Source organism: Salvelinus namaycush, chromosome 5, assembly GCF_016432855.1.
Source record: "Salvelinus namaycush isolate Seneca chromosome 5, SaNama_1.0, whole genome shotgun sequence".
Lineage (NCBI taxonomy): Eukaryota > Metazoa > Chordata > Actinopteri > Salmoniformes > Salmonidae > Salvelinus > Salvelinus namaycush.
The window spans coordinates 40,091,280-40,235,458 of NC_052311.1; the positions used below are offsets into that span (position 1 = coordinate 40,091,280).

At 44.0% G+C, this 144,179-nt stretch overlaps 4 protein-coding genes across 4 annotated transcripts in view; 2 read left to right on the forward strand and 2 right to left on the reverse strand.

The window, feature by feature from the left end:
• Positions 1-16,876: 16,876 nt before the first annotated feature.
• LOC120048264 (inactive serine protease 35-like) lies at positions 16,877-22,772 on the forward strand. Its single transcript, XM_038994108.1, has 2 exons — positions 16,877-17,047; positions 20,252-22,772. The coding sequence occupies exon 2, from the start codon at positions 20,271-20,273 to the stop codon at positions 21,540-21,542; it is 1,272 nt and encodes a 423-aa protein (XP_038850036.1). The 5' UTR covers positions 16,877-17,047; positions 20,252-20,270; the 3' UTR covers positions 21,543-22,772.
• A 2,224-nt stretch (positions 22,773-24,996) lies between these two features.
• LOC120047111 (clathrin coat assembly protein AP180-like) lies at positions 24,997-93,844 on the reverse strand. The gene is made up of 22 exons (XM_038992650.1): positions 93,715-93,844; positions 58,675-58,817; positions 55,850-55,925; positions 55,509-55,611; positions 52,318-52,411; positions 51,209-51,320; positions 50,914-51,020; positions 50,760-50,801; positions 42,496-42,557; positions 40,598-40,610; positions 40,261-40,409; positions 39,915-39,991; positions 38,510-38,653; positions 37,539-37,610; positions 36,148-36,375; positions 28,179-28,403; positions 26,817-27,014; positions 26,699-26,717; positions 26,433-26,526; positions 25,755-25,832; positions 25,513-25,626; positions 24,997-25,077 (listed from the first exon to the last, which is right to left on the reverse strand). Exons 1-22 carry the CDS (start codon positions 93,842-93,844, stop codon positions 24,997-24,999), a joined length of 2,361 nt encoding a protein of 786 aa, XP_038848578.1.
• Positions 93,845-105,015: 11,171 nt separating this feature from the next.
• Positions 105,016-140,268, reverse strand: LOC120048265 (protein dopey-1-like). Its single transcript, XM_038994109.1, has 38 exons — positions 139,922-140,268; positions 138,423-138,618; positions 138,027-138,208; positions 137,476-137,646; positions 137,091-137,280; positions 136,613-136,711; positions 136,215-136,314; positions 134,185-134,294; positions 133,092-133,206; positions 132,643-132,763; positions 132,391-132,510; positions 132,070-132,175; positions 128,183-128,404; positions 125,680-126,178; positions 125,146-125,429; positions 122,628-122,780; positions 122,399-122,499; positions 120,082-120,356; positions 118,524-119,804; positions 117,377-118,280; positions 115,590-115,701; positions 114,111-114,293; positions 113,435-113,560; positions 113,162-113,296; positions 112,716-112,771; positions 112,278-112,382; positions 111,308-111,374; positions 110,716-110,860; positions 110,254-110,333; positions 109,649-109,758; positions 109,292-109,441; positions 109,103-109,164; positions 108,794-108,946; positions 108,487-108,623; positions 108,022-108,077; positions 107,469-107,633; positions 106,989-107,118; positions 105,016-105,636 (listed from the first exon to the last, which is right to left on the reverse strand). The coding sequence occupies exons 2-38, from the start codon at positions 138,558-138,560 to the stop codon at positions 105,328-105,330; spliced, it is 7,452 nt and encodes a 2,483-aa protein (XP_038850037.1). The 5' UTR covers positions 138,561-138,618; positions 139,922-140,268; the 3' UTR covers positions 105,016-105,327.
• Positions 140,269-140,359: 91 nt separating this feature from the next.
• Positions 140,360-144,179, forward strand: part of LOC120047112 (E3 ubiquitin-protein ligase E3D-like) — a 19,883-nt gene continuing 16,063 nt past the window's right edge. Inside the window, exon 1 of the mRNA XM_038992651.1 lies at positions 140,360-140,705. Within this exon, the coding sequence (XP_038848579.1) occupies positions 140,617-140,705 (89 nt within the window). The 5' untranslated portion in view covers positions 140,360-140,616. The remainder of the gene's footprint in view (positions 140,706-144,179) is intronic.

The following is a 144,179-nucleotide window of genomic DNA, read 5'->3' on the forward strand; positions in this document are numbered from 1 at the left end:
GCTGTCAACTGTGGGACCTTTATATAGACTGGTGTGTGCCTTTCCAAATCATGTCCAATCAATTGAATATACCATAGGTGTACTCCAATCAATTTCGAGTCTTATAGCAAAGGGTGCGAAAACTTATGTAAATAAGGTATTCAGTTTTTTATTTGTAAGAAATTTGCAAAAATGTCTGAACCTGTTTTTGCTTTGTCATTATGGGGTATTGGGTGTAGATTGATGAGGATTTTTTTAAATTTAATCCATTTTAGAATAAGGCTGTAACGTAACAAAATGTGGAAAAAGGGAAGGGGTTTGAATACTTTCCCGAATGCACTGTACAAACACACCACTGACACTCACACTTGAGTGAATTACAGTAAACGTTATGGCTTGTTGAAATATCAGGCGTGGTCTCATTCACCAGCATACTGCCTGCCCTCCAGGACATCTACAGCACCCGATGTCACAGGAAGTCCAAAAAGATCATCAGGGACCTCAGCCTCCTGAGCCACAGCCTGTTCACTCCGCTACCATCCAGAAGGCGAGGTCAGAACAGGTGCTTCAAAGCTGGGACCGAGAGACTGAAAAACAGTTTCTATGGCAAGGCCATCAGACTGTGAAATAGTCACCGCTAGCTGGCCTCTGCCCAGTATCCTGCCCTGAACTTTAGTCACTGTCACTAGCCAGCTACCATCCGGTTACTCAATCAACCCTGCACCTTAGAGACTGCTGCCTATATACATAGACATGGAACACTGGTAACTTTAATAATGGAACTCTGGCCACTTTAGTAATGTTTGCATACTGTTTTACCCACTTCATATGTATATACTGTATTCTAGGCTAGGCCTATCCTATTTAACTATTGCATGTTCATACAGTATACTATTCTATTCTAAGTATTATTCAGATATACTATATATTCTATCCATATACTGTCCCTAATGTCTATATATCCCATCATAGATATATTTATATTTATACTCCGGACTCTGACATTGCTCGTCCTAATATTTATATATTTCTTAATTCCATTCTTTTACGTTTTAGATTTGTGTGTATTGTTAGATATTACTGCACTGTTGGAGCTAGGAACATAAGCATTTCACTACACCCGCAATAACATCTGCTAAATATTTGTATGTGACCATCTACATTTGATTTAATTTGAGGTTTGAAGTGAAGCACAAACAATTATTTATATATACACTAGATCAGTGGTTCCCAAACTTTTTATAGTCCCGTACCCCTTCAAACATTCAACTTCCAGCTGCGTACCCCCTCAAGTACCAGGGTCAGCTCACTCTCAAATGTTGTTTTTTGCCATCATTGTATGCCTGCCACACACATACTATACTATACGATACATTTATCAAACATAAGAATGAGTGTGAGTTTTTGTCACAACCCGGCTCGTGGGAAGTGACAAAGAGCTCTTATAAGACCAGAGCACAAATAATAATATAATAATCAATCATTTTGCTCTTTATTTAGCCATCTTACATATAAAACTTTATTTGTTCATCGAAAATTGTGAATAACTCACCACAGGTTAATGATAAGGGTGTGCTTGAAAGGATGCACATAACTCTGCAATGTTGGATTGTATTGGAGAGTCTCAGTCTAAAATCCTTTTCCACACACAGTCTGTGCCCGTATTTAGTTTTCATGCTAGTGAGGGCCGAGAATCCACTCTCACATAGGTACGTGGTTGCAAAGGGCATCAGTGTCTTAACAGCACGATTTGCCAAGGCAGGATACTCTCAGCGCAGCCTATCCAGAAATCTGGCAATGGCTTCTGATTAAATTCAATTTTCAGAGAACCGCTTGTTGCAATTTCGATGAGGCTCTCTTGTTCAGATATCGGTAAGTGGACTGGAGGCAGGGCATGAAAGGGATAACGAATCCAGTTGTTTGTGTCGTCCATTTCGGGAAAGTATCTGCGTAATTGCGCTCCCAACTCACTCAGGTCCTTCACTACATCACATTTGACATTGTCCGTAAGCTTGAGTTCATTTGCACACAAAGAAATCATACAATGATGGAAAGACCTGTGTGTTGTCCTTAATGCAGACAGAGAAGAGCTCCAACTTCTTAATCATAGCCTCAATTTTGTCCCGCACATTGAATATAGCTGCGGAGATTCCCTGTAATCCTAGATTCAGATCATTCAGGTGAGAAAAAACATCACCCAGATAGGGTAGTCGTGTGAGAAACGTGTCATTAGACAAGTGAAAATGATGGTCAGTAAAGAAAACGTTAAGCTTGTCTCTCAATTTTAAAAAAACGTGCCAATACTTTGCCCCTTGATAACCAGCGCACTTCTGTATGTTCTAAAAGCGTTACCCAAGTGGCGTCGGGAGCAAATGCTTGCACTCGCATTACCACTCCACTATGTCTCCCTGTCATGGCTTTTGTGCCATTAGTACAGAATCGAACACATCTTGACCACTAAAGTCCATTTGATGTCACAAAGCTGTCCAGTACTTAAAAAAAAAATTATATCCTGTTGTCCTAGTTTCCAGTCGTTTGCAGAAGAGGATAATCTTCCTTAATTGACCCCCCATAAACGTAACGGACATGTACCAGGAGCTGTGCCAGGCCGGCCACATTGGATGTAACGCATGGAATTCACTGGCTTGTATGCGAAGCAATAATTGTTTCAAAACATCTCCTGCCATGTCACTGATGCGTCGTGAAACAGTGTTGTTTGATGAAGGCATTGTCTGTGTAGTTTTTTTTGGGCCTTTTCCCCCAGCATTGTCCCAGCCATATCTGCGGCAGCTGGAAGAATTAAGTATGGGGCTTGCCTGTCCTAGCCACTCGGTAGCTCACCATATAAGACACTTCTAGCCCCTTCTTATTAATGGTATCTGTTGCTTTTATACATGTCTTACTACTAGAAAGTCATCTTACTTTTCAAATTGGCATGTTTTGTTTCTAAATGTTTGCGCAAAAGTGAAGGTTTCATCGAGTTGTGAGACAGTACTTTTGCAAATATAACACACTGTGGCTGAGGAAAGGCACTACTCCCAATGTAAGGGAACCCCAAATCAATGTAGTTCTCACCATATTTGCGCTTCTTCGATGGTCCAACGTCTCTATCTGTTGTTCGGTGCTTTCCTGGGTAAGGGGGCAGTAGCTCTTCGGCTGCATCAGATTCACAACTGTCAGTGTCCATGCTAGCTGGGCTAACAACAAATGTAGAATTACTGATGTTAGAATTGGATGTGCTCGTGGAAGCAGAACAACTTGTGTCGTCGACAGGTGCAGGTGTAGTACTACTGGTATGTGTTTCTGTGGGCCTTACCTTTTTTTTAACCATTTATCTATTTTTGAGCAAAAGGAATGAGCAGCAGCTACGTTTGGCTACATACGGACCGTTAGTGGAATTCCCGCGAGAGAGTAACGGTTAATGTGATTGGATGTTAATTATTTGACTAGGCTACCTGTATTTGACATTGTGTTGTTCTTTCGCTGAACACTAGATGGTTTAATTACATTTTTGGCAGTGAAACGAGGCTACTCAGGCGAGAGAAAAAAACTCACCCAAATGTATAGCCCTGTTGCAAAATATAAATGGACTGTTTGAAAATGTGAAAAAAAACATATATACACTACCGTTCAAAAGTTTGGAGTCACTTAGAAATGTCCTTGTTTTTGAAAGAAAAGCACATTTTTTGTCCATTAAAATAACATCAAATTGATCAGAAATACAGTGTAGACATTGTTAATGTTGTAAATGACTATTGTAGCTGGAAACGGTTGATTTTTAATGGAATTTCTGCATAGGAGTACGGAGGCCCATTATCAGCAACCATCACTCCTGTGTTCCAATGGCACGTTGTGTTAGCTAATCCAAGTTTATAATTTTAAAAGGCTAATTGATCATTAGAAAACCCTTTTGCAATTATGTTAGCACAGCTGAAAACTGTTTTTCTGATTAAAGAAGCAATAAATCTGGCCTGCTTTAGACTAGTTGATTATCTGGAGCATCAGCGTTTGTGGGTTCGATTACAGGCTCAAAATGGCCAGAAACAAAGACTTTCTTCTGAAACTCGTCAGTCTATACTTGTTCTGAGAAATGAAGGCTATTCCATGCGAGAAATTTGGCAATAAACTGAAGTCCTCGTGGGAGTGGGAGGCCCCGGTGCACAACTGAGCAAGAGGACAAGTACATTAGTGTCTAGTTTGAGAAACAGATGCCTCACAAGTCCTCAACTGGCAGCTCTCCGACGAACCATCAAACAGGCAAAGTATCAATACAGGACTAAGATTGAATCGTACTACAACGGCTCCGACGTTCGACGAATGTGACAGGGCTTGCAAACTATTACAGACTACAAAGGGAAGCACAGCCGAGAGCTGCCCAGTGACACGAGCCTACCAGACTTGCTAAAAAACTTCTATGCTCGTGTAGCGTGGTTCGTTCTGCGTTGTGCACTTTTAATGAGGACACTGCCACAACTGGAGGTCTGCGGGTTGGAATATTTTTATTTGCCCTGCACACGAAGAGACAACACACCATATTTTAGCACTTGGCGCAGTCATAGCTCTCAGGCACTTTGCTATGCCGAAGGTCAGGCAAAAGCGAGCGCCAAAAGGAAATAACAGGTGCTGCGCGCACACATTCAGTGCACAACAGCACACCATACAATACAAGTAAAATGATATTGAACAAAATTCGGACAAAATAAAAGACATACCTGCTCACGAAGAGACAGCACACAATATTTTAGCCCTTGGCGCAGTCACAGCTCTCAGGCACTTGCACGAGCACATAGAAACTCACTCAATCACTGTCCCAAGTATTCACAGATTACAATAGGTACCCTAGTTAGCGAGCTCGGTGAACCTTGTTAACATAAATCTTTATATTGTTCACATTGTAACAAAACGTATGGTTGCATTACAGCACATCGTGTAACATTACCATGGTTTTATATTGAACAATTTCGGAGCCAAGGACAACATACGTTGCTATGCCGAAGGTCAGGCAAAAGAGAACAATAAGGGATACGGAAATACAGATAACCCGCGATGGGCCAAACCAAAATATACAAAACTTTTACAATCACGTGTATGTACAATATAGATATGAAAAAGTGTTTGTACACCAAAAACTAACAGTAGCTATGCAGCTGTAATTAAATAAAAAAACACAAATTATTAACATCCCCTCTTGACCTGGCCTATTGGAATTGGTCCTTGTGTGCAACTTGGTGCATAATCTAGGGGAAACAACATCACACTGCTACACTCGCTTCGGGGCAAGTAATACTGAAACATGCATAAGCTGTTCCAGACAACTGTGTGGTCACGCTCTCCGCAGCCGATGTGAATAAGACCTTTAAACAGATCAACATTCACAAGACCGCAGGGTCAGATGGATTACCAGGACATGTACTCCGAGCATGCGCTGACCAACTGGCAAGTGTCTTCACTGACATTTTCAACCTCTCCCTGTCTGAGTCTGTAATACCAACATGTTTCAAGCAGACCATCATAGTCCCTGTGCCCAAGAACACTAAGGTAACCTGCCTAAATGACTACCGACCCGTAGCACTCATGTCTGTAGCCGTGACATGCTTTGAAAGGCCGGTCATGGCTCACATCAACACCATTATCCCAGAAACCCTAGACCCACTCCAATTTGCATACCGCACCAACAGATGCACATATGATGCCATTTCTATTGCACTCCACATTGCCCTTTCACACCTGGACAAAAGGAACACCTATGTGAGAATGCTATTCATTGACTACAGATCAGCATTCTACACCATAGTGCCCTCAAAGCTCATCACTAAACTAAGGACCCTGGGACTATACACCTCCCTCTGCAACTGGATCCTGGACTTCCTGACGGGCCACCCCCAGGTGGTTAGGGTAGGTAACCTCCGGGGTGCGTGCTCAGTCCCCTCCTGTACTCCCTGTTCACTCATGACTGCACGGCCAGGCACGACACAACAGTGGTAGGCTTGATCACCGACAATGATGAGATAGCCTATGGGAGGAGGTCATAGACCTGACCGTGTGGTGCAAGGACAACAACCTCTCCCTCAACGTGACCAAGACAAAGGAGATGATTGTGGACTACAGGAAAAGGAGGAGCGAGCACACCCCCATTCTCATCGACGGGGCTGAAGTGGAGCAGGTTGAGAGCTTCATAGTTCCTTTGGCGTCTACATCACCAACAAACTAACATGGTCCAAGCACACCAAGACGGTCATGAAGAGGGCACAGTAAAACCTATTCCCCCTCAGGAGACTGAAAAGATTGTGTCCTCAGATCCTCAAAAGGTTCTACAGCTGCACCATCGAGAGCATCCTGACGGGTTGCATCACTGCCTGGTATGGCAACTGCTCAGCCTCCGACCGCAAGGCACTACAGAGGGTAGTGCGTACGGCCCAGTACATCACCAGGTCCAAGCTTCCTGCCATCCAGGACCTCTATACCAGGCGGTGTCAGAGGAAGGCCCTAAAAATGGGTTAAAGACTCCAGCCACCCTAGTCATAGACTGTTCTCTCTGCTACCGCACGGCAAGCGGTACCGGAGCACCAAGTCTAGGTCCAAGAGGCTTCTAAACAGCTTCTACCCCCAAGCCATAATACTTCTACGCTGCTGCTACTCTCTGTTATTATCTATGCATAGTCACTTTAAGAACTCTAGCTACATGTACATATTACCTCAATTACCTCGACACCGGTGCCCCCGCAAATTGATTCTGTACCGTTACACCCTGTATATAGCCCCGCTATTGTTATTTACTGCTGCTCTTTAATTATTTGTTATTCTTATCTCTTCATTTTTTTGTGGGTATTTTATTAAAACTGCATTGTTGGTTAAGGGCTTGTAAGTAAGCACCTGTTGTCACGGCCGATGAAAGAAGTGGACCAAAGTGCAGCGTAGATTTCTCTTTTTATTTCTACATTTATCTTTTTATTTCAAATGTCGCCAATAAAACAACAAACGAAAAAACCAACCGTGAAGCTTATCGGGCTATAGTGCCACTAACAAAGATAACTACCCGCACTGAAGGAGGGAAAAGGGGCTACCTAAGTATGATTCCCAATCAGAGACAACGATAGACAGCTGTCCCTGATTGAGAACCATACCTGGCCAAAACATAGAAATAAAGAAACATAGAAAACAAAACATAGAATGCCCACCCCACATCACCCCCTGACCTAACCAAATAGAGAAATAAAACGTCTCTCTTAGGTCAGGGCGTGACACTTGTTGTATTCAGCGCATGTGACAAATAACATTTGATTTGATTTGAAAGACTATATCAGGGGATGACCTATGCAGCAGTTCATCAAAAGGTCAAGAGGGCGGGGCCTCCCGGGTGGCGCAGTGGTCTAGGGCACTGCATCGCAGTGCTAACTGCGCCACCAGAGTCTCTGGGTTCGCGCCCAGGCTCTGTCGCAGCCGGCCGCGACCGGGAGGTCCGTGGGGCGACGCACAATTGGCATAGCGTCGTCCGGGTTAGGGAGGGTTTGGCCGGTAGGGATATCCTTGTCTCATCGCGCTCCAGCGACTCCTGTGGCGGGCCGGGCGCAGTGCGCGCTAACCAAGGGGGCCAGGTACACGGTGTTTCCTCCGACACATTGGTGCGGCTGGCTTCCGGGTTGGAGGCGCGCTGTGTTAAGAAGCAGTGCGGCTTGGTTGGGTTGTGCTTCGGAGGACGCATGGCTTTCGACCTTCGTCTCTCCCGAGCCCGTACGGGAGTTGTAGCGATGAGACAAGATAGTAATTACTAGCGATTGGATACCACGAAAATTGGGGAGAAAATGGGATAAAATTTAAAAAAAATAAAATAAAAAAAAATGGTCAAGAGGGTTGGACGGTAGTTGAACAGGATCTAGTTTCTTCAGGTCTACAATGATAATGAACTATTATTGAATTACTTCCAGTGGCTGTGGTTTTTTTGCACCATTTAAGGTGTCTCCTAGGGTGTTCGGTAGAGAGGTAACATTGAGTTCAAGATCAGTCCTATGGTCCATGAGTGCATAAGTTCATAAGCACGTGTGAATATGTGTTCTGTCAGCCTTTCATCAATATGGCTACAGTTTCTACTGTAAAACTTGGCATACTAAACTTCTACTCGAATATTTACAATAACAGTTTTTTTCTCGATTGCTAAGACACTTTTAATGAAACTGGGGTCCAACTCCATCATAACCTAATGAGCACAACGCTGTTATTTTTTGCAAAACATAATTTCTCATTGCTTTCACACACAAAGCAAATACTAAGCACATTTTTACAAAACAGCAAACACAACTCTCTACAAAAGATTCAAAACTGAGTAAATCATGACCAACGAAATTGAAAGGCAGAGGCAGAGGGGCCCATAGAGGAAGAGAGTTCATCTCTGAGTTAAAATGGAAAAAGGTCAAATAAAGCCTTTGCTTCTGGATTTTCATATTCAGTGAAATTCTTTCTGCATTGGTCATCTTTGGTAAAATCATTTTAGGACAAAAGAGGACAGCCCATGCTGTGATAATATGTTTACTTGCCTTTTATGGTGCATACTATAATTATAGTATCAACAAATGGCACAGACATATAAAAGACCGTTAACCATGTTAGGTTTAGGGTCTTAATGCATTTTGCAAATGAAATGAAATCATTTTGGCCAACGTGTTTCAGTTTGGGGCTGCGGGCTAATTGTTTTGAAAAAGGGAATTCTGTTTTGACCAATGTGCTCAAGCAATCGGGAAAAACGGTAAACAGTGATCTAGGTGGGACCTTTCACCTTTGTGACCTTAGTCCCATAAGTGTGTGTGTATGTATGTGTGTGTGTGTGTGTGTGTGTGTGTGTGTGTGTGTGTGTGTGTGTGTGTGTGTGTGTGTGTGTGTGTGTGTGTGTGTGTGTGTGTGTGTGTGTGTGTGTGTGTGTGTGTGTGTGTGTGTGTGTGTCGGAGAGCATAAGTAATCCAAATGAGTGTAACCATACTAAACAGATCAGGTGGATGGAATTGACCTGCTTTTCAGGCTCTCAGGTTCACTGGTCAGGGCCATAGGTGTCCCTATAGAACTGAATGTGTAACAATAAGTCAGAGTATTACTCCACCCATACACTATAACAACCTATGACTGTCATGGCAACCATTTCAATGTGAGATAAAGAAACATAGTAACTTTTCTGTTTTCAGTCCAAAGTCAAAGGTCATGAATGTGGTGTGAGAGAGGCTCTAAATGGAAAAACAGTGAGTGATATTTCTGGTTATGTTTAGGGTCTGCAGGGTGCATAGACAGGCTTTTGTGCCGGCAGGGTAGGGCCACCACAGGGTGGGGCGGCAGGGTAGCCTAGTGGTTAGAGCGTTGGGCTAGTAACCGAAAGGTTGCAAGTTCAAATCCCCGAGCTGACAAGGTACAAATCTGTCGTTCTGCCCCTGAACAAGGCAGTTAACCCACTGTTCCTAGGCCGTCATTGAAAATAAGAGTTTGTTCTTAAATGACTTGCCTAGTTAAATAAAGGTTAAATGTAAGTCGCTCTGGATAAGAGCGTCTGCTAAATGACTTAAATGTAAATGTGCCTCGGAACACCCTTGCAGGAAGTCCTCCTTCTGCATTCAGAAGATCCAGGGCGTTCTAGGGAGGTTAGGCAGCTCAACGTTTAGGTGATATATGATGGTGTATGTTTTAGACGAAGGAGCCAGTGTCCAGTTTCAGCATAATAAATCACTATGAATCACTAAAACCTGAACATCCAACTGTCCTCTTACTGTACAGGGGGTATAGAGATTAACTGCAGGGGACATGGAGGCATATTTATTTGTTTTCAGTTTAGAGGTGAAGTACAGGGTACTGATTTACAGCTTTGATTCAAACAATAATAACCTCACCAATTATGACTTCGGTCTATTATATAGGCAGACCACACCAATAAGCCATCTCAGTAGGCAGTAATGACCCAGGCTTTGCTGCCACACGCTTAATTTGTCCTTTTAGCCACTCTTGACAATTCACACTGAACACAGACTGCCATTGATCAGCAGGGTCTCTAAAGTTTAAACCTCTCTCGCTATCGCTTTCTCTATATGACTCTCTCTTCCAGCCTCTCTCTCGCAACCTTTCTCTCTCTCTCTCTCTCTCTCTCTCTCTCTCTCTCTCTCTCTATTGCACTCTCTCTCAACATTGTCCCCTATCAACCTCTCTCTCTCTCTCTCACACACACACACACACACACACACACACACACACACACACACACACACACACACACACACACACACACACACACACACAACCACACATGGAGGAGGGGCTGACCTGCTCTACAATGTTTGTGAGAGCATCAGTGAGTGTAAGCCTACTGTACATCAAGGTGAGTGACAATGTGACTACATGCGGATCAGTTTCCAAGTGACATCCTGTAATCCACTCAGTCAGCTTGGACGGAATATGTATCATTGTACATCCCTTTTCTCTCCATTGAACATATTCTCTCTTTTCTTGGCTCCTTGAGGCTTTGCAAATCGCCACTGCATTCCCATCTGCCTCTGGCCATGGCCTGACCTCACAGGTCCATAGACAAAGTGCTGACATGCTTAGCTATTCCAACACTCAACTTTGAACACATACTCTCTCAATCTGGAATTAGTTGCTAGCTCATCATCACAATGTCCAAGTCCACTATGATACACACATTCTTGAGAAAGAAATACGGGACATTTATTTCCATCAACACATTTTCTTTCAAAGGCTATTGAACTATTGGTTTAGGGAATACTATTGTAATACTGTAAATACTGATATAAGCTAAAACAAATCATGTTGATTAAATGTAAGGCAACCTGATGCAATAGGATTATGAGTTTTCTCAACATTTGGGCATATACAGTTGAAGTCGGAAGTTTACATACACCTTTACCAAATACATTTAAACTCAGTTTTTCACAATTCCTGACATTTAATCCTAAAATCCCCTGTTTTAGGTCAATTAGGATGACGGCTTTATTTTAAGAATGTGAAATGTCAGAATAATAGTAGAGAGAATGATTTATTTCAGCTTTTATTTCTTTCATCACATTCCCAGTGGGTCAGAAGTTTATATACACTCAATTAGTATTTGGTAGCATTGCCTTTAAAATGTTTAACTTGGGTCAAACGTTTCAGGTAGCCTTCCAGAAGCTTCTCACAATAAGTTCCTCCTGACAGAGCTGGTGTAACTGAGTCAGGTATGTAGGCCTCCTTGCTCGCACACACTTTTTCAGTTCTGCCCAAAAATGTTCTATAGGATGAGGTCAGGGCTTTGTGAAGGCCACTCCAATACCTTGACTTTGTTGTCCTTAAGCCATTTTGCCACAACTTTGGAAGTATGCTTGGGGTCATTGTCCATTTGGAAGACCCATTTGTGACCCAAGCTTTAACTTCCTGACTGATGTCTTGAGATGTTGCTTCAATATATCCACATAATTTTCTTTCCTCATGTAGCCATCTATTTTGTGAAGTGCGCCAGTCCCTCCTGCAGCAAAGTGGTCATTATGGCCAAACAGTTCTATTTTTGTTTCATCAGACCAGAGGACATTTCTCCAAAAAGTACGATCTTTGTCCCCATGTGCAGTTGCAAACCATAGTCAGGCTTTTTTATGGCGGTTTTGGAGCAGTGGCTTCTTCCTTGCTGAGCAGCCTTTCAGGCTATGTCAATATAGGACTTGTTTTACTGTGGATATAGATACTTTTGTACTTGTTTCCTCCATTATCTTCACAAGGTCCTTTGCTGTTGTTCTGGGATTGATTTGCACTTTTCGCACCAAAGTACGTTCATCTCTAGGAGACAGAACGCGTCTCCTTCCTGAGCGGTATGACAGCTGCGTGGGCCCATGGTGTTTATACTTGCGTACTATTGTTTGTACAGATGAACGTGGTACCTTCAGGCGTTTGGAAATTGTTCCCAAGGATGAACCAGACTTGTGGAGGTCTACAATTATTTTTCTGAGGTCTTGGCTGATTTATTTTGATTTTCCCATGATGTCAAGCAAAGAGTCACTGAATTTGAAGGTAGGCCTTGAGGTACACCTCCAATTGACTCAAATTATGTCAATTAGCCTATCAGAAGCTTCTAAAGCCAGGACATCATTTTCTGGAATTTCCCAAGCTGTTTAAAGGCACAGTCAACTTAGTGTATGTAAACTTCTGACCCACTGGAATTGTGATACAGTGAATTATAAGTGAAATAATCTGTCTGTAATCAATTGTTGTAAAAATGACATGTGTCATGCACAAAGTAGATGTCCTAACCGACTTGCCAAAACTATAGTTTGTTAACAAGAAATTTGTGGAGTGGTTGAAAAACGAGTTTTAATGACTCCAACCTAAGTGTATGTAAACTTCCGACTTCAGTTGTAGCTGAACCATAAACATTCTCAAGTTGAATTGTATGTTCACTTTGAATTTGCTTCAGTGAACATACATTTCAACTTGAGAATGTATTCTACCGTATTTGCATATTTCCCAGTGTAAAATTAAACTCTTTATGACAATACATTACATATATCACAGGTCCTTTCTTTGAGGGCCCAATTACACCCTAACGCAGTGGTCTGAAACTCCTGATTTACTGGTCACATCAAGCTTGCAAGTCACATTGTGATGGCATATAAACTTAGCAAAAAAAGAAAAGTCCCTTTTTTCAGGACCCTGTATTTCAAAGATAATTAGTAAAAATCCAAATAACTTCACAGATCTTCATTGTAAAGGGTTTAAACAATGTTTCCCATGCTTGTTCAATGAACCATAAACAATTAATGAACATGCACCTGTGGAACGGTCGTTAACAGCTTACAGACGGTAGGCAATTAAGGTCACAGTAATGAAAACTTAGGACACTAAAGAGGCCTTTCTAATGACTCTGAAAAACACCGAAAGATAGATGCCAGGGTCCCTGCTCATCTGCGTGAACGTGCCTTAGCCATGCTGCAAGGAGGCATGAGGACTGCAGATGTGGCCAGGGCAATAAATTGCAATGTCCGTACTGTGAGACGCCTAAGACAGCGCTACAGGGAGACAGGACAGACAGCTGATCATCCTCGCAGTAACAGACCACTTGTAACCATACCTGCACAGGATCGGTACATCCGAACATCACACCTGCGGAACAGGTACAGGATGACAACAACAACTGCCCGAGTTACACCAGGAACGAACAATCCCTCCATCAGTGCTCAGACTGTCCGCAATAGGCTGAGAGAGGCTGTACTGAGGGCTTGTAGGCCTGTTGTAAGGCAGACATCACCAGCAACAACAATGCCTATGGGCACAAAACCACTGTCGCTGGACCAGACAGGACTGGCAAAAAGTACTCTTCACTGACGAATCGCGGTTTTGTTTCACAAGTCGTGATGATCGGATTCGCATTTATCGTCGAAGGAATGAGCGTTACACTGAGGCTTGTACTCTGGAGCGGGACCGATTTGGAGGCGGAGGGTCCGTCATGGTGTGTGGCGGTGTGTTACAGCATCATCGGAATGAGCTTGTTGTCATTGCAGTCAATCTCAATGCTGTGCATTACAGGGAAGACATCCTCCTCCCTCCTGTAGTACCCTTCCTGCAGGCTCACCCTGACATGACCCTCCAGCATGACAATGCCACCAGCCATACTGCTCGTTCTGTGCGTGATTTCCTGCAAGACAGGAATGTCAGTGTTCTGCCATGGCCAGCGAAGAGCCCGGATCTCAATCCCATTGAGCACATCTTTGACCTGTTGGATCGAAGGGTGAGGGCTAGGGCCATTCCCCCAGAAATGTCCGGGAACTTGCAGGTGTCTTGGTGGAAGAGTGGGGTAACATCTCACAGCAAGAACTGGCAAATCTGGTGTAGTCCATGAGGAGGAGATGCACTGCAGTACTTAATGCAGCTGGTGGCCACACCAGATACTGACTGTTACTTTTGATTTTGACCCCTCCTTTGTTCAGGGACACATTATTCCATTTCTGTTAGTCACATGTCTGTGGAACTTGTTCAGTTTATGTCTCAGTTGTTGAATCTTGTTATGTTCATACAAATATTTACACATGTTAAGTTTGCTGAAAATAAACGAAGTTGACAGTGAGAGGACGTTTCTTTTTTTGCAGAGTTTAGATGGGTTTATTTTATCATTTAAAACACAATATAACCACACGTGGATAATACATTTAAAATCCTTGAGGATGACACAAGAAAGTTTGAAAACGTGTTTGTAAATAATGTAAATAAATGGCTTAAAAAATGTACAAACATAACATAGTAGGCCTAGGCTACATTCTGTAGTAGACTTAACATACTAGGCATACTTGGGTTACAGATATAATAACAATTACTACATTTCTTAACTTGTATTGTGCTTTTCATAGAATCTCAAAGTGGATCAAATTTAAAACAACGAACAACCATGTTTTATTTAACTAGGCAAGTCAGTTAAGAACAAATTCTTACTTACAAGGGCGGCCTACCCCGGCCAAACCCGGACAACGCTGGGTCAATTGTGCACCGCCCTATGGGACTCCCAATCACGGCTGGATGTGACACCTCTTGGACTGAGACTGCTGCGCCACTAAGGGAGCCCATTTTAAATGATGGAGATTGAATGTCTCAGTCGGCTTAGGATGAGGTTGAGACAGTTTGGGCTGGAAACCATCAACACATTTTGGGTTCTTCAACAATGCACCACACCTGCTTCTCTGAATGGTCAGTCACGTCATTGGAGCCACTCCTCAGGTACTGGTCCTCTATTGCCAAGATTATATCACCCACCTGGGTGATGCCATGGTTGCTGAAAAGCGAATGAAAAGTCACCACATCTTGGCAGTGGTTAGGAGCATTCCCTAAACAGTCTCTGAACTTCCTCTGCTACCTCTGGACACAGCATGCAGTCCTTGGTGTAATACAGATTAAACAACAAAACCGCATTATTTGAATCCAATTGTAGTCTATCAGATTCTACAGCAGTGACTTATGTAGCATTATATTCTACAGTTATTAGCAGGCTGCCATTGCATGGTTTCTGGAACTTTCCAGCCCTATCCAGCTTGCTCTCGCATGCTCAGTAGCCATGCCTCCAGATAACATCCAGCCCTTGATCATGACTCTTAGTTCCATTACATTATACATAAGAGTAATTGGACGAAGGCGTTTTCTGTAGGGGGAGAATTGTTAGGATCCTGACGCTTGGTCTGAACATTAACATGCATCGCTTGCAGTACGGTTTTGGAAGCATAAGAACCTTATCTTTTATAATCAGCGTGAAGTCATTTTCAAAAAACAAAAGGTTAAATTGATACACAACTTGTTAGGGTTAGGGTTACCACAAGGCAATATCTCTGTTACATCGCTTGTTACTGGAAAACCGACAGAAGACAAGAGGCAACCACCTGTGCTAATTAACTATCTAACATGCTCTGAACACCTGTGTGTAAGCATAACTCAGGAAGTGTAGCGGAAGTGTAGTTTCATCAGATGGAGGCACCCATAGCCTTGTGGATCTGTGCAAAACTGCCTCAGTAAGTGTATCTTTTTTCTTCTTTCTCGCTGATGAAAGACAAGGGACATACGTTTCGAAAGCCGTATCACAAGCGATGATTATTGACGTTTCTAAACATTAAAAAATTGTGTCAGGTTTGTATTTCACGAGGCAGTCGTGGGCAAAGGTTTTTGACTGTGAAAATCTGTTTTTTTTTTGGAGCTAACTTGCTTGCCACTTATTCCATGTGTTTTCTTCCTTCACAGACTCCGTGAAATGATGACCTCTTCCTAAATATTTGGTCATATGATTCATTTTGTGTGTTGTTTCCTGGAAACAAGGGGTGGCTGAACTAACACTTTGGCTCAGCTTACCCCACTCTCCCCTACAGTGTTCTCTTCCAAACATTAATTTGTAATTCCACTCAACAAGTTTTTATACATTCAGATTACTGTGAGCAAAGTTTGTTGAGTGAACAAATGTTCAGACTTTAGCTCAATTTCTTGTCCTTCTGAAGTCCACCCAACTCACAGAATAACGCTGATTAAGCAATTGGTTAAATTGGCTTTTTTTTTTTTTTTTTTTTTTTTTTTTTTTTTATACAGTACATGGATATTCAAGTGTGGCAGAGGAGGCTGGTGGGAGGAGCTAGAGGAGGACGGCTCATTGTAATGACTGGAATGGAATTAATTTAATGGAGTCAAACATGTGGTTTCCATATGTTTGATGTGATTGTTACCTTTCCATTTATTCCAGTCTTTACAATGAGCCTATCTTCATATAGCTCCTCCAACCAGCCTCCTCTGATTAGTGTGGGTAGTTCCCTTTATCTTTACACATGATGCATGTGTGGACAGACGCAGATCCAAGTGAAGCACATCCTCCCTATAAAACTGGAAATGAGCATACATTCATTTGCTCTACATCCCGTTGGACAGTTAGCTTCACTATTCTAGGCATGTTTTCCTGAATAGTGCTCTCTGTCACCGCATGGGTGCATACAGCGCAAAGACCCCCTGCCAGTGTGTTTACCACTTCATCGAGCACAGAGACAAGTGCAGCAGATGTGGAAGTTCAGACGGGCGACAATGAAAACAGTCTGCGAGGGCCATTGTGGGCTCCCTGGGACTAATTCCAGTCCCCGGTCGAATGAAAGCTCCATTGAATAAAGCGCACAAAATGACACTGAAATGTAATATGTATTTCATAGGGCGCAACAGCATCTCATGAGCGCACCATCCCATTGACGACCACATAGGACTGTCGGGTTGCATAGACTGACAAATACTCACTCATTCAATCAATCAATCCAGCCTTTTTAGCTGAACCGGCTGGTCACTCCCATGTAGGCCTATGTAAACAGCTTTGTCGCAAGTGAAAAAATATTTTTCAGACCTTTCTTCCCTCCTCCCTCTCTCAGCATCAAGCGCAGCCCGCACGGAGGGCTCTGGCTGCTGCGACTTTCTCTCAGCCTCTTTGGTGCAAATGCGATGAGGAGAAGGGGACTTTCGTCCGCTGATAAGAAGACGTCTTAGATGCAATAGCAGTTTCTTTCTGGAAATAAAAAACAGATTTGCGGAATTGTCATATCAATCAATCGAATGAAAGCAGGTATGGAGTTTCAGAGCCTTTTGTTTATTTTGTTGATGGAGCCACTTGGACAATGGGGCTCTCACTTCATTCTTTTCAAAATACGGGTTTTGATCTATTTTCTTGATTTCTGGTGGTCTGGTTTGGTAATCGTGATATTGCAAAAGTATATATTGATGGGAATTTTTATTCTATTCATTACAAGGCTAATATTGTTTTGGATTAGGATTTTTATCTGTTTGTCATTCGTTAAAGTATTTTTTTTACTATCTAATTAGTCATTGAGACAACAATATGGAATACGTGACAGTTCGTTTTTTACATGAAAATGTGTTAGGTTAATTAATGAACTAATTTTATTTTATTCTTGTTTCGTTTTTAGGCTACAATCTTCTTATATATATTTTTTTCCCATAGAGTTCTTAAAAATAAAAGATTTATATATAGTAACATAAAACAATTATTTATAATGCACATCATTTATTTAACCTTGAGATTAGAAACCTATTTTGCGAGGTTATTATGGATTTTTATATTAATCGACAACTCGTGGCTTTATTGATAACCAATCGTTGATCTAATTTTCCCTTTGCAAGATAGGTTGTGTGAGTCTAAAGTTATTAGCAAAAACATATTTGCATCACAATTACTGAAGTTAGTGCTACTTTAGGACCAAGAGGACACCCTTGCTTGCAGGGATTTTTATTGTATCGACATTTTTCCACTTTGATTTTAGAGGATATTTTCCCATAAAAATCCGATTTATGAACAAAAAAATGAAGGAGCGCGCGAGAGAGATTGCATTCTAGCACCATCTTTTGGTGGCCGTGCGCGGGATTCTTTCAAAGCACGCGCTGGAGTGGAAAATGGTGTATGTGATGGCGTTTGAGAGATTATACTGTAATGGAAAATCACTCAGTTAAATGCAGGCCTTCTTTAACAGAAAATTATACTGGCAACATATCAGTTTCCACTCTATCCTCAGTAATTTCACTTTTCTGTTGAATTTGTGCTATTTCTTGGTCTGGGAAAATGTGTCTTGTTGGCCAGAAACCTGGGTCAAATTCCTGACATCACATTTCTAATGCATTGAGTCATTCTAATGTCATGTTTTATATTCTACCTTGTTTTATTTCAGGGTAAGGTTGGTTTGAAGATGTATGGCGTTGTGTACATGGCTATCCCATCCACAGTTGAGCGATTTGATTTGTAGACAAAAACTGAGGCCATTAAATCAGAATACTCAGGTGTCAAGACCTACCATTGACAGAACTGCATTAAGATTACATAACATGGCATTATACATGCTATTCTGGGATAGGTCATGTGTGACCTTTGCCCTTACAGTAGACATACACCTTGTCTGAAATAGGCAGGGCATATGGTTTGCTACATGAGGTGGAAGAAGGATAACTCCCCTGTGATGTGTGTTAGGATAATGCCAAACTGGCCTGGTCCCCTGTAACCTATGGTTGGTGATGCAACAGAACAATCTAGAAGAAAAAGAAACGCACACCTATTTAGGCGAGGTGCTGGCTAGCGGAGTAGAAAACTTAAAAATAAAGGAGAGCCGCACACTCTAGGAGCTCAGATGCAAAAATATTTAATTTACCAACGTTTCGACAGGCAAGCTGTCTTCATCAGGGTACAATGGTGATGCAACAGCACATCCTTTGATGGGATTATTTCCTACCATCCGTCTTCTTCATCCATCCACCGTGCAACGCCTGGCAGCTTTTCACTTTCACACTGCCTAGCATCTGATTGAATGGGAATGCAAGGAAGACACCTGGCCACCATGCTCGCCCCTCCCTCACAGGCTCGGCCTCCAGCTGGAAGGTCAGATGTTAGCCAGTATGCCAAAGGCTATTTAGGCTCTTCAAACAGGCTGGATGAATGTACTGTAATCACATCAGGGTTTTTTCTCACTTTACCTCTATCCCACCGCACCATTGTTTGAAATGGTTGTTGGATTTGTACTACTGCACTACTTCACTACAGCACTGCTGCTTAGGCCCCTTCATGAAATGCACTGTAGCTCAAATGACTTCCCCTGTTCTATTCTCTGTATAGAATTGCGGTTGAGCTACGTCTACGCAACTGCTGACAAAGGGCTATTTCTCTGCTCAGTAGTGAAGTGATGGTCTGTTGAATTAATAAAATGCCCTGAATTCAAATTTCCTCCACAGCTATCAGCCCAGTTTGGCCACAGTCTAACTCTCATCTTGTGTGATGTCATGTCGGCCTACGTCTTCAAACTGTGGGCGGAATGAAGCAGAGAGCAGCATAGACTCAGAGAGAAACCAGATATGGTCATTACTGACAGCTAAAGGCTAACCATGTGGCTAAGCTCCAAGCCACCATCTCAGTACAGTCAGCCCCCGGGATGGTCCTCTCCTCCTCTCTTCCTCATTGGCCACAGCCTCCACTCAGCCTCAGGCTCCATAAATCTCCTCTCAACCACAGCTCCTATGTTAACTCAATGAAATGCTATGATTTCTTGAGAGACTGTTGGTTATTCTGTTGGTTATATTTAATCGTTTCTATATGAAGACGCTGCTACCCCTTCTTTTTGTTGATATGAGCATTTTGAAGATGGTTGTGTCCATGAAAAAAAAAACTGTGCTAGTAAACAAGGAGTGCTCTTGTGTCTTTTGTTAGCCACAGACACGGCCCACTTTCTTGACAGCTTTGCTTCTTCTCAGTGCTCTGAATTTGGCAACTGTGAGACGTTCATTTTTCTGGGTTACATTGCCCTCCTGTGGATGTGGCACGCTGGTGCTGGATGTATTTTTGGGAAGGGGGGGATTTGACCTCATTTATCTTTGTCTGAGTATGTTTCTATTCAGAGTCAGACTTATAAAAATACCCTCCAAATGAAATTCCATCTCATCCCAGCTGAAAAGTTTGACCAACAACAGATGGATGCCTCAAACTATAAATTGCCAACAGTGGTTTCTGTAACAACCACATGAAAATGTGTTTTAGTAGAACGTTTTTACTCACCCACAGATTTGGTTGCCTATACTGCTTGTGTCTGTATGTTGTGGGAGTAGAGTAGCAAGCAAATTTTTGTCTCTTTCCGTCTATTCTATTCAATAGAGACATATGAAACCATTTAAAAAGCCCTTCATGCATGTTGACAAAGCATTGACTGCACACTGTATTTGCACCTCAGCGTTCTCCACCATCCCTTATAGTGTCTTTCTCTCCTCTCCCCTCCAGAGCCAGGCCCATCTGTGCAATGGTCCCCGTACCCCTGTGTCTCCTGCTCTCAGTGACGTCGCTGGCCGTGGTGGTGGCTGTGGAAGCCCATGAGGCCACAGGAGGAGATGATGAGTATACCTGGCCGCAGTGGAAGGTGCCACTGGTGAGGAACAGGAGGACGGTGGCCCTTAGCAGCCCTGGCTTCACGGCCAAACCTCAGGGAGAGCTGAACGGGACCTGTGGGATTGAGTGCCAGCGTCGCCTCCCCGACCCCTCTCTGGCTGACCTGGAGGAGTTCCTGTCCTATGAGACAGTGTACGAGAACGGAACGCGCACCCTGACCTCTGTGTCTGTGCAGGGCCTCAACGAGGTCAACGCTTGGCCTGCTGGGAACTCCTCCTCTTCCTCCAAGTCACGCCGCAGACGGGAGGTCTACGGCACAGACACCCGCTTCAGCATCGCTGACAAGCAGTTCTCCACTAAGTACCCCTTCTCCACCTCCGTCAAGATCTCCACGGGCTGCTCTGGTGTCCTGTTATCCCCCAAACACGTCCTGACGGCCGCCCACTGCATCCACGACGGACAGGACTACGTGAGCGGAGCACAGAAGCTACGCGTGGGCGTCCTCAAGGAGAAATCCCGGCGAGGGAAAGGGAAGAGAGGACGGGGTAAAGGCAAGAGGAGGAAAGAAGAAGACAAGGAAGAGAAAGAAGAGAAAGATGGAGGGAATGAGAGGAAAGGAAGGAAAGGGAAAGACAGAAAGAGCCGCAGTCGTCGCAGCGCAGAGGTCGAGAAGCCATCCTTCCGGTGGACCAGAGTGAAGCAGACCCAGGTCCCTAAAGGCTGGTTCAAAGGCGGGGCGTCGGACGGTGTGGCGGCTGACTACGACTATGCCGTGCTGGAGCTGAAGAAGGCCCAGAAGGTCAAGCACATGGACCTGGGCATTATCCCATCGGTCAAGAAGCTGCCTGCCGGCCGAATCCACTTCTCAGGCTTTGACGACGACCGGCCCGGCAACTTGGTGTACCGCTTCTGCTCGGTGTCGGAGGAGTCCAAAGACCTGCTGTATCAGTACTGTGATGCCAAGCCCGGCTCCAGCGGCTCTGGGGTCTACATCCGCCTCAAAGAGCCCGGCAAGAAGAAATGGAAGAGGAAGATCATCGGGGTGTTTTCGGGCCATCAGTGGGTGGATGTCAACGGCAATGGGGCGCAGCAGGATTACAATGTGGCGGTGAGGATTACGCCCCTCAAGTATGCCCAGATCTGTTACTGGGTCCATGGGGACTCCAGCGAGTGCCGGGACGCCTGAGGGACACACAACATGCCACAACACCCCTCCACCCTCCTCCCTCCATCACCAACGAACCAGGGGCCTGCCCGACTGCCTCTCCTCTGTCTTCTTCTCTTTTACCTCCTGTGCTTCCCACTGGCAACTGGCACAGATTGCCTCATCACAGCATTCATCGCACACAAGCGGCCATACAGACTCACTGTTGTTGATTACAGGAACTCGTCAACAGATCAAAGAGAACTATGGCTGTTCTGCCTTGTCTAATTTATTTAATTATTAAAAAGCAAACATTTTAGAAATTTATGAATATCATGATTATATATTGACAGGTCCTGTGTTTATGCCAACGGGAATATTTTGACAGATATTTAGGTTTGACCAATTTTGATAAAATGTTGTATATTCAGCTGTTTCAGGGGAGCGATGCCTGTTATTTCATATATTCCAGGCAGGTTAAATGAACGCAGAGACGTTAACATTTTCAAATGTGTACCCTTTACTAGCAAAAGGAACAAGAAAGTTTGCATTGGCTTTGGTGAACGACCCAGAAAAAAGCTACATTTTTTTCGGGAGAAATTAACATTTGAGTATATTAAGAGGTTGTAACTGTCTTTTTTCTAAATATTTTCTAAATCAACGTGCTGGTGTTTAAAAGAGTGTATATCTAGCTCTTTGAGTTTTCTGTAATGTCCCTTTTTGTACAACTACCTTTTCTTATTAGAGTATGTTTCTATGACTAAATAGTGAAAGGTTCCAGAGGGATCCTGGATAAAACATGATTGTTTTCAGTCCGACCGTTCGTTCTTTTTTTACTCTAGCAGTGCATTAAAATGTGGTTTCATTGCCATGCACATAAAAATTATGGTGCTTATCCAGAGACTTGGTGCTAATTTAATTAATATGAAATTGTACACTTTGGGGAGACCTATCGGAATATATTTTTGATAGCCTAGTACTGTAACTATGTATTTAATATGAGGCTACACAGTGGGTTTGATGTAACAGAGCTTTCAGATTAAAAACATTAATTATTCCCATTAGATTCATGTAATTTGAAGGGTAGTGGTGACAACAAATGCCATAACGTTATTTGATGAAAACAATCATCATTCTTAAGGGTTCATGTTGATGAATCTTGTTTATTATGTGCCACAATTTATACGAGTTTGCCATTGATGACAAAATACATTAAATTAATAACATTTCACCATGATTGAAAAAACAACAAATAAACCAAGATTACAACTTGTATGTGTATGTTTGTTTACCGTGAGGAGAAGTGATGTATGTATCTATGACACATCTATGCCTGTAGCCAGGGTCATGATCATTAGGCACCAAATGGAAGAAAACAGACTGAAACATGGAGGGACTACTAGGACCTGTCCAATAAGAAACAGTCATTTACATTTTAAAATGTTTTCAGTTGTGCGCCCTAATGAACACAATCCAAGTTAGCCCTATTGATATCATTACAATGTCATGACATTTAGTGCACCAGATTAAAAATGCAATGCGTCCATGATCTGATCTATCAACATGAGAAAAAGATTGGCGATCATTAACGGGCGATTCTTTCCATCATTGAGTTTATTGCATCTCAAAGGGCTTACATGCACTGGGGAGGGGCATAGTAAATAATAATAATAACATATAAAAATGTAACTCAATAATGAAAAAAAGCATGTTTTCCCATTTTTCTAATCCATATTTTTTCCCACAACAATTGTCGAAACAGTCTTGCAATGACGCAACAATGTATCTGTTATATCTGGGGCTGTACAGCACAGGACTGGTTTCACTGGTTCTAAACAGCTGCCTAGATATACATGGAAGCCACACTATTCAACAGTGTCCTCTTTTGACTGGGCATATACACAGGCTCTCCTCTCCGCCCATGCTACCATCTACAATATTACTGATTCATTAACAATGGGGGAGGAAACGGAACAGAAATATGTAACAAAATCTGGGGTGGGGGAATAGGGAGATAAGGATGTTTGTTTCTTCTCAAATACAAAAATAACACTACATATCCAGTACCTAACCGTGGTCTAGTTATAGTAATAATGATAATAATAAAGTACGAGCAAATATGAAAATCAAACAACAGACCACTGATGAGGAGGACAGTGATAGGTCCACAGGGAGAGTGCCGGTGATACCAGGAAGTAGACTAACTTGTTTTAGTGGTTTAACAAAAGACTGTTCCCTTCCCCTCTGTATTGAGATATGAGGTACTGGCAACATCTGGCTCCTGATATGCACTCTTTGACCTTTATCTTGAATAGGAATAGGAAAACACATTTTCTCTGTAAATAAGCGATAAGATACGATCTGTTGATAAAAAATATCCGACAATGTTTTACAGCAGATTCACAAACAATGTCAACAGAGAGCGAAAATACAAATAATGTTGGACATGATGCGTAAAATCAAAAAAAAAAAAAAGAAAAGAAAAATAAGCGTTGACAAAAAAACAAATAAATATACTGAACATCATAATAAAAAATCATTGGATGGTCATTTAGGATTCAGGAGCCCGTACATGTTGCTTATTCATATTAGTCATATATTCATATCATATTTGTTTCTAAATACGTTCAAAAGATGACGGGAAATAAGACAATGGTCACATGACTTCTTACAATTTGATATCAGATTCACATCAATATGCTCTTCCACAGACATACAGAGTAGAGACAGAATCCTTAAAGATTTGCCAGTGTAATGTATATACAACAGCGAAGAAGAACTTCTGCGAACGACACATTGCACGTTTCATCCAAAAATGACGGGGCTGCTTTGCTTACCCCTCTTATCCAATCAGGGTGAGGCAGGGTGGAACCCCCTCCTCTCTTGAGTGATCAGAAGGCCAGTGCAGGGCCGAAGGTGGAGCTGAGGGCATCAAACAAACACGCATCCATCATTCAACTCAACACGCCCACACTACTGGAAAAAATTATCGAAATACATACAGCACATACGCCTTCAGCTTCCGCTCGTTTTTGTATGTTTTGTGTGGTTTTGTTTAGACAAAAGGTTACATCCAGTTAAGCACACACTTGTTTTTTTCTCACTAAGGTTTCACTTTCACAGTTTGTGCTACAACATTACACAGGGGGCTGGGATGGGGTGGAGGAAGGGGTCTCCTATGGGTGAGTAGCTGAGGAGGGTCTCTGGTGTCCCAGGTTGTACAGAACGCCGAAATAGGACAGGCGGCCAGAGGGCCCAGCTCCAGAAAAACAAGAGCTGGAAGACAATAAGGAGAGAAACATACCCTAAGTTTGACCACTGACACATGACTAGCATTAGCCTGGTCCCAGATCTCTTTGTGCTGTAGTCCTGTAGTCATTGGCATGACAATGATCAAAAGTTGTCAAAACCACACAAACTGATCTGAGACCAGGCAAGACAAGCATTACACCAAGATGACAGCTGAAAGTGCTGAGCACACACCTGGGCTGGGGGATTACATTAAGTCCTTGAGGTTGAGGTCTGCCAGTGGGTCCTTGGGCTTTTTGCTCTGGGTGGCAGCAGGTCCTGGAGACAGCTGGAAAACAAAAAAACAAATTGAGTACCACTTCAAAAACATTGCCTTTAAAATATATTTATTTTGCACATACAAGCCTCATATCTTTCCTAATATCAAGCCTGTGTTTATTTTGTAGAAAAGTCTTATGATGATGTTTTGCACTTTGATTTTGGTCATCAGGAGACCAAAAGCAATATATCTTGAAAACATGAACGTTGACATGCATCATTTTATGGGACTGTATCAAAAGTGGACTAATGAAGAATATATGAGTATATTTCCCCTTTAAATAAGTTTATTACTGAAGGAGTAACAGGTGATTCTGTATACTTATGTGCAATCTACTGTGTACTGTATGTGTTTGAGGGTGTGGAAAAAATGTATCTGAGAATGAATGTGAGTGTGTATCTGTGTGCGTGCGTGTGTGTGTGTGTGTGCATGCATGTCTGTTACCGGTGCCCCTGGTGCTGCAGCTCCTGGCAGGGGTGGTCTCATGGGTTGACCCATCATTGGTTGTCCCATCATCATGGAAGGCATCATGGGAACTCCAGATCCAGCTGCTGAGGCCTGGACAGAGATGGAAGGGGTTAATGGAATTGACCAATAACTACATCCTGTCTTGAATAAGAACACTGAGCTCATTTATAAGTATAGCTGTCCATGTTGGTTTCTGGGCATCCAGTCCAGTATCTCACCATGCCAAAGGCAGGATGTGCTCCCATGGGCGGAGGGATGACTCCAGGGGCACCGGGGGCTCCAGGGGCGGGGCCACCCTAGAAACAGGAAATCAAGACATAAACAGTTCACAGCTCTATGACATAGAACATCATTTCCATTCCTGAACAATCCTTTTCCAATTTCCAATCCTTTTCCAATATACCAAAATGCTACACTCTCCAGGCTCTACAGAGTGTGGTGAAGACTGCCCAGTCCATCACTGGAGACTGACTCTCTTCACAGCTGCACCTAAGAGACTTTCACTCACTCACCCACCCTTACACACACACCTCGCACGCACGCACACATACACCTCATACGCACGCACACACACGCACACACGCACAAACCCGTGTACCATTGCTGCTACTATTTATCTAAGCTGCTCAACCATATCACTACTCTAGCACATTTCATAGTCTACACTGTATATTCTTATTGTGTATATTTCTAAACATGACTATATTTATAACTTTTTTTTTTAAATAAATGTGTATTAATTGTACTGTTGAGGAGAGCTTGCAAGTAAGCATTTCACTGTACAATTTACAACCTGTATCCTGTGCACATGACCAATAAACTTTGATTTGATTTCAATAATAAATGTCCCAATAATGGTTCTTTGCTAATATTGGGAGGCTTGTGGAGGCTTTTACCATCATAGGTCCAGGAGCGCCCCAGCTGGGAGGGGCTACCTGGGGGGTCCAGTTAGATCCTCCTGTCAGCTTCTTCTCATTCCACTGATGGTCCCTATATGAGACACACATAACACCAAAGTTGTCATCAGCTAGCTGGAAGGTTTGGGAATACACACCAGATACCGCGTGACTTTGATTGTTATTTAGGAAGCACACAAAGAAAAGGAGAACACGCACATGCACACGCACGCGCAAGCACGAACACAGAGAAACTCCGTACGTACTTTTTCTGAATCCCCAGATCTGCAAGAGAAGAAAACATAATTTCAGAACTCATTATTAAACTGACAAAAAAACAGTAATCAGAACCATCAAGACTGTCCAGGTGTGATCAATACATGCCTCCAACCAGGTTTGCCAGGGAGGAGTCCAAGTCGCCCCCGATGGATGGCCGTTTAATAGATGTGGCGCCTGTCATGCCACCCCCGACCGCGGGTGTCACCTTGGTACTGACCCCACCACTGCCAGTGCTGCCCACACTGCCCCCAGTGGACTGGGGTGTTAAGGCTGGCATCAGTAGGTCCCCTAATCCACCAAACACTTAGAGGGAAAGGGTAGAAATAAGGGGAGTAAGATGTTAGTGACATACAGCATGGATGAAAACCTTTATAATCCCTAATCTTCACAAAGAGGGGCAAATGTGAAATCATCACCATACAATTCATCACCACAACAAAAGCCATTCAGTGCAGTACTCTGGTGTGCAATGCATGTACCGAACAGGGCAGAAACAAAATGCACCTAATCTCGGTTAACCCAGAACAAAAATCTTGCGGAATTTGGTATCTTTTATGTTTACGTGGTCTGTCCACGAGAGATTAATATAAGGCCTTCACTACCACAGAATCTGAACATTCAAGTCTATAACTGTGTTTAAATGTGGTTTTAGACCACCACAGTGCCAGCATCGCAGTTTCAAAGAGCACTATGTTGAATTGAGGCTAGAATCTGGCAAATGTTACAAATGGGAGTAATACATACATTACATTGTCTCATATGTGAGACAAACATATTGAAACATGCAAAAAGGGAATATTTAAAAAAAATGGGGAACGTCTCAAAACAGCACATACTGCAAAGCACTAGCGGGAGAAAGTCTTGTGCACTCACCAATTACGCAGTAGCAGCAAGCAATGACCCAGCAGTGACAGAGAGAGAGAGAGAGGGGATGGCAGAAAGAGACAAGGGCAGAGTGGACAAGAGGAGGGGATTGAAGGGGTGGACAAAGAAAGGATGTGAGGAGAGAAATGAGGAAAGGTAGCATGTGACAGAGAGAGAGAACACGAGGACGGAGGGAGGTAGAGGGAGACCAACATATAGAGAAAGAAGGAGTTGAAATAGGATGGGGAGCACAGTAGTAAGTATTGGCATGTGCACATGTGAGACGAGAGAGAGAGAGAGAGAGAGAGAGTGACTGTTGAGGAATTAAACCGTCAGCAGTGGTGACCGTTGAGCCCTCAGCGTTACATAATAGGGACAGCGGCGGTGGAGCGTGGCAGCGTCAGTCATGCATGCAGAACACACACACACACACACACACACACACACACACACACACACACACACACACACACACACACACACACACACACACACACACACACACACACACACACACACACACACACACACACACACACACACACACACACACACACACTTCTCTCAGGATAATATATTCATGGAGCAGACTGTGTCCCCTACCTGATGCATCAAAGCCACCAGAGGGTGCTGCTGCGGCCGGCACTGTGTCTGCAGCTGCTGGTGTGGCGGGCATTAGTGGGGGTAGGGAGCCGAGGATGTCGAAGCCACCCTCCAGCAAGTCATTCTGGGCTGAGACAGGAGCCAGGGTAGGGGCGAGGGCCGGGGCCAAAGCGGGGGCCAAAGGAGCAGGGGCTGCCGTGGGAGCCAGGCTAGGAGACATCAGTCCTGGAAGTGGGGAACCATTTGAATGAGAGTATTATATACGGTGATAATGATTTTCATTTCCATTGATTACAATTCCATTGATTTAAGTTACATTGTGTCATGGTATTCAATATTAACATACTGTATGTGCAGTATGAATCACAAACGGCAGATGGATGTCTTAGAGCAGGGGCTCCCAACTCTTCTCCTGGAGAACCACAGTCCTGCAGGCTTTTACTACAGCCCTAATCCAGCTCACTTTATTCGACTAATTAGCTGCTCACCGGGACATTGATTATGGTGTGTTACAACTGGGTTAAAGTTAAAGTGTGTGTGTGTGCGTACCACCCAATAGATCCTCTCCTGGTCCCCCGGGGGCAGCGGGCATAGCATCCAACAGAGCAGGACTACTGAATGTGTCTATACAGCCAGCCAGCCATACGGAACGCAGCATGAGGGTAAAGAAGAGTTAGTTAGCCATGAGCCAGGAAGGGAGGGGGAGGCAAACAGGCAGTGAGACAGTAAACCAGGGTTGGGTAGGTTACTTTCTAAATGTAATCCGTTACTAGTTACCTGTCCAAAATTGTAATGAGTAACGTAACTTTTGGATTACCCAAACTCAGTAATGTAATCTGATTACATTCCGTTACTTTTAGATTACTTTCCCCTTAAGAGGCATTACATAACTGGCCATAAATGGATGTTACGTTTTACTTTATGGGTTGGTTATGTAGGCTTCTTCTAACCCATTGCTTTCTACTACATATAATAATACAATTAAAATATATATTTACATAAAAAACCAAAGTCTATCAGAATTCCAGTCATTCCACTAAATGTTATACCCCTTGATCTTCAAGAATAGGACTTGGAAATATGGAAGTATAGATTAGCCTAATTGTTTTACCTGAGCATAACCCAAAAACTAAGGACTTATTAGCCAACCCTACTCTTTTCTTTATGATTTTGTTGTCATGGAGGACTGATTGGGTTCATTGATTCGAGTTAAAAATAAATGCTGCGCTCATGGAATGACATGCTTTGCCAAGAGTGTGCAAAGCTGTCATCAAGGCAAAGGGTGGCTACTTCTTTTTGGTTACTACATGATTCCTTATGTGTTATTTCATAGTTTTGATGTCTTCACTATTATTCTACAATGTAGAAAACAGTACAAATAAAGAAAAACCCTTGAATGAGTAGGTGTGTCCAAACTCTTGACTGGTACTTTTTATATAATGTATAAGTCCAAAAATAGATGTAGCAACTACAGATCGCCACTTTAAGTCTATTCAAAAGTGTGTGAGTTTGAGCATGTGTCCACTAGGCCTATGGTTTTTTTTTTTCAGCATGAATTAGATTGAGCTATAAAAGCCCCACTTTTATTCCATAGGCTGGAATCCACACTATGCAGCTGTTTGAAGATCGCATTTTTCACTGGATGTCCACTGGTTTCAAAAACAATGATTGATAGGCAGCTTAAACTTCTTGAATACAACCATTATTGGGTTCAAATACACATTTAGATTTATGAACAGCCATCCACAACAAACACAATCCGTAACGCGCAAATAGCTAAATGAGAGAGCAGCAGTGTGATTCACAACGTTATGTAGACATCAATAATAAGTGATATCCGTATCGCCGTAAACTACACCACTACTGTCATCCTTACCTCCAACCGTTTATTCAAGTTGGATAATCTTTCGGATGCCGACAGCAGTCGCACCATTGGAAGACATAGCTTGGACTGTAGCCTACAAAAGCCTATTCCTGCTCTTTTCCCGCGATCCATCGAACACATTTCCTATGTCATCATAGTGTTCTCTGACTTGTGGTCAGACTCGATCAGGTGGAACAAACTTAAACTTGAGCCTTTTTTCAATGCTGATTTGAAAAAAGAACATCCTTTCTGAATTTGAACATCCTTTCTGAATTTAAAAGTCATCCTCGAAGTAATCATTTAGTTTTTCAAAAGTATTGGTAATCTGATTACAATATTTTAGCTGGTAACGTAACGGATTACAGTTACCATTTTTTGTAATCCCTTACATTTAACGGATTACATGTAATCCGTTACTCCCCAGCCCTGTAGTAAACACACGCACGTGCACGCATGCACGCAAGCACACACACACACACACACACACACACCTCTAAGTACCATGCAATTGCAAGAGGGTAGAATTTCCGTCCCAACCTGTGTATGAACTCAAAACTCTGCACACCAAAACATCGCAACTCAAGAAGCCTTAATACCGCTGACCCAGAAAATCCAAAGGTGTTTCTTGGTGCGGGCGACAGTATTTGTAGGTTTCAGGGCGGGTGACGTCGCTACACAATGGCTACTACTAACTCATTCACAGCTAACTAACAAGCAATGCTACATTGGCTACATAATCCAAAAGCAGATATACTGCTACACCAAACATATGACACTATCCTCTCTCCTAGATCTAGACTTATCAGGGGTCTATTACCCTGGCTACGAAGATACTTACACATGAACAGCTCTCCACATACAAATATCCTTCACACCTAATAGCTATATTTAACAATGGAGAAATGGCAATAAAAAAAAATCACTGTAAACAAGACACACAAGTACACAAGACAAATAGATGAACAGAGTATGGAAAAGGTCAGATGTTAACGCAGCACGAGTCAAATCAACCCATGGAGGTGTACAGGAAGTGGTGAGTTTCGTGGTACAGTACGCACCCAGCAGATCAATGACAGGTGCAGGTGCAGATGGCTCAGGTTTGGGAGGAGAGACCGTTGCAGGGGCAGGAGCTGGAGCCGGGGCTTGAGCTGGAGTTGGAGCCACTGCTGGTGCTGGAGCCATAGCAGAGAATGCATCTACAGAATGAGAGAGTGGAGTATTGCACCACAATTGGAAAAAACGGCATTATATAGAGTAGCAGTCAAAAGTCCTGACACACCTACTCATTCAAGGGTTTTTCTTTATTTTTACTATTTTCTACATTGTAGAATAATAGTGAAGACATCAAAACTAGGAAATAACACATATGGAATCATGATGGACTGTCGTTTCTCTTTGCTTATTTGAGCTATTATTGCAATAATATGGACTTGGTCTTTTGATTATAGATTTTGTTGTCACGGAGGACTGATTGGGCTCATTGATTTCAGTTGAAAAATAAATGCTGTGCTCATGGAATGGCATGCTTTGCCAAGAGTGTGCAAAGCTGTCATCAAGGCAAAGGCTGGCGACTTTGAAGAATCTTAAATATAAAATATATATATATAACATATATAACACTTTTTTGGTTACTACATGATTCCATATGTGTTATTTCATAGTTTGATGTCTTCACTATTATTCTACAATGTAGAAAATAGTAAAAATAAAAACTTGAATGAGTAGGTGTGTCCATACTTTTGAGTGGTACTATATATACAGTTGAAGTCGGAAGTTTACATACACTTAGGTTGTGTCACACCCTGGCCTCTGTTATATTGATTTTCTTTATTAGTTTAGTTAGGTCAGGGTGTGACATGGGGGATGTTTGTGTGTTTTGTCTAGTTTAGGGTGTGTGTATTGTTTAAGGGGTTTTTAGTATGTATAGGGTTGTGTTCAGTGTAGGTGTTTAGGAAAGTCTATGGTTGCCTGATTTGGTTCTCAATCAGAGACAGCTGTTTATTGTTGTCTCTGATTGGGAGCCATATTTAAGGCAGCCATAGGCTTTAGGTGTTTGTGGGTAATTGTCTATGTTGAACGTTTGTAGCTTGTGTATGCACTTACGTTTGTAGCTTCACTGTTGTTTTGTTTTGTAAAAGTGTTCGTTTCGTGTTTCGTCATCTTTAATAAAAGAAGATGTCTTCATATCCCGCTGCGCCTTGGTCCGCTTATTATGACGATCGTGACAGGTTGGAGTCATTAAAACTTGTTTTTCAACCACTCCACAAATTTCTTGTTAACAAACTATAGTTTTGGCAAGTCAGTTAGGACTTATCTACTTATCTAATTACTGTGCATGACACAAGTAATTTTTCCAACAATTGTTTACAGACAGATTATTTCACTGTATCACAATTCCAGTGGGTCAGAAGTTTACATACACTAAGTTGACTGTGCCTTTAAACAGCTTGGAAAATTCCAGAAAATTATGTCCTGGCTTTAGAAGCTTCTGATAGGCTAATTGACATAATTTGAGTCAATTGGAGGTGTACCTGTGGATGTATTTCAAGGCCTACCTTCAAACTCAGTGCCTCTTTGCTTGACATCATGGGAAAATCTAAATAAATCAGCCAAGACCTCAGAAAAAGAATTGTAGACCTCCACAAGTCTGGTTCATCCTTGGGAGAAATTTCCAAACGCCTCAAGTTACCACGTTGATCTGTACAAACAATAGTACGCAAGTATAAACACCATGGGACCACGCAGCCGTCATACCGCTCAGGAAGGAGAAGTGTTCTGTCTCCTAGAGATGAACGTACTTGGTGCGAAAAGTGCAAATCAATCCCAGAACAACAGCAAAGGACCTTGTGAAGATGCTGGAGGAAACAGGTACAAAGGTATCTATATCCACAGTAAAACGAGTCCTATGTCGACATAACCTGAAAGGCCGCTCAGCAAGGAAGAAGCCACAGCTCCAAAACCGCCATAAAAAAGCCAGACTACGGTTTGCAACTGCACATGGGGACAAAGATCGTACTTTTTGAAGAAATGTCCTCTGGTCTGATGAAACAAAAATAGAACTGTTTGGCCATAATGACCATCATTATGTTTGGAGGAAAAGGGGGGAGGATTGCAAGCCGAAGAACACCATCCCAATCGTGAAGCACAGCATCATGTTGTGGGGGTGCTTTGTTGCAGGAGGGACTGGTGCACTTCACAAAATAGATGGCATCATGAGGAAAGAAAATGATCTGGATATATTGAAGCAACATCTCAAGACATCAGTCAGGAAGTTAAAGCTTGGTCGCAAATGTGTCTTCCAAATGAACAATGAACCCAAGCCTACTTCCAAAGGTGTGGCAAAATGGCTTAAGGACAACAAAGTCAAGGTATTGGAGTGGCCATCACAAAGCCCTGACCTCGTCCTATAGAAAATGTGTGGGCAGAACTGAAAAAGCTTGTGCGAGCAAGGAGGCATACAAACCTGACTCAGTTACACCAGCTCTGTCTGGAGGAATGGGCCAAAAGTCACCCAACTTATTGTGGGAGGCTTGTGGAAGGCTACCTGAAACGTTTGACCCAAGTGAAACAATTTAAAGGCAATGCTACCAAATACTAATTGAATGTATGTAAACTTCTGACCCATTGGGAATGTGATGAAAGAAATAAAAGCTGAAATAAATCATTCTCTTTACTATTATTCTGACATTTCACATGTTTTAAATAAAGTGGTGATCCTAACTGAACTAAGACAGGGGGGGGGTTTACTAGGATTAAATGTCAGGAATAGTGGAAAAACTAAGCTTAAATGTATTTGGAAAAAATGTATGTAAACTTCCGACTTCAACTGTATCATCTACAGTAAATATGTTAATGCATCCTTACTACGCATAATTGTTAGGTTTTTGCTGTTTACACTGTACATAATGGTATGTGAATTTGTGTAAATTCTTTGTCTATATATTCTGTCTGTATATTCTGTTTATTGTGGCAGCACCATTTCACCACGTCAAATTCCTGGTACATGTAAATGTACTTGGCAACAAAAAAAGACAAAGTTCCGGTCACTTCCTGAAGAGATACATTGATTGACAGGCTGACAGGGAAGTGCATTACCAAACTTGTACTACTGTATACTGTCATCATGCAGGCAGAGTTGGAGATACAGGAAGTAGACCCATAGGTGATCATGAATTGAGGTCAGCTAAGAGTGAGCCGATAGTGTAACTCACCAGTCACACCAGACAAGAGGTCTTCATCAGCATTGGCCTCGGGAGGCAAAGGAGAGGGCCCGCGAGAGATAGTAGGGAGATCTTCCAGGGAAACACCCGAGGAAGAAGGTAGAGGAAGTAGGAAGAGTGAAGTAGAAGAGCACAGAGGAGCATTAGCATAACAGAGAGAGTGAAAGCAGTGGTAGGAGTTACTGTTGTTAAGCCAGTGGGACCAGGGTTGGGATCAATTCGAAGTCAGTCAATACAGGAAGTAAAATGAAATTACGATTTAATTGAAAATAAATGTAATTACTTCTCAATAAACTGAAAAGAAGAAGCTTGTTTCAAACAATTTACCAATTTTGAATGTTAAATTCAAATCCCTTCCCGAATTGACGGTCTTCAATTCAAATTAACCCAACCCTGGATTGGGTGCATGCACAAGTCGCATACCACTATGGGGACAAACCAAGACGTGTGGTAAAACAGATGGCTGAGGAGGAAGGACAGAAGAGATGAAGAAGAGGTTCCAAACAAAGAAAGCAATCCACATCCTGTACCTGCCCCAAATAGGTCTACGCTAGGAGTAACAGCAGCATCAGCTTTTTCTGCGGTAGGGTTTTTCTCAGGAATAGAATCAAACATAGAATCTATAAACAAGGACACACAGTTACATTCAGTTTACAATCTATACAGCATGAGTTAAGAGGGAAAGGGAGAAAAGCAACAACAAAAAGAATGTTTAAAAAAAGTTGTTACAAAGTGTTACAGATTAATCTTTTATTTTTTAAATAATTGCATAATAATGCATAATAATTACAAATTATTGCAAACAAAGGAAAATATTAACTAAAATCAGGTGAAAGATAAAATGAAGATTTGCTCAAATGAAGGGTGTCGATATCTACAACCTTGGTCAGAAGTTGGAGGTGAAGAAAGCAAAGGTTGTCTTGCAGGCACACTGCAGCAAAGAGTGTCCATAACAACTAGGTTGAGTTCAGTAAGGCACACCGTATCAAACACTTTTGCAACGGAAAATGAAAATGTGTTTTCTTATTTAACTCGTTTCAGGTAATACCTCCGCGTTTCACTAATTTTCTCCCTACTAAACACAACTCTGCTCACTTCCCTCTAGCTTTGGCTGACTATAATAGTTCATGATAGAGGTTGGGTTGAAATCACAACATGCTCAGCCACCCCTATGAATGTAAACAGCTGACAGGCCAATATCTGGTGCTGACAGATTACTTAATCAATGCCTCTGGAAGCCAATACAACAAAGATTTACTGACAACTGAAAAGGTTTGTTTTGTAACAGCCTACGGGTATAATGCGTCAAAACCTGTTATAAGCATGTCTGAGGCTTTATCATGTGTAATAATAAGCCCTATAATATGTTTTGTATCATATTTCAACTGACTCAAACTGACTGTTACCGTATTTAGTCACGATCATTATGAAATGATTATAAGACATTATAAGGGGCTCATAGTCATACATGCTCATGACGTCTTACAATACACGATAACGGCATATTTGCTGGTTTTAAGTAAAGTGTTGCAGTTAGTTTAAATAGTTGTAGTATACCATTAGAAGGCATCCACTTTTGAGATCTGTGTATTTACTCCTAGTCTGCACAGGAATGATGCAGAGAATAACCTTCATTTGATAGATCCATATACTGTACCCATCATCATATCCATTTAATTTCTCATTTGCAGGGGTGGTCAAAATGTGTGATTCACTCAATGCCTATGACTTAAATTAAACGAATCAAACGAATAATAACAGAAAAAAACATAGCCATAATTACAAAAATGTAGGGAAGTTACTGTATCATCGTCATTATCATCACCATCATCATCATTGTCATAGTGCAAGCAATGCAGTGTGCAAAGTAGAATGTGCACTTTACCACCAAAGAGGTCTAGAGTGGGGACGGCAGGGGCAGCTGCAGACTCAGTGGTGGTAGAGGAGGGAGCGGGGGCGGCAGCAGGGGGCTCGATGGGGGCGACAATGATCGGCACTGCGCTAGAGGTGGGGCTGGCTGCTTCTGGGGCAGCCAGTGTGTTATCGAACTTCATAGCAAAGAGGTCCATCTCTGGAGCCAAGTTCGCACTCCCCTCCGATGGAGCGAAGGGGTCTTCAGGAGGGGGGAGGAAGGAGGATGGGGGTTAGGGGGTTTAAGGGATATGACCAGAAAAGGGAGGATGGGAAGAGAGTAGGGGGAGTTGAGAGTTTGTTAAAACAACAAACACTGTAAAATACATATTATTGTGAGTCTAGAGGAGCTTCCATAATGAGGGTTAGTGGGAAGTAAAGAAAAGATACCATTGACTTTATACTACAGCCACAGGTTAGAATACTCATTGTCTCACACTCAGACTCATTAAAGGGAATGGGCTACAGCTGGTTTTGGTAAATACTGTAGTTACATAGACAGGCCACAGAGGACGATGTCTAGTGGTTATATTAGAACTAGTACATAAACATGGAAGCAGAATCACACCAAAACAAATACAATTAATACAATTTTGGCATGAATCTGCTTCCACACTGATAAGCTCTGTCTACATAGAATTCAAATACATGATAAAGACGCAGAATAAAGTTAATGTAGAAAAATTTGCATAATTCAACATAAAACTGTCCTACTATTCTTTGCCATAAGGCCAAAGCTCCATACACACGTAATGGAGCCATGTGAATTACACACACTGTACTTTTGGACTTCTACAGTCACAGTAGTCGATTAATACTTACAAATTCAGGCCAAAGAGAGAAACAAAACAGGGTAAATTAGTATGATTAGTAAGTAGCATCATTTATATGAAATATAAACAATTGTAGGATTTGGGGCGAAAATTATACAACTGTGTTTTACTCGAGTATTCATCACCAGGTGAATATTACGAGCTGAGAGAAGCAGGGGGACTGTTCTGAAGCAGGGCTGAGTGGCGGAGGGGTAGAGAGGGGGGCCGAGGCTTGAGCCCCCAATAGTGGGGTTAGGGTCAAGACGGTAGGCCCCAATGCAATGTTTCAGATGATTTACTACTGTCCCATAAGGTAGCAGAAGCAGCTTGGAGCTACCCAAGCTGCAGGATCTCACACACACACACACACTCTTGCACAAACACGTGTGTTGGAAGAGTGCACACACGTACAAACATATGCTCACTTACACACACACACACACACACACACACACACACACACACACACACACACACACACACACACACACACACACACACACACACACACACACACACACACACACACACACAGAGCAGTGTTATCACCCACCAGATCCGGCACATGCATCAGCAGCAGGCGCCCTGCTGGGCGGGCCGTCACCTGGGGAGGGTGCAAACGCGTCTGGGGTACCGGACATGAGAGGAGGGGACAGTGGACACAAACCACAATGCAACACCCAGAGCAAAACAGGGGAGGCAGGAGAACGATAGATGAGGAGGTAAATAAAGAGCAGGAGAGTAGAGAGAATGAGAGAAACAGAAAGATGAGCGATCAGCATTAGGAGAAAACAGAGAATACAAGATGTATTGCTGAAATTGCTGATCTTATTAGAATCATATGAATGGGGCCTGTACTTTCCCGGCTGCATAAAGCTGCATTCAATGTGCACAATGTTTGTACACGCTGGGAAAGTGAAGAGATAACATGATGCTATCATAAGCTTGTACTGTGTGACAGGAAATGCCATGCTCAGCGATGGGCAAAGCAACATCTCTCTTTGACAGAGGCTGTTTTCCATGGAAAAGAGGGCCACAGTTTGCTACACAATTTTGATAGGGGATTTAATTCTGTATATCTACTATTAGATATGTGAGCGAAAAGAGGAGATATGCCGAGTACGGGCTACAATTTCTACTGTTCTCCATACAGTGCAGAGCAAAAACTTCCTCACCTGCTTGCTGTCTTAGATAAATAATTGATTGATTGATGTAGTGCCCAAATAATGAATAATCTGTCAAGCTAATCATTATTTAGCGAGATGGAACATTTGGAAATGAGTGTCCTTATTAGACGTCAGTAACTATGTCAATAACTAGAATTTTGCACAAATACAGAATTTCATGGACAGAATATTTTTGTTAAGGTGTATGTAGAGTGTATACTGAAACTCGTAAATGTGAGAGTGTGAGAACCAGGTGGTGTAACTACATGTGAGCATGTCAGAGGTTGCTCCAAACAAGCAGACAGCTGCTGTGTAGTCTGCCATGATGATTCCTCCCATGAGGCTGACCCCGACTGACCTCCGAACAGATCCAAGTCTGAAGCGGTAGTGGCGGGCACGGGCAGCACCACCACGGGGGCCACAGAGGGCGCGGCGGGGCCATCCGTATGGGCCACCGTGGGCGTGGAAGCTGGACCGGCTGCAGCATCAGCAGCAACAGCGGCTGGCTCAGAGGTGCTAGTGGGATCAGGGGGGGTATCTAAACCTACACCACCCCATCCATCCCCACCCAAAACCATCCCCAATCACAACAGGATAGAGGAACAGGGGGAATATAACAGGGAGAGATATGTAGAGAGATTGTGTTGAGAAAAAGACGATAAGTGTAAGATATGTCAAAGGGAACAGTGGTAATAGAGAAATGTTGGAGAGGAGTGTGTTACACCTTGACAGGCATTGTTAGAGATCACAGAGCAAGAATAAGAAGAAGGCTGCCACCTATATATGCTGATCCTCTCAGATCCTAGGTCTACAGCTGGAGTCATGCACTGAAAGCCCAGTGAGCCACAGGTACAATGGTCACGGTCCAGACCGACTACATTGCAGTACATCATTGCATCAACTTATGGTTGTGTGAAACGTCATTGACTGCGCAGTCGGTATCAGATTGCTACATTGTATGATATGGTTAGCTGAGGATGTGGTTAGTTGATATGTTAAACACCTGTCCAGGTGCTGTGAGATCTAGTAGGCGTCTGCAATGCAGTCAGCCTGGAATGTGGCTAAAGCCTCCAGATAGGTGTTAATCATAACTTCAGGTGTAAATCCTAGCAGTTCTCATGCTCTGCGGTGGATGGGAGCTGTGTAAAGAATGTAAAGAACAGTATGTTCCTCAGTACTCACCGCCACCAAGCAGATCTGTACAAGACAATGAAAGAGAGAGAGAGCGAGAGAGAGAGCGAGAGAGAGAGCGAGAGAGAGAGCGAGAGAGAGTGAGAGAGAGAGAGCAAGAGAGAGAGAGAGAGAGAGAGCAAAGAGAAGACGTGAGTGAGAGATTACAAACAGAGAATATAAACATAGAAATGCCAATCAGGGTCAATAACTCACTACCATACCACGTGACTACTGTACTTCTGATTTTCCAACTGCCATCTTAAAAACAAAAAAAAACACTCCAAGGAAAAAGTGTTATATGAGTACAAGGCCCTTAAAGCGATTTCAATCTGCAGAGGGGCCAGGTTTGAATATCTGCTAATATTAGTCCTTCCCTTGAGTAATGGTGGAGAGGAGGCTGTAGGTAGAAAGCATGAAAGAGAGCAGGGTGAAATTCATTAGGTACCAAACGGAAGAAAACTAACTGAAACAGGGAGGGAAGTCCTGGGCCTGCAATGAGAAACGCTCATGTACATGTACATATATGTACATATATATATTGTGTGCCATAAATAATGCAACCCAGATATTAAATGTATTAAAGGACTTACCTCCCCATGACGAGATAGAGGCTGTTGCTCCACCTGCTGACGGGGAGGCTGACAATGGATCCAAGTCTAGCAGAGCACTGCAGATAGAGTGAGAGAAAGAGAGGGGGAAGATAGAAAGAGAGTAACAGAGAGAGAGAGAGCGAGAAAGAGATGAGACAAAAGGAAGAAGAGGGAGAGGTGAAGGAGAGACAGGAAGAAGGAAAAACAGAACGACGAAAGGGTTAAATGTAAACTGGTGATTGGAGACTGTAGATTGTACAACATAGCTAATTGTTAAAGCTAGTGGGGCACCTGAAGTGGCACTTGAAGTGGCCAACCTAAGAGCTCACAGCAGATGGGCACCTACTTGTTGGAGCTCTTGATGGTGGGTGCCGCCGTGGGTCTGGCAGGTGGTCCAGGGCGGGCAGGAGCAACTGGAGCAGCAGCAGCTGCAGGGGCCGCTTGAGCTTTTGTAGGCGTGGCGGCTGCGGCCGGGGAGCCATTTACTTCACACTCCTGTCAGACGGAGGGTTAGCCTCGTTAGTCAGTTACCATGGCGACGCACCACAGTTACAGAAACAGACATGGCTATGCTGTTTTACGCATTAATGAACACACTTCAAATTATTGTCAAATTGTCGGCAGTTGTCAAAAAGATTTGTTGAGGTGCAGAGACAGAGTAAAATAAGGGGTAGCTGACTCACCTTGGTTGGTGACCTGCAAAATGATACAATAAGAACGAGTTAAAGCCATCATAGCATCACCAGATGATATGCATGGTGAAGCACAATGGCTGTTATTGAGCTGTGTCAAAGTGACAGCTAAAGAAGCACTGTTGTTTGGATGGCAGAGAGCAGGCATTTTGAGGCAATTCCATTGTGAAAACATACACTCTTAGAAAAAAATTGCTATCTAGAATCAATAAGGGTTCTTTGGCTGTCTCCATCGGAGAACCCTTTGAAGAACCCATTTTGCTTCCAGGTAGAACCCTTTTGGATCCAGGTCGAAGCCTTTTGGGTTCCATGTAGAACCCTTATCACAGAGTGTTCTACATGGAACCCAAAAGAGTTCTACCTGGAACCAAAAATGGTTCTCCTATAGGGACAGCCAAAGTACCCTTATGGAAGCCTTTTATCTAAGAGTGGACTGCATCTGTAGAGTTTAGATTTGCCACACTGAATAAAACAAAATGAAATCACTTCCTTGCACAAAGCTTTTCATTCTTATTTTCCAGACATAACAAACCCATGTTTTGCAATGACATGCATCAAAAGGTTTGAGGAGTTGAGTTGATCCCAATAATATGACAATGAAGTTAATATGAACATTGAAGAGCTAAGACACCAGATTCACGACATATTAGAAAAAATATGCAAAGTGAATCTTGGGTAAGTCCTGAGTCAGCTGTCAAAGTTCATATTAATATTGAGAGAGAGGCAAAACTCAGGAGAGACACTGAAAAATCACAAATATGCCAAATTCACATAAATTCTATAGAATCCCATTTGAACTTTACAACACTGCGAAACATGACTTTAAACTTGAGGTTCAAATGTCAATTCCATAGAATCCTCATGTGAATGTCACGAAACAATTGGGGATTTCTTTGACAGTTTCATTCATTTCAATACAAGACAACATCAAATAATGACCCGGCCCTCCACGTCAACTCATTCTGTAGTAGATCCAGCAGAATACTTACACATCCTCTCTGTGAACATCCTCTCTGTAACACACATTGACAATCACTGGCATTTGCTAAGACTTCATCTGCTAAGTTTCTTTCCATACATCCGATCTGATGATGCCCCCCCACACACACAAGGTCCTGTCGAGAACACATGACTGACAGTCTGGTGAATGACAGATTCAGTCCAATCACCGCCCATAAAAATCACACAATCTAGAGGGCATACACTGGAGGTCCTAATGATGTTAATTGAGAGGAATATTGATTCACTCTGTTGTCCTAGGTTCTTTATAAGCAAACCATTTTCTGGTGAGTGGCAGTTGACTCATCTGTATAATTGCGATCATTATTCCTTTAGTTCAATGATAATTAAAGCCTATGGGACATCAGGGTCAAGCACAGTTCTAATTTGGGTTCACTGGATGGTCACAGACTATTTTCACACACAGATGAAGGCTCTTTAGCCGAAGTGTTGGTCAAATAAATCCACAGCAAAAGGAGGCAGAATGTTTCCATTTCAGGCATTTAACAGATGCACTCATCCAGAGCTACTTACAGGAGCAATTAGGGTTAAGATTTCTCACCTAGTCGGCTCAGGGATTTGAACCAGAGACCTTTCGGTTACTGGCTCAATGCTCTTACCCGCTCTCAACCGTTAGGCTACCTGCCACCCCCAGTATGACTTTCTGTTTCACCTTTAGGGTGTGTGTTCTTTATTTATTTACTCCACAGACTTTTTTTAAACCCAAAGTACGTGCGTGCATGCATATGAACTGTACTGAGATTGCGGAATTCTCAAATATGAAGTAAATAGGAAGTAAAGTAGTCCCACTCCCAAGTAGCCCTGGTTACAAAGACGCACATGGGGTAAGGATACAAGTGTGGTTGGTGGAGAGTGTGGTTGGTACTTACGGCTTCTTTCCCTCCAGAGTGTTCAGGTGAGTCTCCAGGGACTGCAGGAGACTCTCAGGGGCCTGGATAACGAGAAGAGATGGGCAACATATTACTACAGGTGCCACAGGGCTATAGTATACCCTACAGTACATGGATCAGACACATAGGTTATGAGCAGGGGTCTCCAACTTTGAACCTAGAGAGCTACTGGCGGTGCCGGCTTGTATTCCAGCCCAGCAGGCTTAGATTAGAAAACACCATAATTAGTTGATTATTTGTACTATTAGTGTGATGGTGCTGGGCTGGAACAAAAGCCTGCACACCCAGTAACTTTCCAGGACTCTGGAGGACCCTGGAGAAATGTTCAACGCTAAAACATGAAGACACAAGGGGAAAATGTATGTCAGGGCACAGAGAGTATCAGGGGAGCTCTTGACAGGTGATGACACTTGACTTGATGAAAGGGTCTGGAGGGAAACAGAGAGGGATGAGAATTAGAGCCAGAGGAGGTCTGACACAAAGAATGCTCACATTGGGCCTAACAGGGGACAGAGAATGGTCACATTGGGGCTAACAGGGAATATAGAGAATAGTCACATTGGGGCTAATAGGGAACACAGAGAATGGTCACATTGGGGCTAATAGGGAACACAGAGAATGGTCACATTGGGGATAACAGGGAACACAGAGAATGGTCACATTGGGGATAACGGGGAACACAGAGAATGGTCACATTGGGGCTAACAGGGGACATACAAATAATTATCACATTGGAGCTAACAGGGTACACTGGGTCTAACAGTGGACACAGAATTATCACATCGGGACAAACAGGGGACATATAGAACGATCACATTGGGGCAATGGAAGTAATGGTGGGGACAATAGGAAAACAATGCTAATTGTGTGCCACTTCAAAATGTCTTTCACACAACAGTTCAGTCCATTCATAACTTAAATGTAGTAAACTACTCATGCGTATGTTAAAGAACAATGTTTCCAGTTGTACTGCATTCTCAAACTTACAGACTGTAAACACATCATAGCAAAACAAGCTGCACAGCCACAGATGGCAGTACACCTGATAGGCTAAGCAGTTGGCATCTAGCAAGCCACGTGTACGCTGTCAAGGCTAAATGGGCCAGCTAAATCTCACACACTTCCCTCTTTTAAATCACTATTATTTTCCTGCCCATTTACCTTGGTCTACTTCCTCTGATAACCCAATAAATGTCTTGGCATTCTAGGTAATTGTGTCTGAAATGTAAGAGGCCTCGGAGGCCTTTTCAATATGAAAGAGGACGGCCCATTTCAGAACTAAGTACCAGCAGTAGTGTGTCTACTCTGACCTTTCTATTTTTATTAGGTCACACCGTAGCAAAACATTTTGCAACGGACAACGAAAAACTAGCGTTCCTTATCAGACACATTCAGATAACACCTCCCAATTTAACTTGGTTTTGGACAGTTTTCTTCCATTTCGTGCCTATTGAAAACAACCCAGGTGTGTGATTGACTGTCACAGAGCTTCCAGAGGGAGGAGTGACAGTTCCATCACTTCCAGAGGCCAAATGGGCCATGTACAGACCCACAGGGGTCCTTGTATTAAACAGGTGTCTCAACCTGATACAATCCAAAATGACATACCTTCCTTCGGGCAGCAAGCTGTTCAGGGAACATTTAGGTACATTTATGGAGGGTCTGCTCTACACTGTTGGCAGCAATATTGCTGTAATGACTTTATGAATTGGAACAGTTTTCTCCAAGAATCTTCTAGATTCTGTTCAGCCTACAGTACGCTTATAATGTGCATGTATATATGTAATGAATGCATTATGATGATGGCCGTAATGTAAATCGTTACTCAGCATTTGCCTCTGCCAAACGATACACTCCAAAGAGAGGTTAAGAGATCTGATGATTAGACGCTAATACGATCTATTTAGATGTCATTTAGATGCTATTACAGACAATACACAGCCACAAACATAGTAGACGGGTGCAAATATGTTATTTCCCTGCGTCACGCCGTTCCAAGGCTTTGTATTCCCTACAGCACTGTGGGATCATCAAGATCCACCTGGAATTGACATATCAGTCTATCTGTCATAGATAAGAGGTTGCTGTTTCCTTACAACAGAGAATAATACAATACACATGCTTATGGATTTCAGGTAAATCCAGTAACAAGAGAAATATATAACATCTGGTGAAACGACATGATTTGTTTTCATTTCGCTCAACTAATTCTATGGCTTTCTTATTCGATTTCGAATAGCTACCGCTAAATCCCCAGGTCGTTTAGCTGCCCAAATGGTGACTCATGGGACAGAGAATTCAGTCTAATTTATTGTGGAGCGTCACTTGTCTCAGCTGCCTAAGCACTGGCACTTGGAGTCTAATAACTCACACCTCTAGGCCAGGACAGCATCCCTAAAACAATACTGCCTAAGAAAGGCAGTATTCTTTAAGGCTCTAAGAAGGAGCCAAGTCTAGACATAGTGTATGTAGGCTTTCTCTTTGCCTCTCCACCACATGCATACAAACATACATGAAGACACAGATTGTTCTACGAGCCAGTCATTTCATTTGACAGTTTATAAACAACTAGTAATAGCAATAGTACAAGGAATATGACAGGAATCTCTCTACACAATAAGGAGCAACCAGAATGTCCAAACTGTGACATAATGCTAACCATCTGCTAGTTAGCCAATGGACTCCATTCAAATCCAACCACACACACAGGGCTTTCAACCCTAATCCATGCTCAACAACTCCCCCAAACTCACAGTCATGATTCAATGTATCATTACCATGCTTTAACCAGCCCCTCTTTAGTGTAATACCATGACATGACAGTAAGCCCAACCCCCCATTTCACATCCCACCACACTCTCGGTTGGCTAGTAGTCCAACCAATCATGCATGTTAGTGTGGTCAAACCCCCTGCAGATCTGCATCTGCCCAAGGCTGTGATTTTATATTACATAATGTTGATGAGTGAGAGTGTACCCCTTCCCCTTGGCCTCAACCGCTTTGATGTTTGGAGATCTGACGGGTCTGAAAAGGTAAAAGCAGTGTGGGGGTTGAGCTTCACATATGCAAACATTAAAGCTTTATAGGGCCAAAAGGAAGGGTTAGGGAGTGGTTGGGACACATAGTGAGCTACAACATACTTAATTCAAATCAAATCAAATTTTATTGGTCACATAAACGTGATTAGCAGATGCTATTGCGGGTGTAGCGAAATGCTTGTTCTTCTAGCTCCGACAGTGCAGTAATATCTAACAAGAAATATCTAACAAACTACGCAACATATACCCAATAACACAAATCTAAGTAGGAATGAGTTAAGACTATATACAGTACATATGGACGAGTGTCACGTTCCTGACCTGTTTTCTGTTATTTTTGTATGTGTTTAGTTGGTCAGGGCGTGAGTTGGGGTGGGCATTCTATGTTTTGTGTTTCTATGTTTAGGTCACTTGTAATTAGCCTTATATGGTTCTCAATCAGGGACAGGTGTTTGACGTTTCCTCTGATTGAGAACCATATAAAGGTTGGCTGTTCACACTGTTTGTTTGTGGGTGATTGTCTTCCGTGTCTGTGTATGTTGCACCACACGGGACTGTTTCGGTTTGTTCGTTCGTTAGTTGTAGTCTGTACCTGTTCGTGCGTTCTTCATGTTATATGTAAGTTCTCATGTTTTAGGTCTGTCTACGTCGTTTTGTTGTTTTGTAATTTTCCAAGTGTTTTTCGTGTTCGTCTTCGTCTTTAAATAAATTCATTATGTATTCACAACCCGCTGCATTTTGGTCCTCCGATCCTTCTCTCCTCTCCTCGTCCGAGGAGGAAGAACTAGACTGTCGTTACAACGAGTGATGTCAGAGCGGAACGGACTAAGATACAGTAGAATAGCATAGAAAACAGTATATACATATGAGATGAGTAATGCAAGATATGTAAACATTATTAAGTGAATGAGATATCGTAGAATAGTATAGAAAACAGTATATACATATGAGATGAGTAATGCCAGATACGTAAACATTAAGTGACTAAGATACTGTAGAATAGTATAGAATACAGTATATACATATGAGATGAGTAATGCCAGATATGTAAATATTATTAAAGTGACAAGCGTTCCATTCCTTAAAGTGGCCAGTGATTCCTAGTCTATGCCTATAGGCAGCAGCCTCTAATGTGCTAGTGATGGCTGTTTAACAGTCTGATGGCCTTGAGATAGAAGCTGTTTTCAGTCTCTCGGTCCCAGCTTTGATGCACCTGTACTGACCTCTCCTTCTGGATGATAGCGGCGTGAACAGGCAGTGGCTCGGGTGGTTGATGTTCTTGATGATCTTTTTGGCCTTCCTGTGACATCAGGTGCTGTAGGTGTCCTGGAGGGTGGGTAGTTTGCCCCCGGTAATGCATTGGGCAGACTGAACTACCCTTTGGAGAGCCTTGCGGTTGCGGGCGGTGCAGTTGCCGCACCAGGCGGTGATACAGCCCGACAGGATGCTTTCAAGTGTGCATCTGTAAAAATGTGTGAGGGTTTTAGGTGACAAGCCAAATTTCTTTAGCCGCTTGAGATTGAAGATGCTCCGTTGCACCTTCATCACCACACTGTCTGTTTGGGTGGTCCATTTCAGCCTGTCAGTGATGTGTACACCAAGGAACTTTAAGCTTTCCACCTTCTCCACTGCAGTCCCGTCGATGTAGATAGGGGGGTGCACCCTCTCCTTTGTTTTGTTGACGTTGAGTGAGAGGTTGTTTTCCAGGCACCACACTCCCAGAGCCCTCACCTCCTCCTTGTAGGCTGTCTCGTCATCGCTGGTAATCAAGCCTACTACTGTTGTGTCGTCTGCAAACTTGATGATTGAGTTGGAGGTGTGCTTGGGCACGCAGTCATGGGTGAACAGGGAGTACCGGAGGGGGCTGAGCATGCACCCTTGTGGGGCCCCAGTGTTGAGGATCAGCGGAGTGGAGGTGATGTTTCCTACCTTCACCACCTGGGGGCGGCCCGTCAGGATGTCCAGGACCCAGTTGATCTGTGCACGCTCTGAGAACATGGCTAGGGATGCCGTCTAGGCCTTCAGCCCTGCGAGGGTTAACACGTTTTAACGTTTTACTCACGTCGGCCACGGAGAAGGAGAGCCCACAGTCCTTGTTAGTGGGCCGCGTCGGTGGCACTGTGTTATCCTCAAAGCGTGCGAAGAATGTGTTTAGCCTGTCCGGAAGCAAGACGTCGGTCTCAGCGACGTGGCTGGATTTCCTTTTGTAGTCCGTGATTATCTGTATTCCTTGCCACATACGTCTCGTGTCTGAGCCGTTGAATTTTGACTCCACTTTCTCTATACTGACGTTTAGCTTGTTTGATTGTCTTGGGGAGTGAATAACTACACTGTTTATATTCTGACATATTACCAGTCGTCTTTCGATGGTTTCCATGGTTTCAGTTTCACGTGAATGCTACCATCTATCCACGGTTTTAATAGTTTTAATAGTCACAGTGGGTACTACATCTCCTATACACTTCCTTATGAACTCAGTCACCGTGTCCGTGTATGCATCTAGATTATTTTCGCAAACTACCTGGAACATATCCCAGTCCACACGATCAAAACAATCGTGAGGCATGGGTTCCGATTGGTCAGACCAGCGTTGAATAGTACGAAGCACGGGCACTTCCTGTTTGAGTTTCTGCCTATAGGACGGGAGGAGCAAGATAGAGTCGTGGTCAGATTTGCCAAAAGGGCAGCGGGGGAGGGCCTTGTAAGCATTCCAGAAGTTTGAATAGCAATGGTCGAGAGTTTTAGTAGCGCGAGTAGCACAGTCAACATGTTGATGGAACTTCGGCAGCCTAGTCCTCAGATTTGCTTTGTTAAAATCCCCAGCTACAATAAATGCAGCCTCAGAATATGTGTTTTTTTGAGGGCTGTCGAGATTTCGGCTTGATGTGGGATGTAAACGGCCGTGGCGATGACGGAGGAGAATTCTCTTGGGAGATATAAGGTATTCTAGGTCGGGTGAACAAAATGACTTCCTGAATGTTCCTAGAATTACACCATGAGTCGTTAATCATGGAACACACCCCTCCGCCCTTTTGCTTCCCGGAGAGATATTTATTTCTGTCTGCGCGATGTACTGAGAATCCTGCTGGCTTTACCGACTCTGACAGAGTATCCCGAGAGAGCCATGTTTCCGTGAAACAAAGTATGTTACAGGCCCTGATGTCTCTTTGAAAAGAAATACTTGCTCTAAGCTCATCAACTTTGCTATCCAAAGACGGAAAATTATCGAGTAGTATACTCGAAAGCGGTAGGTAGTGTGCGCGCCTCCTAAGTCGAACGAGCAGGCCGCCTTGAGTGCCTTTCCTCCGCCGGTGATGTTTTGGGTCGGCCTCTGGAATAAGTTAAATTGCTCTGGGAAGAGTGAACAAAGGATCTGCTCCAGGGAAGTCATATTCCTTGTCGTAATGCTGGTAGTTCTGGTGAGTTACCCCCGCTCTAATATCCAATAGTTGTTTCTGGCTGAATGTAATGACACAAAACATTTCCTGTGCTAATAATGTAAAAAATAGTACATAAAAAAACGTTTTCTAAGAGCTAGTCGCGATGCTGCCATCTCCGTCGGCGCCATCTTCTCCTTAATTGAGAGACGTATACTGCCCATGGGATTTCAGATACCATCTCAGGTGATTTTGACATTATGGAAACTCTATAGTAACATTCTGGTGAATTAAGATACAATTTTTGAGCTAAAATCAATGTTAGCTCAGATCTTAGCTATCAGCGAAATAGCTCTGCAAGTATTGCGACTTCTCCAATCAGTTTCTTCAATCACATCAACCTGGACTCATAGGTAGACGTAACATAGTAAATGTAAATCCGGGACACTCCAATTAGTATGATATGTTACGTTTCATATGGTATGTATTAATTTGTGGATGTCCGTCATCCATTTCATATATGATATGTTATAAATTACAATTTGTATATGTTACAAATTGAAATGTGTATAATATGTTACGAATCGCAATTCGTACAATATGTCACAAATTTGAAAAATGGATGATATGTTAACGAACTCCAATTAGTTGTGGCTAACGTTAGCTAGGTGGCTAGTGGCTAATGCTAACTTTAGTTAGGTTACTAATGTTAGTTAGGCTAGAAGTTAGGGGTTAGGGTTTGGGGTTAAAAGTTATGTTAAAGGGGAAGGGTTAGCTAACATGCTATGTAGTTGCAAAGTAGCTCAAACGTAGTAATTAGTTGCAAAGTTGCTAATTAGCTAACATTATAAAGTTTCGAAAGCACAACCTTTGTGTTGCTACACATTCACATTATACATCCACCCATCCATCCACCCACCCACCCACCCACCCGAACGACCGACCAACCACTGTATTTTAATTTTTGCCTTATTTAATCATACCAAACGTAACATATGATACTAATTTGGGTGTCCTGGATTTCCATTTACTATGTTATGTCTAGTCTATGAGATCAGGCTGTTGACATCCAACTTCATCCAAGAGTATCTGCTGTATTTGCAGTTCAATGGATTCAAGAGAGTTCAGTGTTGTTATTCAATTTCCTATAGGCTGCTTTGCTCCCCAAAAGCGAGGTTTTGACTAGACGGCATTCAGCTTTTGTCAGATTTGACTTTTTGTAGCAGGTTAGGAGAACTTACGCAGCAGGCTAGGATAATTAGGTTAAGGTTAGGAAAAGGGTTAGGTTTAGCAACAACAACAAAAATCTACCTTTGATGTCAATTTGACAAAAGCTGTATCCCTTCTAGCCATGACCCAAAGGCAAGCTGTATGTACGACACACTACTCACACTCTCAGCCTATAAGATCAAGCTGCACCTCTGGAAGTAAGAAGAGGGGGGGCAGAGTGGCTGTCAATCCCAGGGGAAGCACAGCTCATGGAGGACAGAATGGATCAAAGGGATACGCCCCAATTTTATGAAAAGCTCACCATTGGTCAGGTAGACAATGACCTGTCAACTATGTACATGACTGTGATTGGCCAGGGCTGCTTGTCCAAAAAAAGGACCAATATTGTGATTGGTCAATGCTGATAGAGAAGAGATTTCTGAGTTGTAGGCTATGTCCAAAACGCATGCTACCCCAGGTTAAACAAAACCATAACACTGAGATGCAATGCTGGTACAATGTAAGTACAATGTGACTACAATGTTATTAGATTAGGAGAAAGTGTATCATCCCAGTGAAAATGTGGGACATTAGGCTTAAAAGGTCAAACAGGACTTACCTGAGTGAGCTCGGGGATATCATTTTTGTCAATTCCTATGGTCTGTAAAAAAAGATGTTGACATTTCAGCTGAGCCTCCATATACCATGCTTGTCATACTGGCTGTGGATTGAACTTTTCAACAGTAAAGTGTATTGTTGGGTTTGTCTTTTACCTCAGCGATTTTGAAGACCTCAGAGACCCTGGTCATCCGTGTCAAGAATCTCTTGTAGATCTCCAGCCCGTCTTTGCACTGTCCTCTCTTCATCTGGAAAAATTTCTCTGTGAGGAAAAAGGGGAATGAACATGTTTATTATTACACAAGAACCATTGAGACATTACTATTACATAAAATTAACAGGACCACATCTATTTCCATGTGTTGAATAAAATTAAACCTGCAATATTCATCAAATATAAAAAGACATGATTATTGTCCCAGGAAGTAGAAGAAAATGGTCAAGTCTTGCCTAATACATTGATGATCCCGTCGTTGTAGCAGGCATATAACTTGATCAGGTCTTTGAACATCAGGAGGAAGCAAGCGTTGATCACCCCATTGGTCAGTTCATTGGGATGGACCTATAGATAAACAAGGTGAGATTAGATCACACTGAGGATGGGAGATTTGAGTTAATATGGTCATATGTTTCTAGGTAACTGCTTGGCAATAGTGGAAAAAGTACCCAATTGTCATACTTGAGTAAAAGCATAGATACCTTAATAGAAAATGACTCTAGTAAAAGTGAAAGTCCTCCAGTAAAAAATATTTGAGTAAAATTTTTAAAGTATTTGGTTTTAAATATACTTAAGTATGACAAGTAAATATAATTGCTCAAATATACTTAAGTATGAAAAGTAAAAGTACAAGTATACATCCTTTAAAATTCCTTATATTAAGCAAAGCAGACAACACCATTTTCTTGTTTTTTAAATGTATGGATAGCCAGGACTACACTCCAACACTCAGACATAATTTAAAAACGAAGCATGTGTGTTTAATGAGTCTGCCAGATCAGAGACAGTAGGGATGAGCAGGGATGTTCTCCTGATAAGTGCATGAATTGGACCATTTTCCTGTGCTGCTAAGCATTCGAAATGTAAGGAGTACTTTTGGGTGTCAGGGAAAACGTACGGAGTAAAAAGTATATTATTTTCTTTTGGAAATAAGAAGAGTAAAAGTAAAAGTACTACTTAAGTAGTATTTAGAAGTATTTTTACTTAAGTACTTTACACCACTACTAATTGGGTTGAGTTGCCAGGTAGTTTAGATCAGCGCTCCCCAACCCTGTTCCTGGAGAGCTATCATTCTGTAGGTTTTCGCTCAAACCCTAATCTAGCACACCTGACTCTAATAATTAGCTGGTTGATAAGCTGAACCAGGTTAGTTACAACTGGGATCGGAGCCAAAACCTACAGGCAGCTCTCCAGGAACAGGGTTGGAGAGCTCTGGTTTAGGATATTGTTTAGGCATGGGGCATAACAGAAGGTGGCCTAGCAATCACAATAAATATAATGTGACAAAAATGCCCTTACTAACGGATACAGAAATCCTTCTCATCATCATCATAATACTCACATCAAACTCCAGCAGGGCGTCTATCTGGCTCTGCAGAGTGGGCATTCCTTTCAACAGCTTCTCTACGGGCATTGTCCTCATCACCCCCTCAGCTCTGAGACAGACAGACAGACAGACAGACAGACAGACAGACAGACAGACAGACAGACAGACAGACAGACAGACAGACAGACAGACAGACAGACAGACAGACAGAGGAGCAACGACATGGTACAGTATGAGTATGAGAAAACCCTGAATGTTGGTTTGAGGTCCATTAAAAAAATATTGTGGAGAGTCTTTAATCCAGTTGTTTGTGTTGATGATGTGATGTGTTTAACGTCGTCTATATTTTCATTGTTGTTTCTGTGCTGGGTGTATTGGTACTTGTTTATATTATCTGGTGTAGTCAAATTTCCCATTAGCGGATCAATATAAAAATCTTTCTTGATACAGTATGATGAGTTAAACCCTAATGAAGGTCTATTGACGAACACATAGGTTTAAGATCCATTAAAAACATTGTGGAGCATACAATAATGTGCTGCCATTTCTTTTTCCAGCAATATGAGATGAGAGGAAACAACTTAATACTCTCTACATTGGGATAAATAACATATAGACCTCTGGGACAGTGAATCTATAAGGAAGTACTGTAGACAGGGGCTAGCAAAACAAAGGGAGTGTCCTGTGGTCCTGTATGGCTCAGTTGGTAGAGCATGGTGCGTGCAATGCCACAATTATGGGTTTGATTCCCAGGACCACCCATATGTATGGATGCATGAATATAAGTTGCTTTGGATAAATGCCTGCTAAATGGCATATATTATTCAATTCTTGCAGGGATCACATGCACATACTAAAGACTTATACACTCACTGTATTGTTAGTGGCTTTGCATGAAGGCTTCTGCTAAGTGGCATTTGCAATTATATTATTACTAGAGATCTGCCAAGGCCAAGGCCTTGTGATGCAACACTAACACAGCAACAGTTTTAGATGGATCTAGCTTCTTAGCTACTTTAGGTAAGACACATGACATGAGACACTAGGTCAGAGCTCTATCTGCACACCTGGCTGTTCTGTCTGTTTGTCGCATGGCTGGCACAGACTGTGCTGTGGGACCTTGTTTCTGCCAGCAAAACGCAACAGTCTGGACAGACGCCAAAGTAATAGCTCACTGTCTGTATTCAGACTGTGTAGTCTATATTCATCTGTCTGTTTCTGTACAGGCACAGGCATGGACAGCCCACTCACTCTGCCCTCACCCACAGTGCAATCACAGAGTTTCTAAATCCAGAGGCACAACATCGCGATACTTCCAGGAACGCTTGTGAAACAGACCAAACAGACTGGCTTTAAGATGAATCACTCCCACCTACTGACCCCTGAGACTGACAGACAGGTCAGGTGGCTGTGATTCTGCCAAGTGTTGTCTCTATGAGAAATAGAATATAAATCTATTTCTATGTTTTTATACTGAACAAAAATATAAACCCTACATGCAACAATTGCAACTATTTTACTGAGTTACAGTTCACCCAACCTAGAATTCCTTACAATCAAATGCCGACGCATTATCTTCCAAGAGAATTCTCTTTGATTATAGTCACAGCCGTGTAGAAACGAAAACAGGAAACGCCCGTGCTCAGGTCAAGGGTCTGACCAATCGGATTCCACGCTTCAAGATTGCTTCGATCACGTGGACTGGGATATGTTCCGGATAGCCTCAGACATTAACATTGACGTATACGCTGACTCGGTGAGCGAGTTTATTAGCAAGTGCATTGGAGATGTCGTTCCCTCTGTGACCATTAAAACCTTCCCTAACCAGAAACCGTGGATTGATGGCAGCATTCGCGCGAATCTGAAAGCGCGAACCACCGCTTTTAATCATGGCAAGGCGACTGGAAACACGACCGAATACAAACAGTGCAGCTATTCCCTCCGCAAGGCAATCAAACAAGCAAAGCATCAGTACAGAGACAAAGTAGAGTCGCAATTCAACGGCTCAAACACGAGGCGTATGTGGCAGGGTCTACAGTCAATCACAGATTACAAAAAGAAAACATCGCTCATCCATATATTTATATGTACATATTCTTATTCATCCCTTGACATTTGTGTGTATTTGTGTGTATAAGGTAGTTGTTGTGAATTTGTTAGATTACTTGTTAGATTTTACTGCATAGTCGGAACTAGAAGCACGAGCATTTCGCTACACTCGCATTAACATCTGCTAATCATGTGTATGTGACCAATAAAATTTGATTTGATTTGATATAAGGAAATCACTCAATTGAAATAAATTCATTAGGCCCTAATCTATGGATTTCATGTGATTGGGCAGGAGCGCAGCCATGGGTGGGCCTAGGAGGGCACTTTGGAGCAAGGCTCACCCACTGTGGAGCCAGGCCCAGCCAATCAGAATGAGTTTTCCCCCCAAAAAGGGTTTTATTACAGACAGAACTACTCCTCAGTTTCATGAGCTGTCTGGGTGGCTGGTCTCAGACAATCCTGCAGGTGAAGAAGCCGGATGTGGAGGTCCTGGGCTGGCCTGGTTACACGTGGTTTGTGGTTGTGAGGCGGGTTGAACGTACTGTCAAATTCTCTAAAACGACGTTGGAGGCGGCTTATGGTAGAGGAATTAACATTCAGTTCTCTGGCGACAGCTATGTTGGACATTCCTGCAGTCAGCATGCCAATTGCACACTCCCTCAAAACATGAGACATATGTGGCATTGTGTTGTGTGACAAAACTGCACATTTTAAAGTGGCCTTTTATTGTCCCCAGCACATGGTGCACCTGTGTAAGGATCATCCTGTTTAATCAGCTTCTTGATATGCCACACCTGTCAGGTGGATGGATTATTTTGGCAAAGGAGAAATGCTGACTAACAGGCATGTAAACAAATTTGTGAACAAAATTTGAGAGAAATACGTTTTTTTGTGCATATGGAACATTTCTGGAATATTTCATTTCACCTCATGAAACAGGGGACCAACACTTTACATCTTGTGTTTTTATATTTTTGTTCAGTACATATGATTCTGAGGGGGTGGGAGGGTGAGGGGTCAAAACATATCTTGCATATTGCAGCTAGACTGTGTGTTTAGCTCTATTTGAAGCTTGATTTTCCTTTTAAAAAAGACATAAAGAGAAGAGCAGCACTGATGGAGAGGATAGACAGAGTTATTGAGAGACAACACACCCCTTCTTCACTCTGCCAAAGTCGAAGGACATCTGTCTGTAGGCGAACGCCTTCTCGTTGAGGTACCGGCTGTAGCGTCTGATAAACGTGGACATGTCGTAGCCTGGGGGAGGAACAACAGGCCAATGTCACATCCACGTCTCCATAGAAACAACGCCTCACAGAGGACCATTTCCATCACCCGAGAAACAAGTTTACATGGCCATGAGAGCCCATATTAATCACCATGGACACAGTTTTTACAGTGATCACACTGGGTGACAGCTTGACTCGACATCAGAGCTGGTTGTTTGGTAAACCCATCGAGTGAAGGGGCTGCCGGAGCTCACGTGTTAACTCACCATGGGAGCCAGTTTTGTCCAGAAAGTTACTGAGGTTGAAGAGGGTGTTCCTGGAGGCAAGGAACTGGAGGAACCTCTGAGGAAGAGAGAGAGAGAGAGAGAGAGAGAGAGAGAGAGAGAGAGAGAGAGAGAGAGAGAGAGAGAGAGAGAGAGAGAGAGAGAGAGAGAGAGAGAGACAGGTAGAGAGGGAAGAGAGAGAGAGAGAGAGAGAGAGAGAGAGAGAAAGAGAGGGAAAGAGAGAGAGAGAAAGAGACAATACACACCAGTCAGAGGAGACAGGATCAATACACTAAAACAACAAACCAGCTCAGCAAATTATTGAGTCTGTTATGCTAAAGAACCAGACATTATGGCAGGTATTAAAACACATGCACATATTAAAACACACGCAAACACACAACTGCCTTCAAAAGATAATTACTATCTTCAAAGGATTGAATGAGTCACAAAAGGAAATGGATTAGATGTGTAATTTCAGAGGAGCTGTTTCATATTATACACACACAATTGTGTTGAGGAGGAACTGGAATTCATGTGAAAAGTGTGACATGATCATGCTGCAGCTTAATTGATTACAGAGAGCCAACATCAGAGAAAACAGCACCTGAGTGGGCGGGTGAGAATGAGAATGCTTCTGCTCAAATACAGAATGTATCACCTACTAAACAATAATACAATAATGGCAAATAGGCTTCTATGGAGGAATTGTGAAACATGACAAGAAAATCACACTCTGCACACACACACACACACACCTATACACATGATATGTGCACGCACACACACATACACACCTGGGTTTTCATTTACACTCTTAATTAATTCAAAAGTCAAAGCTCAGTTTAATGAGGTGAATTAAATGAGAGGTGAATTAAATGAGAGGTCCTCTCTGGGGTGGCAGGTAGCCTAGCGATTAGAGCGGTGGACCAGTAACTGAAAAGTTGCTGGTTCAAATACCCAAGCTGACTATGTGAAACATCTGTTGAGGTGCCCTTGATCAAGGCACTTAACCCTAATTTGCTCTGGGGATGCTGTACTTCTATGTCTGACCCTATAAAGCAACATGTTTCCCTGCACCTATCTGCTGTAAAACATATCATTTTGCGATACTGTAGTACACTCCTTCTCGTCCTCCCTCTTTCAGACAGTGTACAGTCTCATACCAATAGACACACTCCAGACATTGAGCTAAACCCCACACATCTGTCTCTACACATACAGCTCTGGGAAAATGTATGCTGAGGGGCTGAAAATTCACTGGCCAGTCAAATACACACCCACACACACAAACATACACGCACATACACAGATGCACGCACATACATCCACACACACACTGTGATGAGATTAATAATGGTGGGGGGAAGGGCATATGAATGAAAATACCTCTTCAAAAAGCCAGTTACCCTGTGTCACCAATGGCAACAGAAGTGCACATGTCCTCTTCCCCATTGATTTCTGATCCACAGACACTGAGTTTAATTTCATTATCACAGTGTGTTCGTTCGACATGACACAGCTCTTTGTGATCTTCCTGCATCTGCCTCCTCTCTCTCTCTCTCTCTCTCTCTCTCTCTCTCTCTCTCTCTCTCTCTCTCTCTCTCTCTCTCTCTCTCTCTCTCTCTCTCTCTCTCTCTCTCTCTCTCTCTCTCTCTCTCTCTCTCTCTCTCTCTCTCTCTCTCTCTCTCTCTCTTCTCTCTCTCTCTCTCTCTCTCTCTCTCTCTCTCTCTCTCTCTCTCTCTCTCTCTCTCTCTCTCTCTCTCTCTCTCTCTCTCTCTCTCTCTCTCTCTCTCTCTCTCTCTCTCTCTCTCTCTCTCTCTCTCTCTCTCTCCTCCATCCATAACCTCAGTGTGGCCATAGACAGACTAGACAGGCTAAACAGACAGTAAACAGAACATCTGCTTATTTGACTGTGTTACCCCTGGTTGACCCCAGTGACATAACAATGGAGGTCAGGATGAAGGATGGAATTACTGAATATCTAAATGGCTGACTGAACACCTGCTCTTTCCATGACATAGACTGACCAGGTGAATCCAGGTGAAAGCTATGATCCCTTATTGATGTCACCTGTTAAATCCACTTCAATTAGAGATTTTTGAGATCTGCAAATACATTTTTTCAGCAAGATAATTAATGCCCAATGCCACAAGGCTAGGAGTATCCAGGAATTGTTCCACGGCCATGACAGTGAATTCAGCTTACTGCATTGGCCTGCCCCGTCACCAGATCTCATTCCAATTGAGCATCTGTGGGATGAGATGGAATGAGCTATTTGGACTAGAGATCGACTATCAGCCAACTTGACACAACTGTGAGAATCATTGGAGTCAACATGGGCCAGCATCCCTGTGGAATGCTTTAGAGACCTTGTAAAGTCCATGCCCCCAATGAATTGAGGCTGTTCTGAGGGCAAAATGGGAGCAACTCAATATTAGGAAGGTGTTCCTAATGTTTTGTACACTCAGTGTATTCAGACAAACAGGCTTATCATCTAACCTTAAATCCGCCAGTGCAGAGGTAGCCAACCCTCCCCCTGGAAAGCTACTGGGTATGCAGGTTTGTGCTCCAGCCCTTCTTTAACACACCCGATTCAGCTAATCAAGGTCTTGATGAGTAGCTGATTACTAGAATATGACATGTTAAAGCAGGGTAAGAGCTAAAGCCTACACACCCAGTAGCTCTCCAGGAGGAGGGTTGGCCAACTAAAAACTCAGCATGTCCAATATAACCAACGTATATAAAAATGAGCCAATCACATCCCAGCCCTTTTAAATACAGGCCCTCCCATAGGAACAGTAGTGGTGGTGCTGGCTTTCACTCACCTCATTGCCAGCGACCATCATGTGATGCGTAGTGATCAGGGCCTTGAACACCACCACCCAGCTGGCATTGGTGGCCCTCTCAAACAACGTGTCCGCCATCTGTGGGATGTTCACATTAGACTCCTTGGTGGCCTCAATCAGGTCTGAGGGAGAATAATGAAGAGAAATATAGTGCTTAATTACATTTTCCCATACATGTAATGTACAATCCCCATACATAATCAGGCTTGGTCAATTTGTACCTCGATCAGGTCTGAGCGAACAGCAACGATGAGAGGTTACACACTACAAACAGGTTACAAAGGGTACAAATAGGTTACAAACTCTCCAAGTGCTTTACATTGAGTGTAATCTAAGTCATTTTGACAATGTATTTCCCCCCGGCTGTATTGCTTTAACCCAGATCTTCTGCTTCCTGGAAATAGTTCCATTGGGTCCTGAACTGACAGACAGACAGAGCATCCTTTTGTCAATAGTTTCCTTTAATCACCCGGTCACACTGACACGGGTACAGAGTGAGGAGAAGAGAGAGGAAATTCCCTGCAATTGTGAGAGAAAGGCATCACTCGGGGCAGAGCTAGAGAGACAGAGAGCCAGAGAGAGTGGTGGTGCCATCTGAGCAGACAGACAGGGTGGGAAATTTCAAGCTGTTCTACCTCCCCCTCACCAACACAAATCAGCCAACATGTGCTCAGAGAAAATCTATTTACTGTGGCGGGATAGTAAGGATTCCTCAGTCGCGCTTGGTAGTTTTCGGGTTACATTCCTCATGTAAATGACTGATATAAATACCTGATATATGAGATATTGCAGGTGAGTTTGCGGCTCAGAAAGAGGGAGGAACTCGCTCTGAGAACAGAAAACAGGTCATAGCTATCAAGTCCTGCATGGGAGAAGAAGTGAGGCACACGCAGTACAATATATCTCTGTCACTCTGCCAACAGACAGAGAAGGCTGAGAGATTGGTACTGAATTTCCCCTTTCTGACTTTACACACCCGAAATTACCAATACAGCCCGTCCACGTCCAAAACACTTTGTCATTTTGATTTGTTGTAATAAGATCTTCCTGCACTCAATAAAGATTTAGAAGCAAAATTGAGATGGACAGGAATGTTGGATATATTTATATAGTACACAATGAGGCAGCGAGATGGAGGGACGGAGGGAGTGATAGAGAAATGAATAAAGAGGAGAGGGATGCTCTGATGGTCAGGGTTCTGTCACAGACATGTTACAATGATGTCTCCCATCAGCCTTTTAGCATCATGGTATCATCATGAATGGCAGATTGGTGTGGACGTCCCCTCCAGTGAGGTAGGGTGCCTCTTGCGTGTGTATACCAACATACGTTAACCCACACACATACGTATACGTAGGTATGACGCATACTCGCGCACGCAGACACACACAAGCGCGTGCACCTACACACACACAACCACACACACAACCACACACACACACACACACAGAGTGAGAAAGATCATCCCTGAGGGATTGACGAGTCAGCAGCCTGTACTCCACCTCCTCCGTTTCTCTCTCTTTATATCCCTCTCTCCCTCACTCTTTCCTTCTCCCTCAAAATACACACACTGAGCCGTACACAAACAGACATAGAAGACACATGGACAAACACACAATGACCAAGTTAAAACACAGATTCAGATCATCTATACACCAACAAACAGACACATACACACAAACAGAAACCCATGGATACCTCTGGGCCAAAGGCTACGCATAACGTCTGGGGCAATTCTAGGGGCTAACCAATGGTGACTTCACCTCGACTCCTCACAGAGACCCAAACCAAGCCAGTGACCGATTGTGGTTCAAAGCTGAGTCACCCGGGTGCCTTAAATCTGTGTTACCCCGCTGAGCAAGAGCCTTGGAATTCACCAAACCACCATATATTAAGACTCACAACCGTGCAGGTTGGATAGGATAAAGTTGAATGACAAACAGAGAGGGTCCCCCAGGCATCATTACACTGATAATAAATCCAGCACCGTTAATTACCCGACCTTGCTCTAATCATTGTCGCTAATCCCATTGCCTTGTTAGACCAATCCTGCTGCTTCCTCTGGATTATCTGGGCACAGGAAGTAACAAGTGCTGATCCCAGAGCAACATATCAGAGCACAACAAGTCCAGAGATAGACTATGATGAAGTCTGTTTTTTTTCTCACATAGACATCGACTATGGTCAGCAGGATCCACATAACGGCCAGAGCGGCCGCAATAATACATTCCCAGAGACGCATAGATATGAGAGGAGAGAGAGAGAGAGGAAGGTAGAGAGAGATCATTTAAATGACATTTAGAGAGAGAACGGAGAGAGAGAAACAAAAGAGAGGGAGCAGAGAGAGAAAGCAGAGAGATAGAGAGCGAATGGAGAGAGCAGATGGAGAGAGAGAGAAAAAGGAGGAAGAGAGCATAGAGAGAGAGAAAGGGTGGGTTAGAGATGAGGAGAAATGTGACTCAGGGCAGAGCTATTCTGATTGAGATGCTGAGCAGCAGGAACCTCAGCACGGCAAACAGCAGCCCTGACTCACTGTCTCAGCACAGCTCTCCCTCCCCCTCTCTCCATTATTCATACTGAGAGAGATGAGAAAGCGAGAGATATAGAGAGGGAGAGAGAGAGAGAGAGAGAGAGAGAGAGAGAGAGAGAGAGAGAGAGAGTGTGTGTGTGAGTATGTGTGTATGTAATTATGCACACAGCAATTTCACAAATATCCTCTACTCACAAAGTCCCATACGTGTAGCATAGACCCACAAGGGATGTACAGTAGCTACTCACACTACGCAAATACAAACACATGAGTGTGCACACACAGTCATGCATTCACTTAGACAACGTTGTCATAGCAGCAGTAACACTGCCCTAGTTATTAGGGACTACTTCCATGTAGTGTACCTGCATGAGACAGACAGGGTGAATCACCGCCTTGTGACACTACTGGAGCCAACACAGGAAGGAGGAGGGATTATAAAGATTCCTGTCATGGATCAAGTAGAATTGCCTCGTTGAAAAAGCCTAGTCATATTGGAATAAGGAGGAACAGTCAATTGTGACACGGGTGTTAGTGAAAACTTGAATCGTGTATTTTCTTGAAATCCTACTAATGCCACATTACGGGACCATTTCATTGCCTAACATTTAAAACATAATATATTCACTGGGTGGGCACTGAGCTCTTGAGATAACATCATAAAAAGCCATAAATGAGATTATTAGCCTTGGAAGAAGCAACCAGAGCAGTACGTTATCAGTAGGGAGCCATAGAGGAAGAGCAGTGGCGGCAGTAATTGCCAGTTAGGAAAGTGGTGGCAGTAATAGCAGCAGCCTTGGCAGTGATTACTGTAATAGTCACATCCCCATCTCCCCACTGCACCAGACACTACTCAATGGCACCATCATTCTGCAGCAGAGAGACAACACATACTCAGATACACACATTTAGTTCAGTTAGTATGTACCTCACACACACACACACACACACAAATATACACGCTCACACACAGATATACACACACGCACGCACACACACATTATCACACACACAGACATGTGTAACTAACTGACGTTGCAGAAAGGCAACGTTAGCCCACTGAGCTAAGACGTATGTGTTTTCAGGATTTAGCCAAGATTATTCATTCACACAAGCGTAGGGAAATGCATCTCTCCTACTAAACGTACACAAACACAGTACACATACTACACACAGCCCTTCTGCCATACTCATAAAGCCGCACCACCTGAGGCGTCATCGTGCAGCAGAGCGAGCTGAAGAGGAACATCACGGGTCTGACATAATCTCATCCTCGTGCTGTATGTGAACAAAGGCAGGAGGGGGGAGGAGGAGGCAGAGAAACCTGTAACGTCAAAGATACTACTACTCTACCTCAAATGCATCCATCATCCATCATCCATCATCCATCATCCATCATCCATCCTCCATCATCCATCATCCATCCTCCATCCTCCATCATCCATCCTCCATCATCCATCATCCATCGCTTACACCAGGGCTCAGTATGTCAGTCGAATAGCCACAATGTTGACTGGAGAATTGCAATCACACACGCACTCTGCTGTTATTATGCATGACAAGACAGAGAACATCCACCCCCACACTGACAGCATCATCATCACACTGCCATACTGCCGCTCACACTGTGCTTTCATCACTTCATCTTTGAAGCGAGTGTAGTGTTACAATGTGACTGGAACTTACATTGGAGGCTGCTTACTCTAAGCACGGGTTCAGACAAAGGCTAAACACAGACATGGCTCCTGCTACTCATCCTATGAGCTCTCATTGACACAGCTTTTACTGTAGAGCCATGTACAGTACGTATGTACGTGTGTGTGTGTGTGTGTGTGTGTGTGTGTGTGTGTGTGTGTGTGTGTGTGTGTGTGTGTGTGTGTGTGTGTGTGTGTGTGTGTGTGTGTTCTATTGACCGATATCGTGTCGGGTCACTGCCAGTGAAAACGATACCACAACACCCTGCCATATGTCCTTTTGCCAAACTCTGAATCGAACAGGCCCATTTCATTCATCAATAGCTGAAAGTGATACTGGTGCCACAGGACACAAAAGGGACACACAAAGTCACACACATAAGCACATGCACACACACACACACACACACACACCCACACACACACACACACACACACACACACACACACACACACACACACACACACACACACACACACACACACACACATAAGCATACATGCATGTGCACACTAACTCACACAGGAAATGTATTGAGTCTTTTTATATAAACGGGTTTAGAGTACAAATGGGGATGAGCCAAGACTGTTTCCTTGGCAACTAGAAATCTCTCATAAGGTTGCAGTAAAATACCTTTGCAGAACACGTTACAGGTATATTTTCACTGCAACAGTTATAGACATAACATAGTAGTGCCAGACTACACAGAATCACACGTTTACCTGATATTTCATGTCCCAATTTACCCCATTTCACATACAGTGCATGACAAAGTGTAGCACCAAGTGTATAACACACAATCGATTGGACAATACAAATGGATTAGAAAATAAGGATTTCAATATATGCCGTGCCCTCTCTCCAGTATGTCCATATTGACTGGTGTCAGATACACCAGCAAATCAAACCATTAAACCAAACCATGTAAAAGGTCCTGTTTCTGTGAGTGCTCGAGTATCTGTTGGAGGCATGCACCGTAAGATCATGTTTCACTGCACATGAATGGACCATGAAAGGCCCATGTTATTTATAGACCTCTTCCCCGAGCAGAACAGGTAAAATTACCCAGAAACCCCACTGGCCAGCTGATTGCATGGCATATCAGCCAAGAGAGAACCAGCAAAATCCAGAGCAGACAGCGAGAGGAGAGGGACATTGGGGAAAGAGAGACACATCTGAGGAATAGAGAGCACTCTGGAAGTGCTGGAATTTTAATCCCTTGTGTGTACCACTGTGAATCATGTATCTCATTCTCAATTTCCCTTCTTTCGCTCCCTGTACATCCTACTATCCGACACTTACCCTACCCTCACTCCCTGAGCACCATAGTGACCATACATTCAGCCTACCACCTCTCCCTAAGCACCCTACATTCATCCTACCCCCATTCCTTTAGCATTCTACACTCGGCCACCCTCTTCCTTAGCACCCTACACTCAGCCTACTCTCTCTACCTAAGCATCCGACACTCTGTCTACTCCCACTTCCTACATGCTCCTACTATCCCTTCACTCCCGATGGGTCTAAATCAGTTCTGTCTCTTCCTCCCTTCTCCATCCCCATGGGGCTGCCCTGTCCCGGGTTCCCTCCTGGGTGCTTGTAGCAGTGCCCCTGGGAGCAAAGCGGTGAGGCTGCAGGGTGAATAAACAGGAAACACAAGCGTCCCTGCATTATTGAAGTCCTGCTTGTGTAGAGACAGACAGTGAGACACAGCCCACCCATCAATGCTGTGTGCAGGTTAGGAAAGGGATGCCCACCTGGATGTTGGCTAGGAGCTGTGCCCTCATACAGGAGTGAAAAGTGTAAAGTATTTAGCTTAGCGGGCTAACACAGTTCTTTAGCAGGCTAACACAGTCTTTAGCTCAGCAGGCTGAACCAGTCGTTAGCTCAGCTCACTGGCCTAACAATTTTAGCGGAGCAAGCTAACACAGTCTTTAGCTCAGCGGGCAAACACATTATTTAGCTCAGCAGACTAATACAGTTTTTAGCTCAGCAGGCTAATACAGTTTTTAGCTCAGCAAGCTAACACAGTCTTGTGGCATGGAGACATCCTGGGTTTGAGTGCTGATCAGTCACAGAAGCAGCAAAACAACTATTCGTCATAGGCCTACTGGTCTATATGTGTGGTAGAGCAGTAGATCATGTTTCAATGGGATTTCAGAATGACTGGGAATACGTACAGGGGCTTGCGAAAGTATTCACCCCCGTTGGCATTTTTCCTATTTTGTTGCCTTACATCCTGGAATATTTTTTTTTCTTTGGGGGGGGGGGGGGGGGTTGTATCATTTGATTTACACAACATGCCTACCACTTTGAAGATGGTAAATATATTTTTTTGTGAAACAAACAAGAAAAATTTGAGCGTGCATAACTATTCACCCCCCCTAACTCAATACTTTGTCGAGCCACCTTTTGCAGCAATTACAGCTGCAAGTCTCTTGGGGTATGTCTCTATAAGCTTGGCATATCTAGCCACTGGGATTTTTGCCCATTCTTCAAGGCAAAACTGCTCCAGCTCCTTCAAGTTGGATGTGTTCCGCTGATGTACAGCAATCTTTAAGTAATACCACAGGTTCTTAATTGGATTGAGGTCTGGGCTTTGACTAGGCCATTCCAAGATATTTAAATGTTTCCCCTTAAACCACTCAAGTGTTGCTTTAGCAGTATAATTAGGGTCATTGTTCTGCTGGAAGGTGAATCTCCGTCCCAGTCTCAAATCTCTGGAAGACTGAAACAGGTTTCCCTCAAGAATTTCCCAGTATTTAGCGCCATTGATCATTCCTTCAATTCTGACCAGTTTCCCAGTCCCTGCCGATGATAAACATCCCCACAGCATGATGCTGCCACCACCATGTTTCATGTTTCACTGTGGGGATTGTGTTCTTGGGGTGATGAGAGGTATTGGGTTTGCGCCAGACATAGCGTTTTCCTTGATGGCCAAAAAGCTCCATTTTAGTCTCATCTGACCAGAGTACCTTCTTCCATATGTTTTGGGAGTCTCCCAAAACATTTGCAGCTCCTTCAGGGTTATCTTTGGTCTCTTTGTTGCCTCTCTGATTAATGCTCTCCTTGCCTAGTCCATGAGTTTTTGTGGGCGGCCCTCTCTTGGCAGGTTTGTTGTGGTATTCATATTCTTTCAATGTTTTTATAATGGATTTAATGGTGCTCCGTGGGATGTTCAAAGTTCCAGATAATTTTTTATAACCCAACCCTGATATGTACTTCTCCACAACTTTGTCCCTGACCTGTTTGGAGAGCTCCTTGGTCTTCATGGTGCCACTTGCTTGGTGGTGCCCCTTGCTTTGTGGTGTTGCAGAGTCTGGGGCCTTTCAGAACAGGTGTATTTATACTGAGATCATGTGACACTTAGACTGCAAACAGGTGGACTTTATTTAACTAATTGTGTGACTTCTGAAGGTAATTGTTTGCACCAGATCTTATTTAGGGGCTTCATAGCAAAGGGGGTGAATACATAAGGACGCACCACTTTTCTGTTTTTATTTTGGGGAATTTTTTGTAACTATTTTTTATTTTTATTTCACTTCACCAATTTGGACTATTTTGTGTATGTCCATTACATGAAATCCAAATAAAAATCCATTTAAATTACAGGTTGTAATGCAACAAAATAGGAAAAATGCCAAGGGGGATGAATAGTTTTGCAAGGCACTGAATATGTGACTAGTCTGAGCATAAACTAACCACAGAGCTCCTGGAGCATCGCTATGAGCTACACCCCAGACATAACCGAAAGGTTGCTGGATCGAATCCCCGAAATGACAAGGTAAAAATCTGTCGTTCTGAGCATAAGGCAGTTCCCCGGGCGCCGATGACATGGATGTCGATTAAGGAAGCCCTCCCGCACCTCTCTGATTCAGAGGGGTTGGGTTAAATGCAGAAGACATATTTTAGTTGAATGCATTCAGTTGTACAACTGACTAGGTATCCCCTTTTCCCTTCAATAAGAGGACTTAATATCCATAAAACCAGGTCAATAGTATGACCAGTGTTAGTATTTTTTATTTAACTAGGCAAGTCAGTTAGGAACAAATTCTTATTTACAATGATGGCCTACCCGGCCAACCCTAACGACAATGGGCCAATTGTACATTTCCCTATGGGACTCCCGATCATGACCTGTTGTGATACAGCCTGGAATCGAACCAGGGTCTGTAGCGACACCTCTAGCACTGAGGTACAGTGCCTTAGACCGTAGATCTCAATTGTATATTCCTCTTTCTCTCGCTATCCCTCTTCTATCCCCTTTTTACTGCAGCACACTAATTTCACTGTTCTCTACTGGGAGAGAATGAATAGGGGTGGGGTAAGAATGGGGGGGGGAGCGCCTAACAAAGCAGCAAGGAGAAGATGGAGAAAAATGGAAAGAGCACAAGGAAGTTGGGGGGCGTAGCTGCACCACTTAGCCCTACCACTCCCTCTTATTTCTTCTCACTATACTAACACTCTATACATCTCACAAAGTGAGCTTGCTCAATCTAGTCTCTCGTTGCTCCACCTTGTCTCTTTTTAACTCTCCCTCTGCCGCTACAGATGCATGTTTTCTCTCATTCTATTCTGAAGGAGATCTTCACTCTCCATGAATGAGTTGATAGGACTTCAAATACAGGAGCAACGTACTACATAAATACAGCTCCTTACACATACAGTGGCAAGAACAAGTATGTGAACCATTTGGAATTACCTGGATTTCTGCATAAATTGGTTATACAATTTCATCTGATCTTCATCTAAGTCACAACAATAGACAAACACAGTGTGCTTAAATTAATTTCACACAAAATATTGTATTTTTCTTGTCTATATGGAATACATCATTTAAACATTCGCAGTGTAGGTTGGGGAAAGTATGTGAACCCTTAGGCTAATGACTTCTCCAAAAGCTCATTGGAGTCAGGAGTCAGCTAACCTGGAGTCCAATCAATGAGATGAGATTGGATATGTTGGTTAGAACTGCCCTGCCCTATAAAAAATACAGACAAAATTTGAGTTTGCGATTTACAAGAAGCATTGTCTGATGTGAACCATGCCTCGAACAAAAGAGATCTCAGAAGACCTAAGATTAAGAATTGTTGACTTGCATAAAGCTGGAAAGGGTTACAAAAGTATCTCTAAAAGCCTTGATGTTCATCAGTCCATGGTAAGACAAATTGTCTATCAATGGAGAAAGTTCAGCACTGATGCTACTCTCCCTAGGAGTGGCCGTCCTGCAAAGATGACTGCAAGAGCACAACGCAGAATGCCCATTGAGGTTAAAAAGAATCCTAGAGTGTCAGCTAAAGACTTACAGAAATCTCTGGCACATAATAACATCTCTGTTGACAAGTCTACGATACGTAAAACACTGAAACAAAAATGGTGTTCATGGGAGGACACCGCGGAAGAAGCCACTGCTGTCCAAAAAAAAACATTGCTGCACGTCTGAAGTTCGCAAAAGAGCACCTGGATGTTCCACAGCGCTACTGGCAAAATATTCTGTGGACAGATTCAACTACAGTTGAGTTGTTTGGAAGGAACACACAACACCATGTGTGGAGAAAAAGAGGCACAGCACACCACCATCAAAACCTCATCCCAACTGTAAAGTATGGTGGAGGGAACATCATGTTTTGGTGCTGCTTTGCTGCATGCTATCATCGACGTAAATAATGAATTCCCAAGTTTATCAAGACATTTTGCAGGAGAATGTAAGGCTATCTATTGAAGCTCAACAGAAGTTGGGTAATGCAACAGGACAACGACCTAAAACACAGAAGTAAATCAACAACAGAATGGCTTCAACAGAAGAACATCCGCCTTCTGGAGTGGCCCAGTCAGAGTCCTGACCTCAACCGATTGAGATGCTGTGGCATGACCTCAAGAGAGTGGTTCACACCAGACATCCCAAGAATATTGCTGAACTGAAACAGTTTTGTAAAGAGGAATGGTCCAAAATGTATCCTGACCGTTGTGCAGGTCTGATCCGCAACTACAGAAAATGTTTGGTTGAGGTTATTGCTGCCAAAGGAGGGTCAACCAGTTATTAAATCGAAGGGTTCACATACTTTCTCCACCCTGCACTGTGAATGTTTAAATGGTGTGTTCAATAAAGACATGAAAAGGTATATATTTGTTTGTGTGTTATTAGTTAAGCAGACTGTGTTTGTCTATTGTTGGAACTTAGATGAAGATCAAATCACATTTTATGACCAATTTATGCAGAAATCCAGGTAATTCCAACTGCCACTGTAACTACAGTCAGGGGAGGTTTTCTTGGTTGGATCACATGGTCAGGAAAAACTCAGGGCCCTACACAGGACCTAGATTGTACTGAATAAGGGACAGGGAGGACCTGATCCCGCCCCCTGAACACATTGTTCATTCGGTATGTGACCCGTTTCAAGAAGATAGGCGTATGTCGCAGGTCATTATTTCACAGGAGAGATATTTGAGGATAAAACATTTTTATCAATATGGAACATTGCCTTAATATCAAACTTGTATGCCATCTGTAAATACAAATAAAATTGTTAAATAACGAGCCTAGTTGGTTTAGACACGGAAGAATACAGGAACTTTTCCAGCTAGACATTATTGGCTGAGAAAATGGATGGGCTGGACATGCCGAGAGTTCGGATTGGTCTGCCATGTAGCATGCTTCTGTCTATAACATGAGCTGCTCAGGATGTGTAGATAACACTTTTTTACCAAGGCTTTATTTGAAAGATATCATGAAGAACTGCTACTGCTTTCAACATAGCTGCCCTGAATTGAACAGCTGCTATCGACAAAGATCAGTGGGAAAAAGGTATGATGGACTACTTTCTGGAGGATGATCGTGCCATGCTAACTCTCTCTGACTCTGAAAATGAATCAGATGATGAGAAAATCCCTGATTTAGGTAAAAACATTTTAATTGAACCAAACATTGTAGAGTCTTCTGATGACAGTGATGGGGAAGAAACGTTGATCAACAATGTTGTTGTCATGGAAGAAGTCGAGCGCGTTTTGAAATCCGTGGAATGCCCGGTGGAAGTAGAGGGATGATTGCAAATGCGTAGGGAGTCGAACAGATAACACAGAAGGTTGTTGTATAAAACAGGTCTCTGGATAACATCTTCAAACTAAGGGCAACCATGGCAAAGAGGGGGAAGCACGAGTCTAGCTTCAATTTCAGATATTATCATTTTCATTGTGAGTTAAAGTGTACTGTTAGCTAGTTAGCTAGCTATCGTTATGTGTATGATCTGTGTAGTAATATTAATCGTATCTCAGAAAGCCAATTGCATTGCTAGTTATGGCCTAATTGGTTAGGTAGTTGGTTAGCTTAAGCTACCTGCAGATTAATGCATGGTGCATAAGTTTTAAACGTCATTCCCGGTCACAACTTATGGACTTGTTTACGTGCTGCTGTGCGGCTTGTTGCTAACCAATAACCTGTGCCACCAATAAGTACAGATAGTAGTATAAATCTCCCCCGCACAGTCCCCGCAGCCGGACAATTTTCTCATGGCTTCTGGAAGGAAATGCTGTAGGAATGCTCAACCGGTGTTGCTCATTCAGCCGACAGAAACTTTCAACCGGTTTTCCCCATTAAGCAACGAGTCGGAGTCAGAGGCCGAGCCTTTTCTGGTCTCTCCTCCACCTCTTACTGAGACGCCGAAGCCTCCCACCATTAGCTCTGACAAATTGAAAACCCTAGTCATTGGCGACTCCATTACCCAAAGTATTAGACTTAAAAAGCGATCATACACTGTTTACCAGGGGGAATGGCTACGGGCATGGCTACGCATCCCGCAAAGGTGGAGGTGTTGCTAACATTTACAATAGCAAATTTCCATTTTAAAAAACGACTGTATTTTCGTCGTTTGAGCTTCTAGTCATGAAATCTATGTAGCTTACTCAATCACTTTTATAGCTACTGTTTACTGGCCTCCTGGGCCGTATACAGCGTTCCTCACTGAGTTCCCTGAATTCCTATCAGACCTTGTAGTCATGCCAGATAATATAAAACATTTTGCTGACTTTAATATTCACATGGAAAAGTCCACATACCTACTCCAAAAGGCTTTCGGAGCCATCATCGACTCGACAAAAGTGGGTTTTGTCCAACATGTCTACGGACCTACTCACTGCCACAGTCATACTCTGGATCTAGTTTTGTCCCATGGAATAAATATTGTGGATCTTAATGTTTTTCCTCATAATCCTGGACTATCAAAACACCATTTTATTACATTTGCAATCAAAAAACAAATAATCTGCTCAGACCCCAACCAAGGATCATCAAAAGCTGTGCTATAAATTCTCGGACACCCCAAATATTCCTAGATACCCTTCCAGACTCCCTCCAAGCTACCCAAGAACGTCAGAGTACAAAAATCGGTTAACCACCTAACTAAGGAACTAAATTTAACCTTGCGTAATACCCTAGATGCAGTCTCACCCCTAAAAACAAAAAACATTTGACATAAGAAACTAGCTCCCTGGAATACAGAAAATACCCGAGCCCTGGAACGGAAATTGGAACGGAAATGGTGCTACACCAAACTGGAAGTCTTCCGATTCGTTTGGAAAGACAGTACCATGCAGTATCGAAGAGCCCTGACTGCTGCTCGATCATCCTATTTTTCCAACTAAATTGAGGAGAATAGAACAACGGATTTCTCCAAAGCTCAGTTGTCTTGACTCTCCACAACGCTGCCAGGACCTAGGATCAAGGGAGACTCTGAAGTTTTTTAATATTATATCTCTTGACACATTAATGAAAATAGTCATGGCCTCTAAACCTTCAAGCTGCATACTGGACCTATTCCAACTAAACTACTGAAAGAGCTGCTTCCTGTGCTTGGCCCTCCTATCCACCAGATGGATGTGTTCCAAACAAAAGTGGCAGTAATAAAGCATCTCTTGAAAAAGCCAAACCTTGACCCATAAAATATTTAAAAAACTATCGGCCTATATCGAATCTCCCATTCCTCTCAAAAATGTTACAAAAAGCTGTTGCGCGGCAACTCACTGCCTTCCTGAAGACAAACAATGTATACAAAACGCTTCAGTCTGGTTTAAGACCCCATCATAGCACTGAGACTGCACTTGTGAAGGTGGTAAATTACCTTTTAATGGCGTCAGATCAAGGCTCTGCATCTGTCCTCGTGCTCATAGACCTTAGTGCTGCTTTTGATACCATCGATCACCACATTCTTTTGGAGAGATTGGAAACCCAAATTGGTCTACATGGACAAGTTCTGGCCTGGTTTAGATCTTATCCTACGGAAAGATAGTAGTTTGTCTCTGTGAATGGTTTGTCCTCTGACAAATCAACTGTAAATGTCGGTGTTCCTCAAGGTTCAGTTTTAGGACCACTATAGTTTTTACTGTATATTTTACCTCTTGGTGATGTCATTCGGAAACATAATGTTACACAGCTGTACATTTCGATGAAACATGGTGAAGCCCCAAAATTGCCCTCCCTGGAAGCCTGTGTTTCAGACATAAGGAAGTGGATGGAGGCAAATGTTTTACTTTTAAACTTTGACAAAACAGAGATGCTAGTTCTAGGTCCCAGAAACAAAGAGATCTGCTGTTGGATCTGACAATTCATCTTGATGGTTGTGCAATTGTCTAAAATAAAACTGTGAAGGACCTCACCATAAGACTGTTTCAAGGACAGCTTTATTCCATCTACGTAACATTGCAAAAATCTGAAAATGTCTGTCCAAATATTATGCAGAAAAATGTATTCATGCTTTTGTCACTTCTAGATTAGACTACTGCAAAGCTCTACTTTCCGGCTACCCGGATAAAGCACTAAATAAACCTCAGACAGTGCTAAACACGGCTGCTAGAATCTCGACTAGAACCAAACAATTTGATCATTTTATTCCAGTGCTAGCCTCTCTACACTGGTTTCCTGTTAAGGCTAGGGTTGATTTCAAGGTTTTACTGCTAACCTACAAAGCATTACATGGGCTTGCTCCTACCTATCTTTCTGATTTGGTCCTGCCGTACATACCTACACGTACGCTATGGTCACAAGACGCAGGCCTTTTAATTGTCCCTAGAATTTCTAAGCAAACAGCTGGAGGCAGGGCTTTCTCCTATGGAGCTCCATTTTTATGGAATGGTCTGCCTATCCATGTGAGAGACACAGACTCTGTCTCAACCTTTAAGTCTTTATTGAAGACTCATCTCTTCAGTAGGTCCTATGATTGAGTGTAGTCTGGCCCAGGGGTGTGAAGGTGAACAGAAAGGCACTGGAGCAACGAACTGCCCTTGCTGTCTCTGCCTGGCCGGTTCCCCTCTCTCCACTGGGATTCTCTTCCTCTAATCCTATTACGGGGGCTGAGTCACTGGCTTACTGGTGCTCTTCCATGCCGTCCCTAGGAGGGGTGCGTCACTGAGTGGGTTGAGTCACTGACATGATCTTCCTGTCCGGGTTGGCGCCCCCCTCGGGTTCGTGCCGTGGGGGAGATCTTCATGGGCTATACTCGGTCTTGTCTCAGGGTAGTAAGTTGGTGGTTTAAAGATATCCCTCTAGTGGTGTGGGGGCTGTGCTTGGTTAAGGTTATATCCTGCCTGGTTGGCCCTGTCCGGGGGTATCGTCGGACGGGGCCACACTGTCTCCCGACCCCTCCTGTCTCAGCTTCCAGTATTTATGCTGCAATAGTTTGATCGGGGGGCTAGGATCAGTCTAGGATCAGTCTGTTAAATCCCAACCGCAGTATTTCTCCTGTCTTATCCTGTACAAATAACCTATGCATGTGACAAATAAACTGATATAATTTGATATAGTGTGTGTTTACCAGAGACAGTAATGTGAAGAACAACATGACCTGCACCAAAGTTAGATTAGGATATAGGCCAAGGACTAGATAAAATGTATTTGTACTACTACTTTTTTGCTACTACTTTTAGTCTTCAAATATTTGGTTGTTTAGTACACTACCTTAGTACACTACTCTCCAGTAGGTGTACCAAAACAGTAGGTGTAGCAAAATATTTAAGGGCATTTTCTCAATAGTGGCGTTACAAGTTTATTAACTTTCAAAGCAGAATAACTTTCCCATTGTTCCTCAACTGCAGTGTATGATATACTATTTTCTATCTCTGACTCTAATTTTATCCAATGTAAAAAACACAATTTCCAATTTTGCTAAATGGGACCAAATCCAGGTGGTGGGTTACATATCTGCTGCCACCTCTCACCTCCTCCCCTGTGCCCTCCAACCCCTACTACTACATAAAAGCTGTTAATTGGAATGACTGTTGATTTAGATTTAGGCAGTGCAGGTGATAATTAACAGTGCTGGTGATAATTAACACCACACACACACACACATAGAGATGGGTATTCTGCTGCAAATGCCTGTCGGATGTCACGATAGAATATATATGTGTTGTTGTGTATGTATGTGTGTTGGTGTGTGTACGTGCATGCGTGTGTGTCCACAGCCCTGATCATGACTCATGTACACTCAAACAGCTGTTGTAGCAGGGCAAGAGGATGGAAGCCATATTGTTTAAATTGCATTGGATAAAGATGGTGGTCCTTATGAGCAGCAGGGTAGCAGGTCTCCTCCTTCTGAACCATCTAATTTGGCTATAATCCAAATCCTGCCAGTGCACTACCTCCCTCTGGGTTCAGGCTAAGGCTGTCCTTCTCATCTTACTAGGGTCTTAACCTTTGAAGTCAGTATGAAAACCATCAGTTTTTCTGACCATAGGGACCAAAAAACACAGTAGAAGCCAGAATCCCAACATGGCCACAATAATAAGATGATGTGAGAGTCATGAAGAGGTTACAAGTTTCCCAAGACTTGTGCCCAGGCAGCTGGGGCCCATGAGTGGCATAGACATAGAAAGCTGGGCTTCTTAATCCATAGCGACCCCATACAGTTGTGTTCTCTCTCCCCTTCCACACAATGAGAACTTGGCAGGAGAACGTACTTAGCATTCACACATAAGCAGTGCAACAGCTCTAAGATTGCTGGAGTCTGCACTGAAGACACAAGCAGGCCCTGTCGAGCCACCATCAAGAGTGTTGAAAGATGTTGAAGCACCTCCTTGCTGTTCAGCTGTAATGATCACAATTCTAAAATAATGAATGCATGGATCTTTCACACAGGTGTGTCTCCAATCCCCTGCTAAGATGATAGCTGACCTGACATCTTACTCTTTTCAGGGCTTTCAATGTAAGCTGTGGTGTGAAGCTACACCGTCTTCTAGGTGTGAAGGTGTGGTCTGAGGAATCCTGACTGACAGACGGACCATTACAGTCTACTGTGTTGTCTGGCAGGAGGAAGACCCATTTCTGATCAGAGTCATGTTCTCAAGAGAGAAAATGTTTTGAAATAGGGAGATTTTAAATGCAAAATCTTGCTTTACAAAATGTTTTGCTACAGAGTGCCCTACTGAACATGACCCAAGTGATCTAGTTCAGCTACTACACTGGTGTCCTATTACACTACTACTGTATTATGTCTAGTGAAATCCCTTGTCCAGTGAGGGTTGGACACCTGAGAGAGGTCACTCTCTCTCTCTCCTCACTGCAGCACACTACTAGCACTGCATAATTTCACTCTCTACTGGGAGAGAATGAATAGGGGTGGGGTAAGGATGATTGGGAGAGAGAGCCTCTCTCCCTCTCGCTCTCCCGCTTATGGGTCAGCATGGAAAGCTTACAGGCCTGGTGTTTGACGATATCACACTCACGAAATCACCATGGAAACATACCGGGGACACAGAGTCTTCAAACGAAAAAGACACGAGAGACCTTTCCGCTTTTTAGATGGCACCACTCTATATCCAGACAAACGATTCCTACATCACAAGATAACACATAGGATTGGGAAATGAACATTAAGTGTGCTTTGGTGTACATCAATCAGGCAAGAACATGTTCTGAATGAATATCAATTTCCAGTCCTCCTCTAGCCGATGGGGAAGCCTTGATGAACAAGACTTGGAAGGACAGCATCACAACTAGTTATAAATAAACAATAAAACAGTAGGATCCACATTTTGCTCAAAAATCATACTTCTTGTATATTTCCTTTTTTTGCCTCTCAATTATTGAAGTCTGAGAGGAAAATCTGCTGGATGCAAAAGTTATTAAATTCATAATGTTGTTAGATCTAATAATGGTTTTGTGAGTGGTTCAGATCACAGACCTGCAATAATATTTAAAAAATTACATATCAAAAAATGAAAAAATATTTTAAAAATATCTGTATTATCTGTCCCATCTCCCCCGCCCCTCCCCCTTCTTAGTAGGTGCCACCATTTTCTATTCCTCCCTCCCTCCCTCCCTCCCTCCCCACCTAAATCTCTCTTCCCCATGAGCTCATTTTGTGGACCTATCTATGCATAAAACAAAACATAATGGGTAGCTCATCTTATGTTTGAAAAATTGTTTGTGGGACCAAGGCACACATGAATAGAATCAGCCTGCATCCATCGATATTCTATACTGACATTCAAAATACAAATGATAAATTCAAACAATTCTACATTTTTGACTACTCTATTGAATGTATCTAATGTTGTTTCCTTGGCGCTGTTCACACGAGCTATGGAGAGCTGTAGTGAAAGATCATCAAGGAAGTTTTGTAGCCATTGCGTTATGCTGAGGTTATGTGGAGGCTTGCATCTGGTCACTAACATTCTTTTTGCCGCAGTCAGCCCAGACAACCATACTCGTTTCTGGGGTACTGTGAAAGTCAGTGAAGAGTCATCTTCAACAATAAAATACTGGGGAGATGGGGAATGGCAGCACCAACTATGCTCGACACAGACCTGGCAACCTGTGACCAAAAGGTCTTCACACTGGGGCAGTCCCACATCATGTGCATGTGGGTTCCAAAACTCAGTGAGTGGATGGAATGGTGTTCATAAGAGCACATAGCAGTTCTTAACTGCAAATGTTTAAAAAATGACACACCAAATTAAACATATTTTTTTTAGGTCACGGAAGGATAATAAACCTTCATCATTCATTATGTCTGAAAATGTATGAATTGTTTGTTCAGACCGTTGTTTAAAAATAATAGGTTTCCCTCCCAAAGGAAGGGAGTTATTTCTAAATATTGGTGTTTGGGTATGCCATTGCACTTCCCAATTACCCAGTTCTTCGATTTGTTGCCAGGTCTGTATTGTGTGGGAGATGATTGGTCCTAACTGAGTACGGCACAACTTAGGAGATGAGGAAGAGAATAGTATCTCTCAGTGTGAATGGTGACACAATATTTTCCTCAATTTCCAACCAAGAAAGACATTTATCTTGATCAAACTATTTCTTAAGTGGGCGGAGCACTAGAGACAAAGCATATTACTTGAAATTGGGTAAACCTAGACCCCAAAACCTTTGGATTGCTGGAGTGTAGTCATTATAATTCTGGGACATTTCCCTTTCCATATGAAATTCAAGACTGAACTTTTGATATTTTCCCAGTACCCTAATGGCGTGGGCAAAGGAAGCATGCCAACAAAGTGATTGAGTCTAGGCAAGACATTCATTTAGACTTTTGAAATTCGACCTGATAAAGTTAATCTTAGATTAAACCATCTGTTGAGATCTGCTGTAGTTGGAGCTGGGACTTGTTTGTAGATCTTCTAAACAAATGTATCTGGAAAGGGAAAAATGTGAAGGTGTTTAAAATGGGTCACAATTGGTATGTTCAATTCTATATTGAGATTGTACATTGCTTTGTTAAGTGGGAGCAGAGATGATTTAGTGAGGTTAATCTTATAACTTGATATACTGCTGAATTGTCTGAATATACTTAATACATTAGGGAGGGATTGTGATACATTGTTAAGGTACAATAATACAGTGCATTTGGAGTATTCAGACCCTTTCCCTTTTTCACATTTTGTTACATTACAGCCTTATTCTAAAATGGATTAAATAAATAAACATCTTCACCAATCTACACACAATACCCCATAATGACAAAGCGAAAACAGATTGTCAGAATTTTTTGCAAATGTATTAGAAATAAAAACAGAAATACCTTATTTACATAAGTATTCAGTCCCTTTGCTATGACACTCAAAATTTTGCTTAGGTGTATCCTGTTTCCATTGATCAACCTTGAGATGTTTCTACAACTTGATTGGAGTCCACTTGTGGTATATTTAATTGATTGGACATGATTTGGAAAGGCACGCACCTGTCTATATAAGGTCCACAGTTGACAGTGCATGTCAGAGCAAAAACCAAGCCATGAGGTTGAAGGAATTGTCCATAGAGCTCCAAGACAGGATTGTGTCGAGGCACAGATCTGGGGACGGGTTCCAAAAATGTCAGCAGCATTTAAAGTCCCCAAGAACACATTGGCCTCCATCATTCTTAAATGGCAGAAGTTTGGAACCGCCAAGACTCTTCCTAGAGCTGACTGCTCGGCCAAACTGAGAAATCGGGGGAGAAGGGCCTTGGTCAGGCAGGTGACCAAGAACTCGATGGTCAATCTGACAGAGCTACAGAGTTACTCTGTAGAGATGGGAGAACCTTCCAGAAAAACAACCATCTCTGCAGCACTCCACCAATCAGGCATTTATGGTAGAGTGGCCAGACAGAAGCCACTCCTCAGTAAAAAGCACATGACAGCCCACTTGGAGACTGCCAAAAGGCACCTAAAGACTCTCAGACCATGAGAAACTAGATTCTCTGGTCTGATGAAACCAAGATTGAACTATTTGGCCTGAATGCCAAGCGTCACGTCTGGAGGAAACCTGGCACCATCCCTATGGTGAAGTATGGTGGTGGCAGCATCATGCTGTGAGGATGTTTTTCAGTGGCAGGGACTGGAAGACTAGTCAGGATCGAGGGAAAGATGAACAGAGCAAAGTACAGAGAGATCCTTGATGAAAACCTGCTCCAGAGGGCTCAGGACTTCAGACTCGGGCAAAGGTTCACCTTCCAACAGGACAATGACCCTAAGCACACAGCCAAGACTTTGGGATAAGTCGCTGAATGTCCTTGAGTGGCCCAGCCAGAGCCCGGATTTGAACCCGATCTAACATATCTGGAGAGACCTGAAAATAGCTGTGCAGCGAAGCTCCCCATCCAACCTGACAGAGCTTGAGAGGATCTTCAGAGAAGAATGGGAGAAACTCCCCAAATACGGGTGTGCCAAGCTTGTAGCGTCATACGCAAGAAGACTCAAGGCTGTAATCACAGCCAAAGGTGCTTCAACAAAGTAGTGAGTAAAAGGTTTAAATGCTCATGTAAATGTGATATTTTTTATTTTATTTTTTTGACCCAAAAATGTAAACCCTGTTTTTGCTTTGTCATTATTGTCACATCTGCTCCTCTCCTCCCCTCCGGTGTACGACGTCGCCAGAGTACAACCGGTCCTGGGATGCATCATTACGCACAGCTGGCACTCATCATTACGTGCAACTGTTAATCATTATGATTCACACCTGGACTCCATTATCTTCATCATTTCCTCCCCTTTATATGTCACTCTCCCAGGTTCACTCACCAGTTGGTATTGTTCTTGTGTATGTTAGTGTCATGTTCTTAGTTTTGTTGTTTTATTAAAACATTTCACCTGCACCTGTTTCCGACTCACCGCCGGTGTAGATTGATGAGGGAAAAATACAATTTAATCAATTTTAGAATAAGGCTGTAATGTAACAAAGTGTCGAAAAAGTCAAAGGGTCTGAATACTTTCCGAATGCACTGTATGTCATCTGCATATAATGAGATTTGGTGGTCTGTGTCCTCAACTGATATTTGCTCTAAATCTTGGGATTGATCTTGTAACGGCTTTCTTCCTGGGATGAAGGAGAGGACCAAAATGCAGCACAGTTAGTGTTCAACATGTTTAATTTAACGAACTTAGAACACTTACAACAATACAAAACAACAAACGTGAAAACCGAGACAGTCCTATCTGGTGCAGAACACAAACACAGAGACAGGAAACAACCACCCACAATCCCCAACACAAAACAAGCCACCTATATATGATTCTCAATCAGGGACAACGATTGACAGCTGTCTCTGATTGAGAACCATATTAGGCTGGACACAGAAACAGACTAACTAGACACACAACATAGAATTCCCACCCAGCTCACGTCCTGACCAACACTAAACAAGCAAAACACATAAGACCTCTGGTCAGGACGTTACAGTACCCCCCTCCTGAGGTGCGGACTCCGAACGCACCCCTAAAACTCAAGAGGAGGGTCTGGGTGGGCATCTGTCCGCGGTGGCGGCTCCGGCGCAGGACACCACTCCACCACTGTCTTTGTCCCCCTCCTTAGCGTCCTTTGAGTGGCGACCCTCGCCCACGACCTTGGCCTAAGAATCCTCCCCAAGGCCCCCACATGATTTAGGAGGTAGCTCAGGACAGAGAGGTAGCTCAGGACAGAGAGGTAGCTCAGGACAGAGAGGTCACTCAGTCCGGAGCTGCCACTCAGTCCGGAGCTGCCACTCAGTCCGGAGCTGCCATTAGTCCGGAGCTACCTCTCTGTCCTGAGCTACCTCTCTGTCCTGAGCTACCTCTCTGTCCTGAGCTACCTCTCTGTCCTGAGCTGTCTCCTCTATCTAGGGGGGACCTTTGTGAAGGTTCCTAGACCAGGGTCGGGGGCGAGGGTCGCCACTCAAAGGACGCTAAGGAGGGGGACAAGGACAATGGTGGAGTGGTGTCCTCGTCCTGCGCCGGAGCCGCCCCGGCGGACAGATGCCCACCCAGACCCTCCTCTTGAGTTTTAGGGGTGCGTTCGGAGTCCGCACCTCAGGAGGGGGGTACTGTAACGTCCTGACCAGAGTTCTTATGTGTTTTGCTGGTTTAGTGTTGGTCAGGACGTGAGCTGGGTGGGAATTCTATGTTGTGTGTCTAGTTTGTCTGTTTCTGTGTCCAGCCTAATATGGTTCTCAATCAGAGGCAGCTGTCAATCGTTGTCCCTTATTGAGAATCATATATAGGTGGCTTGTTTTGTGTTGGGGATTGTGGGTGGTTGTTACCTGTCTCTGTGTTTGTGTTCTGCACCAGATAGGACTGTCTCGGCTTTCACGTTTGTTATTTTGTTATTTGTTAATGTTCATCGTTTATCGTCTTATTAAACATGTTGAACAATAACCGCGCTGCATTTTGGTCCTCTCCTTCATCCCAGGAAGAAAGCCGTTACAGATCTATTGTTTTAGCTAAAGGCTCCATTGATAGCGCAAATAGGTGACTAGACGCTGGACAGCCTTGATGAGTTCCCCGTTTGATGTCGAACTGTGAGGAGCATTGGTTGCCCATCAAAGACCATCGCAAAGGGGTTACGATACATATTTATAAATATTTAGCCAAATACCATTCTTTCCATAGAATACCAGAGACGGTCAAAGGCCTGACTGCACAGGGGGATGGTATATTAGGAGTAATGTGCATTATACATATGAGACGTGTCAGACTGGCGTCAGACAATCTGTTTGACAAAACCTGTTTGATCAGGATTAACTAGTTTGGATAAATGGTTTCAAGACGTTTGGCTAGAACCTTTTCGTACAATTTCATGTCACTGTTAATGAGGGAGAGAGGCCTATGACTTGAATAGAGAGTTGTGTCTTTACCTTTTTTATGTAACAGAGAGATAGTTGCACTATTAACATCTCTATTGAAAAAGCCCATTTGAATAGATGTTTGTATCATTTCTAATAATATCAAGCCAAGTTCAGACCAAAAGGTTAAATAGAATTCCGGTTCGGATGCCATCCCATCCAGGGGATTTACCTCAGTTCATGTCTTTCAATGCATCGTGCAGTTCATTGAGCATTATACTGTAGGTCAATTTAGAGTGTGAATCATCGGAGGAGAGTTGCGGTAGATTCAAGCCCTCGAAAAAGGATCTCTTGCTTTCTGCTGTATTTTGTACTTCAGAACAGTATAATTTTTCATATCAATTTTTAAATTGTAAATTGATTGATGGTGAAAAAGAGAACACGTCAGACTGAATGGAAACAACGTCAGCAAGACTATCATTATTGCGTAATTTACTAGCTAAGAGGAAGCTAGGTCTATTACCGTCCACATAATCAGTTTGTCTGACTTAATGAATTAGAAATTCTGCTCTTAATTTGAGTAAGGAATTTAACTAAGGATAAAATGAGACTGTTGAGACTTGTTCAAACCAGAAGCAAATGCTATTGTATTGTTTCTAATGAACCCTTTAATGGCATCCCACAGGAATTCATTATCATTCACCAATTCTTTGTTGAGGAGGACAAATTCATGTAAATCAGACCTGAATTGATTACAGAAATCCAATTTTTTTAAGAGAGTGAGATTACTTGTGGCACAATTTGGAACATTGGTTATAGTTTGCTGCAGACCAAAGACGATCAGTTAATGAACATAATGACAAAGTTGGATGACAAATCAGCAGAACTCATTGAAGTCGCTGACCAAATGAATGATGAGAGAACTCAGGTGATGAAGATGGAAATATTGATTTCTAAGCAAGCAACGGAAATCTCATCACTGAATCTCTCGCTCCGTACTCGAGACCTCTATTTGCAAACCATGACAGATAAGTTTGAGACCGAAAGGAGCAAGTGTGACACTCACGTGTCCAAAATCAGTACTCTAAGCGCTCAAGTGGACTCTGCAATGCAGCAGAATACCACCCTTAGGTACCATCTGGATGAAGTCCAGAATGGTCACGCTCTACAGCACGACTACCAATCCAAGCAACCGGAGCCCTGTACTCACAGGAGTAAAGACGATAGGTTTCAGACCTTGCCTCCCTCATGTGTCCCTCAGTCTTCTCTTGGCCATTCGGCACTGAGTAATATTGCGCCTCTTGGCCAACAACAACAAGGCTTGGCTTCTCCTCTTGGCCTTTCGGCCCCAATCTCTCCACAGGATGAAGCCAACCCTCTCCACCCGCTTGGCGCGGAATACCTTGACAAACTCGTCAAGTATTTCCCCACCTTTGACCCCGTTCCAGGTCAGCCAAACGATACTGAGACGTTCCTAACTGACATAGAGGACGCGTTGGATGGCTACCCGAACGCTACAGGTTCTGACAGGGTTTACCTGTTGAAGCGAACGTCAAATAGACACGTGACAAGGTTCATTCGTCTACAACAGCAACACATGCTAAATGACTACGCTAAACTTGCCACAGCTTTGAAAGTAGAATTCAGTGGTTCTGCGACTCGCAAACACAATAGCTCACTGGCTAACACCGTCAAACAAGCTCGGAACGAACACCCACAAGCTTACTATCATAGGCTTCGTTCAGCTTACTTTGGCCTACTCACTGAAACAGGCATGGAAGACCTGTTACCTTTTAAACAAATGTTCCTGTCGAACATGTATCCTACCTTCATTACCTACTTGGGCCCTGCCGCCCACGTTGGCTTGCCTATCTTACAACTCAGAGAGCTTGCAAGCACAGCTTTTAAGGCATCAAAAGTTCACAACGCTAAGAGCCCTGACCACTCGGTTTTGAAGTTTGACCAGGAGCACTCACTCCAGCTAGAGGGTGCATTATCAGGTATTGGAGCGTTGAGAGATGACGCACAACAACAGTTTCTACCACGAAACCATGATTCCAATAACCTCCGCGGTCGAAATAACTGTAAAGTACGTCGCAATCAACATGACTACCGCTACAATCGACCTGTTCGCTACGTTCCTGCACCCAACCCACAAAAAGTGTCAGAGCACAAGGAAGGACAATCAAAACGTAGACCAATGTTCTCCAGAAGTTCCACTACGGGAAGAACTAAAGCGAGGACAATTTGAGAAAAGGGTAAAAGATAAGTCACAAGGACTAGACGGGGAATTACCGGACACCAGGTCCGCAGAAATTAACACCCTTAGCAAGGACGTTAAAGTTCAAATTTCTCCCGCTCTCATTCAAGACCCTATCCAGGGCCCGCTTGATCAAGAAACAAGCCCCCGGGCTTTGTCTATAGACTCTGATACAAAGGTTGCGAAGAAAAAGGTCAAACGCTTCGTTAATGCCAAGCCCACTCAAAATCGTAAAAGTCAATCTGCTTCCACCTTGAACAGAAATGGCACATCACGTCGTTGCGAAAGACCACTCCACTTTGTGGGGAATATGTCCACTAAACACGAATCGAAACGGCCGTACCTGGAAACAGTCCTGGAGGACTGCTTAACTTGTCATGCGCTAATTGATTCGGGTGCGACAATATCACTCATCTCTCAAACATTGTTTGATAATCTAAAAAGGGCTTTGAAGCCAACTAAACGTTGGTTAAAAGTGGAACGATGCGACACTACACTTCGAGGGGTCACTCAGACTACCTCGGCTCTCACATTGAGAGTCATGCTGAAACTACACTTCAAGGACGTATCGCTCATTCACCCTGTGTACGTTACCAGCCTCGAAACTGTACCCCTGCTACTTGGAGCAGACTTGATGGATCGGTTTTTCCCATTGATGGATTGGAAAACCAACCAGGTATGGTCACAGGCCACCCTGCCTTCTCCACTGACCACACTGTCTTCCCCTAACGCTAGCTGCAACGCAGTCAGTCACGAGGGATATCTGTCAAAAGCACCCCTTGGGAAAAAGACGTTTAAAAACCTCTTGGGGCAGAATCCGATCCAAGGAGATATTACGATACCTCGACACATTCCATCAGCCAACCTAATTGACCATTCTTTTCATGATTTCGAGCCAGCTGTCTCTGTTAATAAGCAACTTCCCTCCTCCGTGCAGTCGTGCAATACGGTAGTTGAGATGAACTCCTCTTGCCCTTCAGACATTTCCGCAAGCACTGCGGCCGTCTCAGCAAGAAAAACATCGATGCGCAGAGTATACTCTGCTTCCGATGATACACCTTCCGCTTTGTTGGGGACTGTCAACCCTTACAATGACACTAATGGCGTCAGTCCAGCAACTGACCCGATGATTCCCACTGGTGAAACAGTTGGCGATATCACAGACCGATATCCTTGTCTCAGTTCGCAGGTACTGAAGAGGTTGCCACACGCGGACACGGTGGGGACTGACATGCCTCGACAGCCACTGAGCGTTTTGAAGCACAAACACCAGGAGATTTGGTTGAAAGGTTACAGCCATTCTCATAACAACGCGGCCGCTGACAACTCGTACATCGGGTCCGATCTTTTCATTTGCGCCTCGGACACCAACACCACCCGCTGGTGGGGGGGTCCCGAGACACAAAGGGGGGGAATAGTAGCCCAGACCCATGATGAGCCTCATCGAGGCCGGTGGGGGGGTCAAGACTACGGACAACACCGTACGAGGCCGCCAGAGCATAAATCAAATCTAGTTGTAAACTCCCCGATGAGAACATTGAGGAGCAGACAGGCCCCTAGACGGGGATTATCTTAGAGCACATCTAAAATAGTACTGAGGTGTACCGCACTGGTCGTAAAGGAAGTCCAGTGGACTTGTCCACCTCCAAAACAAATGGCAACAATAATCATTCCTTGCCATGTGTAGGTTCAACTACAATACAACTCGTAAAATGCTCCAATCATGTGTTCCGGTAGTATAATATTTCAAAATAAATCGGTAGGATAACTGGTCCCTTTGAGCACCAGTACCAATACCAGCAACAGTCAGTCTAGCTACAATCAGTAAGGAGGTTAGAGACCTAACCAATCAAATTACCCTTGACAATAGCGACATAGGAGTCACTCAGAGTGCAACACAGGGAAGGGAATCTCCAGTGCACTCTTCCAATGGTTAACACACATGCCACTAATAAATAGAATCCTTCATTCAGGAGGAAAATTATTAGAATCATTAACCATGATCACACCACGTACGACTGGTCCAATACTTAAAGAGTACTTCCGTCGTGAGGTCAGCTCCTCCGTGGATAACATAGCTATGAAATAGACTTCATACCTATCACCACTACAATAGTGGAAGACACAGTGACTTAGAAAAAACTACTACAGACTCCCTCGACACCAATTCTGACTGACCTCCAGGCATCGACCTGAAAATTACCTGACTACGTCAGACTCATTCTGAACAAGTTGTAATCTGCCAGGATACTTGGTTTTCTTCCCTTGACATGCACGCTTGTTTAAGCATAAACGCACATGCACAACGGAACATCCAATTAGGATTTATGCTAGGATCACTTAAGGGTCCAAGCAAAATACCAGCCTTAGTAAAGTTGAACATTTACTTCTAGGCCTTTGTCTCTACAGCACTCACCAGTTTTCTTCCCAGAAGTCCATAGGTCATCCCTGTAGACTGCCCAAAACTAGTGCCTTACAGCTGTAAAGTTATCATATAGTTATCAACTTAGGATAGTGCCTAAGCAACACACCAAGTAGGAAAACCCTAGATATGGCGTTAGAGACAATGCCATGATAGTCATTTTGCCAGAACATTGGACGTATATAGAGTACATTCCAATTAGATTATTTTTGTGTGAGAACTATATTTTGTATCTTTTTTTTGTTTATGCTTTCATTCCTTTTCGGTTCAGTTCCTTTGACATTTAGGAAGTGATAGAGCCATAAACAACTTCCCCATACAACATTCACTTAGTGCCACAACGCCGCTCATTGGGGAATGAATGTAATTATATATATATTTCATGAGTGTGTGTGCGTTGTTAACATCTGCCTAAGTTACTGCTCAGATCTTCCGGTCTGGACGACAACCAGACGACGGGTCCGGAACGGCGACCCCAAATCCGGACACCCACGGCCCATCCTTGTGGCGGCATGCCCGCTGTCAGAGAGCCTACCAAGGTAAACCACCAGAGGGGACTGCAACGATGATCTACAAACAGGACATCCCCTGGCCCTCCCTGGGGTACTTTGTAGCTTCCAGGGAACCTACCAAGGTACATCACTAGAAGGGACCGCAACGGCGATCACCAACCGGACATCAACTGCCATCCTTGTGGTGGACTGCTCCGCTTTCAGAGAAGCCTACCAAGTTCAACCACCAGAGGGGACTGCAACGATGATCTACAAACAGGACACCACGTGTTAATGATTTTATGTTGATTTGTAACTTGCAGGACAAACAAGATCCAAACCACCAGGGGGGGTATGTCATGACGTCGCCTGCTTGGGTAGTGCAAACCCCATCCCCCTCTCCCTGCCTCTCCCTTTCCTACCACAACCCATGCGGTGATCACAGAGAGATGTCGTAAATTCCTGAGAATCTCCTCATGGCCAACAGTATTATAGACAGAGGGTAAACTTTCAGGACAAAGGAATTCTCTTCCACCTCACAGAACTTGAGGTACGAACATATTTCATGTTCCTGCAAAAGTAGGAAAGATCGGTGAAGATCCCAGCTATTAACATGTCCATTTGTCCCCACGTGGGAAACTCAGGAGAGACTGTGGGACCACATTACCATACCGCTGTTTATATAATAACCTCAGATATGAGGTTTACACCTGTTTGTTGTATAAAATGAATGAGTGAGTATGATACTGTTTGTATAAGTGTGTAATATGATTTTGAACTGTTTAATGAAGGACAATACAAATCCCTGTTGTATTTGAACTAAATCCAAGGACCGCCCTGAGCCAGTTGGGTCAGAGACCATGGGACCACCACCCTCTGCTATCTGAATAAAAGCCAACTCTAAGAAATTACCATTGAGACCATGTTTATCCTCAATGGGGAGAACGAAGGTTAATGTAACATTGCTGAATCTTTAACCATACCACGTGGTTAAAACTCTTATACTAATAATAACACGTTTTGATATTGACTACTAGTCTGCAGCTAGGAATTCGGTATCATTGAACGCGAAGAAAGACAACCGCCGAAACATCCATTCATCCAACGAATGTCACTCTGAACAATCCACAATAACTACGACAGAAGGAACTCCAACCAAAACGAACTTCTCTCCAACGATCAAGACACACACACACCGAGCGTAACTATATATATATTGATTGCAATTGTTCCCGAATGAGTGAGCGTTCATGTGTAAGGATTAGCATGTCAATTGTTATAATTATGGACTCTGTAGTGAATTCTTAGTCGAACGCCATTTTCCCTTTGTCTAACAGCCGCCATGCCGGTTCAGCCCACTAGGGCATATTGCTCCCATCATTTCATGTAACTATTTTAAGCTTGTTTGTTTGTTTGTTTATGCATTTCTGTGAATTAATTAGTTAGTAATAAATAAATGATTTAAGACAATTGATGTATGGATGACTCATAGTGAAGACTGGGTTCGTGCAGATAATCAACAATTTACGACGTTTGGAATGAGACTAACGTGAGGTAGAGTAAATAAATCATTAATTAGAAGACTATTGATCAGATATGAAAATATCTGAAAGGTTATATTGGGAAATTATAACTTTGTAATCTAATAACTTTCCCTGGTGCCCTCGAATTCATAGTTAATTAGTTACGTTATTACTCAAGTGATAGCGTAATCCCTAATTACAGGAATCTTTTATAAAAACTATAAGTCTTCAATTTAACGATAGCAAAGACACGACATTTGCATAAGTTTCTGTCATGATCAGACATAGACATACAGTATGTACAATTTCCACCTTTTGTACTAGATGCAATAACTGTGATGAAAGTAATATGTAATCAATCTATCCTTGAAAATGATCTGTGCCTGTAACGGCAGCCTTCCTCCTCTTCGTCTGAAGAGGAGGTGTAGCAGGGATCGGACCAAGACGCAGCGTAGCTCGTGTTCAACATGATTTAATAGACGAGACGAAAACGTGAACACTTACAAATAACAAAATAACAAACGTGGCAAACCGATACAGTCCTAGCTGGTGCAGAGAAACACAAAGACAGGAAGCAACCACCCACAATCCCCAACACAAAACAAGCCACCTAAATATGATTCCCAATCAGAGACAACACAAAACCCCTGCCTCTGATTGGGAACCATATTAGGCCAAACATAGAAACAGACAAACTAGACACACAACATAGAATGCCCTCCCAGCTCACGTCCTGACCAACACTAAAACAAGCACAACACACAATAACTATGGTCAGAACCTGACAGTGCCTAGCAGAGTAAAAAGTATATTCTTTCAGGTGTGGATTATGCACTCTCCATATTGTATATCTACTAGTGTAACATCAGAAACCATATTTTGCTACGCTATAGTGGCTAGTGGTGCAGTACCCAATTTGTTAGATTTACACATTGTCGGGTTTATGGTTGTATTCACTTCACCCCCTAAGACCATATGGAAATCTGATATTCCAGCAAGAATTTTGGATAGAGAAACAAAAGAACGAATAATCGTAAGTATTGGGGGCATATGCAGAAACAAAAATATATACAGTACCAGTCAAAAGTTTGGACACACCTACTCATTCAAGGGTTTTTCTTTATTTTTACTATTTTCTACATTGAATAATAATCGTGAAGACATCAAAAGTATGAAATAACACATATGAAGTAACCAAAAAAGTGTTGAAAAATGTAAAATATATTTTACATTCTTCAAAGTAGCACCCCTTTGCCTTCATGACAGCTTTGAACACTCTTGGCATTCTCTCAATCAGCTTCATGAGGAATGCTTTTCCAACAGTTTTGAAGGAGTTCCCACATATGCTGAGCAATTGTTGGCTGCTTTTCCTTCACTGTGCGGTCCAACTCATCCCAAACCATCTCAATTGGGGTGAGGTCGGGTGATTGTGGAGGCCAGGTCATCTGATGCAGCACTCCATCACTCTCCTTCTTGGTCAAATAGCCCTTACACAGCCTGGAGGTGCGTTGGGTCATTGTAATGTTGAAAACCAAATGATAGTCCCACTAAGCGCAAACCAGATGGGATGGCTTATCGTTGCAGAATGACGTGGTAGCCATGCTGGTGAAGTGTGCCTTAAATTCTAAATAAATCACTGACAGTGTCACCAGCAAAGCAGCCCCACACCATCACACCTTCTCCCCCATGCTTCACGGTGGGAACCACACATACGGAGATCATCCGTTCACCTACTCTGTGTCTCACAAAGACACGGCGGTTGGATCCAAAAATCTCAAATTTGGACTCGTTAGACCAAAGGACAGATTTCCACCGGACTAATGTCAATTGCTCATGTTTCTTGGCCTAAACAAGTCTCTTCTTCTTATTTGTGTCCTTTAGTAGGAGTTTCTTTGCAGCAATTCGACCATGAAGGCCTGGTTCACACAGCCTCCTCTGAACAGTTGATGTTGAGATGTGACCGTTACTTGAACTCTGTGAAGCATTTATTTTGGCTGCAATCTGAGGTGCAGTTAACTCCAATGAACTTATCCTCTGCAGCAGAGGTAACTGTGGGTCTTCCTTTCCTGTGGCGGTCCTCATGAGAGCCAGTTTCATCATAGTGCTTGATGATTTTTGCGACTGCACTTGAAGAAACATTCAAAGTTCTTGAAATGTTCCACATTGACTGACCTTCATGTCTTAAAGTAATGAAGGACTGTCATTTCTCTTTGCTTATCTGAGCTGTTATTACCATAACATAGACTTGGTCTTTTACCAAATAGGGATATCTTCTATATACCACCCTTACCTTGTCACAACACAACTGATTGGCTCAAACGCATTAAGAAGGAAAGAAATTCCACAAATGAACTTTTAACAAGGCACACCTGTTAATTGAAATGCATTCCAGGTGACTACCTCATGAAGCTGGTTGAGAGAATGCCAAGAGTGTGGAAAGCTGTCATCAAGGCAAAGGGTGGCTACTTTGAAGAATCTCAAATTTAAAATATATTTAGATTTGTTTAACACTTTTTTGGTTACTACATGATTCCATATGGGTTATTTCATAGTGTTGATGTCTTCACTATTATCATACAATGTAGAAAATAGTTTAAAAAATAATAAAAACCCTTGAATGAGTAGGTGTGTCCAAACTTTTGACTGGTACTGTAAATTTGCCAGAAAATATTTCTTTCACATAGGTAATCCTCCCTTCTTGATCATTGAAACTTGAGATTACGGCGAAACACAACAATTACCACTTTTGTTTTATTATTAACAGAAGAAAAGGCAGCCAACTTCAAGTTGTTGTTTTCTATTTTGCTTACATCATCATCCTTCATTATATGAGATTCCTGGAGCATGGCAATATCTACTCCTTTCCTATTCACAATATCAAAACAACTAGTATGCTTTTTTTTCTCCTTTTATGCCCTGTAAATTCCAAGAAAGCACAGTTAGCTTAACGATTAAAAATCTGGAAAAGACTTTGTTGCAAATGTAATAATGAGTACAATACCATTTTAAAGTAAATAAAAAGTAAATAGATGAGTAATCAATAATCAGCATAGAATACAGTACGTAAAAATAAAAAATAAACTACATTTTCCAAGAGCCCTCCCAGATTGCAACTCATATAAACATCCCCCTTTCCCTCCCCTACCCTCCCACTAAAAAGGGAATACTTGTGATTATATTGCAGTTGTATTAGACTTGTAATATCTACATCAATGATTGATTTAATTATGAGACTATTTGCCATATGTACTTTTGTGTGTGTGTGTGTGTGTGTGTGTGTGTGTGTGTGTGTGTGTGTGTGTGTGTGTGTGTGTGTGTGTGTGTGTGCATGCACGTGTGCGTGTGCATGCATATATATGTGTGTGTGAACCTGTTGTGTATTCAGTGGAGAGCATTGTCCCTTAGAGCTAGTCAGTGGGTCGACATCACATATACTAAGAGCACTAAACGAGAGTGACTAGTTATGAGGAGCAGAGGACACTGAGTCTGCACTTTCCGAGATGTCAAATGATTGCTCACACATGATTGGCCGGGGGGTGGGCTTTCCAATCCCCCAATCCCATGATTAAGGGGAGAACATAAACATGCTTTACTCCCAGACTCAAGGAGGGTGGATTGATTATTCCCTGTGAGGTTTTTCCAAGGTCACTCTTGGTTTTCATATTGATGATGTACAGAAGGAGAAACTATAGCATTAGGTTACCTAGCTGGCGCAGTATTGGGCTATCATCCTGGCAAGCAGACTCTCTTGGCCTAATTGCCACAGACTGATCACCAATGGTCCTTAGGGAGAAAGTGAGGCAAACAAGCCACCTGCCATCAGTGATAATGTAGGCCTGATGCAAATCAGAGGCCTTTGGATTAAATTGATCTGGTGCCTGACCTGGACACCCATGACAAAGATTCTCTCAGGTAGGAGTGTATAATCTTTCAAATGCTTACACATAATCGCATACAGGGGTATACACTTAGTATACAAAACATTAAGAATACCTGCTCGTTCCATGACATAGACTGACCAGGTGAATCCAGGTGAAAGCTATATGATCCCTATATGATCCCAATCAGTGTAGATGAAGGGGAGGAGACAGGTTAAATCATTATTTTTTAAGCCTTGCGACAATTGAAGCATGGATCGTGCACCATTGAGAGGGTGAATGGGCAAGACAAAAGATTTAAGCGCCTTTGAACGGGATATGGTAGTAGGTGCCAGGCGCACCGGTTTGTGTCAAGAACTGCAACGCTGACGGATGCTTCACACTCAACAGTTTCCTGTGTGTATCAAGAATGGTCCACCACCCAAAGGGCATCCAGCCAACTTGACACAACTGTGGGAAGCATTGGAGTCAACATGGGCCAGCATCCCTGTGGCACGCTTTCAACACCTTGTAGAGTCCATGCCCTGACAAGTTGAAGCTGTTCTTAGGGCAAAAGGTTGGAGGTGCAACTCAGTATTAGGAAGGCGTTCCTAATGTTTGGTATACTCAGTGTATATTGGGTGTGTCAGACATTTAGTAAAATACAACTCTGAAACTAAGAAGTAAATTCAGCACATCGGGTTTCCTATGTCATTGTAAGGCAAAACCTGAAAAAAAACCTTGTATCTCCTCACCATCTAACAAAGTGGGGCTTTGATACCAGACACAGCTGACAGACAGTGCCACTCCGCCTCCAATACCTCCTCAAACTGGCCAGGTCCCGAGGTACAAGCCTGTGTTAGTAGTAGTGACAACAGGACCTTTGACCTTTAGCATTATGCATTTAGCAACATTGGTGCAGGAATCTATTATTCAGACAGATAGAGGCCCTGATCCAATGCTTTAAAAACATAGCCTGCCTTCCTTCCTTCATTCCTTCCTTTCTGCTTTGAGGTAATCCCTGATCTAACAAAAATTGCTAGGTGTAAGCAATGGTTCTATCCCATAGCTTCTACCATTTCACCCATATCAGATCACTTATTTCTCAAATGAGGGTGGAAGGAAGGATGCAGAGGTAGGAGGCTGATGGCTCTGTTCTGTTCAATGTCCTGGCTCGAAGTTGACTACTTCAGTCTAACCGCCCCTTTTATGAGCACAGCAGGCATCAATATTGATCGGTGATGCCTGGCAAGGGGCCTGGATAGTCTGGCTAAAGCAAAAAAACATTTGTTTTAGGTCTACATGATGAACATTTTTATTTCACACAAGCAAATGAAGATGGCGAATCATTACTATTGATTTAATAATATTATAATATGGGTATAGGTATCACAGGAGATTGGTGGCACCTTAATTGAGGAGGACAGGCTCGTTGTAATGGCTGGAGCGGAATGAGTAGACTAGTATCAAATACATGAAACACATAGTTGATGACACTCCATTTGCTCCATTATGAGCGTCCTCCCCTTAACAGCCTCCACTGATAGGTATAATATTATTAAATCACAGGAACACACACACACACACACACACACACACACACACACACACACACACACACACACACACACACACACACACACACACACACACACACACACACACACACACACACACACAGGAAGGGAACCAGTACTTGTAAGGTGTGTGTAGAGATAGGGAGGAGAGGCCATACTTACATTCCAGGTGTTTTTTCTTGGGTGCTGTCTGCTCATGAGTGGTGGCTTTGCAGACAGCTCGAGCAACCTCCGATCCCGTTAAGCTGTATTGCGCCGCGGCAATGCGGTCCGTCAGCGTCTGCCCCGACATCTTCTCTCCGTGGCGTCAAACCTCACGAATCAAACGTCAAAAATGGTCCCCCCCAAAGCACAACCAGTCGTGGTATTCCAGACTGCCCTTAAAAATCCACTGGGGAGGTGGATATAGGTAAAAAATACTCTCAGCCTAGATATGGGGAAATGTTCTGAGATCGGAAATGAAACGACAAATTGAAAAGGATGCTTGACATGGATAATGACAAATACGGTTGCGTCGTGCTTTCCTCTCGAGTCAATTTACCGATAGCCTATGCCGTACTTAGCCCTGGCCCATGCTATATGAACTCGATTTGATAAATGAGATTGGCCTATTGGCTAACAGAGGTGCAATTTATCCTCAATATGCAATACAAAAAGGCAAAGGGAGAGATGAGGTCGATGTATTTTCTATGATACCTTCTCGTTGTAATTGTCTATAAACGGGTATTTATTTTTTGCAATGTTTGATTTGTATAATTCTACATTAGTAATAAATGTTTTACAATTAAATATCCGTTCAATTACTTGTAGGTTATTCTATTCTAAAGTCCTTACTGTAACGGTTTGGATGGTCTCCTCCTTGTAAAATGATGGTTCGCTGTGGATGATGCTCGACCGACAACGCGTCCTTCTCTCTTCCAGCGAAGGACTATATTCCTCGCCAAGGACCCCAGTTTTTCAGCCAACTATTTCGCCTCTCAATTTATGGGCCATTAAATAACAGTGGCGTTCTTTCCTCCCAGTGATCCACCGTTCACCACCGACGATGCTTGAAACTGAGGAGGTGGATTTGCCTTGTTTGTTTATTTATTTATTATCTCACTCCTCCCCCTCGTCTGAGTCAGATGGCACGTCATTTAAGAACCCAGTAGGCTAGTAGCAGCATCGATATAATCAGCGGGCTGCATCCCAATGGCGAGGCGAGTTCTTAAAGGGGACTACAGAAGCCAACGATGCAACTGATAGGCATGAGTAACCAACAGCTGATCTAGCCAGTGCTGGAGAAGGATTTGGAAAGCTCCCTGACTCAACTATATTGTGTTGTATTACGCTGCTTATTATGCTTTCATATGTAATCCCCGTTGGAAGTCTGTTTGTCTTTTCCTCTGGATTCCCTGAGAAGAATGGTTTGTTCACAATGATATGTTTGCGCATCTATTGGTGATGATAGAGAAACCTTCAAGTATTTATATTAGAACCATTTCAGCTCCATGGCGCTGTCCATAGGTGCTGCCCAGTCTATGGATCTTAAACCATTTCAGCATCATGGCGCTGTCCTCAATTGGTTTCCACCAAAAACACCTTCCACCAAGAAGACCAGCATCCCAGAGTCGCCTCTTCACTGTTGACATTGAAACTGGTGTTTTGGGGTACTATTTAATGAAGCTGCCAGTTGAGGACTTGTGGGGCTTCTGTTTCTTCAAACTAGACACTCTAATGTACTTGTCCTCTTGCTCAGTTGTGCACCGGGGCCTCCCACTCCTCTTTCTATTCTGGTTAGAGCCAGTTTGCGCTGTTCTGTGAAGGGAGTAGCTTCAGTTTCTTGCCAATTTCTCGCATGGAATAGTCGTCATTTCTCAGAACAAGAATAGACTGACGAGTTTAAAAAGAAAGTTCTTTGCTTCAGGCCATTTTGAGCCTGTAATCAAATCCACAAATGCTGATGCTCCAGATAATCAACTAGTCTAAAGAAGGCCAGTTTTATTGCTTCTTTAATCAGAACAACAGTTTTCAGCTGTGCTAACATAATTGCAAAAGTTTTTTCTAATGATCAATTAGCCTTTTAAAATGATAAACTTGGATTAGCTAACACAATGTGCCATTGGAACACAGGAGTGATGGCTGCTGATGTTACGCTCAATGAGGACAATTGTAAGGAGTCAGGCGCAGAGAGCAAAGGTAATGGGGAAAAACCACTCTTTAATGTCCAACCAGATGAACAACGGATAACGTCAAAAGCATTTGGCGTAAAAATCCGACTCGAATAAAGTACACACTGGAAAATAAATCCAGACTGTGGAAAACCCCAACATACACGAACAACCTCATACAAAACAGAAAAGACAAGCCCGCACAAACAGAAACGGGCTAAACGAACTTAAATAGCACCACCCTAACAACCAAACAATAAACATGTGAAATCAATTAGTCAAAACCAAACGAAAAGGAAAAAGGGATCGGTGGCAGCTAGTAGACCGGCGACGACGACCGCCGAGCGCCACTCGAACAGGAAGGGAAGCCACCTTCGGTAATACTCGTTACAGTACCCCCCTCCTGACGCGCAGCTCCCGCAGCGCGCCGACGCCGGCCTCGAGGACGACCCGGGGGCCGAGGCGCAGGGCGATCCGGATGGAGGCGATGGAACTCTCTCAGCATAGATGGATCCAATATATCCCCCACCGGGACCCAGCACCTCTCCTCCGGACCGTACCCCTCCCAGTCCACGAGGTACTGCAGGCCCCTCACCCGGCGTCTGGAATCCAGAATGGACCTTATCCTGTACGCCGGGGACCCCTCTATATCCAGAGGGGGCGGAGGGACCTCCGGAACCTCACCTTCCTGCATGGGACCAGCTACCACCGGCCTGAGGAGAGACACATGAAATGAGGGGTTAATACGATAATACGAAGGAAGTAACAATCGGTAACACACCTCATTTATTCTCCTCAGGACTTTAAATGGCCCTACACACTGCGGACCCAGCTTCCGGCAGGGCAGGCGGAGGGGCAGGTTTCGGGTCGAGAGCCAGACCCTATCCCCCGGTGCAAACACGGGGGCCTCACTGCGGTGACGGTCAGCGCTCTTCTTCTGCCGTCTACTCGCCTGACGCAGAGACTCCTGGACGGCTCTCCAAGTCTCCTTAGAGCGCTGTACCCACTCCTCCACCGCAGGAGCCTCGGTCTGACTCTAATGCCATGGTGCCAGAACCGGCTGGTACCCCAACACACACTCAAATGGTGACATGTTGGTAGAGGAGTGGCTTAGTGAGTTCTGAGCAATCTCTGCCCAGGGGATGTATCTTGACCACTCCCCTGGCCGGTCCTGGCAATACGACCGCAGAAACCTACCCACCTCCTGGTTCACTCTCTCCACCTGCCCATTACTCTCCGGGTGATACCCCGAGGTAAGGCTGACCGAGACCCCCAAATGCTCCATAAACGCCCTCCATATTCTGGAAGTGAACTGGGGACCCCGATCAGAAACAATATCCTCGGGCACCCCGTAGTGCCGGAAGACATGGGTAAATAGTGCCTCCGCAGTCTGCAGGGCCGTAGGGAGACCGGGCAACGGGATAAGACGGCAGGACTTAGAGAACCGATCCACAACGACCAGGATCGTAGTGTTTCCCTGAGAGGGAGGTAAGTCAGTCAGAAAATCCACCGAAAGATGGGACCACGGCCGTTGTGGAACGGGGAGGGGTTGTAACTTCCCTCGAGGCAGGTGCCTAGGAGCCTTACTCTGAGCGCACACCGAACAGGAAGAGACATAGAATCGCACATCCCTCTCCAAGGTGGGCCACCAGTACTTCCCCCTAAGACCTCGCACTGTCCTCGAAATACCCGGGTGACCTGACGAGAGTATACCATGAGCCCATCGAATCAATTGATCACGAACAGCGAGCGGTACATACCTACGCCCCTCCGGGCACTGTGGAGGCGCAGGTTCCTCCCTTAACGCCCGCTCGATGTCCGCGTCCACCTCCCATACTATTGGTGCCACCAACTTGGCCGCCGGAATGATGGGAGTAGGATCGATGGACCGGTCCTCTGAGTCATAGAGGCGAGACAGCGCGTCGGCCTTAGTGTTGAGGGAACCTGGTCGATACGAGATCGTAAAACGAAATCTGGTGAAATACATGGCCCACCTTGCCTGACGCGGATTCAGTCTCTTAGCTGATCGGATATACTCCAGGTTACGGTGGTCAGTCCAGATGAGGAAAGGGTGCTTAGCCCCCTCAAGCCAGTGTCTCCACACCTTCAGAGCTTTAACCATAGCCAACAACTCCCTATCCCCCACATCATAATTCCGCTCCGCTGGCCCGAGTTTTTTCGAAAAAAAAGCACAGGGGCGGAGTTTTGGTGGCGCACCCGAGCGCTGTGAGAGCACCGCTCCAACCCCAGCCTCGGATGCGTCCACCTCTACTATGAACGCCAAAGAAGGGTCCGGATGCGCCAACACTGGCGCCTCGGTAAACAGCACCTTCAACCTACGGAAGGCTCTGTCCGCCTCTGCTGACCACTGCAAACGCACCGGCCCCCCCTTCAGCAGTGAGGTAATAGGAGCTGCTACCTGACCAAAACCCCGGATAAACCTCCGGTAGTAATTGGCAAACCCTAAGAACCGCTGCACCTCCTTTACCGTGGTCGGAGTCGGCCAATTACGCACGGCTTTTACGCGGTCACCCTCTATATCCACCCCCGAGCTGGAAATGCGATAACCCAGGAAGGAAACGGCTTGTTTGGAAAACTCACATTTCTCTGCCTTCACGTACAGGTCATGCTCCAGCAGTCGCCCAAGAACCTTGCGCACCAGAGACACATGCGCGGCGCGTGTAGCGGAGTAGATCAAAATATCGTCAATATACACCACCACACCCTGTCCGTGCAGGTCTCTGAGAATCTCGTCAACAAAGGATTGAAAGACAGCTGGAGCATTCTTTAACCCGTACGGCATGACGAGGTACTCATAATGGCCCGATGTAGTACTAAACGCGGTTTTCCACTCATCTCCCCCCCGAATACGCACCAGATTATACGCGCTCCTGAGATCCAGTTTCGTGAAGAACCGTGCTCCGTGGAATGATTCCATCGCCGTAGCGATGAGAGGTAGTGGGTAACTAAAACCCACCGTGATGGAATTGAGACCTCGATAATCAATACACGGACGCAACCCACCATCCTTTTTCTTCACAAAAAAGAAACTCGAGGAGACGGGTGACATGGAGGGCCGAATGAATCCCTGTCCCAGAGCTTCCGTGACATATGTCTCCATAGCCAACGTCTCCTCCTGGGACAAAGGATACACATGACTCCTGGGTAGTGCAGCGTTTACCTGGAGGTTTATCACGCAATCCCCCTGTCGATGGGGTGGTAATTGGGTCGCCTTCTTTTTACTGAAAGCGATAGCCAAATCGGCATACTCAGCGGGAATGCGCACGGTGGAAACCTGGTCTGGACTCTCCACCGTTGTCGCACCGATGGAAACTCCTACACACCTGCCTGAACACTCATCAGACCACCCCTGTAGAGCTCCCTGTTTCCACGAAATCGTCGGATTGTGAATAGCCAGCCAGGGAATCCCCAGCACCACCGGAAACGCAGGTGAATCGATAAGAAACAGACTAATCCGTTCCTTATGATTCCCCTGCGTAATCATCTCCAAAGGAATTGTGGCCTCCCTGACCAGCCCTGACCCTAATGGTCGACTATCTAAGGAGTGCACAGGGAAAGGGGGTTCTACCTTAACTAACGGAATCCTCAACTTCTGAGCGAGTCCGCGATCTATAAAGTTCCCAGCTGCGCCTGAATCGACTAGCGCCTTATGCTGGAGAGAGGGAAAAAATTTAAGGAAACATATTAACAAAAACATGTGACCAACAGGAAGCTCTGGGAGAGTGTGGTGCTGACTCACCTGAGGTGACCGAGGAGTGTTCTGCCTGCCCTCTCGATTCCCAGATGGACTCCTCCAGCACCGACCGGAAGTGTGCCCTCTTCGGCCACAACTGGTACAGGAGGAGCCTCCTCCGATCTCCCTAGATGCTGCCCCTCCTAGCTCCATCGGGATGGGAGCAGGAGGGTCAGGAGGTGGAACGGACAGGACCCTTTCAGAACGTCCGCGAGCAGCTAGCAGATGGTCTAACCGGATAGACATGTCTATTAGTTCATCCAAACTGAGCGTAGTGTCCCGACAAGCCAGCTCTCTGCGGACGTCCTCTCTCAGGCTACACCTGTAATGGTCTATCAGGGCCCTGTCGTTCCACCCTGCTCCAGCGGCCAAGGTCCGGAAATCCAGCGCGAAGTCCTGCGCGCTCCTCGTCCCCTGTCGTAGATAGAACAATCTCTCACCCGCCGCTCGGCCATCTGGAGGGTAATCGAACACGGCCCGAAAACGGCGGGTGAACTCCGGGTAGTGGCCCCTCGCTGAGTCGGGCCCGTTCCATACCGCATTGGCCCACTCTAGGGCTCTACCCGTCAGGCAGGAGACGAGGACACTCACGCTCTCTTCGTCCGAGGGAGCTGGTCGAACGGTGGCCAGGTACAGATCTAATTGTAGCAGGAATCCCTGGCACCCCGCCGCCGCTCCATCGTACTGACTTGGAGGCGTAATACGCAAAGCGCTGGCACCGGATCCCGCTGGAGGAGATGGTATAGTTGCTGGAGGGAGGGTAGGTGGGGTAGTAGGGAGACCACTCCTCTCCCAACGATCCATCCTCTCCATCATAAGATCCATAGCTGATCCGATGCGATGGAGGATGGACGTGTGATGAAGGACTCTCTCCTCCATCGTGGGGAGAGGGGTGGTCGCTGCTCCTGCTGGCTCCATATGGTGGTGCGGGCTTCTGTTACGCTCAATGAGGACAATTGTAAGGAGTCAGGCGCAGAGAGCAAAGGTAATGGGGAAAAAACACTCTTTAATGTCCAACCAGATGAACAACGGATAACGTCAAAAGCATTTGGCGTAAAAATCCGACTCGAATAAAGTACACACTGGAAAATAAATCCAGACTGTGGAAAACCCCAACATACACGAACAACCTCATACAAAACAGAAAAGACAAGCCCGCACAAACAGAAACGGGCTAAACGAACTTAAATAGCACCACCCTAACAACCAAACAATAAACATGTGAAATCAATTAGTCAAAACCAAACGAAAAGGAAAAAGGGATCGGTGGCAGCTAGTAGACCGGCGACGACGACCGCCGAGCGCCACTCGAACAGGAAGGGAAGCCACCTTCGGTAATACTCGTTACAGCTGATAATGGGCCTCTGTACGCCTATGTAGATATTCCATAAAAAATCAGCCGTTTCCAGCTACAATTGTCATTTACAACATTAACAATGTCTACACTGTATTTCTGATCAATTTGATGTTATTGGACAATTATTTATTTTTTCTTTCAAAAACAAAGACATTTCTAAGTGACCCCAAACTTTTGAACGGTAGTATATATATTATTTTATTGTAGGCTATAAGGACTAATAATAGCCTATTTATAATTGTTTTTAGCTTAAATGTCTAGGCCTAGCCTTCTCTGGTTGCTTGTAAGGTCAGGTGCAGGCCTTTTATGAGATCATCTTTATGACACCTGTCACGCCCTGACCATAGAGAGCGTTTTATTCTCTATGTTGGTTAGGTCGGGGTGTGACTAGGGTGGGTTATCTAGGTGATTATATATCTATGTTGGCCTGGTATGGTTCCCAATCATAGGCAGCTGTTTATCGTTGTCTCTGATTGGCGATCATATTTAGGCAGCCATTTCCCCATTGTGCTTTGTGGGATCTTGTCTATGTATAGTTGCCTGCGAGCACTACATTCGCGTCACGTTTTCGTTTTTGCGCTTTATTGTTTTCTGTGAGTTTCACGTCCAAATAAAGAGGATGGAACTATACCACGCTGCATCTTGGTCCACTCATTATAACGAGCGTGACAACACCACCAGGTGTCGAATTTATCGTCCCCATTCACTTGTCCATATTTTGCTCATAAGACGTTTGTAGTCTACTTTGATCGAATGTTTTTTAACAAGTGGAGCGAGATATTGAAAATAACTTACATTCCATGCTTCCGGAGTAGGTGGAAAGCAGGTAAAGCATGAAACCTACAGTATACAATGAGTTCCAAAGTATTGAGACAGTGAAATATTTTTTGTTGTTTTCGCTAAGTACTCCAGCACTTCGGATTTTAAATGACACAAAGACTATGAGGTTTAAGTGCAGACTGTGAGCTTTAATTTGAGGGTATTTTCACCCATATCGGGGAACCATTAATAAATTACAGCCCTTTTTAAACATATTCCCCCAATTTTAGAGGACCAAAAGTATTGGGACAAATTCACTTATATGTGTATTAAAGTAGCCAAAAGTTTAGTATTTGGTTCCATATTCCAAGCACAATAATTACATCAAGCTTGTGACTCAACAAACCTGTTAGATACATTTGCTGTTTGTTATCTTTGCGTTTCAGATTTTTGTGCCCAATAGAAATTAATGGTAAAAAATGTATTGTGTCATTTTGGAGTCACTTTTATTGTAAATAGAATATGTTTCTATCTTTCTAATATGTTACCCATGCCATCAAAAAAGTTTACTCAAGTTTGACAAGAAGCACCTGGATGATAATCAAGACTCTTGGAAGAATGTTATATGGACAGATTATAAAAAATATAACTTTTTGGATGATATGGGTCCCATTATGCCTGGTAAAAAAACAAAACACTGCATTCCACAGTAAGAACCTTATACTAAGGGTCAAGCATGTTCTTCCTAGGATCCTGCTGTCATGACTTTCCCTCCTGGGTGAGGATCAGAGAGAGCCCTCTCTCCCACCAGAGAGGAAGGGGGGGGGGGAGTTGGCTAGTTTTATGATGGTCATAAATACCTTGCAGGAACGCTCTCTCCCACTCTGCAGAAATGGAAGTTAAAAATCCCTTTGTTACAACAGAGAGATTTTGCAGTACTGTAACATCAAAAGGTTGGACATTGAAACAACATTTCAACGGGATGGAACCACCCTCTAAGGGGAGTACTTAAAAGGACTTGCTGAATAATTAACATATTAGACCAGGTTGACCGACAGCGTGAGCTGAAAGGTACGAAATGGTTAGAAACTCTGAAACTTTCAATAGAGAAGAAAATCTCTACCAGACCAGAAAACGTGAAGCGGTGGCTACACGGCTGAGAAATGGTTTAAAACTTCATTTCATTGCATCATGTTAGTAACCAATGTACAATCTATCCTGTGTGTGTGTTTATTTAATTCTGTGCGATTATTTAGTTAGTTAGTAAATAAATAATTAAGCCAATTTGTGTATCGCTGATTCATGATGGAGACTAGGGTTCTTGCAGATTTGAAGTCCACAACGTTCAGAATGAGACTGACAAGGGAATAATGATAATTAATGGATGACTGGTATGATGATATATTTATATCTTTGGAGTTAATTCGGGAAATGTTAACTCATTAAACAAACTTTTTCCGTGGTGCCCCAAGATTGCTAATGAGTTAATTGTGACATGATTAATTTAATCATCGGAATAATTAAACATAGTTCATTGATTTAATCAAATAATCACTATCGCATTAATGGTACCAATGTCACGACACTGCCTTTCTAGGGAGTTTTTCCTAGCCACAGTGCTTCTACATCTGCATTGCTTGCTGTTTGGGATTTTAGGCTGGGTTTCTGTATAGCACTTAGTGACATCAGCTGATGTAAAAAGGGCTTTATAAATATATTTGATTGATTGAAGCATGGTGGTGGCATCATCATGCTGTGGGGATGTTTTTCAGTGGCAGGGACTGGGATACTAGTTAGGATCGAGGCAAAGATGAATGGAGCAAAGTACAGAGATCCTTGATGAAAACCTGCTCCAGAGCACTCAGGACCTCAGACTGGGGCGAAGGTTCAGCTTCCAACAGGACAATGACCCTAAGCACACAGCCAAGACAACGCAGGAGTGGCTCCAGGACAAGTCTCTGAATACCCTTGAGTGCCCAGCCAGAGCCCGGACTTGAAGGAAGAATGGGAGAAACTCCCCGAATACAGGTGTGCCAAGCTTGTAGTGTCATACCCAAGAAGACTCGGGTCTGTAATCGCTGCCAAAGGTGATTTAACAAATTACTGAGTAAAGGGTCTGAATAGTTATGAAAATGTGATATTTCAGTTTATCTTTAATAAATTTGCAAAAAATCTGTTTTTGCTTTGTCATTATGGGGTATTGTGTGTAGATTGATGAGGGAAAAAAACCATTTAATCAATTTTAGAATAAGGCTGTAACCTAACAAAATGTGGAAAAAGTGAATGGGTCTGAATACTTTTCGAAGGCACTGCATATATATAAAGAACAGCCAGGCCTCAGAGGCAGCACGGGACCAGGCTAAGATTGTCCACGAGGATGACTATTGCATTTGTAAGTCCATACATTAAGACCCCTTTAGTATATGGTTATGTTTAACTGTGTACATAAAATGAAACAAATCTTTACATTTTATTCTGCCAATCAAGAATGTTTCGGCCTTTAACGTACTTTCAATGCCTCAACATGGACAGTCATTACAGTAAATACTAAAGTTGGGAGGAAAATGTTTGACAGACACAAATTCATGTTCATGTCAACCCTCTCTCCTGCCTACCACCGTACATATTGCCAGAAAATCTACCTCTCAGCCACAGGAGAAACCATGCAAGCGCTCCCTCTTTGTGAGGATGTTTTCATGCCTGAGGAAGACTTCCAAAAAATCCTCCTGCTGCAAGACCTTGTAGAGAAATGTATTAGTCTTACTATACTAATGTTATTGTAGTTTGTCTTTTCGAATCTATCTATCATATTTCAGAAAGTGGTGGATGTAACTGGCCAAAATGTGTGGCAACATTCTAGTTATTCATTCTATTAGTCATGAAGCCAAAATAAGCACAAATTACAGCTTCTGTCCCCAACCCTATATATGAAATTACACATAAAAATGGCACAAATTAATCACACTATTTATGTACAATGTGAGAGAACATGTTAAAGGCCCAGTGCAGTAAAAAATGATTTTCCTGTGTTTTATGTGTTTCCACACACTTTCAGTGTGACAGTGGTTTGAAAAGACTGAAATATCAGCCTGTTCTGGTGGGATAGAGTTTTGTTCTGCCTGGTGAATAGACTAATAAGAGTTCCAAACCTCTGCAAATAACAGCTAGCTTTCAGTTTTCCTCTCTCCACTCAGACGACTTCCAGACAGTCCTAGCAAAAATTCTTGCTTGAGAAATTGCTCTTTGCCAAGAAGCTATTATTATTTTTTGACAATTTTAATTGAAAACAATCACAGTAAGGTACTTAATTGCTAAACAGAAATGTGATATTGAGATAAAGATCCAGTACAGCTGTTTTTAAGTGCTTTCCACTCTATGATGCTCAAAACAATTCAAATAACATGTCTGTCCATGGTGAGGGTGAGACCGAGACACACAGGGCATGTGGATCTCATGAAGTCTTTAATTCAGTAAGTCACAACAATATAGAATTGCACAGCATCTTCACATTGTCCCAGAGGGCTTACACAAACTGTCAAAATCAGTCTTCACAGCTGCCCTGTATATACAAATAATTAAAAGCCTTTGAAAAGTAAAATACAGTCATAAATACAAAAACAGAAAACAGATGTATTTTTAGTTCCATGGTTTATGTCCCTAATATGTTCCATTATATACAAGATTAGTTTTATTCACTAATGTTTTTAATTAATATATATCGCCTCGGAAAATACATTTCCCTCTGTCCCTCATGTTCACGTCTTGATAAGGCCCTCTAAAAAGTCTTTCTCCACCATCTCCTCAATGTTCTGCCGTGCCCGGCTCCAGAACACTTTTTGGCTCTCCAGCTTGCCCTCCTTGTTGGGGAAGGAGTGGCCAGAGTGGCTAGGTGCGGCGTTGTGGGTAGGGCCATTGCGGCTGCTGGCCTTACTGTTGAACACCTGACTGAGCAGGTTGAAGAAGGGGAGGAGCTGCTCCATGCTGCGGATCATGTAGAGTGTCAGGGTGAGGTGGCCCGGTTCCCAGGACAGAGTACGCAGGGAACAGTCCTCCTCTGGGTTCTTCTATGGACGAATGGATGGAAACAGACGACAGCAGAATGAGCAAAGAGTTGTGACTTTATACAGCTATGAAAATATTATATGTACACTACCGTTCAAAAGTTTGGGGTCACTTAGAAATGTCCTTGATTTTGAAAGAAAAGCACATTTTCTGGTCCATTAAAATAACATCAAATTGATCAGAAATACAGTGTAGACATTGTTAATGTTGTAAATGACTATTGTAGCTGGAAACGAAAAGGACAACATCCCAGAGTCGCCTCTTCACTGTTGACGTTGAGACTGGTGTTTTGTGGGTACTATATAATGAAGATGCCAGTTGAGGACTTGTGAGGCGTCTGTTTCTCAAACCACTTTAATGTACTTGTCCTCTTGCTCAGTTGTGCATTCATTTCTCAGAACAAGAATAGATTGATGAGTTTCAGAAGAAAGTTCTTTATTTCTTGCCATTTTGAGCCTGTAATCAAATCCACAAATGCTGATGTTCCAGATACTCAACTAGTCTAAAGAAGGCCAGTTTTATTGCTTCTTTAATCAGAATAACAGTTTTCAGCTTTGCTAACATAATTGCCAAAGGGTTTTCTAATGATTAATTAGATTTTTAAATAAAAAAAACTTGGATTAGCTAGGAGTGATGGTTGATGATAATGGGCCTCTGTACGCCTATGTACTGTAGATATTCCATTTTAAAAAATCTGCGGTTTCCAGTTACAATGGTCAAATACAATCATTAACAATGTCTACATTGTTTTTCTGATCAATTTGATGTTATTTTAATGGACTTTTTCTTTTCTTTTTTCTTTCAAAAACAAGGACATTTCTAAGTGACCCCAAACTTTTGAATGGTAGTGTATGTGCTTTGTTGGTGTGCCATTATCTGACTGGATTGTCTGCCAGAATTTTTCTAACATATTCATTTTTTAAAACAAATTAAGTACAAAACCTGCTGGAACACACTGTCCAGGGTACAGCTGACATTTACATTGCTCAATTTCATTTTTGTTGTCACGTGGCGAAAACGCCCTAGCGCTCTGATTGGCTCAAGGGTGTGAAGCTATTCCTGACGCTCCTCCAAGATTCTACATGTTGAATCGTGAAAGACTGCCATCACTCTCGACCACCCGGCAGGTGGCCCCTGGAACACACCGTGTGGACTGCAGCTGATGTTTGCCCACTGATAGCCTTCAGAAAAGATTTTCAGCCTGCTGTGTCCAGGCTCTTACACTACTGGCCTTAGGGGTACAGTAAGTTGTACCAAATGTCAGTAATAGCTAAAGTTACCATGGTCATTGGGATTGGTCACTTTTGCTAATGTGGGTCTATGTCCAGCCTTGCTGGTAGACCAGAGCGGTTACCTTGGCTCGTTTCCTCAGCAGCTTGGCTAGTCGGACAACATAGGGTTTGAACTCTCTCTGGTGGGTCCCCTGTCGTCTCACCTCCAGGCCCGAGTCATCAGATGCCTCGGGGATAAAGGCCCAGCGGTACCTGGGAAAGAACACAGCCAATGCCCAAACATTACACACACATAAACCTTTTCACACTTCTGAGCAAAAAACACACAATTTATGATGGAAAGGACAAAGTTACAGGAAAATATATGAGCCATCACTGAATGGTTTCGTTCAGTACGATAGTGTGAAAAGGCTTGAGGACCTCATTGGGTAAAAGTGTTGCAACATAGATTGTGTTTCATAACACATTAAAGTACGTGCTTAAACTTTTTATACCTTCCAAAAAAAACTAAATGAAATAGTGCAGTGTGCACTACAGTCTTCAGATAAATGTACTGTATGTGAGTGTATGAATCCAGGCACGAGTAGTGGGTTAGTACACACATCTGGAACTGGGGCAGGCTCTCTGAGGGCAGGGCCAGGGCCAGGTCCAGCAGTTTGCAGGCAGACAGGTAGAGGTTGAGCCAGCGCTGGCTGTTGTAGGAGGTGGAGAAACCGTTCCCTCCAGAGTAGGTGGTCTCCAGGCCAGCCACCGATGGACCTGACGTCCTACAGGTCAAACCCAGATGGAAACATGACCAATGCATTCACACAGCATAGACTCAGACAGTACGGACCAGTTTCCTGGACACAGATTAAACCTAGCCCTGGACTCAAATACACTCTCAACAGAGAATCTCCATTGAACATGCTTTTACATTTCAGGTCTATTCGTAATCTGTGTCCAGGAAACCAGCCCTACGAAGTCACCCAGGTTGAAGATACACATTGGTAGTGGATGCTTCCCCACCATACAATCTAAATCGCGTTGAGCACCTGAAAACTCGATAAATCCAATCCATCATCATCAAGTCACATTTCTATGGCAGGAAAAACACACACTCTCATTGTCATGTATTAATCAATGTCCACTCCCATTTGGTGGACTGACAGTTACCTTGACATGTCCTCGTCTGCAGTAAGCTCCTGCTCCATGAGTAAAAAGACCTGAACCTGAGAGGGAGGAAATACATAGGTAAGTAAATAGGAGAAAAGCCACACAATGTTCGGATTATATATAACAATCTATTATCTTGGTCGACGATTCTATAGTACAGTAGTTTGAGACAAAGGGGATGATAACCACAACTCAGCAATCGAAAACTATTGCAAGAATAACAGTGGGGCTTACTTATCCAATCAAGACACTCATTACTTTATTTTAAAAGCCTTCATTATCCTGGAAATTCTATTGAAATATTTATAAACAGCAGGACAAACAAACGCAGAGGTGTTTGGGCTTGGCGTAGGCCTTCATCAGGCTGTTCATCAGCAGTTGTCGCTTGTGTGTGTGTGTGTGTGAGACTAAGTGCATACATTTTTTGTGTGGTGCATGTTTGTAGCGTGCTCTAGTGTCTCTCACCAGTTCAGTGATCATGGTGGGCCACAGTGAGGTGAGGTGTTGAGGAGACATGCGCAGCAGTAGAACTCTGAAGAACAGGAACACCTGGGCATGGAGGATGGGCACCTGGGGCAGACGCAGACTCTCCACCAGCCGCTCTGATAGGGGAAACACACACACTCATAAGTCAATACTCCATTGCTGTGTGTGTGTAAATATTTGAAAAAAGAAGGATGTGTGTGTTTATTTCTTAGTGGTGTGTGTGTGTGTGTGTTTGTAAGCGGGGGTATGTGTTTGTGTGTATGCCTGTCTGCATGTGCGTGTTTACCCTGTATGTCAGGTAGGTATTTCTGGTACTGGTCCACCTCGCTGCTGTAGATGGTGAAGGCCAGGCGTTTGAGCAGCATGGCTCTCTGCTCCAGCTCTGCGTCTCGGTTAGAGAACAGATTCAGAGAGCTGCTCTGAGCCACCGCCACACGAGCTGCAGACACACGCGCGTTAACTGCTACACTATAACAGTTCTAATATAATATCTACCCATATATTTACCTGTACAGCTCACATATAACTATACACAGAAATTATATACACACAGAAATTCTCATTTAGAAGAATCGGGCTACTCAATTATACTTACTCATAAGATCTCTAAACGTGGTCTTGTCGTGAGTCATAAGATGATCAATGATGGCTCTCCAACTGGAAAATACAGGAGAGGACGTCAGATAGAATCCTATTATATGAAGCACATATAACAAAAATACACGATCCCCGTCCCCCCGTCGTTCCCCTCCCCCACACACACACTCAACAATTCTCAACTCACTGGCTGACACAGGAGGAATCCATCTGGAAAAAGGTGTGGTCCATGAAAAGGTCGAAGGCTTCTTTCTTCCAGGCCCGCCGGGTGTACTGGTACCCACTGAGGCTGCTCAGCAGCTGGATACACGCCCGGTAGCTGGGGGCGTTGTGGGCACTGCCAGGGAAGAGGGCACAGAGACACACTGCACATTAGAGATAGGACCCAGATTTAACCTGACCAGGAAATACTAGGCCCTAGTTATACAGCTTGGGAGTGTTTCCTTGGCAGATCCCATGTGCATGTTATTTAGTGTAACTGAGGACCTGGGCGTGCTCTAGGCTCTAGTGAAGGAGTGTAGTGTATTGGCTGGTCCATCCTTACCTGTGGTTGCGGAGGTAGGGCACGACATAGTGCATAATGTTCACCAGTAGGGGGATCACCCTCTCCTTCTCATCACTGTAGAACACCATGTCTAGGAGATGGGCCAGCACCTGACAACACACAATCACTACTCTCAATACTCTGCACTGTTCAAATAGGATACATGGCAACAGCATACTACACTAAAAAGTAATATCAAACTTAGCACATTGCAATATTGCTTTAAAAGATACATCCTTGCACTACAGCAGACATAAACCGACCAATAAACACTAATGCACTGCAACGAGTAAACGGGTCACATGAGAGTGACATAATCCTAAACAATGGGAAGAGAGGGAGGTCTGTTTATAACACTAAAGCAAGAGAGGCACACTTAGTGCCTCCAGTTTCTATCTGGCTTCAACAGCGACAGTGTCCAAGGAAGGATGTATTGCTTTGCTAATAATGATTGAGGTTGGGCCTGGGGAAGGGAGAGCTGATCGTAAATCAGCTGAGTGTGAGTAGATTGTGTGTGGGTCCTAATAGCAGAAGCAAGGCTGTTGGTAGCCGTGAGTGGAGAGGATGCACAGATGGACAGCCAGACAGTACGCTTGGTGTTTTACCTCCGCTAGCAGTGTGAGGGCGTGAACGCTGTACACAGATGGAGTGAAGCTGGACGCCTCCATCACTGTGAGCATTAGATCTGAAACACACACGCCATTAGTGACAGATCATACGCAGCACACACACATGCAGACACATGCTGTTCGTGTGCACGATCAAATATCCACACTAACATAATGTACCCCTTTGAATGCATTCCCAATACATTGGGTCATTCTAAGTGGTATGATAGTGTGGATATTGAAAACACAGCCATACATTCAGTCACACAAGAAACACCTCTAATCTGCACATTCCCGATTAAGGTGGTGTTCATTAGGGACCAAACGGAAGAAAACGGACTGAAACAGGGAGGGACTACCCTGGACTTGTCCAATAAGAATCCGGTGCCCCAATGAACATGAAGCTGACGTATTGTACACAACTAGCACAGACAGCCAGGGCCCTCTCATCGCTCCTACCCTCTACGTCTTGCTCCAGGCTGGTCCCGTCCACCATGATCTGTGGCGAGGCCTTGACCTCCAGGTTCCTCCTCAGCCAGGTGGTCTGCTCCAGAGAGGAGCCTGCGATGGTCCCGATGGCCTCCACCACCTTGTGGGTCACATCCTGCACACACACACACACACACACACACACACACACACACACACACACACACACACACACACACACACACACACACACACACACACACACACACACACACACACACACAGGGTGAATAATCATTCTGGCTTCATTACAATAACCATACCACTTAAATAAAATGCATGCCCAACACATTGCTTCAATCTAATCGGTATGCTGGGGTAAATAATGGAACGCAACTCTTGAATTGAATTTATTTGGGTAAAAACATATTCAGCAATAGGTACATTGTATTCCCAGAGGACAGCACTTAAAATTATTATTCAAAACACTTGATTCCAAAGTGGTCCTCGACGGGGCGTTTACCTCGATTAATATTATCTTATCTAGAAGATAAGAATTGTGAATTATGTCACCTTAAAGATAGAAGAATAGTGAATCCTTTTGCATGGGACTGAGGCTTACCTGCAGCTCCCGCTGGTCCTTCTTGCTCTCTAGGTTTGGGTTCTTGAGGATGAACTCATTCAGAACTCTGGGGAAGAGACAGACGGATAGGTTAGTCTGGTGGCCGCGTATGTAAAAGGGTAGATAAGGGGAAGAGAGTGATGGTGTAAGTGAGAGAAGTCAGTGTCTCAGAGAGCGTTGTAAAGCGCAGTCATACCAAAAACTACAAAGTAGTAAGGAATCGCAGAGCTCTCCCCCTTCGTGGGTGTAGCTTCCAAACAACAGGCTCACAACGTCACGTTGGATATTAGCGTATCCAGCACAGTGTCAAAGCTAGCTTGCAAGATTCTCCCTCCTCCTCCGACTTGATTATTAGCTAATTATAAACTGTGTGGTTCGAGCCCTGAATGCTGACTGGCTGACAGCTGTGGTATATCAGCTGCTCAAATTACTTTGGTAAGCAGTTTATAATAGCAATGAGGCACCTGGGGGTTTGTGGTACATGGCCAATATACCACGGCTAAGGGGTGTGTCCAGGCACTCCGCGTTGCGCACAAGAACAGCCCTTAGCCACGGTATATTGGCCATATACCCCACCTCCTCGGGCCTTATTGCTTAAATGTATCCTTGTGTCTTCTTCCCCTTATTGAAAATGACTGGTCTTCGGTAGCTTGATCGCTAGAGCCTTGCATACTTTTTATTTATTAAATGTTTTTATTTTACGAGGCAAGTCAGTTAAGAACAAATTCTTATTTACAATGACTGTCTACCCCGGCCAAACCCGGATGACGCTGGGCCAATTGTGCGGCGCCCTATGGGACTCCCAATCACGGCCGGATGTGATACAGCCTGGATTCGAACCTAGGACAGTAGTGAAGCCTCTTGCACTGAGATGCAGTCGATTAGAACGCTACGCCACTCGGGAGCTGGTGTGTGTGTGTGTGTGTGTGTGTGTGTGTGTGTGTGTGTGTGTGTGTGCATGTGGTCTAACCCCAGTATGAGGAACTGTCCAGGAGCAGGCAGCCCCAGCTGTATCGAGTCCTTCAGCAGTGCCAGCAGAGACAGCCAACTGTCCACCAGACTGGACACAGGGATCCTACATAGACAGACAAGAAGGATACAGTCATGTTCTAATGTTCTAATGATGGGTCAAGTACTAATTTAAGTAAGATACCTGTATAGACAGTTTAGTAACAATAATAGTAAAGCTACAGAACTCAATGAATTGGACTAACAACATTAACTCAATTTTATTCTACACGCTCAACACACTTGACATACAAAAATGTCAAACTAAACATGACATCACCTGAACTAAACTAGAGAAAACTCAGTTGGCACACTACACGATAGAAAACTCAGTTGGTATATTTGCAACTTATGCTCAACACACTTGACAGACAGGTGGAGGAGGCCTGTTGGGTCTCACCTCTGAACGTAGGCATAGAAGAACTGCAGCATGCACACCTCCAGAGACAGATGCTTCTATGGAGATACGGTGAGAAAGAGGGAAGACGAGTGAGAGAGGGGGAGAGAGGGTTGAGGAAGAGGTAACACTGGACTGAATTACATTTCATTCGAAAATAATGAGGCCGTAGCAGGGAAGCTGCCAGTTTACTTTGATATAGTGTAACAATAAGATGGTACCTGTCCAATGTAATAGTAACAGAGGACCTGCATTAGGGTGAATTAGGACTAATGTAAGCAGGAGGCTAGGAGTCGTGCAGCTTTGTATATAGTCATAAACTGTAACAAGGTTAGAGTAGCACAGTGTGATCTAAGCGTATGTATTGGGAAACTAATTTGCTTTATTTTAATGGTAAAACAGAGCATGTCAGTTTAGATTCCAGGCTATTGGGAGACGGCAGCACCAACCTTCTGTTTGGCGATGGCCGGCGGCTGCTTCAGGACCTCTTTGACCGTCTGCATCACAGTCTCGGTCCGCATGGCGCTGACCGACCGCACCAGCTCCACCAACAACAACTGCTCCTCACTTGCAGCGGGGATCACCTACACACAGACGTGCGCGAACATGGACACGGACACAGGCAGGTTAAGAGACCTCTGCGCACCGCCATTAACCACACTAATAACACAAAATGTACGTGTTTAGTAAGGGTTTCTGCCATGTTGGTTTCTGGAGCTTACCTTGTAAGCGGCAGAGGTCTTGACCTGCTTCCTCTCGTTCCACACGTAGGCGATAGCTGCCATGAAGTGGGCTCCGTGGTTCATGGAGATGGGGCCGAGCAGCTCCAGGATCTGCTGACGCAAGTTCTGAGGAGAAAGAGGAAAGATTGAGCGCTCTATGCAGTGTCAGAAATAAGACCAGGCCAACAGGCAGTGGACGGCCCATCCTCCTTGAACAATGTTCGAGTCCTGGGGAAACCCACGTTGTGCAGCCTTTTGTTCCAGTCCAGCGCTAACGGATGCTTAGTCGAATCCCCAAATCAGGAGTACTGGGCTGAAACAAAAGCCTGCACACCCTGTAGGGTCCCTAGGAGCAGGATAGTTAGGAGCTAGTAACATAAGCATTTTGCTGCATCCACTATAACACATGCTAAACTGGGTACACCACCAATTTTTTTTAACTTAGATTTGACTATATTGAACACTGATCTAGGTATCAACGACAGGTACTCTTTTCACAGTATCGTGTCGACCCAGACTAAAATGTGATGGCTATTATCACATTGTCCATTTCAGCTCAGTTCTAGCAACTATGGATGGATGAGTAATCAGATCAGCTCAGTACCGCTTCGTTTGGCTTGCCTTAGTTCGATTCAGTACTGTGAAAAGGCTTTGGGTCCGTGTGTAACCGCAGTACCTTGGTGGATCCCAGGTTGATGTTGGAAGTGGACGCAGCGGAGGCGGCAGCTGGCCGGTCTGTGCTGTCGGCCTGGTACAGGACGCTCCACAGCAGGGTGACGGAGGACATGATGGTGTGGAGGATGGACAGGATCCCTGAGCGAGCCTCCGCCAAGTGCTTCTGGTCCACACTCACCTGCAGCTGAGAGGAGAGATAGGGACGTGGAGATACAGTCACTAGTGAAAGTCTACACACCCCATGCAGTCCTCACGTTTAGCTGCCTTAAAATTACATCTAAAAAGGGATTACATTCGATTTTTCCCCCTACCAATATACTCAACCTACTCCACATTTTCAAAGTTAAAGAAAAATGATAGAAACATTAACCAATTAATTAAAAAAAGTAAAAGGAAGATGTATTGATTGCGTATGTCTTCACACCCCAGAGTTAACATCTGGTGGAAGCAAAATCTTTTACAAAATTGCTCAAGCTCAGTAAATGTGGTTGAGAGTCATTGATGGACAACAATATTCAAACCTTGTCTCTACATTTTCAAGCAGATTTTCAAGTCAGGACTGAGACTGGACTATTCAGGAACACTCACCACCTCTTGGAAAGCCATTCTGGTGTGCCTTTAGCATTAAAGCTTGTGTAATTGGGGCGGCAGGTAGCCTAGTGGTTAGAGCGTTGAACTAGTAGCCGAAAGGTTGCAAGATCGAATCCCCGAGCTGACAAAGTACAAATCTGTCGTTCTGCCCCTGAACAAGGCAGTTAACCTACTAGGCCGTCATTGAAAATAAGAATTTGTTCTTAACTGACTTGCCTAGTTAAATAAAGGTAAAATAAAATAAAAAATAATAATTGTCACATTGAAAAATAAAACCCTATCCCAGGGTTTGGTTTTCAGAAGACTATGTTGGGTTTCCCTCTTAACTTTTTACCTGAGCTTTGCTTCTTTCATATTTACTTTGATCATGACAAACTCCCAAGTCCCTGCCGGTGACAAGCATACCCATAACTTGATGCTGCTACCACAATAGCCATGATAATAGCAATCACTGTTTGAATATTGCTGTCCATCAATGACTCCCAACCAAATGTACTGAGCTGGAGCAATTTTGACAATAACAATTGATATATGTTGCCCTATGTGCAAAGTTGGTAGAATCTTCTTCAAAATGATTTACAGATGTAATGGCTGCCAAAGGTGCTTCCACCAAGTATTAACTCTGGGGTGTAAAGACATACGCAATCAAGACATCTTAGTTTTTTATTTAATAATTTGGGAAAATGTCCTATAATTTTCTTTCACTTTGAAAATGGTGTAGTAGGTTGTGTAGATCTGTACAGAAAATGGCATCCTTTTTAGATAAATGTGTGCTTTATAAACGAAGGAGGTCTATCTATGTGTAAATAAGTGACATCAGCAATAAATCAATGCAGATATGACATATCTGTCTACTTGGCAGTGCAGTGCGGCTGACTAGCGCCCTCACCTGGTGGTACTGGGAGGATGGGTCCAGTAGACAGTAGTGGATGATAGCCGTCACTCCTTCCAGTACTGTTAGAATCAAATCTGGGGGGATGCACAGGGCCATCCACTGAGGTCTGGAAGACGGATAGCGGGGAAAGTATAAATGGTCATCATTTGGTATAAAAAACTATTTTGCCATAAACAATTAGTCTTGTCATAGAATATACAGTAACAATTTAGAATCCACAAAGGCATTAGTCAAAGGTGGGTAAATTGAGGCAACTGCTGGTCAAGAGAGACATCGTGTGGCAGCATCACTCACCTAATTTCTTACAAACATTCCCTCTGATACAAAACAGCTGTAAATCTGTTGCCTCTGATATGTACTTAAATTAACCAATTCATCCTCATACAAATATTTCACTTTACTAGCTAGGTTCATCCAATTGGCGACAGATTTTCAGACTACTCAAAAATCTGCATAAAAGAATATGCGCATTTTCCCACCAGTGGCGTTTCCACCAAACTGACTTGTGAATAAAAATCACTACGTGATGAAGTAGTGCACATAAAAAGGTACATTGTTTTCTTCTTAATTAAAGGGATGGTTTGAGATTTTGTGAATGAAGCCCTTTATATACTTTCCCAGAGCCAGATGAACTTGTGGATGCCATTTTTATGTCTCTGATTGCAGTTTGAAGGAAGTTGCTAAGTAGCGTGCTAAGTGTTCCTGTAGACTTCAAGGCATTGCGCTAACGCTAGTTAGCATTGGCTCACGAAACTACCTCTAACTTCCAGACATAAAAATGTTATCCACGAGTTCATCTGATTTTGGGGAAATAGATAAAGGGCTTCACTGCCAAAATCTTGAACTATCCCTTTAAGGTTGTACCGAATAGAAACCTATAGTTCATTTTCAACTGTACCGATGGTTTTGTCACAAAAACTGTTGCGTTAAATAGCTAATGTGCACACTATGGTCTTGGTATCTGCAGTTTGCAGATACAGAGTGGGTAAGGCTAGCCTATATGATGACATTATTATGGATAAGAGCGAGATTATGTTTATTTATCAAATGGCAGCCAAGCATCGATTATCATGTCACCAGAATAAGACCATTGATATTTATTGTAAAGGCGCATCAATCTCATCAACGTGCACTTTCACAACCTTTCAAGTTCATAATTTATTTAATCTGACGCCTAATAAACTGCATGCTTTCCCCGAGTCGTAGTGGGAGGACCACACAAAATATAATCGCGTGACTCCAAGTTTATTTCGGTTATTATATCAATATTTGCACATGGGGCGGCAGGTAGCCTAGTGGTTAGAGCGTTGGACTAGTAACCAAAAAGTTGCAAGATCAAATCCCCGAGCTGACAAGGTAAAAATCTGTCGCTCTGCCCCTGAACAAGGCAGTTAATCCACTGTTCCTAGGCTGTCACTAAAAATAAGAATTTGTTCCTAACTGACTTGCCTAGGACTTGCCTAGGACCTGCCTAGGTAGGTAAAGGTAAAATAAAAAAATATAAAAGTATTTCCACTGCCATTTCTCGCATAATTAGCCAAATTTTACTGACACCATGTCGAATCAACAAATTGACCCCCAACATTTCCTGTTTCCATTAGCCCGGTCGTGACATTTTTTTGCATCAGGTAATTCATGAAATGGCTAGATGGAAACCTGGTTACTGACAATCTGCTGGCAGTTACCTTCACACCAGATCCTGGAACAACAATTTTTCCACTTTTACATTTAAAACTATCTATCCCATATGGGTTTATAAGAAACTATACTATAGCAGTTACCTGGTGTCTGTGATGGCGGTCTCATAGCGGTACTGTTGAATGAGGTTATCCAGGTTCCTACAGAGCTGCAGCGTGACCGAGGCCACCACCCTGCGCAGTACCTTGCCCATGTAGGGCAGCGTGGCCGTGATCAGGCCGATCCACTGCGGGTGCATCTTACACGCGTGGTGCTGGTGCAGCGCCCGGATCACCGCACACAGGAACATGCCCTGCGCCGTGATAGGCTGCCCGTGAAGGTACTGCAGCGACGTCATTGGCTGCTGTGGGTTCATGTGCTCCACCTCGCCTCCCAGCAGTTCGAAGCCCGTCCCTGCCCCGCTACCTGTCCCTAATGTTACAACCCCTAATGTTACACCCCCCGGGACGACCACGGGCCCCCCGTCGCCCCCCTCCTCGGCGGGCACTAGGACCCTGTGTTCCAGCACCACCAGGCTCTGGAGAAGCCTCAGCAGCTGGGACTGAACGGCGCTGCAGCCGTCCATCTGATCTTCTGAGAGGTTGATGACGCTGTCCTCTGAGAGACCCTCCTCCTGGGAGGCCACGTTGACGCCGGCCGCCCGCTGCTCGTGCCACTTCTGGGCCGAGAAGATGGAGGAGAGCAGGCAGTGGAGCACCACCTTCTGGACCTTACACTTGGACAGCACGTCGCTGATGAAGCTGGTGAAGCCTTTGGCTGAGCCGCCGGTCACCTTGGACAGCTCACTGAAGAGAAGGGTGAGGACCTCCAAGCTGGTCAGCTGCATGGCCCGGTTGCCCGCCAGGTCGGTGGCGGCCGTGCCCACGTGGGCAGAGTAGTAGGAGCGCAGGAAGTAGAGGCAGAGGGAGATGATGATCTCTAGGAACATGGCGCTGCGGAACGAGTGGGAGTGGCTGTCCTGGGAGATGGGGCAGTAGAAGTCCTTACCTGGGAGGAGGAGGAGATTGAACATCACATTATTTTACATACTAATAATACGAAAATGTATGGTTTGTAAGGTCTTTGTGTACATTTTAAATTGACATTTTAGTCATTTAGTAGCTCTTATGCAGTGCAACTTAGAATCAGCGTAATGTGTTACACCTCTGGCATACATTTTACACGTTTAGTTCATATGTGTTTAGTGGTCTTATCTGTGTTTTTATGCATACATTTTTTTATGTGACTTACCCATGACGGAGACGCGGTGGCGTGCCAGCAGGTTCTGCAGCAGTGACAGCTGGGGCGTGTAGGTGTTGTTGATGCTGGTGGTGGAGATGGCGTCCACGAAGTCCGATGGTGCTGCCCGCAGCATGGCGGCGATGGCCGAAAGGGCGTGCAGTGTGCGGGATGAGTCGTACAGCTGCAGGTAGAGCAGCACGTGCTGGTAGAGGGGGTGGATGTTGAACCGAGGCGGCGAGCCGGAAGCTCTACGCCCCGCTCTCCCGTTGGGACCATTGCCCCCGCTCACACCTTCGCCCCCACTGGGCGAGCCGGTGTCACTCTCAATCTCGGACACCTCACCTTCTCCGCAGCTGTACCAATTCTCCAGATCCAGGCTGTCTCCGAAGAAGATGCTGGGCGGCCGGAGCTTCTCGGCCTGCAGGGCCTTCCTCTGCCTCTCCTCCTCCTTCCTCTTGCTCTTCTTGACCTTGGGCTTGGCGCCGGGGGACTTGTCTTGCAGACGCTCCATGATTTTACCCTTGAGGCTGAGCTGGGTGCTGCTGTGGGAGCGCTTACGGGCCCGCAGGTCCACGACGTCCAAGCGGAGGTTCCGGTCGTGAGGGGTGGCCGGGCCCGAGCTGTCCGGTAGGGTCACGATGGAGGGGGACGAGCTGTGGCGAGTGATGCCCTCGCGGTGCCTCTCCCACTCCTCCCCTGTCTGGTCTGGTGGGGTGACATGGAAGAACCCCAGGGTGCCACCCGCTAACATCTCGAGGCGGTGGGAGGGGGCGTCGGGGCCCGAATCGAGCCGAAGACCGGCCTGCGTGTCTGATGAGGAGCTATCTGAGTCCGTTTGCGCCCACGCTTCAGGGGGGGACGGCGTTTCAGGTGGCCCCTCCTCCTCTCCCATACCCACCACCTTGTCTATCAACTCATTTAACACCGACAACACAACCTCTTCTAGTGAATCCTCCTCATCAGGAACCATACTGTCTGACTCTATAAGGACAGGGACTTGGTCGGATCCACATCCGTTCACTGTGCTGCAGGTGCCGTCTGGCTCCTCAAAACTGCCATTGTCTATGGAGGAGGAGTGGGAGCCGCTGGACTCAGAGCCGTGGAGGTGGGGTTCCCCCTGCTGGTCAGGAGGATGGTAGTCACCGCTCAGCGCCAGGTTCTCACTGCTCAGGCTGAGCAGGGACAGGCTGTCACTCAGAGGGTTGACTGTCAGGCAGAAGGGCTCCATGTCGCTCAACGGCAGCCCTCGGAGCCCTGACTTCAGAGAGTCCCCTGGCATCTGGCTGAAGTCTGAGAGAAGAGGATATGTGACATACTGTTTATGCAAATAAATTACAGAGTCGAAATGAACCTTGAAAATCGATTCACTCCAAACCAATGTTCACCAAACTACACTGATCCTTTATAGCTATAGATTTTTCTTCCAGCCCAACATTATAGAATCATGAGATGAGTGTTGAATCTATTAGTGCTGGGCTGGAACAAAAGCCTGCAGTGCCCTGTATCTCTTCACGACCATGGCTGTCCTGTCCACCACCATTCCAACCCGTATCTCCCCTATACTCACTGTCAGAGATTCCCGAGTCTCTCATGTAGATGGGTTCTGAGGGGTCCTGTTCGGCCTGGGGGTTGTGGTTAGGGAACGCCTGGGCCCAGTGGCGCTGGGCCTGGACGCGCTGGATGGACACACGGTGGGTCTTGGGGTGCAGCAGCAGCAGCAGGAGGGGCTCCAGGACCCGGGCGATGTCGTGCCTCTGGAGCACCTGGTTGAGCCAGGCCCGGCCCACTGCGCTGGCTGACGCATCCCAGTAACTTAGACTGTCCAGCATGATGAACAGAGACCTGGGAGGGGGAGGGAGAGAGAGATAGACAGAAGCCACACCGGCAGTCATGAGTCATGACCTCAGTCAAAATCCAAGTGACCGCTGAGTCACAGTAATCTCCTCCTATTCTCCGCTCTGTAGTTGATGCATTGGTAGTACCCAACTCGCTAACGGCCTGGTACTCAGCACTCGATTGTCTCTAATCAGTCTGACATCAATTCAAATGCATCCAAAAATCACATCAAACATTTCAAGACTGAATTATAAGAATCTGAATGATGAGGACAACTGGTGATGGCGGGAGTTCTACATCTTTATCAATGGCAGTCTGATTATTTTGGGGTGGGTGTTTGGTAATATCATGCTTGCGAAACTCAGCATTTGTCCCCATTGGTTAACCTCGCTGATTAATTCAAAGCATTTAAGACGTCACATGCAGAACCCTCATATGCATATTAGAGCTTACTCATATGCATAAGCCTAGCCTATATGAATCCAAGCGAGAGAAAAAAAAGCCAGAATTAAAATAATTACAATACATACATATAGCTCTGCCTAAACCTATATAAGCCTATCTTAAAGCTTATACATACACTGAGTGTACAAAACATTAAGGACACCTGCTCTTTCCATGACAGACTGACCAAGTAAATCCAGGTGAAAGCTATAATCCCTTATTGATGTCACTTGTTAAATCCACTTCAATCCATGTAGATTAAGGGGAGGTGACAGGTTAAAGAAGGATTTTTAAGCCTCAATATTATAGAGCCATGGATTGTGTATGTGTGCTATTCCGAAGGTGAATGGGCAAGACAAAAGATTTAAGTGCCTTTGAACGGTGTATGGTAGTGTCAAGAACTGCAACACTGCTGGGGTTTTCACACTCAACAGCTTCCCGTATGGATCGAGAATGGTCCACCAACCAAAAAATCTTGACACAACTGTGGGAAGCACTGGAGTCAACATGGGCCAGCATCCCTGTGGAACACTTTCAACACCTTGTAGAGTCCATACCCCGATGAATTGAGGCTGTTCTGAGGGCAAAGGGGGTGGGGGTTTACCATCGATGTTTCCGAATAGATTTCACTTGGTTTTCGATGTTGTGGCTTAAGTGGGCTACTGTCCGTTCCCATATTAAGCACTGGGTAGCCTGCAGGGATAGGGTTGGAGTCTGGCATACATAGTTTGAGCTGGTTGATGCGTGGAGTGAAGTAAGTTCTTATAAGCCCATACATTTCTATACGCAATCCCGCTGTAGCCTACCCAGCATGATTGAAAAAGGAAGCACGGGAAAGCGCATCCTCCATTCCCTATTAGAGTGCATATGGATTACTTGTCTTTTTTCACCCTACCCCTGCATAGCTGATAATGGACATTCTAAAATGAAAAAAAATCATTCACAGTTAAAGTTGCCAAATAGCTCTAAATCTAAATCCATATACGCACTCACTCAATAACCATTTGGGGAAAATATCCTTTCTATTTTATTCAACTAAGATCAATTATATTCATATAACTCTACAATTATATATTATAAAATAATGGTACGGGAATTATAAGCATATCTTGTCCGCTCAATGAACTAGTCTACAGCTTAGGCTGCCATTGGCATGGCACATAGCCAGATCTATGCTATCCAGTTCCTCTGAAATATATTTAATACAGATCATGTTTCGTAATGGATTTATTGTGATGGTGTATATTAATAATTCACCGAGCGGCAATCTAAGTAACATTTTAAAAAATCCCTATCAAAATCGGCCAGTTTACGCTAGAGACATGTTTCTTTTGCATGGGCTGCATCTCAATCTGCGGAGGAAGGCGGCCGAGCTACAGCGGTGTTTGTCGGACCATGAGACACCCCGAAAATCGGTCTTCTCACAAGAACGTCTGTAGCGTCCAAACGGTATGTGTGTGCGTGCGTGCGAGAGAGAGACCGACAGAAAAGGAGTATGAGATATGTATTACATTACTATATTAGCAGCGGTTCTGTCCACCCTTGATAAAAACAAGGGATAAAACCAAACTTTTGAGTGGAGTGTCAGTAGAGGTAAGGCCTACCTGTCAAAGGTGCGGTTGAAAGGGGAAGACTTGGTGATGTTCAAGTCTCTGGTCAGATGCCAAAGCACAGAGAACTTCACATGGGCCTCAAGACGGATTTTCTGAAAGGAAAAAAAAATGTGTGCGTGTTGGAGCGTAATTCCTTCAGGCATACAGAATTCTTACAAGCATACTGTGAAGCTGTGTGTGTTCCTGTGTGTCTGACTGCATATGTACTGAGCTGACCAACCTTGTCTCTGTGCATGAGCTGCTGGCTGATGACGTCCTCACAGATGCTGGAGGAGGGCACCAGGTTGTGGAGCTGGTAGAAGAGCTCCACGCTGCGCTGGTGGTGCTGAGGGGTCCCCTCCCCCAACTGTCCCCACAGGATAAGGGCCACACTCTGGAGAGGTGAGGGGGAGAGAGAGAGAGTGTGTTAGAGAGAGATATCTAAAGCTTCTAAGATGTATCATGGTGAGCAATACAGTGATTTATTAGCATTGGTTTAGTACCATTTATCATGCTGAAAAACAGATTTATCAACATATAGTACCAGCCAACAGTTTGGACACACCTACTCATTCAAGGGTTTTTCTTTATTTGTACTATTTTCTACATTGTAAAATAATAGTGAAGACATCAAAACTTTTGAAATAACACATATGGAATCATGTAGTAACCAACAAAAAAAACGTTTTATTTTATATTTGAGATTATTCAAAGTAGCCACCCTTTCCCTTGATGACAGCTTTGCACACTCTTGGCATTCTTTTAACCAGCATCATGAGGTAGACACCTGGAATGTATTTCAATTAACAAGTTTGTCTTGTTAAAAAGTTAATTTGTAGGGCCTCCTGGGTGGCGCAGTGGTCTAGGGCACCACCAGAGACTCTGGGTTCGCGCCCAGGCTCTGTCGCAGCCGGCCGCGACCGGGAGGTCCGTGGGGCGACGCACAATTGGCCTAGCGTCGTCCGGGTTAGGGAGGGTTTGGCCGGTAGGGATATCCTTGTCTCATCGCGCACCAGCGACGCACCAGCGACTCCTGTGGCGGGCCAGGTGCACAGTGTTTCCTCCGACACATTGGTGCGGCTGGCTTCCGGGTTGGAGGCGCGCTGTGTTAAGAAGCAGTGCGGCTTGGTTGGGTTGTGTTTCGGAGGACGCATGGCTTTCGACCTTCGTCTCTCCCGAGCCCGTACGGGAGTTGTAGCGATGAGACAAGATAGTAATTACTAACAATTGGATACCACGAAATTGAGGAGAAAAGGGGGTAAAATTTAAATTAAAAAAAAAGTTAATTTGTGGAATTTTTTTCCTTCCTAATGCGTTTGAGCCAATCAGTTGTGTTGTGACATGGTAGAGTTGGTATACAAAAGACAGCCCTACTTGGTAAAATACCAAGTCCATATTATGGCAAGAACAGCTCAAATAAGCAAAGAGAAACGACAGTCCATCATTACTTTAAGACATTAACTAGTTAATCCATGAGAAGGTTAGTTAATCCAGAAAATTAAGAACTTTGAATGTATCTTCAAGTGCAGTTGCAAAAAGCGCTGTGATGAAGCTGGCTCTCATGAGGACCTCCACAGGAAAGGAAGACCCACAGTTACCTCTGCTGCAGAGGATAAGTTCATTGGAGTTACCAGCCTCAGAAGTTGCAGCCCAAATAAATGCTTCACAGAGTTCAAGTAGCAGACACATCCCAACATCAACTGTTCAGAGGAGACTGCGTGAAATCAGGCCTTCATGGTCAAATTGCTGCAAAGAAACCACTACTAAAGGACACCAATAATAAGAAGAGACTTGCTTGGGCCAAGAAACACGAGCAATGGACATTAGACCGGTGAAAATCTAAATCTAATGATTTTTGGTTCAAACCGCCGTGTCTGTGAGATGCAGAGTAGGTGAACAAATGATCTCTGCATGTATGATTCCCACCTTGAAGCATGGAAGAGAAGGTGTGATGGTGCTTTGCTGCTGACACTGTCAGCGATTTATTTAGAATTCAAGGCACACTTAACCAGCACGGTTACCACAGCATTCTGCAGCGATACGCCATCCCATCTCGTTTGCGCTTAGTGGGACTATCATTTGTTTTTCAACAGAACAATGACCCAACACACCTCCAGGCTGTGTAAGGGCTATTTGACCAACAAGGAGAGTGATGGAGTGCTGCATCAAATGACCTGGCCTCCACAATCACCCGACCTCAACCTAATTGAGATGGTTTGGGATGAGTTGGACCGCAGAGTGAAGGAAAAGCCGCCAACAAGTACTCCGCATATGTGGGAACTCCTTCAAGACTGTTGGAAAAGCATTCCAGGTGAAGCTGGTTGAGAGAATGCCAAGAGTGTGCAAAACTGTCATCAAGGCAAAGGGTGGCTACATTGAAGAATATAAAATATAAAATTTGTTTAACACTTTTTTGGTTACTACATGATTCCATGTGTGTTATTTCATAGTTGTGTCGTCTTCACTATTATTCTACAATGTAGAAAATATTTTTTTAAATAAAGAAAAACCCTTGAATGAGTAGGTGTGTCCAAACTTTTGACTGGTACTGTAAGTTTGTACTATTTATCATGCTGCAAAACAGATTTATGAACATAAGTTTCTACCATTTATCATGGTGAGCAATGGCAAAGAGATCTCAAAAGTTTCTTCCATTTATCATACTGAGCTACATTCTGTGTTATCTGTACTGAACCACTTCTAAACATCTCAACAATATCAGATTCAAATAAGCCACAAATCTCCTCCCTGTCACTTACCTTGAAGAAGTCTGTCTTCTCTGCAATGTACTTCAGGATTCCCTGTGTGAGTGGTGGCCTGATCACCACAGCAACACGGCCCTGGCTAGGGCTCATGGACTGAGTGGAGTCTAGGTTGCCACCGGCGATGCTGCCCTCGGCGGTGACCATGGCGACGGACTGGGTGAGGCCCACCAGGTCCATGACCAGGGAGATGGCCACGCCCTGGACGCTGAAGTTACTGGCCAGGCAGCAGGCGTCCATCAGGGTCTGCAACCACACGGCAGGACACATCTGCTCGCTGTCTGCAGGAGAGAATAGAAACGATACTGTATTGAGAGAAGGGGAGAAGACATACAACAGTAAATAGCTGTAGTCCAGATGTGCTCATCTAACACAAAGGGGAGAGACCATATGTTTGAAATATGGAGAAGGGTATAGGATTATCATATCAAACTGAAATGTAGTTAAACGCTTCTCCAGCCATAGTGAAGATCTGTTCATCGGCGCAGAGCCTGTACTGTATCTCAAACGTGGTCAGTCAGTCTGTCTTACCAGTCTGCTCCTTAGGCGGGGGCGTGGACTTGAGGTTGCCCTCGGCGATGTAGACGGGGAAGCTGGAGCACTCCAGGAAGAGCTGGCAGGCGGCAGTAAAGGCCGCCAGACACTCCCTTTGCCCCGGCACCTCAACCACATCACGCCCGTTCTGCTGGGCGCCGCCCTCTGGTTCCGTTCGTACCACTTCGCTCCTCTCACCCCCAGCTCCTTCTACCATCCCCGGGGTGATGTAAAGGGTGACCAGGCAGGAGAGGAAGTGCTGGAAATGCTCCAGGCAGCACTGCATGACGGGCTTGTCCTGCGGCTTGTTCTGGGAGGCTGGCAGGGAGCCGCTGCAGCCCGTCTTGAGGGAAGGCTGAGTGGGTAGTGCTGGTTCCTCAGACGCCTGGTACTGGACAAAATCTGTGAAGCCACTCTCGGAGAAGCGACTGCTGTTGGGGTTCTCCCCGTTCTCAAACACCTCGCCGCTGGGGAGCTCCAGAGTAGAGGGCAGGGGCTTAGGAGAGAGAACAGGAAGAAGAGAGGAGAAAGGAGAAGAGGTCAAACACAGACAGCAACAATACATATCAGGAGTGGAAACAAAAGTCGTCCATGTTAAACAAGCTGGAAACCAAAAACTGGACCCTCCAGTGAACAAATTGACTGTGTAACAACGGCTCCTAATAATTCTAACGGGGCCTGTTTTAGGATTGTCAGAGGGGACAAAAGTGCATCAGGTCAAGAGAAGAGCGCAGGTCTCTCAGGAGACAAGGAGGGAGAGGATTTCTAAGCACAGACACTCCCTGACAGACCCCCCCCCCCCCTCACACCGTAGGCACCCACAGCGCAGACAGGGACGTGGACAGCTGTTGCCCCAAACTGAATGGGGTGCCTACTCCTTTACTACACCCTACATACAGCTCCCTCCCTGCATCATGCCAGCCAGCTTAGGACAGATCGACAGACAGCCCCACATTGCCATGCCACAAAACAGCCCCAGGGCTTTCCCAGCATGCAGTGCGGCAGGCTGAGGCTACACATTCTGGCGGCAGGACTCAGATGGCAAACTACGTCCTGTAAATGTCCCCAGGAGGGTAGCTGGAGAACAGGAGGAAGGGAGAGGGGGGAGGATGGATAGAGCTGAAGGGAGGGAAGGAAGCCTTCCACTCCAATGGAGTAGACATACCCAAGGGGAAACCATAGGGTAGTCTGATCCTCCTCTGAGAGAAAGAGGGGTTCAGCTGTTTGTTAGTTACCACTTGTGTCTGTCTCTATGTGCCCCCTCCCTTGCACCTCTCCCTGGCCTCTACCTCTAGCCTAGGAGTCTGTCAACTTTTAGTCAAGCCTTACTGAGCACTGAAACACTCTACCAGACCGGCAGGTAACAGACAGGGGGGCAAAGACAGTTGACTGATCCCAGCTTCTAACACCTCTGTCTGGGGAATAGGGGAGGGACAGTTCTGCAGCTCCCCTCCAGTCCTGGAGCGGGGACCACCCAGCCAAATTGAGGGGGTAGAGGGGTGGGGGACAGCTCTGGGACCAGGGGACACCATAAGGGCCTTGGATGGTTGTTTATGTTTTTGAGGGCGAGGGAAGCAGGCCAAACTGCAGTCTCTGCTAGGTCAACAACAGAGGAGCCCTGCCCTGATGATTTTATTTGGCAGGAAGTGAAAGAAGTTACATTTGTGTACTATCAAAGGTAGTCAGTCATCAGCTAGGAACTGAAAAATTGACAAAGCTTTAATTTTCAAAGTGAGAATCAATGAACGTGGGCGTGTTGTATGTTTGCCTTTGAACATCCGCTTGACAATGACAAAAGGCAAAAACGATTTAACCTTTCCATGGATTTCATACTGTTCAGAGATAAAAGGAACCATGTTATTTTATGATCAACCAAATGCTCAGAGACAATATGCTAACGCAAACTGTGTAAAGGCAGGGAAGAACTAGGAAGACAACAAGATGCTTTCAGACTTGGCAGAGGTCATGACTGAAGCTCATTCATCATCACCAATGCTTTACGGGATCAAATGTAACTGGGTTAAAAGTGTAAATCATGACAAAGTCCAGTTGCTTTTGTCATGAAAAGGTAGCCTATAGATTATCCTTATTACCTGGGAAATGTCTGCAAGAAATATTGATTCATCATACATTGGGGTGGAAGGTAGCCTAGTGGTTAGAGTTGGCCTAGTCACCGAAAGGTTGCAAGATCAAATCCCCGAGCTGACAAGGTAAAAATCTGTCGTCCTGCCCCTGAACAAGGTAGTTAACCCACTGTTCCTAGGCCGTCATTGAAAATAAGAATTTGTTCTTAACTGACTTGCCTAGTTAAATAAAGGTAAAAATATACATATTTCTTCAATACATATATTTTACATACATTTTACATATGCATACAATGATTTTTTTAAACTCACACATAAACAACAAAAGCTAAGGAATATGCTCTGGCTGTAACAACCAAAGTTAATCTAACTCCTATAGGTGTCCAGGGCTGGGGCACCATCTCAGTCCTTCTTACCCGTTTCTCCTCCTTAGCAGAGACTGTGGAGGCGAGGGGGCCCGTGGGCAGGGACAGGGGGGACACCAGAGGGGGCTGCACCTTGCTGAGGATCTTGGAGCAGAGGCGCAGGCAGTGGGTGAGCTCCCCAAGGCCCAGGGCCGGGAGGTGAGAGGTCAGGGCAGAAACCATGCGCAGCAGAAGCTGGGGAAGGTGCTCCGTCTGGATCTCTATGTAGGTCTCCTGAAGGGAGGAGGAAGAGGAGGGTGAGAGGGCTCCGGAGATGGAAATTAGATGCCTAGATTCATCTGGTACAATGCATCACATCACCCGATTTGTGTTTTAACTATAAATAGACCCTGTCAAATAAACCCAATAGAATAAAAAGGCAGCATCAAGCATATCTGAGAAAGTTATTTTTGGAGCTTGATGTAATTAAAATCCAATTCCGAATCTATATAGTTATTTATTATTATTAGTTATCAGTACAACGCTGTGTTTAACCTCTCAATTCTTCAAAATAATTCTACACATTAGAGAAACTGTATACCATTACCATGGCTTTGTTGGCATTTCCAGAATAATCTGTGGTTGTTTTGGACACAGTACCGCATCCAACGATTTGGGGGGGGTACCCCCGCCCCAAGGAGGTAAAGGGGGATACCCTGTCAGTTGTATAACTGAATGCAATAAACTAAAATGTGTCTGAATACTTACGTCAATGAGATATATTTATGTATTTCATTTTCAATAAATTTGAAAAACATTCTATAAAACATGTTTTCACTTTGTCATTATGGGGTATTGTGTGTAAATGGGTGAGAGAAAAAAATCTTTAACAGCAAAAATGTGGAATAAGTCAAGGGGTATAAATACTTTCTGAATGCACTGTATATCATTCCAGCAAGACAAAAAATGAAGGCATGGCACGTTGCTGCCCCCCCACCCCCCAAAGATGTATTTTTATTTTTATTATTATTATTTTTTTTGCCTGCTGCAGTAGTCTCTGTAGTAGTCACACTGTTTTTCTTTATCAGAATCCAACAGTTCTTACCTTCCGAACAGTACTAAGCATGTGCTTGTAGGACTTACAGTTTTGAAACTTAAAATGTACAATGCCTTCAGAAAGTATTCACACCCCTTTTTCCACATTTTGTTGTGTTACAGCCTGAATTGAGATTGTGTCACTGGCTAGGACTAGGGAGTTTTTTTGGTTAATAAAAATAAATGGAATATAGCTAAGCACAGTCAAAATCTTAGAGGAAAGCTTGGTTCAGTCTGCTTTTAGAAATGTTTACAGTTCTAAAAGCAGACTGAACCAGAAAATGTCTTGAGTCAATAAGTATTCAACCCTTTTGTTATGGCAAGCTTATATAAATGTAAGAGTAAAAATCTGCTTAACAAGTCACAAAAGTTGAATGGACTCACTGTGTGCAATAATAGTGTTTAACATTATTTTTAAACAATTACCCCATCTCTGTACCCTACACATACAATTATCTGCAAGGTCCCTCAGTCCAGCAGTGAATTTCAAGCACAGAGTCAACCACAAAGACCAGGGAGGTTTTCCTATGGTTCGCAAAGAAAGGCACCTATTGGTAGATGGTAAGTTTAAAAAAAAGCTGACATTGAATATCCCTTTGAGAATGGTGTCAGTTGTTAATTTTACACTTTGGATGGTGTATCAATATACCCAGTCACTACAAAGATACTCTTCCCAAATCAGTTGCCAGAGGGGAAGGAAAACCCTCAGGGATATTACCATGAGGCCAATGGTGATGTTACAACAGTTACAGAGTTTAATGGCTCTGATAGGAGATAACTGAGTGTGGATCAACAACACTAGCATAAATCCAAATGACTAAAGCTTGTACAAAACATAACTATTCCAAAGCATGCATCCTGTTTTCAATAAGGCACTACTAATACTGCAAGAAATGTGGCAAAGAAATAAATTTTTGTCCTGAATACAAAGTGTTCTGTTGGGGCAAATCCAACAAAATGCATCATGTTATGGACTAGTGAGTTTCTTGGGGGATAGAAATAAACAGAATATAGCTAGGCACAGGGAAAGTCCTTGAGGAAAACCTGGTTCAGTCTGCTTTCAACAGACACTGGAAGACAAATTCACCTTTCAGCAAGACAATAAGTTAAAACACAAGGCCATATCTACACTGGAGTTGCTTACCAAGACGACATTGAACGTTCCTGAGTGGCCTAGTTACAGTTGACTTAAATTGGCTTGAAAATCTATGGCAAGACTTGAAAATGGCTGTCTTGCAATGATCAACAACCAAGTTGACAGAGCTTGAAGGATTTTTTAAGACACACAGCTATAATCGCTGCCAAAGGTGATTCTAACATGTATTGACTCAGGGGGTTGAATACTTATCTAATCAAGATATATTAATGTTTTATTTTCCATTAAAAAAAATTCTTCCACTTTGACATGAGTATTTTGTGTAGATCGTTCACTTAAAATTACAACTAAATACATTTTAATCCCACTTTGTAAAAAAAATCAACATTTGGAAAATGTCAAGGGGTGTGAATACTTTCTGAAAGCATTGTATTTTATGAGGGTAGTACACAATAGTATGTGTTGTTTCGAAAAAGCCATCAGAGGCCATCAAAGTTGAAGAGGTTAGACCCTTTGAAAAATACAACCCATACTAAAATATTTCATCATGAGCAGGCATCCTCAAATCAGTGTCATCTTACATTGTACCTTTTCCTTGAATGTTGTAATGGACATGTTCTTTACAAATTACATAGAAAACAATAATGCTAAAAGAAAACAGAACAATGGGCAAATGAAGAATAAACAAACGTGACATTTTCAAAAAGACATAAGCTACTTCTTTAAATGTGAGCAATGGGAGCATATTATTCTGTGCATGCAGGATAATGACACACCAGGCTGAAATTGTATTTTCACAACATCCCCCACACCAAACTATGAATATATATACAGTATATTCCTACAAAAAAAATCCCAAATCTATTGGACTAGGTAGAAATTCCACCATATTCCCAATAACACAGGAAGATGTAACTTACTCTGAAGTACAATAACCATATTCAAAGCCAGAAAAATAACCAAAATTAAAAATTGGCTTTAGGAATGTTGCTGGGACGTTGCTAAAATGTTATCCAAGCACAGAAAAGCAGGCAGGCAGGATGAAGGGTGAAGAAGCAGGAGACAGCAGTACTTTACCTGGCAGATTACCCTCATGCTTCTAGTAGGCTTCAAGGAAAAAGAGCAGATAGATTGAACAGACAGGAGCAAGCAGAGCATAGGCCAGAGGACACTTTGTATGCAGAACATACTCATGCAGAGAAACATCTGCACGCTCGCTCGCACACACACACACACACACACACACACACACACACACACACACACACACACACACACACACACACACACACACACACACACACACACACACACACACACACACACACACACACACACACACACACACACACACACACACACACACACACACACACACACACAAGCACGCAAACACCTGCGCACGGTCGCAAACAATCACTCACACACACGCTGTGCAAGCACACAGACAGTAATAAAAGGTGTCAGGTGCTTTCCAACCTATTCAGATTGGAAATGAAGACAGGCATTCTCTCTACTAAAAGATGCAATGACACTAAATACAGGCAGTTCTAGAACCTGTTAATGCATTGCACACACACACACATAGAAAGACAGCACACACCATACGGGATTGCCATGAGCACTCACATTCAGAAACTGCGACTTATAATTAGTAAATATTCTATTGTATGAGTGCTGATATTTCAATGGCTGTTGTTCTGTATAGAGAGACTATAGTATGAGTGAGAAAGGAAGGCGGGGAGAGAAGGTTGTGTGTGTGTCTCACCAAGGACACAATGTCCAGTAGGAAGTCCACCAGCTGACAGAACTCCACCAATGAGAGCCCTGAGGACTCTGTGCTCCCAGCATTCCCTGGTCCATTCTTTGCCTTCCTGCAAGATGGACAGAGTGACCCATTTACAAACACAAAACAGGATGGTGTGCGTCCTGCAAAAACAGAGTAAAACTTGTCCAATAAGAAATGCTGAACTTTATTTTTGGTTGCGAAACATTTTGCTACGGTGTGGCCTAATGAACACGACTCAGGCTCTATCTCGCTATCTTACCATGTCAGCATACACACATGGAGCAGCGCATACACACAGACCTGCAGCAGTCCTCGAACCAGCGAGCGATGTAGTCCCACATGTAGTACGGCTCAAAAGAGTTGAACAGGAGATTGGCCGTTTTGATAAGCTCTGCAGTTTTCTTGTTCTCTCGCAGTTTGCTGAGGGAAACAATCAATACGACCCTTAGCTTACAATGTTTATTAAAGCTTTGGCTTTTTTCATGTGTTTTGTGTCACACACACACACACACACACACACACACACACACACAAACACACAAGCTGGCCAACCTGCTGAGATGAGCATGGTCCTTGCTGAATGGGTTGTGGTTCTGCAGGTCCAGCTCTGCTCGGCACTGTGTGTGTAATGTCCTGAACACCTCGATCAGAACGTCCTCCAGGATGGCTGGTCCTGGAACACACAGGATTACAAATCAGTCACTGATCATGTCCATTTACAAATGTATCTAGAACAGTCACAGGGAAACAGGGTCATTAGGCACCAAATGGAAGGAAATGGACTGAAACGGGGAGGGACTGCCTGGATTTGTCCAATAAGAAGCGCTCATTTTAATTGTCAGCTATGAAAAGTTTTGCTATGGTGTTCCCTTCTGAAAGCGGCCCAGTAGTGACATGTGGGTCACTATGACCAAAATGTTGTGTGTGTTCTATTCGGTGTGTAACAGTGACATGAATGATATGTGTTGCACTGATCTGATGGATGTAGTAATATACCATACCGAGTTCAGGTTTGTCCAGCAGACTGATGAGAATGCGGAAAGGCTTGAGGTCATGCATCAGGACGCTCTCCTCCTCCCCGCCTCGGGCCTTCCCTTGCAGGATCCCCACCATTGCCTGCACACACACGGTCAAAACTTCTGGATCAAACCGCATTCAAAAAACACAGAACGATGAAAGCAACTCCAGAGACAGGCGGCAGAACATGGACTCAGCTGGTTAGCTATCTAGTTTCTGGTTGGGATTACATTTTTGGGTTAGGGCCTGGGGACATTTTCCAAAGCAAGTCTTATTTTTGTCCTTCAGTGTGTGCGTGTGTTTTTCACGCCTCGTCTAACACAGAAGCGGATGGGTCCGGGGAACAGACCGTCCCTGCAGTATCCCCGTTTCCCAGCAGGAGGAGACCCAACAAGTGTCCATGAACAGATGGCAGATGAACAAATTAAAGCCCTGGTCTGTCTGTCCCAACCCCTGGAGTAACAGGACACATCACATGTAGGCCCCGCCGTCATAAGAGCCAGTGCTGTTGGAGCGTGACAGTGCATTACAAGGGGGAATAGTGTGTGAGTGTGTGATCATGGCCCAGGCACGGAGCAGATTTTGGGAGAGCTTCAAAGGGAAGGCCCCCGGGATTAGGAGGGGTGTGGAAGTAGGGGGCTACAGGCATTACAGGCAAACCCCTAAGGGTGTGTGTGTGTAGGTGGGGGGGGGGGGGGGGGTAGTTTAGAGATTAAAAGGGGGCACAGAGGGGGAGCAGTAGGGTTCTGAATTTCACCTGATGAAAAATGTAAGGCATTTAACTTGCCCCCTTTCAGACAACCCACTCAAACTTTGAGATCTTTGAAAATAATAATTTAAGCACATAACTTTGGAACAGTTTGTCTTGTAAGTGTGTGTTAGCAATCTGTATTTAAAGGCTAATCAAATGCACATTAAACAGCTTGTCTTGTTTTTGTACGCATGTTTTTTTTATAGAAGGCCATAAAGCTCCTGTGTGTGTGTGTGTGTGTGTGTGTGTGTAGGTGTGTGTGTGTGTGTGTAGGTGTGTGTGTGTAGGTGTGGGTGTGGGTGGGTTTGTGTGCATACAAGGCGTACCTGGACCAGCATGTCCTTGGAGTAGGCATTGAAATACTGGGTAGCATGGTCCTCAGGGTTGCTCTGTCGAGAGCTGCGAGGGCCTGTCCTCACACCATTGTTGTCAAAGCCTAGGAGCAGAGTACACACACACACACACACACACAATATGACGAAAGACAAGGGAGAAGAGGGTGTGGTGAGATTGAGTTACCAGTAATTTAGCAAACAAACAAGCTTTTCTGAGCGTAAAAAAAATTAGCCCTGCTTAACGAAGCAGACACTTACCAGCATTTTTTTTTAAATCCACAGCGAGTGAAACGCAAATAAGACAAAACAAAGTAGGGAAATAAGCACTGGCATATGACTTGTTACAAGACATGTTACTGCACAAGACATAAATGGCCAGATGATCATTCCAACAGGCAAAGTCCAACAGCTCAACTGTACTAAGTCGTACAGAACGCATGCAGTGGTATGTATGTGTGCATGTGCTTGTTTGTGCCTGTGTACCAGGGTTTCCATTATGAAAATGTGGCGCTGGACATTTGACCAGCAGCACTTTCATTACCGGAAATACACCGAACCCATATGCATTGGATGTGTCAGATGATCAGGGCGTCCACCCAGTGATCAGAATAACAGAAATCACATTTAGATTATGGTCATTCATATTAAAAGAACATGCAAGACGAGGAGGCAACAATGTTCTTACCAAATTCTGATGTACACTTTGAAGATGTCAGAATAACTGTTTACTTTTCCTCAGCCAACAAGACGAGGGAGTAATGAACAGCAAAATCACTAGCCTATGTCAACCTACTATCCCCCATAGAAAAGTTGACCTATTCTATTGGTTATCTTGTCGTTCTGTGCAAGAAAGAAATAGCCTATTCCAAACAGACTCTGGGACAGTTGTGGCACAATAGATCCTAAATTCATACAACCAGTAGGCCTAGGCTACGTAAAAACATATATATTTTTTAAAAAGCAATGATTCTGATGCAACAGATCAGAACGTTTAGCTTAAAAATGTTGAGAAACGATTATTTATTCACATTATAAGCGCAGCAATGCGCACAAGGCAGTAGGTTAGGCGTGAATGTTCGTTCCATAATGCAATTAGTGGGAAAACACAGTTGTCGAAAAAGCACACCCCACATTCTAGTGGTTTCATGTGACAGAGAGAGGGGAGATCTAATATGCAGCCACTAGCATGGGTTGCTAATATGATTGTGTCTTTGTCTACTGGACAATGAAAGAAAGTTGAGAACACCTGCTCTTTCCATGATACACTAACCAGGTGAATCCAGGTGAAGGCTAAGATCCCTTATTGATGTCACTTGTTAAATCCACTTCAATCAGTGTAGGGGAGGAGACAGGTTAAAGAAGGATTTTAAAGCCTTGAGACAATTGAGACATGGATTGTGTATGTGTGCCATTCAGAGGGTGAATGGGCAAGACAAAATAATTGGAGTGCCTTTGAACAGGGTATGGTGGTAGGTGCCAGGCGCACCGGTTTGTGTCAAGAACTGCAACGTTGCTGGGTTTCACGCTCAACAGTTTCCCGTGTGTATCAAGAATGGTCCACCAGCTAAAGAACATCCAGCCAACTTGACACAACTTATTGCAAATTGGTGTGACGTGCTGATGAAGCCTGTTTTCGGTTGCTGCTACAGCCTTTGCTGTAGCAACAGCTAGCGTGCTGTCCCGACAGATTCTCCGCTAAAACGCTCTGTATGCTGTACGCATGTGATAAATAGGATACATAACAAATATACTGAACACGCGCCATTTTAATTTCACTAAATTATGCTAATTATCTTATAGACTGATAAGCATGACCAGTCAAATGTATTTACATAAACTGGTATTTCCATCAGTTAATAGGCTAAAAAGCATTATTTCGCAATGGGATTTTTTTCTTCTTCTCCCAGACAATTTGCAGGTGCCAATTTTATTTATCGGATTTTCAACAAAAAAATTACGTCCAGAAGCCGGCTATTACCGGCTAAGGAAAACCATTGCGTGTGCGTGAGTGTGTCTTTTACCCAGCAGCCAGGCGTACAGTCTGCGGTTGAGTGACATGTCCCTCCTCAGAACCACGTGCAGCGCTGCAGAGAGGATCCGAATCATGTCTGGACGGGTGGCCTGGAACAGCAACACACACAACAAAAGTAAGGAAATAATAGCTACGGTCAGATGAGTTCTTAATTAGAAGGATGCCGTAATTTGGGCTGTTTGGTCTCTGAGGCACTTTGTGCTTCGATGATTGAATGGAGAGGTGAACAGCCAAACAAGCATCTACTGTGAGTCACTGCATGCTCTCTCTCTCTCTAACTGGATGTCGGATAGCCTCATCATCAAGAATGGCCAGTTCCCAAAAGTGCTGTGATTGCTGTCTTGTCTGCTGAGCAGTGCTGACAGAGTAGTGCAGATCTGTCCTTACCTGACTCATGTGAAATGGGAAGCAGAAGAGGATCAGGTCCAGGGTGCTCCTCTGGACCAGAACACTGGAGTCCTGCACTGACGTGCTGACTGCCTCCACCTGCAGGGTTCGACACCACACAGGGTTAAATCAAGCCCCATTTACATCTATCTAATGTACTGCAAATAATTTTATGAATATGTCGAATTTCAGAACAACCATTCTAGGTTGACTCCTACTGCATTTGTTGCTTGTTATTGTTCTTCAGGAAAGAAGTAGGGCCCAAAGTTTTTTTTTTTATTAGGAAAAACTCCTGGCCCTACTCAATACAAGTTCATAGGATTTCATTTCTCAGTCTGCATCATGAATACACTACTAATGATTTCTAAAAGTTGCACAAACACAGGCACTACAAGCTCTACTTGGTGTGTGCATCTTGGGGGGTTGGGATAAAAGAAAAAGACAAGTGTCTCTGAAAATGATTCTTCTTTTCGTGTACCATGAGCTCGATGTCGCTGCCCATGACGTAGAGCTGGTCCTCCATGGAGAGTTTGCGGTTGAGGTGCAGCAGGACAAAGGTGACCCCGGGCAGGCGCACGGCAGGGCTGGTCAGGATGCTGCCCCACAGGGCGCTGTAGAAGGCTGACTGCTCCACCGCCGCAGCCACCTTCTCCAGCAACATGTTGGTCCTGGAGAGGATTGCATTGAATTGAAATAACTAAATGTGGGTTGCAAATCAAACATACATTGACAAGACAACTGAATCCCAGATGACTGAATTGTTACTAAGGTTGATTCTGACTGAATATTTTTTTTTCTTCATAATTAGCAATTCACTTCATTCAAAGACATAATTTCTCTTTCTCCAGCCCTCCATCTCTTACCTATCATAGTACTCAGAGCCTTCCTCCAGGCCCGGTAGGACCCCAGTCAGCAGCCCCTGCAGGCCAGGTTTGAGGGTCTTTCCCAGGGGCAGGTAGTATGTCTCATACAGGCCCAGCAGCACCGGCTTCACAGACATAGCAGCATTGGAGAGTAGAGGGAACAGCCCAGAGCTGAAACAGAAAGCAAGGGGCAGGTGTTAGGTGGTGGGGTAATAGAGTCAAGGGGAAATTATAGGGCAGATAGGTCAACTGTAGAAACATATGCCTTATTTTCATTCTCTTACTAGTTCAAAGTAGATGGATTGAGGGTAAGGCCCTGCGATAGACTTGCGTTCTGTCCAGGGGGTGTACTTCTACATCATGCTGCCTCACGCTACAGAAACAGGATAAACAGGCTCCTGCCCTATGGACCATTCTGGCTTGGACAAGCCTTATTTACTTACTTTACTAGTTCAAATTCAGTTTATGACATGTTTGCCAGTTACAATAAAGCTACTGTACTTCTCCTACTGTCCTGAACAAGTGTTGACATCCTGTAGCCTAGTCGGTACCTGTAGAGGAAGAGGTCTTTGGCCAGCCTCTTGGGCCCTATGATCTTGAAGATGATCTCGTAGGTCTCCAGGGCCTTGCGATGCACCCCGCTGGGCAGAGCTGGGTGGAGGCATTGAGCCAGACGCTTGCCTATCGTCAGCTTCTTGGGCACCACCTGGTACTTAGCATTGCTTTGCAAAACCTGAGAAACAGATTCAAACATCAGACGTGAGGTACCAGTGGCCAATCTACATCTTTCCATAACAGTGTCGAGTTAAAAAATATATATATGCATTTAGCGCATTAGAGACTATGCAGATCTGGTTTTAATTGCTGACGTGGTCATTGTGTATCCATTCCAAACTAAAATGTACATATGTGAAATATCCAAACACGTAGATGTTTGTGGTCGTTACCTTGTTGAGTTTGCCCAGTGCAGAGATGAGGTCTGCCCATTCGCTAGAGTACTCAAAGTTCTTGAGGGCCTTGTCCACCGCCGCCACATAATTCCTGTACTTGGAGTCACTGAGCAGCTCCACTTCCTCTGCATTCATCCTCCTGGGTGGTTATTCTGCTACTTGTCAACACCAAGCTCACATACACACATCACACCTGGAGTGAATGAGTCAGGGGGGGGAGAAAGAGAAGATCATTACACTGAGTCATAGTGAGTGATTAATCAGAACATTGCATATGGAAGCTTCATTAGTCTCACACTACATGTGTCCTTAATGTGCAGGCCAGTGCCAGTCAATCTGTCAGAATGAGAGCATTACAGAGGAGAAGTACATGGATTGATGATGGTGCACAGATGGTGCTGTTTATTGACCAGTCATATACAAATTACAAATGTTTATTAGGAACAAAGTCTGACAGGGTACAAGGAAATGATATGGTTAATGTTGGTATGTGATGAGTGCTTAATCATGAGTGTCTTCTTCCAGACATGTCTTAGTGAAACAGATGCCTTAGGGATGGGCGGGCTTCAACAGACAATACAGAAGTCAAGTGAACAGAGAGAGAAAGATGTGTGTGAGAGAGTTGGGTTCCAACTACAATCAAATCAAATAACATTTTATTTGTCACATGCTTTGTAGACAACAGGTGTAGACTAACAGTGAAATGCTTACTTATGGGTCCATTTCCAACAGTGCAGAGTTAGATTTAAAAAAATAATACATGGAAATAGTGGCACAGTGAATAGCAAATAAAAAATAATGAAAAAAAAAAACATGGCTATATATAGGGAGTAGAAAATAACATGGCTTGATACAGGGAGTACCAGTATCGAATACAATGTCAACCTTGGCAGAAACCTACATTTCTGCCGCCTGGTAATCAGGGAAGGGACAGACCTACGTGATACAGTACGTGCATCACATGACAGCCCTGCCCATTGCCTCACAATAAAATGTGTTCTTGGTGGGGTGGGCGACACAGGAAACTAAATGACAGCCCTAGTCTTTGTACTTGCTGCAATATGGATATGTAGCTAGTTGGCAAGAGAGCCTAATTTCATAATGACACCAACTAGATATTGACAAGAACAATATAATGATATGCAAATTATAAAACGCAAGCATGTCACCTATTTAAAAAGATGGAGACAAGACAAGTGTTATTTCGAAGGCAAACGACGTTATACACTTATCAAGGTAGCTAAAAAATAACTCGCAACCAAACTTGAATGACATCATCTATCGTAATAAGTTAGCTAGCTAACTCAGTCAAGGAATGGAACCAACACCCAGATGGCTACAATAGTACCATGTAACTTAGTTCGCTGTAACGTTACAGCCTGCAACGACTAACTTTGGGACACATCTCAGACAGACTAACTCCCGATGTTGTGTCCCAAAGCTAGCAACGACAGTCTGTTATTTCTCGGCCGTGACAATCAACGATAAATGCTTACCGTTAGTAGGATATTTGAAAACCACTGTCACTAAATTATTTATCCAGCTTGACGAATGAAAAAAAAATCGGTCTGCGCTATTGGCACAGTGGGAAATGTATCCTTGCTAGCTAACGGTATGTGATAGCAATGCCCGTATTGATGTTGCTGCTGCCGGGCCCCCGTCGTCGACTCAGTTAAACCGTGGCACTTGTCAAGTAAGCATACAACGCTCACGGGTCAGATAATAACGTGTATCCTACATATTCTGAGATAGCGATGTCTTTACCTTTATTATTGAATAACAAACTACCATCAAAACCACACCTGCCCTACGTTCAGGTTCACAAAGCCCAAACAATCCCGTTTACAGCTGTCCCAGACTGCATTGCAGATTGTAGCACGTCTACTTCATTTGTCCGACTGCAATCCATCCTAGCGTAGACAAGTTCCGGCTCGTGTTGATAGCTAGTCAAATATATGCATTAGAAGTCTTCACCGTTTTAAATTGATAGGTTGATGATTTTTATTGCTGCATTTACTTTAATTCACCATACTGACAATCAGATGTACAAAGCCATTTCGTTTTGGACTCAGTTATCTATGTTAAAGCAAAAAGTAAACTGCACGTTTCTTTGTTGTTAAATTAGCCAGCTAACGTTAGCCATTGCGAGTACCAGAAGTAACGTTAAATAGAAGAAAAAGACAGACACTCCATGGGAGAAAATACCAAAGGAGCTGGGGACCCCAGTTGGGTGTTTATCGAACTAAGGAAGCGGTTGCAAAGTGGTCTTCTTGTTCTCCGGTAATTATTTGTGAAATAGTTAGCAAGCTCTAGCTAGGTAACGTTATCTAGTCTTAGCTAATGTCAGCTAGTTGTGCTAGCAGGACAGGACAGAGGGGGTGCGTTCTCGCAGAACAGACGCAAAGAAAGGGATTCAGCATTTCAAGCACATTTATGTGATATTTATAACATCAACTCCGGGCCCTACATTACAGGGACTTAACCAAGACCTGGCTTTAGTCCCGATTGATTTAGGGTCAACCCCGAATCTTTTGCGCTGCTGCAATGGTGTAAAACAATTATACCGTTAGTCAACTGAATGCACCACTGAGTTCATAGAGCTGCGGTTACGTGTATTTCCCGAAGTCATCCAACGGTTATAATCAGGGTTGTAGTGCTGCTGGTGCCACTTCTCAGAATGGTGATATTTCTCGCAAGATCACTTAATGATTAATTAGTATTCTACATAACACACCAAATATAATAGCATAGATAATGTCAGGCTACTCTTATACCAAAAACACCACGTAATTGTTTATGTCAATTTAGGATGATTGTGCTGAAGTTGTTGCATTTTTGTTCTCATGCTGTGGCTGTGTTTAACTCCATCTGCTAGAAAATTCGATTAGACAGTAGTTACATCATTCAAGATTGAAATGCATATTCCCATGAAACTGATTGGATCAAATGGTTGGCATGCATGCAGCATGGACGTTTCACATGTAAAACGGGAATAATTATCATTCACGATTGACAGTGATGACGGCCTAATTTATAATAAAGTAGGCATAATTTGGAGTTTTAGGATTTAAAAAATATAACATTTTCCTCGAGCTACTTAGAGTATGTGTAGGCAATCGTGCAATTTGGATTATGCATTGTATGTATATTATAAAAGTATCTTATACAATGTCGGTACATAAAAAATATCACTACTCCGCTGGTTATAATAAATGTAACGCAATTGCCATGTGTGGTCAACTGATAATACCAGCACCGTTTTGATTGAGAACAGAGTCATTGCGCTGTTTTGAGACGCATGGGAACTCATCTTGATAAATCAATCAATGTCCGAATTTTGTTTTCAGTGAATCTCCGTTTGGATATTTGGTTACAATTATGCTGGGAAATATTAGCTAAAATGAGGTGAGTGCTCATGATCTTTAGTCAAGCAATTGAAAGCAATTCAGAACTTCTCTACGCACACATTAGGCCTATAGCCCAACTTTCCAATACTTTTCTGATGCATTTCAGTCACATAGCCTACTGATGTAAATACACGTGTACACTTTTCCCATAGGCTATTCAAGTCATTTGACATATTTTCTTATTGGTTAAAAAGGTCATAAGTCCTTCTATAACAGTATAGCTGAAACCACTATTGGCTTCATTGACTTACTGAATTTATTATCTTGTAATAGGCTAGGCTACTTGCTGATATATTATTGTTACAGTAGGCCTACCTTCACAATAACCGTATGGGGTTATTGACCACAATCAATTGAATGAATAATAAGTGTTGATTATTTGGCCTTGGAAAATACAGCGCATGGAAGAAAACATCACGCTGCAGGAAGGGGTGTGTCACGTTCTGACCATAGTTCTTTTGTGTTTTCGTTGTTTTAGTGTTGATCACGACGTGAGCAGAGTGGGCATTCTATGTTGTGTGTCTAGTTTTCCCGTTTCTATGTTTGGCCTGATATGGTTCTCAATCAGAGACAGGTGTTAGTCATTGTCTCTGATTGGGAACCATATTTAGGTAGCCTGTTTTGTGTTGGGTTTTGTGGGTGGTTGTCTTCTGTCTTTGTGTCTATGCACCAGATAGGACTGTTTCGGTTTTTCACATTTGTTGTTTTTGTATTTTGTAGTGTTCACATTTTTTGTCGTTATTAAACATGATGAACACTAACCACGCTGCGCTTTGGTCCGATCCCTGCTACACCTCCTCTTCAGACGAAGAGGAGGAAATCTGCCGTTACAGAACCACCCACCAACCAAGGACCAAGCAGTGTGGTAAAGGGCAGCAGCGGCGAAAGACACAGGATTCATGGACTTGGGAAGAGATTCTGGACGGCAAAGGACCCTGGACTCAGCCAGGGGAATATCGCCGTCCCAGGGCAGAGTTGGAGGCAGCGAAGGCAGAGAGGCGCTGGTATGAGGAGGCAGCACGGCGGCGCGGTTGGAAGCCTGAGAGTCAGCCCCAAAAATTTCTTGGGGGGGCACACGGGGAGTGTGGCGAAGTCAGGTAGGAGACCTGCGCCAACTTCCCGTGCTTACCGTGGAGAGCGAGAGTACGGGCAGACACCGTGTTATGCGGAAGAGCGCACGGTGTCTCCTGTACGTGGGCATAGCCCGGTGCGGTACATCCCAGCTCCTCGTATCGGCCGGGCTAGAGTGGGCATCGAGCCAGGTGCCATGAAGCCGGCTCAACGCATCTGGTCTCCAGTGCGTCTCCTCGGGCCGGTGTACATGGCACCAGCCTTACGCATGGTGTCCCCGGTTCGCCAGCACAGCCCAGTACGGGCTATTCCACCTCGCCGCACTGGTCTGGCTACGGGGAGCATTCAACAAGGTAAGGTTGGGCAGGCTCGGGTGCTCAAGAGCTCCTGTGCGCCTTCACGGTCCGGTCTATCCGGTGCCACCTCCTCGCACCAGCCCAGTACCACCAGTGCCAACACCACGCACCAGGCTTCCTGTGCGTCTCCAGAGCCCTGTACGCACTGTTCCTTCTCCCCGCACTCGCCCTGGGGTGCGTGCCCTCAGCCCGGTACCACCAGTGCCGGTACCACGCATCAGGCTTATAGTGCGCCTCGAGAGTCCAGAGTGCCCTGTTCCTGCTCCCCGCACTCGCCCAGTGGTGCGTGTCTCCAGTCCGGTACCACCAGTTCCGGCACCACGCACCAAGCCTCCTGTGCGTCTCCAGAGCCCTGTACGCCCTGTTCCTGCTCCCCGCACTCGCCCAGTGGTGCGTGTTCCCAGCCCGGTACCACCAGTTCCGGCACCACGCACCAGGCCTGCCCAGGTCTGCCCAGCGCCGTCTGAGCTGCCCGTCTTCCCAGCGCCATCTGAGCTGCCCGTCTTCCCAGCGCCATCTGAGCTGCCCGTCTGCCCAGCGCCATCTGAGCTGCCCGTCTGCCCAGCGCCATCTGAGCTGCCCGTCTGCCCAGCGCCATCTGAGCTGCCCGTCTGCCCAGCGCCATCTGAGCCGTCAGTCAGGAGCCGCTAGAGCCGTCCGTCAGTCAGGAGCCGCCGTCCGCCAGTCAGGAGCCGCCGGAGCCGCCCGCCAGTCAGGAGCCGCCCGCCAGTCAGGAGCCGCCGGAGCCGCCCGCCAGTCAGGAGCTATGGTGGAGTGGGGTCCACGTCCTGCGCCAGAGCCGCCACCGCGGACAGATGCCCACCCAGACCCTCCCCTATAGGTTCAGGTTTTGCGGCCGGAGTCCGCACCTTGGGGGGGGGGGAGTACTGTCACGTTCTGACCATAGTTCTTTTGTGTTT

What these genes read in the sequence shown, in the direction of transcription:
- LOC120048264 (XM_038994108.1), top strand. Translation starts at nt 20,271, where the DNA reads ATGGTCCCCGTACCCCTGTGTCTCCTGCTCTCAGTGACGTCGCTGGCC.
- LOC120047111 (XM_038992650.1), bottom strand. Translation starts at nt 93,844, where the DNA reads ATGTCGGGGCAGACGCTGACGGACCGCATTGCCGCGGCGCAATACAGC. An exon ending in CAAGAAAAAACACCTGGAAT is followed by an intron (nt 58,818 to 93,714) that starts GTAAGTATGGCC and finishes ATTCTCCCTCAG; the next exon opens with ACCTGATTGAGGCCACCAAG. An exon ending in TGATGGTCGCTGGCAATGAG is followed by an intron (nt 55,926 to 58,674) that starts GTGAGTGAAAGC and finishes TCTCTTCCTCAG; the next exon opens with AGGTTCCTCCAGTTCCTTGC.
- LOC120048265 (XM_038994109.1), bottom strand. Translation starts at nt 138,560, where the DNA reads ATGAATGCAGAGGAAGTGGAGCTGCTCAGTGACTCCAAGTACAGGAAT. An exon ending in TCCCATTTCACATGAGTCAG is followed by an intron (nt 136,315 to 136,612) that starts GTAAGGACAGAT and finishes TTGCTGTTCCAG; the next exon opens with GCCACCCGTCCAGACATGAT. An exon ending in CCAAGGACATGCTGGTCCAG is followed by an intron (nt 133,207 to 134,184) that starts GTACGCCTTGTA and finishes GTGTGTGTGCAG; the next exon opens with GCAATGGTGGGGATCCTGCA.